At 47.5% G+C, this 131778-nt stretch overlaps 1 protein-coding gene across 3 annotated transcripts; it reads left to right on the forward strand.

Annotated features, from left to right (window-relative positions):
* The first annotated feature begins 2073 nt into the window (after positions 1-2073).
* Positions 2074-115511, forward strand: LOC115462766 (NACHT, LRR and PYD domains-containing protein 12-like). Of its 3 annotated transcripts, XM_030192752.1 has the most exons (11): positions 28155-28235; positions 40207-40303; positions 42680-42748; positions 56774-58481; positions 79559-79645; positions 82612-82779; positions 91802-91888; positions 94988-95155; positions 105678-105764; positions 107424-107591; positions 115154-115511. In XM_030192752.1, the coding sequence occupies exons 4-11, from the start codon at positions 56827-56829 to the stop codon at positions 115254-115256; spliced, it is 2523 nt and encodes an 840-aa protein (XP_030048612.1). In that variant the 5' UTR covers positions 28155-28235; positions 40207-40303; positions 42680-42748; positions 56774-56826; the 3' UTR covers positions 115257-115511. The 3 variants fall into 3 exon arrangements, with proteins under 3 accessions (XP_030048610.1, XP_030048611.1, XP_030048612.1); XM_030192751.1 differs by lacking the exons at positions 28155-28235; positions 40207-40303 and adding an exon at positions 2151-2232; XM_030192750.1 differs by lacking the exons at positions 40207-40303; positions 105678-105764; positions 107424-107591; positions 115154-115511 and adding exons at positions 2074-2232; positions 98765-98838 and having other exon boundaries at positions 28055-28235.
* The last annotated feature ends 16267 nt before the right edge of the window (positions 115512-131778 follow it).

The raw sequence follows: 131778 nt of genomic DNA on the forward strand, positions 1-131778 counted from the left end.
GACATTTGTAGAATGTTACTTACGCTCTGTAATCTAGACAACAGCATTTCTGCATCCATTACACATATAAGTACCTAGAAGGCTTATGTGGTATGTGTGCACTTATCTGTGTAACTGTACATAGTAATGCCACACTGGGAAAAGACCAAGGGTCCATTGAGCCTAGCATCCTGTCCACGACAGCAGCCAATCCAGGCCAAGGGCACATGGCAAGCTTCATAATAATAATCTAAGCATCTGTATTTACACATCCATTGCACATGTAAATGTCAAGAATACTAATGTGCACTTATCAACGTAACTGCTAGCTGGGTGTCTCACAGTTATTCTTCAAATACCCGCTTAATTACACAGCACATACGTGGAAGGGTATGTGCACTGGGGAGGAGCAATGGCAGGACATAGGTGGGACACCCACTGAGGAGTATATTACAGATCACTGTTGCGTTCAGGCAGTATGGCTGGTTGACTTGCAGGTGCCTAAACGGGTAATGCTTTTATTCTCTAATGACCTGGGTTCTGTTCTACAATAAACTCCTTTGGGCAAATATAGGGAGGTGCCCAGTTACTGAATTGTTTCCAAAATGTCAACTGTTCATCCCGACAATCAATTAAACTCTGTAAATCGTTTAGCAATGAGCCATGGTTTAGTCAAATTGTGAAAATATGTAATGATCAATATTCAGTCTGTAGCAATCAGTGTTTTCTGATCCAATGACAGCTGCAGGTATAATTAAGCCCTGATAATCAGAAAAGTAACATAGAGGTGTATTTTCAAAGCACTTAGACATACAAACTTCCATGGTAACCTGTGGAACTTTGTAAGTCTAAGTGCTTTGAAAATGAGACCCATGGTATCATAGTAGATGATGGCAGATAAAGACCCGCATGGTCCATCCAGTTTGCCCAATAAGATAAACTCAGCATGCACTGCAATGTAAAATATATATTTTTGTTCTTGATCTGTCCCACTCTTCCTAAACTCCACCCACAGACCACCTGGCACTACCTGTGCAAAGCTGTGCACTGTGCCATGGTGGTCAGAGGAGATATTCAGCGACACTCCCGCCAGGTTAAACCCTTTGAATACTGGCCACCTTTTCTCCAAGCTGAAGAGCCCTAGCCGCTTTAGCCTTTCCTCATAGGGAATGTCATCATCCCATCCCCTTTATCATTTTCATTGCCCTTCTCTGCACCTTTTCTAATTCCACTATATCTTTTTTGAGATGTGGTGACCAGAATTGAACACAATATTCGAGGTGCGGTTGCACCATGGAGCGATACAAAGGCATTATAACATCCTCATTTTTGTTTTCCATTCCTTTCCTAATAATACCTAACATTCTATTTGCTTTCTTAGCCGCAGCAGCACACTGAGCAGAAGGTTTCAACGTATCATCAATAATGACACCTAGATCCCTTTCTTGGTCCGTGACTCCTAACGTGGAACCTTGCATGACGTAGCTATAATTCAGGTTCCTGTTTCCCACATGCATCACTTTGCACTTGCTCACATTAAACATCATCTGCCAGACGCCCAGTCTCCCAGTCTCGTAAGGTCCTCTTGTAGTTTTTCACAATCCTCCCACGATTTAACGACTTTGAATAACTTTGTGTAATCAGCAAATTTAATTACCTCACTAGTTTACTCCCATCTCTAGGTCATTTATAAATATGTTAAGAAGCAGCGGTCCCAGCATAGACCCCTGGGGAACCCCACTATCTACCCTTCTTCATTGAGAATACTGACCATTGAACCCTACTCTCTGTTTTCTTTTAACCAGTTTTTAATCCACAATAGAACTCTACCTCCTATCCCATGACTCTCAATTTCCTCTGGAGTTTCATGAGGTACTTGTCAAACGCCTTCTGAAAATCCAGATACACAATATCAACCGGCTCCCTTTATCCACATGTTTGTTCACCCCTTCAAAGAAATGTAACAGATTGGTGAGGCAAGATTTCCCTTCACTAAATCCATGTTGGCTTTGTCTCATTAATCCATGCTTTTGAATATGCTCTGTAATTTGGTTCTTTAATAGTCTCTACCATTTTGTATCTAATTCTTCAGATGGTGAACTGAGGCAGACTCTCGCTTCCTATGATGACAGAGACCTGCGCAGAATTACAGTTTTCTATCAGCCAAGACTGCAACAAGCCATGACTGAAATTTGCTGCACAATATCGACAATTCTTCACCAGAAAAAGCTCATCACGGAGACTGAGCATAAGGTAATGACCATGAGGGTTGGAATACAGGAGCCTTGATAGAGACCGTGAGGAAGTGATTCATCCAGGACTCAAATACAGAGTCTGAGTGGGGTTGGGGGGCTGATGGGGAGAGGACATAGGGTCTCTCGGATATCCTTATTTTTACATGATAGAGAATGTGTGTAGGGGTGGGGTGGGGGAAGAGGGAGACGACATATCAAGAACTCTCTGCTAGATATACGCCTTTCTGTGGTACAACCAAAGTGGTTTACATTTATTTAAATTCAGGGCATCAGCTGGACACAGAGGTGTACCTACCGTCCGCCAGGACAGAACGAACAGACAAATGAAGAAATGTTTTACATAAATTAGGAAAGCTGGCAAATTGGGCAACACTATAATTTATTTATTATTTGTTGCATTTGTATCCCACATTTTCCCACCTATTTGCAGGCTCAATGTGGCTTACAATGCTCCGCTATGGCATTCGCCATTCCAGAGTGAGAGATAACAATTGGTGTTACATAAAGAACATAGATGACATAATAGAGTTAAACAATTAAGCAAACAAATCTTGGAAGAAAACAATTCAGAATATAAGGTAAAGTGGTGATATGTTACGATTACAATTATTGATCATTGTGGTATGCATTGTTGAAGAGAGAGGTCTTCAGAGATTTACAAAAGTTAATTAGTTCGTAAATTGTTTTTAGGTTAAGTGGCAGTGCATTCCACAGCTGCGTACTCATGTAGGAAAAGCTGGACGCATGTGTTAGTCTGTAATTTAGTCCTTTACAGCTGGGGAAGTGAAGATTGAGGAATGTGCAGGATGATTTTTTAGCGTTCCTGGGTGGTAAGTCAACCAGGTCTACCATGTAGGCCGGGGCATCTCCGTGAATGATTTTATGTACTAGAGTGCAGACCTTGAACGCAATACGTGCTTTAAGTGGAAGCCAGTATAGCTTTTCTGTTAGTTTTGCACTTTCATATTTTGTTTTTCCAAATATGAGTCTAGCTGCAGTGTTCTGGGCTGTTTGAAGTTTCTTGATAGTTTGCTCTTTACAACCAGCGTAGAGTGCATTGCAGTAGTCTAGGTGACTCAGCACCATTGACTGTACCAGGTTGCGAAAGATGATCCTTGGGAAGTAAGGTCTTACTCTTTTAAGCTTCCACATTGAATGGAACATCTTCTTGATGTTTCATTCTCGCTGCACCTTATGCCTGGAATAGGCTTCCTGAGCCATTGTAGGGAGAAGTTTGCTTTATAGTGGTCGGGCCATGGTATAGCTGTCCACTTTGTATCTTTTAGTACAAGATTTAAGTCAGAGGAGAATTTGAATGTAGTGATGTCTAGTGTGTGTCCTTTATATGGGTTGATTGCGTATTTGGCCAGTGGAGATCCATAATTGGAAGAAATCTTTGCATTTGCGTGTTTGTTGAGTTAGGATCTTCAAGGTGAAGATCCTATAATTGGGTGATTTCAATTACCCCAATATTGATTGGATAAATGTTACTTCCTTGTCATCAAGCAGATGAAGCCATTACAGATGGGTTGTGTCCATCAACCAGCAGGGGGAGATAGAGAGCACTCAAAAACCATAGTAGCTCTCGGCCAGCTAGCTCCACTGCCTCTTCAGTATTCTCTATCTCCCTAGCAGGGTGGCTGCAGCTTCTTCAAGCTCCATCAAAAATCTGCCTGGAGGTTGCTCCTGTGCTTTTGCCAGTTGTTAGCAGGGGTGTTGGAGGCTATAGCAGCTTCACTTTGAAGGCAAATAGGTTAGCCCTTTCCCTGCCTTACCCATACCTCCATGGATGTGGACATATTGGTTCGCCTTTCCCTGCCTTTCCCACTCAGCTGAGCCTCCGGAGTTCTTATTACCTCTGCTTTCCTCACAGCGTTAAAAAAAAAAAAAAAAAAAAAAAATTTGGAACAGAGGTTTTTTCCTTTGATTCTTCTATGGGATAGGAGCCAGTGGTGTGCTGGAGCCGGCTCGCACCGGCTCGCAAGAGCCGGTTGTTACATTTTGTACCAACTTGCGAGCCGGTTGTTTCCCACTGCGAGCCGGCTCTCCTCCCTCCCGCCCGCCCGATCCGGTCCCTCACCCGACTTCTAATTCTTCGGCGGGGCAGGCAGTCTTGCCTGCCCGCTACCAGCGCTGACTCTCCCCTGCCGGTTTGCGCTTTAAAAATGGCTGCCGAGACTTCCAGAGGCGGCCTCGCGAGACTTCTACTGAAGTCTCGGCGGCCATTTTGAAGCGCGAACCGGCAGGGGAGAGTCAGCGCTGGTAGCGGGCAGGCAAGACTGCCTGCCCCGCCGAAGAATTAGAAGAGTCAGTTGAGGCCAGGGACCGGATCGGGCAGGAGGGAGGAGAAGTCGCCGGTGAACAACGCGGGAGGGGTGGATGGACAGGGGAGATTAGGGTCACTGCTGGGCATGGGTGGATGGAGGACAGGGGAAAGGAGGGTCACTGCTGAGCATGGGTGGATGGAGGGCAGGGGAGAGGAGGGTCACTGCTGAGCATGGGTGGATGGAGGACAGGGGAAGGAGGGTCACTGCTGGGCATGGGTGGATGGAGGACAGGGGAAAGAAGGGTCACTGCTGGGCATGGGTGGATGGAGGGCAGGGGAGAGGAGGGTCACTGCTGAGCATGGGTGGATGGAGGACAGGGGAAAGGAGGGTCACTGCTGGGCATGGGTGGATGGAGGGCAGGGGAGAGGAGGGTCACTGCTGGGCATGGGTGGATGGAGGGCAGGGGAGAGGAGGGTCACTGCTGGGCATGGGTGGATGGAGGACAGGGGAAAGAAGGGTCACTGCTGGGCATGGGTGGATGGAGGGCAGGGGAGAGGAGGGTCACTGCTGAGCATGGGTGGATGGAGGGCAGGGGAAAGGAGGGTCACTGCTGGGCATGGGTGGATGGAGGGCAGGGGAGATTAGGGTCACTGCTGGACAGGGTGGATGGAGGGCAGGGGAGAGGAGGGGATAGAGAAGAAATGCTGGACATGGATGGAGGGGAGAGAAGAGTGAGGAAGGAGATGAGATGAGGGAAAAGGAAGGAGAGAGGAAAAACTGCACATGGATGAAGAAAATAGGCAGAAGCTGAGGACCCGAAATGAAGAAGAAAGGAGAAATGGAAAGAAATAAATGGAAAGGAAGCCCTGGAAACTGAGTTAAGAGGACAGATAGCAGCAGAATTGGATACTGGGCCAGCTTGATCAGAAAAACAGTCACCAGACAATAAAGGTAGAAAAAAATCATTTTATTTCATTATAGTGTTTGGAATATGTTCACTTTGAGAATCAGGTGCTCAACATTAAACGTTTATATTTATTTACTTATTTATGGCATTTTATCCCACATTAAACATGAATTAGATTGGAACCTGGGATCATTTAATTTTTTTTTCCTGGATACTGCATTGCCGCACCCCCCCCCAGGCTCTCTCCCCGGCTATAGTCAGCTTTGCAATTTGGGGGGGGGGGGGGGGCCAGAGGGGGACCGGGGAGAGAGCCTGTTGTTAAACATTTACCAGCACACCACTGATCGGAGCTGTGATACTTGGTCCGGTGAGGTAAGAGTGTTTTCTAACTCCCGAGGTGGGCCCGCGATTGGGGCGTTTTTGGCGCGAAACCACCATTTTGAATTTTCGCCGTTTTCGGCGATGGCTACAGAGAATGTAAAGCGCTGTTCCTGGTGTGGCAAGCGCAAATCAGCAGCAGGGCTCTGTAAATCATGCTGTACAGGTGTAAGAGCTGGCCCGAGCAGGGCGAGCGATGTTTCTTCCCGCTCAGAGCTGGCAGCGGACGCCATTTTGAATTATCCACATGGCACGGCCTCCGTAGAGGCGGAGAGCCCTGAGCCCGAGGGGGGGACCTCGAATTGAGGCTATTTAGGGAGCGGCTAGCCCCGGACAGGATCTGGGTGTCCAGGGCAGGTTTTTTCTCCCCTGATTTTGTGTTATTATTGCATAAAGCATACATGCTGAAAAGAGCCCTCCCTCAAGGGTCGCCTGGAGCCCCTTCTATTACCCCCCCCTCCGGTGGATTCTTGCCTGGGACTGCCCACTGAGGCTATTTTCCCTGATAGTTAGCATAAAGAAAAGCGTAGAAGGGCTAATTCCCCTTCAGATTGTGGTGCACCTCCTTTCCCCCCACCCCCCCCCCCCCCCCCCCGTGGCGGGCTGTGAGGATTCGGAGAGTTCTGGCAGGCCTTCGTGGTCTGAGGAGCCAGAGTCAGGTGCAGATTACCTCAGGATCTGGGATGATCCCTCTGCGGTTGAGGATTTTCCACCATGATGAGCTGCCAGCGCTTATTTCAGATGCCCTACAGGTCCTTTCTATTGAAGAGCATGACAGTGGCACGGCCTCCTCTGTGAATCCTAGGATGGCTAGTACCAAAAAGCCTACTCAAGCCTTTCCTTTGCATGACTCCATCCAAGAGGCTTATTTCCGCTCAGTGGGTGACCCGAGGGACCTTTTGAAAGTTTCCAGGGCTATGGGGCAATATACCCTCTGCGTGAGGAGCATTTGGCTTGCTTTTGCAATGCCTAAAGTAGATGCCCTAGTCACTGCGGTGACAAAGAGAACTACCCTCCCTGTGGAAGGAGGAGTTGCCCTGAAGGATATACAAGACCGTAGGTGGAAGCAGCACTTAAACGGTCCTTTGAAGTTGCAGGTCTTACTGTTCGGGGCGTCTGCATGCAGTTGTTATGCTGCTTAGAGCCTGCATGGCGTGGTTGCAACAGGCAGTGGAACAGCCCGGAGATGGAGCGGAGCCTTCTCGATTGTGGCCTCCGCGGATGGAGTCGGCCTTGTCCTTTTTGGCTGATGCCCTTTATGATATTGTCAGAGTTTGGCTAAACAAATGGCAGTAGCAGTGGCGGCTTGCCGTCTTATTTGACTACGACATTGGGCAGCGGACATGGCCTCTAAGCAAAGGTTGGTAAGTTGCCCTTTCAAGGCCTTCTCCTATTTGGTGAGGAGTTGGAGAAAATTGTTAAAGGCCTGGGAGATCCTAAACCCCAGAGCCTTGCCCGAAGATAGGCCGAGGCCTTCCTCCAAGGGCCAGGCAGTCCACTTCTCTTATAGACCTCGCTTCCATGAAACTAGAAGTTACCGCCCGGGGCGTGCTGCTGGGTTCACTTCTCGTGCCCGTTTTCAGCAGAGGAACTCCTTTCGCTCGGACAAGCGTTCTGCAGCCACCGGCTCTAGGCCTGGAGTTCAGGGGCGGACCCTCTCAATGATGGTGCGCCGGCCCCCTCCTCGCTTCCTGTCATCGGAGGATGTCTTTCCCTCTTTGCCGAGGAGTGAGCCAATATTTCCTCAGATTAGTGGGTTCTGGACTTGATCAGAGATGGATACAGAATAGAATTCAACGCCCCAGTAAGAGACGTGTTTGTGGAGTCCCGATGCGGTTCTGCCGCCAAATGGGCGGCGGTAGGGGAGACTTTGCAAGGTCTGATTCAGTTAGGGGCCGTGTCCCCGGTACCTCCCGCCGAACACGGCTACGGCCGATACTCCATCTACTTTGTGGTGCCGCGAAAAGGTGGATCTTTTCGCCCATATTCTGGACTTAAAAGAATTAAACAAGTCCCTGAGAGTGCTGCATTTCCCACATGGAAACCCTGCGCTCCGTCATTGCTGCGGTACAGCCAGGACGAGTTTCTCACGTCTCTAGACCTGAAAGAAGCTTACTTGCACATACCAATTTGGCCCCCGCACCAGAAGTTTCTGAGGTTTGCGGTGTTGGGAAACATTTCCAGTTCCGGGCCTTGCCTTTTGGCCTCGCCACAGCTCCCCAAACCTTTTCGAAGGTAATGGTGGTAGTAGCTGCTTTTCTCAGGCGAGAAGGTGTCAGGGTTCACCCGTACCTAGACGACTGGCTCATCAGAGCAGACTCTGTAACAGAGAGCTCTCAAGCTCCAGCCAGAGTGGTCTCAGTACTTCAATCTCTAGGCTGGGTCGTCAATATGGCCAAAAGTCACCTGACCCTCTCGCAATCTCTAGAATATTTGGGGGCCAGGTTCGACACAGACTCGGGCTATGTATACCTACCCGAGCTAAGGCGGTGCAAGCTTCAGAATCAGGTCCGTCTGCTCCTGAGGATGCCCCGCCCGCGAGCTTGGGACATTGTCCAGCTGCTGGGATCGATGACAGCCACATTGGAAGTGGTGCCCTGGGCGAGAGTGCACCTGAGACCTCTACAGTATTCCCTACTTCAAAGATGGTCTCCAGTTTCTCAGGATTATCAGTGCAGACTTTCTTGGCTCCCTGCGGCCCCGACTCAGCATGGAGTGGTGGCTCTCAGACAGCATGCTGCGGCGAGGAATGCCGCTGGCGCTCCCCCGATTGGTGTCTAGTGGTGACAGATGCCAGCCTGAAGGACTGGGGTGCACATTGCAAGGGGAAGCATGCACAGGGTCTATGGACACCCGAGGAAGTCGGAGTGGTCCATTAACCGCCTAGAGTTGAAAGCAGTATTTCAGGCGCTTCTGACCTTTCAAGTGACCCTGGAAGGATTGGCTGTCAGAGTGATGTCGGACAACACGACAGCAGTGGCCTATATAAATCGACAAGGCGGGCGCTTAGTGCAGAGCATGGCCGGCAGGCCCGAACAGATTTGCCACTGGGCCGAGCTGCATCTTCAGTTTCTGTCGGCAGCTCACATTGCAGGTCAGAGCAACGTGCAAGCCGATTATCTAAGCAGGCATCAGATCGATCCAGCAGAATGGGAACTAGCAGATGAAGTATTCCTGCAGATATGTGCCAAATGGGGCAAGCCCGTGATGGATCTTATGGCGACAAGTTCAAATGCCAAAGTCCCGTGCTTCTTCAGCAGACGGAGAGATCCTCGCTCGGCAGGGTTGGATGCCTTGACTCAGCCCTGGCCTCCGGGCCTACTATATGTGTTCCCTCTGTGGCTCTGATAGGGCGCGTGCTCCTGCGGATTTGGCTGCACCCAGGAGAACTGGTCCTCATCGCCCCGGATTGGCCCAGGAGGCCTTGGTATGCGGACCTCCAACAGATGCTAGTGGAGGCTCCCCTTCCTTTACCTCTGGTACCGAACCTGTTGTCACAGGGCCCGGTAGCCATGGAGGACGCCTGCCACTTTCGTCTTATGGCCATGGCGATTGACGAGGGCGCATTTGAGGGATAAAGGCTATTCAAACACAGTCATTTCCACTCTCCTGCAGGCCCGCAAGCGTTCCACTTCCATGGTTTATGCCAGGATTTGGCGCCAGTTTTGAGTCTTGGTGTGCTTCAAAAGCGATCACACCCATGCGGGCTCCTGTCTCGCCGATTCTGGACTTTTTGCAGGATGGTGTACAAAAAGGCTTGGCCTATAATTCCCTGCGGGTGCAAGTGGCAGCATTGGCCTCCCTTCGGGGTAAAGTTGAAGGCGTGTCTTTAGCTGCTCATCCAGATGTGGCACGGTTTCTTAGAGGAGTGCTTCGGCTCCGGCCTCCCGTGCGAGCACCCTGTCCAGCTTGGAACCTGGGGCTAGTTTTGAAGGCCCTGCAGGCTTCTCCTTTTGAGCCGCTTCGGCGAGCATCGGAGAAAGATTTGACACTAAAGGCCGTTTTTCTTGTGGCCATTACTTCGCGAGACGGGTGTCAGAGCTCCAGGCGCTGTCCTGTAGAGACCCATTTCTGCAATTCTCAGAGTCCGGGGTCACAGTTCGGACCGTGCCTTCCTTCATGGCCTAAGGTGGTTTCAGCGTTTCACCTAAACCAGCCTATTTTCTTGCCCTCCTTTGATAAGGAGGAGTTTCCAGAATCTTTTGGGCAGTTGCACCTGTTGGATGTGCGCAGGACTCCGCTGCAGTATCTGCAAGTTACTAACTCTTCAGGACCTCTGATCATCTGTTTGTTTTGCTATCAGGTCCTCACAGAGGGTCTCCAGCGTCTAAAGCCACTATTGCCCGCTGGCTCAAAGAAACTATCTTTTCAGCTTATCTGCTTGCCGGCCGGTCTCCACCTGTAGCCTTTAAGGCGCATTCTACCAGAGCGATTTCTTCCTCTTGGGCTGAAACTGGAGCACTCTCTCTTCAAGAGAAATGCAGTGCAGCAACATGGGCTTCTAAGCTCTCTTTTGCCCGACATTACAGGCTGGATGTGGCTACTAGGAGGGATGCGTGTTTTGGAGCACAAGTGCTAGCGCGTGGTGTGACCTGTTCCCACCCTATATAGGGATTGCTTGGATACATCCCATCTGTAATGGCTTCATCTGCTTGATGACAAGGAAGGGAAAATTAGGTTCTTACCTTGGTAATTTTCTTTCCTTTAGTCATAGCAGATGAAGCCATGAGCCCTCCCTGTATGATTGTCTGCAGTGGTGTGCTGGAGCCGGCTCGCACCGGCTCACAAGAGCCGGTTGTTAAATTTTCTTCCGGCTTGCGAGCCGGTTGTTGCAAATAGCGAGCCGGCTCTGGCTCTCCTCCCTCCCTCCTCCCTCCCTCCGGATCCGCCTCACCGCCCGCGTGTTTTTTAAATTCTTCGCTTCCAGCGCCGAGTCGCTGACTGTCCTGAGTCCTCCCTTGCCGATTTGCGCTTTAAAAATAGCCGCTGAGACTTCGGCTGAAGTCTCGGCGGCCATTTTGAAACGCGAATCGGCAAGGGAGGACTCAGGACAGTCGGCGACTCGGCGCTGGAAACGAAGAATTTAAAAAACAAGCGGGCGCGCGGTGAGGGACCAGATCGGGAGGGAGGGAGGAGAAGAAGAATTTCATAAAACAACTCGGGAGGAGGTGGCAGGGGGGAAAAGAGAGTCGCTGCTGGGCATGGGTGGATGGAGGGGGTCACTGGACATGGGTGCATGTAGGGCAGGGGAGAGGAGGGTACACTGCTGGACATGGGTGCATGCAGGGCAGGGCAGAGGAGGGTCGCTGGGTATGGGTGCATGCAGGGCAGGGGAAAGGAGGGTCACTGCTGCACATGGGTGGATGGAGGACAGGGGAAAGAAGGGTCACTGCTGGACATGGGTGCATGCAGGGCAGGGAGAGGAGGTACACTGCTGGCATGGGTGGATGGAGGGAGGGGAGCGGAGGTCTCTGCTGGGCATGGATGGGATGGAGGGCAGGGGAGAGGAGGGTCCACTGCTGGGCATGGGTGGATGGGGACAGGGGAAAGAAGGGTCACTGCTGGACATGGGTGGCATGCAGGGCAGGGGAGAGGAGGGTACACTGCTGAGACATGGGTGCATGCAGGGCAGGGCAGAGGAGGGTCGCTGGGTATGGGTGCATGCAGGGCAGGGGAGAGGAGGGTCACTGCTGGACATGGGTGCATGCAGGGCAGGGGAAAGGAGGGTCACTGCTGCACATGGGTGCATGCAGGGGAGAGGAGGGTCACTGCTAGACATCTGGGTGCATGCAGGGTAGGGCAGAAGAGGGTCGCTGGGTATGGGTGCATGCAGGGCAGGGGAGAGGAGGGTCACTGCTGGACATGGGTGCATGCAGGGGAGAGGAGGGGAGAGAGAAGAAATGCTGGACATGGATGGAGGGGAGAGAAGAGTGAGGAAGGAGATGAGATGAGGGAAAAGGAAGAGAGGAGAAAAACTGCACATGGATGAAGAAAATAGGCAGAAGCTGAGGACCAGAAATGAAGAAGAAAGGAGGAAAGAAATAAATGGAAAGGAAGCCCTGGAAACGGAGTTAAGAGGACAGATAGCAGCAGAATCGGATACTGGGCCAGCATGATCAGAAAAACAGTCACCAGACAACAAAGGTAGAAAAAAAATCATTTTATTTTCATTATAGTGTTTGGAATATGCTCACTTTGAGAATCAGGTGCTCAACATTAAAAGTTTATATTTATTTACTTATTTATGGCATTTTTATCCCACATTAAACATGAATTAGATTGGAACCTGGGATCATTTAATTTTTTTTCCTGGAGAGAGTAATGCATTGCCCCCCTCCCCCGCTATAGCCAGCTCTGCAATTTTGGGGGGGGGGGGTGCAGAGGTGGAAGGGGGGGGGGGCGCTGAGGTGGACTGGGGAGAGAGCCTGTTGTTAAAAATTTACCAGCACACCACTGATTGTCTGTATGCTGTGAATCTGTTTCAGGTTCTGTTCTTGTTTCCTGAAGTTCCTTCCTTGGGAGAAAGTTGGGAAACAGTCTTCAGGATTCATGTTCACTTATAGGAGGATGAGTCCATACCCTCCAGTTTATGTTTTGGAGGATGAGTTTATTCCCTCCAGGAGGTTGCGTGTATCCTCTCCAGTTATACAATAAGGAGGACGAGTTTATTCCCTCCAGGAGGATGTGTTCATTCCCTCCTTTTCAATTCATGCCCTTGTTATGGGGGCCATCATTCGCTGTGAGGAAAGCTCATGTTATTCCCATTGCGGTTTTGCCATACTGCGTTGGAAGCTTCAAATACTGAAAAGGCAGTGGAGCTAGCTGGCCAAGAGCTACTATGGTTTTTGAGTGCTCTCTATCTCCCCCTGCTGGTTGATGGACACAACCCATCTGTAATGGCTTCATCTGCTATGACTAAAGGAAAGAAAATTACCAAGGTAAGAACCTAATTTTCCCATCAGGGAGTGCCAGAGAGAGAAGATTGCTAGATGTATTAAACGACTACTCCTTGGAGCAACGGGTCCAGGAACTGACAAGAGGGAGAACCATTTTAGATCTGCTGCTTGGTGGTGTGCAGGACATAGTGTGAGAGGTGGCCATGTTGAGTCCCCTGGGAAACAGTGATCATATCTTAGCCGCAGCAGCACACTGAGAAGAAGGTTTCAACGTATCATCAACGATGACACCTAGATCCCTTTCTTGGTCTGTGACTCCTAACGTGGAACCTTGCGTGACGTAGTAACATAGTAGATGACGGCAGAAAAAGACCTGCACGGTCCATCCAGTCTGCCCAACAAGATAACTCATATTTGCTGCTTTTTGTGTATACCCTACTTTGATTTGTACCTGTGCTCTTCAGGGCACAGACCGTATAAGTCTGCCCAGCACTATCCTCACCTCCCAACCATCAGCCCTGCCTCCCAACCACCAGCTCTGGTACAGACCGTACAAGTCTGTCCAGCACTATCCCCGCCTCCCAACCACCAGTCCCGCTGCCCACCACCGGCTCTGGCACAGACCGTACAAGTCTGTCCAGCACTATCCCTGCCTCCCAACCACCAGCCCCGCCTCCCGATCCTGACTGTATGCTGTGAATCTGTTTCAGGTTCTGTGACTATGTGACGTAGCTATAATTTGGGCGCCTCTTTCCCACATGCATCACTTTGCACTTGTTCACATTAAACGTCATCTGCCATTTAGATGCCCAGTCTCCCAGTCTCGTAAGGTCCTCTTGTAATTTTTCACAATCCTCCCGCGATTTAACGACTTTGAATAACTTTGTGTCATCAGCAAATTTAATTACCTCACTAGTTACTCCCATCTCTAGGTCATTTATAAATATATTAAAAAGCAGCAGTCCCAGCACAGACCCCCGGGGACCCCACTAACTACCCTTCTCCATTGCGAATATTGACCTTTTAACCCTACTCTCTGTTTTATATCTTTTAACCAGTTTTTAATCAACAGTAGAACACTACCTCCTATCCCATGACTCTCCAATTTCCTCTGGAGTCTTTCATGTGGTAATTTGTCAAACGTCTTCTGAAAATCGAGATACACAGTATCAACCGGCTCACCTTTATCCACGTTTGGGGATAGTGCTGGGTAGACTTATACGGTCTGCGCCAGAGCCGGTGGTGGGAGGCGGGGCTGGTGGTTGGGAGGCGGGGATAGTACTGGGCAGACTTATACGGTCTGTGCCCTGAAAAAGACAGGTACAAATCAAGGTAAGGTATACACAAAAAAACTAGCACATATGAGTTTGTCTTGTTGGGCAGACTGGATGGACTGTGCAGGTCTTTTTCTGCCGTCATCTACTATGTTACTATGTTTGTTCACCCCTTCAAAGAAATGTAGTAGATTGGTAAGGCAAGATTTCCCTTCACTAAATCCATGTTGGCTTTGTCTCATTAATCCATGTCCTTGGATGTGCTCTGTAATTTTTTCTTTATAATAGTCTCTACCATTTTGCCCGGCATCGACGTCAGACTCACTGTTCTATAATATGGTTTTATAGCCAGGGGTGTTTCATTCCAAACTCAGCTCCTCCCTCTGATTATAATACAGCACTCCTGGCTACTCTCTCTTTCTGGAATCAAGTGCCTGTCAGACAAATTAAAATGCTATTGCTTCAAGCAGTAGCACTAGGGATTTATGCAGGAATTGGGAATCCCAGCTGCCCTGCATTCTTCCCTCTCTACAAGGAAAAATGATGACCTTATAGCAATCATTTTGGATTTGTCCCCACAATTCTAGTTAAAGTTTAGATCAATAGCATTGGTCTCAATAACTTCACTAGGGGCTCGCCTAGAAACAACAATATTTATCAGATAGTTTGGCATATGAGTCTCTTGCTTTTTGAATTAGGCCTGTCGATCACTAATTTTGGAATTTTTCTAAAATTATCCCAGGGGTTACACTTGTATAAAGTAGATTTGGAGAATGTTCAGCATACTTTAGTCCAGGGCAATTCTGGGCTACTGCACAATGCACAATTTCTGCCGAATTCCCCAGCTCCGCAGACTGTCAGAATTCTGTGGTCTGCTTTCACTTTCCGGCTGCCTCCCTCCCTCCCAGCATGCGTACCACTTCAGCACAGCCACGGGTCAGGCTGTTTCCTCCAGTCCTCTGCTGCCTTGGTCCTCAGCGGTTCCTTGAAGTCGTGCGGCAGTACGGAGGCCCATGAGGCTCAAAGGAACAGTCAGGCCACAGACAGCAGAGGAGCAGGAAGCAGTTTGATGTGGAGCTGTGCTAGAGGGTGAGTGTGTAGGGAGAAAGGCAGGGAATAGGTGGCCTGGAAAAAAAATGGTGGATGGGGCATGTGGGGGGGGGGGGGGGGGGCTGGAAATAAGATTCTGTGAAGGGAGAGAGGTTGAAAAAAGGTGAATAGCGTGTAGGAGGGGGCTGGAAAAGCTGGATGAGATGTGTGGGTATGTGTTTGTGCACCATGGGAATGGGGTGGAGTTCTGTAAGAAGGCGTATGGGGTTGTGTATGCCAAGGGGGGACTGAAGCAAGGTGGATGGAGTGGTGTGTGCCATGTTAGGGGGGAGGGCTGGAGCAAGGTGGATGGGGTAGTCTGTGTTATGGGGGGGGGGGGTAGGGAAAAGTAGATGGGTGTGTGTGTTTCATGGGTGGTTGTTCAGGGGCTAGAGAGAGGTGGACAGTGTCATGGGGGTGGGCTGGAGAAAGATGGATAATGTGTGTTTCATGGGATGGAGGGCTAGAAAAAGTGTATGAGGGATGTGTGTACCATGGGAGGGGGGAAAGGTGGCAAAAGCGGATGGAGTGTGTGTGCTGTGGGGATTGGGGAAGAGAAAAGCAAGGTGAGGAATTAACATAGAAACAGAAAAATGTAGGCAGATAAAGCCCATGTGGCCTATCCAGTCTGCCCATCCATGCCATCGACTCTCCCTGTCACTCTGTGTGAGATCCTATGTACTTATGTACCTGGGAGAGGGGGACAGAACAAGGGTCTTGCTGGGAGGAGAGGGAGAATCATTGGAGATATTCTGCCACAGGAGACTACTCTGGGGAAGGCTGTGGAAAGAGCCAGGGACTGAACTTAACAGGGGAAGGGATACAAGCTAAGAGAGAAATGGAGAAAATGAAAACTCAGGAGAGAAACTGCTGTGGTGGGTATTTCAGTCAGATCAAATGAATGAAAGGAAAGGCTGAAAGAGAAGGGAAAGAAAGAAAGCAACTCGGGGATGACGGGAACCAGGAACAATCAGGAATACAGGAAAAAATAGACAAGAAAGGAAAACTGTTCTGTGATCAGCGAGGAAGAACTGGGATGGTGGAAAATAGAACTGGCAGCAGGGGCGTAGCCACGGGTGGGCCTGGGTGGGCCTAGGCCCACCCAGTTTGGGTCCAGGCCCACCCAGCAGTGGAGCACCTTCATCAGCACGGCAGCAGAGGGAGCAGGCTGAGCTCCGATCCTGCATCTACCTCCCTCTCTCTCACGGCAGCGCTTCCCAGACACTGCCTACCACCGCCACGATCCTGCATCTACCTCCCTCTGTCTCAGCAGCAGTGGTAGCGATTCATTCTGCCTCCTGCTTCTAACCCGGAAGCATCTCTGCTGCGTCCCGCCCCCATTATCACAACTTCCTGTTTCTGCTGGGGCAGGACGCGGGCACGGCAGAGGAGACGCTTCCGGGTTAGAAGCAGGAGGTAGCATGTATGAATCGTTATCGCTGCTGCTGCTGAGACAGAGGGAGGTAGATGCAGAATCGTGGCAGCGGTAGGCAGCATCTGGGAAGCGCTGCCATGAGAGAGAGGGAGGCAGATGCAGGATCGGAGCTCAGCCTGCTTCCTCCAGTACCGGGGCTGTTAAGGGTGGTGCCCTATTGAATTGAGAGGGAGAGTTGGGGGGAGGTCTCCTTTCAAAAGATAGATGCTACTTGGGGGGGCATGAGGTGGAGAGGGGCAACAGAGAGAGAATTGTGGGACATAGGGGTAAGAAAGGAAAAAATCTTGCATGGGGAGGGGAGAGGGACAAGAGAGGGAGAAATGTTGGACATAGGGGAAGTGGGGAGGGAGAGATGGTAAATGTTGGACAGGGGGTGGTGAGGAAGGGAAGATGATGAAAAATTGGACATGATGGTGGAGGGCAGGAAGAGATGCTGTAGGGGGAAGCAAGAGATGTTGGAGGGGGCACAAGGGAGGGGGAGAGGCAGAAATGTTGGACATGGCAGTGGAAGGGAGGAAGAGAGAAAATGCTGCATGGGGGGAGGGGGGAAGAGAAGAGAAGTGTTGGACCCATGGCACAAGAGAGGGAGAAATGGTAGAAAGTGGGAGAGAGGGAGATATATTGGACCTGGGGGTGAATGAGAGAGAGAGAAACACAGGAGGTGGAGAGGGGAGAAAGGGGGAGATGTTGGATTCAGGAGCAGAAGGGTGATGGAGAGATGCCGGACAGTGGGAGTGAGGGAAGAGAAAGGGAGAAATGTTAGAACATGGGGGAGAGGGCAGGAGGGAAAAGACAAGGGGCAGGGAGATGTAAGACTACAAGAGTGGGGTGGGGAGAAAGAGGGAGCAGATGCTGGGCTACAAGGGTGGAGGGAAGGAAGATGGTGGAACCATATGGGAGAGGCCAGGAGGGAGAGGAAGAGGGTGGCAAGGAAATAAATAAAAAGATAGTGATTACAGAGGATAGAAATATGGTAATGAAAGGGGATGGAGGGCTGAGGAAGGAGTGAGATGGGGAAATGGAAAAGCTAGTGGGTGAGAGAAAAAGATGAAAATCTGATAGGTAGCTGTAAACTAAAGAGGAGGAGAACAGTGATAGGGTGAAATCTGAGTTGACAGCAAGGCAGAAAGAAGGAAAAATGAGAGGAAAGAGCTAAAAATAAGAACAGTCAATATGTCAGAAGCAGGTGTAGTGAAGGTAAAAGAAGACAAATGGACAGCAGCCACTCGAAAGAGAATTAGAAGACGACAGACAGGAAAGCAGAAAAGAAACTGCAACCAACATGATGGAAAAATACAATGTCCAGACCACAAAGGTAGAAAAAAGCAATGTATTTTGAATGTTTTAAATGGAATATGTTGGCTTTGGGAAATCCTACATAGCAAATGTGTTTGTATTGTGTTGAGGAGAAAGGAAATCCATTTCTATTTTTATTTCTCCAGTGTTGAAGTGCATGCTAAGTTTAACTTTTTGGGGTTCTTAGTTCAATTTTTGTCTAAATATTTTTATTTCTGATACGTGATCCCTTGTTCTGTATTTGGTGAGGGTCCGTTGGTGTGACAGTAATGGCAGGTTGGGAAATCGGAGGGAAGGCAGGGAGGAGAGGGGATAAGGGAGGGGGCCCTAGCATGTCTAACATCAGTTCTGACCCTTGCTGTATAGCTGGTAGGGATCCTAAGCCTCCCCAGCTGAGGACTTCCTCCAAAGACGGCCAGAACTTCCTTCTACCAAGCTCTGCAGTCGGTGACAGCATGCTTGAGTTACTGACAGCTAAGCACGCGTGGAGGGGCATAATTGAACGCGAACGCCCATGTATAAAAACGTCCATCTCTGAGAACGGGTCCATGAAGGGGCGGGCCGAACCGTATTTTCGAAAAAAATGGATGTCTATCTTTTTTTTCGAAAATACGGTTTGTGGCAGGCAAAAGCCTTGGATTTGGTCGGTTTTTGAGCTGGGCGTTTTCATTTTTCAGCGATAATCGAAACTGAAGCGGCCCAGCTCAAAAACGAACAAATCTAAGGCTTTGGGTCGTGGGAGGGGCCAGGATTCGTAGTGCACTAGTCCCCCTCACATGGCAAGACACCAACCGGGCACCCTAGGGGGCACTTGTTACAAATTTAAATAAACATTAAATTACCTCCCAGGTGCATAGCTCCCTTACCTTGGGTGCTGAGACGCCCAAATTCCCCCAAACCCATCCCCCCCCAAAACCCAGCACCATTACCATAGCCCCACCGAGGAGGATTTGGGAGGGACACCGGTGCCGGAAAAGGTATTTGAAGCGGACGAGTCAGAAAGACTAAATGATTTCACTGTAAACTTGGAGGATGTAATGGGGCAGTTCTGCAAACTGAAAAGTAGTAAATCACCGGGACTGGATGGTATTCATCCCAGAGTATTAAGAGAGCTGAAAAATGAACTTGTGGAGCTACTGTTAGTAATATGCAATTTATCCCTAAAAACAGGTGTGGTACCGGAAGATTGGAGGGTGGCCAATGTAATGCCGATTTTTAAAAAGGGTTCCAGAGGCGATCCGGGAAATTATAGACCGGTGAGTCTGACGTCGGTGCCGGGAAAAATGGTGGAGGCTATTATTAAGAATAAAATTACAGAGCACATACAAAAGCATGGGCTACTGAGACAAAGTCAACACGGTTTTAGTGAAGGAAAGTCTTGCCTCTCAAATCTACTGTATTTTTTCGAGGGTGTGAACAAACATGTGGACAAAGGGGAGCCGCTGGATATTGTATATCTAGATTTTCAGAAGGCGTTTGACAAAGTGCCGCAGAGGAGAGGGTGGTGGATGCTTGGAATGCCCTCCCGCGGGAGGTGGTGGAGATGAAAACAGTAACGGAATTCAAACATGCGTAGGATGTGCATAAAGGAATCCTGTGCAGTAGGAATGGATCCTCAGAAGCTTAGCCGAAATTGGGTGGCGGAGCAGGTGGGGGAAGAGAGGTTGGTGGTTGGGAGGCGAGGATAGTGGAGGGCAGACTTATACGGTCCGTGCCAGAGCCGGTGGTTGGGAGGCGGGAAATACTGCTGGCCAGACTTGTAGGGTCTGTGCCCTGAAAAAGGCAGGTACAAATCAAGGTAAGGTATACACATATGAGTTTATCTTGTTGGGCAGACTGGATGGATCATGCAGGTCTTTTTCTGCCGTAATCTACTATGTTACTATGTTACTATGAAAGACTCCAAAGGAAACTGGAGAGTCATGGGATCGGAGGCAGTGTATTATTATGGATTAAGAGCTGGTTAAAGGATAGGAAGCAGAGAGTAGGGTTGAATGGCCAGTATTCTCGATGGAGAAGAGTAGTTAGTGGGGTCCCTCAGGGGTCTCTGCTGGGACCGCTGCTTTTTAACATATTTATAAATGACCTTGAGATGGGAGTAACTAGTGAGGTAATTAAATTCGCAGATGACACAAAGTTATCCAGGGTCGTCTCATCGCGGGAGGAGTGTGAAAAATTACAAGAAGACCTCGCGAGACTGGGGGATTGGGTGTCCAAATGGCAGATGAAGTTCAACATTGACAAGTGATGCATGTGGGAAGGAGGAACCCGAATTACAGTTCCGCGTTAGGAGTTACGGACCGAGAAAGGGATCTGGGAGTCATCGTGGATAGGACGTTGAAATCTTCAGCTCAATGTGCTGCGGCGGCTAAGAAGGCGAACAGAATGTTATTATTAGAAAAGGGATGGAAAACAAGCATGAGGATGTTATAATGCCATTGTATCGCTCCATGGTGCGACCGCACCTGGAGTATTTGTTCAGTTCTGGTCGCCTCACCTCAAAAAAGATATAAAAGGAATTGGAGAAGGTGCAGAGAAGGGCGACAAAAATGATAAAAGGGATGGGACGACTGCCCTATGAGGAGAGGTTAAGACGGCTAGGACTCTTTAGCCTGGAGAGAAGGTGGCTGAGAAGTGATATGATAGAGGTTTACAAAATAATGAGCGGAATAGAGCGGACAGATGTGAAGCGCTTGTTTACGCTTTCTAACAATAATAGAACCAGGGGACACAAGATGAAATTAGAATGTGGTAAGTTTAAAACAAACCGGAGAAAGTTTTTCTTTACTCAGCGCGTAGTTAGACAATGGAACTCATTGCCGGAGAAGGTAGTGACGGCAGCTGGCCTTGCTGAGTTTAAAGGGGGTCTGGACAGATTTCTGAAGGAAAAGTCCATTGATCGTTATTAAATTTTGGGTTTTTTGCCAGGTTCTTGGGGCCTGGGTTGGCCGCTGTCGGAGACAGAGTGCTGGGCTTGATGGACCTTTGGTCTTTTCCCAGCATGGCAGTGCTTATGGTACAGTGGGTTTTGGGGGGGGGGGGGGGGGGTTAGAGGGCTCCCATTTACCAGCACAAGTGTAACAGGTGGGGGGGGGGGATGAGCCTAGGTCCACCTGCCTGAAGTGCACTGCACCCACTAAAAACTGCTCCAGGGACCTGCATACTGCTGTCAGGGAGCTGGGGATGACATTGGAGGCTGGCATACAGGCTGGAAAAAAAGTGTTTAAAGGTTGTTTGTTTTTTTTGTGGGAGGTGGTTAGTGACCACTGGGGGAGTCAGGGGAGGTCATCCCCGATCCCCTCCGGTGGTCATCTGGTCATTTAGGGCACTTTTTTGGAGCCTGTTCGTGAGAAAAACGGGTCCAGCAAAAGTGTCCTAAATTCTGGCTAAAAACGCCTTTATTTTTTTGATTATCGGCCGAGCGCGCCCATCTGTGCTCGGCCGATAACCACGGCCCAATTCCGCCTTCACCACGCCCCCAACAAGCCCTGTCACCTTTATTCGTTCCTGCGACGGAGTGCAGTTAAATCGATTATACCGATTTGGGCGTTTTTGCGAGAAAGACGTCTATCTCCCGATTTGGGTCAAAATATAGGCGTTTTTCTCTTTCGATTATCAGCAGGATAGGGTGCTGGCATCAGTGGCTTACGGATGTTGCTGCTGCCTGCCAAGTTTGGTAAAAGGGAGTTCTGGCCACCTTCAGAGAAAGTCTTCAGCTGACAGAGCTTGAAGATCCTTATTAGCTAATGTATTTATATTTTGCGGTAGGGCAGGGCAGAGAAAATATTTTGCCCACCCACTTTGGGCTCAGGCCCATCCAAAATTAGCTGTCTGGCTACACCACTGACTGGCAGGAAGGAAGGAGGCCACAGACTAAGCTGGCTGGATCTTTGTAAAGTAGCTCACAGTGAAAGCGAATGCTACATACCTGTAGAAGGTATTCTCCGAGGACAGCAGGCTGATTGTTCTCACTGATGGGGTGACGTCCACGGCAGCCCCTCCTATCGGAAACTTCTCTAGCAAAGTCCTTTGCTAGTCCTCGCGCGCCCGCGCGCACCGCGCATGCGCGGCCGTCTTCCCGCCCGAAACCGGCTCGAGCCGGCCAGTCCAGTATGTAGCAAGACAATACACCTCAAGGGAAGACACAACTCCAAAGGGGAGGCGGGCGGGTTTGTGAGAACAATCAGCCTGCTGTCCTCGGAGAATACCTTCTACAGGTATGTAGCATTCGCTTTCTCCGAGGACAAGCAGGCTGCTTGTTCTCACTGATGGGGTATCCCTAGCCCCCAGGCTCACTCAAAACAACAACCATGGTCAATTGGGCCTCGCAACGGCGAGGACATAACTGAGATTGACCTAAAAAATTTACCAACTAACTGAGAGTGCAGCCTGGAACAGAACAAACAGGGCCCTCGGGGGGTGGAGTTGGATCCTAAAGCCCAAACAGGTTCTGAAGAACTGACTGCCCGAACCGACTGTCGCGTCGGGTATCCTGCTGCAGGCAGTAATGAGATGTGAATGTGTGGACCGATGACCACGTCGCAGCTTTGCAAATTTCTTCAATAGAGGCTGACTTCAAGTGGGCTACCGACGCAGCCATGGCTCTAACATTATGAGCCGTGACATGACCCTCAAGAGCCAGCCCCGCCTGGGCGTAAGTGAAGGAAATGCAATCTGCTAGCCAATTGGATATGGTGCGTTTCCCTACAGCCACTCCCCTCCTATTGGGATCAAAAGAAACAAACAATTGGGCGGACTGTCTGTGGGGCTGTGTCCGCTCCAGGTAGAAGGCCAATGCTCTCTTGCAGTCCAATGTGTGCAGCTGACGTTCAGCAGGGCAGGAATGAGGACGGGGAAAGAATGTTGGCAAGACAATTGACTGGTTCAGATGGAACTCCGACACGACCTTTGGCAAGAACTTAGGGTGAGTGCGGAGGACTACTCTGTTATGATGAAATTTGGTGTAAGGGGCCTGGGCTACCAGGGCCTGAAGCTCACTGACTCTACGAGCTGAAGTAACTGCCACCAAGAAAATGACCTTCCAGGTCAAGTACTTCAGATGGCAGGAATTCAGTGGCTCAAAAGGAGGTTTCATCAGCTGGGTGAGAACGACATTGAGATCCCATGACACTGTAGGAGGCTTGACAGGGGGCTTTGACAAAAGCAAACCTCTCATGAAGCGAACAACTAAAGGCTGTCCTGAGATCGGCTTACCTTCCACACGGTAATGATATGCACTGATTGCGCTAAGGTGAACCCTTACAGAGTTGGTCTTGAGACCAGACTCAGACAAGTGCAGAAGGTATTCAAGCAGGGTCTGTGTAGGACAAGAGCGAGGATCTAGGGCCTTGCTGTCACACCAGACGGCAAACCTCCTCCATAGAAAGAAGTAACTCCTCTTGGTGGAATCTTTCCTGGAAGCAAGCAAGATGCGGGAGACACCCTCTGACAGACCCAAAGAGGCAAAGTCTACGCTCTCAACATCCAGGCCGTGAGAGCCAGGGACCGGAGGCTGGGATGCAGAAGAGCCCCTTCGTCCTGCGTGATGAGGGTCGGAAAACACTCCAATCTCCACGGTTCTTCGGAGGATAACTCCAGAAGAAGAGGGAACCAGATCTGACGCGGCCAAAAAGGAGCAATCAGAATCATGGTGCCTCGGTCTTGCTTGAGTTTCAACAAAGTCTTCCCCACCAGAGGGATGGGAGGATAAGCATACAGGAGGCCCTCCCCCCAATCCAGGAGGAAGGCATCCGATGCCAGTCTGCCGGGGGCCTGAAGCCTGGAACAGAACTGAGGGACTTTGTGGTTGGCTCGAGATGCGAAGAGATCCACCAAAGGGGTGCCCCACGCTTGGAAGATCTGGCGCACCACTCGGGAGTTGAGCGACCACTCGTGAGGTTGCATAATCCTGCTCAGTCTGTCGGCCAGACTGTTGTTTACGCCTGCCAGATATGTGGCTTGGAGCACCATGCCGTGACGGCGAGCCCAGAGCCACATGCTGACAGCTTCCTGACACAGGGGGCGAGATCCGGTGCCCCCCTGCTTGTTGACATAGTACATGGCAACCTGGTTGTCTGTCTGAATTTGGATAATTTGGTGGGACAGCCGATCTCTGAAAGCCTTCAGAGCGTTCCAGATCGCTCGCAACTCCAGAAGATTGATCTGTAGATCGCGTTCCTGGAGGGACCAGCTTCCTTGGGTGTGGAGCCCATCGACATGAGCTCCCCATCCCAGGAGAGACGCATCCGTGGTCAGCACTTTTTGTGGCTGAGGAATTTGGAAAGGACGTCCCAGAGTCAAATTGGACCAAATCGTCCACCAATACAGGGATTCGAGAAAACTCGTGGACAGGTGGATTACGTCTTCTAGACCCCCAGCAGCCTGAAACCACTGGGAAGCTAGGGTCCATTGAGCAGATCTCATGTGAAGGCGGGCCATGGGAGTCACATGAACTGTGGAGGCCATGTGGCCCAGCAATCTCAACATCTGCCGAGCTGTGATCTGCTGGGACGCTCGCACCCGCGAGACGAGGGACAACAAGTTGTTGGCTCTCGTCTCTGGGAGATAGGCGCGAGCCGTCCGAGAATCCAGCAGAGCTCCTATGAATTCGAGTCTCTGCGCTGGGAGAAGATGGGACTTTGGGTAATTTATCACAAACCCCAGTAGCTCCAGGAGGCGAATAGTCATCTGCATGGACTGCAGGGCTCCTGCCTCGGATGTGTTCTTCACCAGCCAATCATCGAGATATGGGAACACGTGCACCCCCAGCCTGCGAAGTGCCGCTGCTACCACAGCTAGGCACTTTGTGAACACCCTGGGCGCAGAGGCGAGCCCAAAGGGTAGCACACAGTACTGGAAGTGGCGTGTGCCCAACTGAAATCGCAGATACTGTCTGTGAGCTGGCAGTATCGGGATGTGTGTGTAGGCATCCTTCAAGTCCAGAGAGCATAGCCAATCGTGTTGCTGAATCATGGGGAGAAGGGTGCCCAGAGAAAGCATCCTGAACTTTTCTTTTACGAGATATTTGTTCAGGGCCCTTAGGTCTAGGATGGGACGCATCCCCCCTGTTTTCTTTTCCACAAGGAAGTACCTGGAATAGAATCCCAGCCCTTCTTGCCCGGATGGCACGGGCTCGACCGCATTGGCGCTGAGAAGGGCGGAGAGTTCCTCTGCAAGTACCTGCTTGTGCTGGAAGCTGTAGGACTGAGCTCCCGGTGGACAATTTGGAGGTTTTGAGGCCAAATTTAGGGTGTATCCTTGCCGGACTATTTGCAGAACCCACTGATCGGAGGTTATGAGAGGCCACCTTTGGTGAAAAGCTTTCAACCTCCCCCCCGACCGGCAGGTCGCCCGGCACTGATACTTGGATGTCGGCTATGCTCTGCTGGAGCCAGTCAAAAGCTCGCCCCTTGCTTTTGCTGGGGAGCCGCGGGGCCTTGCTGAGGCGCACGCTGCTGACGAGAGCGAGCGCGCTGGGGCTTAGCCTGGGCCGCAGGCTGTCGAGAAGGAGGGTTGTACCTACGCTTGCCAGAAGAGTAGGGAACAGTCTTCCTTCCCCCGAAAAATCTTCTACCTGTAGAGGTAGATGCTGAAGGCTGCCGGCGGGAGAACTTGTCGAATGCGGTGTCCCGCTGGTGGAGAGACTCTACCACCTGTTCGACTTTCTCTCCAAAAATGTTGTCCGCACGGCAAGGCGAGTCCGCAATCCGCTGCTGGAGTCTATTCTCCAGGTCGGCGGCACGCAGCCATGAGAGCCTGCGCATCACCACACCTTGAGCAGCGGCCCTGGACGCAACATCAAAGGTGTCATACACCCCTCTGGCCAGGAATTTTCTGCACGCCTTCAGCTGCCTGACCACCTCCTGAAAAGGCTTGGCCTGCTCGGGGGGGAGAGCATCAACCAAGCCCGCCAACTGCCGCACATTGTTCCGCATGTGTATGCTCGTGTAGAGCTGGTAAGACTGGATTTTGGCCACGAGCATAGAGGAATGGTAGGCCTTCCTCCCAAAGGAGTCTAAGGTTCTAGAGTCCTTGCCCGGGGGCGCCGAAGCATGCTCCCTAGAACTCTTAGCCTTCTTTAGGGCCAGATCCACAACTCCAGAATCATGAGGCAACTGGGTGCGCATCAGATCTGGGTCCCCATGGATCCGGTACTGGGACTCGATCTTCTTGGGGATGTGGGGATTAGTTAGAGGTTTTGTCCAGTTCGCAAGCAATGTCTTTTTTAGGACATGGTGCAAGGGAACAGTGGACGCTTCCTTAGGTGGAGAAGGATAGTCCAGGAGCTCAAACATTTCAGCCCTGGGCTCGTCCTCCACAACCACCGGGAAGGGGATGGCCGTAGACATCTCCCGGACAAAGGAAGCGAAAGACAGACTCTCAGGAGGAGAAAGCTGTCTTTCAGGAGAGGGAGTGGGATCAGAAGGGAGACCCTCAGACTCCTCGTCAGAGAAATATCTGGGGTCTTCTTCTTCCTCCCACGAGGCCTCACCCTCGGTGTCAGACACAAGTTCACGAACCTGTGTCTGCAACCTCGCCCGGCTCGACTCGGTGGAGCCACGTCCACGATGGGGGCGTCGAGAGGTAGACTCCCTGGCCCGCATCGGCGAAGCTCCCTCCGCCGACGTAGTCGGGGAGCCCTCCTGGGAGGTGGCCGCAGTCGGCACCGCACGCGGTACCGACGTCGGGGACCTCACCCCGGGCGATGGGCCAGCCGGCGCCACGCTCGACGGTACCGGAGGCGCAAGCACCGCCGGTACCGGAGGGGTAGGGCGCAACAGCTCTCCCAGAATCTCTGGGAGAACGGCCCGGAGGCTCTCGTTCAGAGCGGCTGCAGAGAAAGGCAAAGAGGTCGATGCAGGCGTCGACGTCAGAACCTGTTCCGGGCGAGGAGGCTGTTCCGGGCTGTCCAGAGTGGAGCGCATCGACACCTCTTGAACAGAGGGTGAGCGGTCCTCTCGGTGCCGATGCCTGCTGGGTGCCGACTCCCTCGGCGACCCAGAGCTCTCGGTGCCGACGCGGGGAGGCGACCGGTGTCGATGCTTCTTCGATTTCTTCCGAAGCATGTCACCGGAGCTCCCCGGCACCGACGAGGAGGACGTAGAATCCAGCCGTCGCTTCCTCGGGGCCGAGGCCGAAGGAGGTCGGTCTCGGGGGGGCTGTACCGCAGGAGCCCTCAGGGTAGGAGGAGACCCACCCGAAGGTTCACCGCCACCAGCAGGGGAATGGACAGCCCTCACCTGCACTCCTGACGATGCACCACCGTCCGACGACATCAGCAGACGAGGTCCCGGTACCACCGACGTCGATGCAGCTATCCGATGTCTCGGCGCCGATGCAGAGGCCCGATGCCTCGATGCACTCGATGCAGGGGCGGCCGAGGAAGATGGTCTGGACGCTGACGACGTCGATGCACTCGAAGATCCCGGTGCCGATGCCGACGAAGAGCCCGAGAACAACACGTTCCACTGGGCTAATCTCGCTACCTGAGTCCGCCTTTGAAGCAGGGAACACAGACTGCAGTTCTGAGGGCGGTGCTCGGCCCCCAGACACTGAAGACACGACGAGTGTCGATCAGTGAGCGAGATAACCCGGGCGCACTGGGTGCACTTCTTGAAGCCGCTGGAAGGCTTCGATGTCATGGGCGGAAAAATCGCGCCGGCGAAATCAAAGTCCGAAATGACGGAAAAAGAGCACCAAAAAATTTGTAAGGGAGAAAATCTCGACCGAGGCCGAAAAGAGGCCTACCCCGACGACGAAAGAAAACTTATCGGGGCAAAAAGCTGGAAGTACGGGGAGGATTAACACGAAACCCGGGGAGGGGGGGTTTCCGGAGCACTTCCCGACACTTGAAAAGACTTTTCCGAAGAAAAACACGTCAAAAATAAATTGGACGCGCGAGGTCGACTTTCCGGGGCTCGACACGGCGAAAACACGACCGTACCGAGTGCGGACAAAAGAAGACTGGCCGGCTCGAGCCGGTTTCGGGTGGGAAGACGGCCGCGCATGCGCGGTGCGCGCGGGCGCGCGAGGACTAGCAAAGGACTTTGCTAGAGAAGTTTCCGATTGGAGGGGCTGCCGTGGACGTCACCCCATCAGTGAGAACAAGCAGCCTGCTTGTCCTCGGAGAATTAACGAATACATGAAAAGTTACCAGCATGAAGTGGGGGAGATATCTGAGAAGAGATATGGCAGAACATCAGTTTAAGACTTGCTCTAATTCCTGTTGTGAGAAAATGTTCTTTCCTTTAATCTGATGTCTGTTCACTTCTCCTCAAGGAAATTAAAAGGTTGCATGACATTCCCCAGAAGATGGCATCCTCAGAATTTCTGTGTAAAGTGGTTCTTGAAAAGGAGAATGCACAAGCAGGAAGAGCAATGTGGCAGGAGCTTATCAACTTCCAAACCAACCCTCAGTGCCAGAAGCTGAAGAGCATCCTCTGTGAAATTCATGCCAAAGGTGCAGTATCTATGCCACCAGCAAACATCAGAGAGAGGGCAACCAAAGGACAATTTCACCAACCAGACAACCCACCAAAAGTACTGGGTCAGATCATTGGTCCACCTAGCCCAGTACCCTGTTTTCCAAACAGTGGCCAAGACAAGTCACAAGTACCTGGCAGAAACCCAAATCGTGGCAACACCTCATACTACAAATCCCAGGGCAACCAGTTGCTTCCCATATCTGTCTCAATAGCAGACTATGGACTTTTCCTCCAGGAATTTGTCCAAACCTTTTTTAAACCCAGATACACTAACCGCTGTTACCACATCCTCCAGCAAAGAGTTCCAGAGCTTAACTATTCATTTCCCTTATGACATCACAATATCAGAAGTGAGCCAAGTATCGGTCAATCAAGCCATTGTGACATCACTGATGAGGTTGGCTCTTATTGGTGGAATGAGTGGAGGAGTAGCCTAGTGGTTAGTGCAGTGGACTTTGATCCTGGGGAACTGTATTGGGCAATCAAGCCATTGTGACATCACTGATGAGGTTGGCTCTTATTGGTGGAATGAGTGGAGGAGTAGCCTAGTGGTTAGTGCAGTGGACTTTGATCCTGGGGAACTGAGTTCGATTCCCACTGCAGCTCCTTGTAACTCTGGGCAAGTCACTTAACCCTCCATTGCCCCGGTACAAAATAAGTACCTGAATATATGTAAACCGCTTTGAATGTAGTTGCAAAAACCTCAGAAAGGCAGTATATCATACTGTCAGTAACCTGCTTTATCATCCCCTTCCTTGGATTACTCTTCTTTAGGGCCTCCATCTCTGGCTCTAAAGGGGTTATTTTCCTCCCTAGCTCAGTCTGCAGGCCAATCCAATCTCCCAGGAAGCACTACCCCTCCCCCACTCTCATAGGACTAGTTCACCTCTTCCTGATGCTCTGGACACCCCCCCCCCCCCCCCCCCCCCCCCCCACCACCACCAGCAGCATTCATAACATCCCTCAGTTTCGGACTCCTCCACCCCCAAACAAGGACAATTTTGAATATTCCATCAGAGCACGGCATCCTCTGAACCTATCTTCCCAGTCCCATGCAGGGTATTTGCAGTTTCATTACCTCCTCTCTCCACCGGACTGTTCCTGTTTTTCAAAGTTGGGGCTAACCTTAGCTCCTGGGATGCTTCACCCTGTATTGCACTCCCCAAACTCTAGGCCTTCCCAGCCAGTGACAACCCCTGCCCTCACTGCTGCCAGCACCACCCTCCTTCTGGGTTCCTGACCTCTCCCGAGTTTCACCTGCTTCCTGGGTAGTAATACCCCCTGAACTCCCCTGATGTTTGGCTCAATTCTTTCCCACCATTTGCTAAACCTCACCCCTCCAGACCTGCCAGTTATCCCTTTAAGACCCTCTTAGGGATTGCAGGCCTATTTACACCGGTTTTCCTTAAAGCTGCTTTACAGGGTAGTTGGACTTGAATCCATAACTCACAGGACATTCCTTATGGACTTTTCCACTCTGCTGCAATAGACAAATGTTAGCAATAAGTTCAGCAGAGTGGATCCCACTGCAAGTCCGGTCAGTTCTGTGTTTCCCAGCCTGGTTTCACAGGTTCTTCCCATACTGCGGCTGGTGGAAAAGTCTTGCTCTAGATTCCTTCACCGGCTCTGCATAGGATCGTAGCGGCTTCCTCTGCCAATGGAAGATCTTCTGCACCTCCAACGCCTCCCAGAAACTGCTGCAAGACAAACAGAATGAGAAAAAAAAATTAAAAACCAGTACGGTTCCCTTTTAAAAGTCTCCCCAGATCCCTTGAACTCTGTGACACTCATCCCCTTCAATTGCCCTATAACCCTTGTCCAGAATCCTACTACTACTACTACTGTACCCTAAGGAACCCTTACTGGATGTACAGATGAGTCTGCGCCTTACAAGGGTCCAGTCCAGGTGACTCCTAGGTGTCTTGCCTGCTCACGTTTCGCCTCTCAACGAATCACTGGAATGACTGTGGGTAGGCCGTCTTGCCACCTCCAGGGCCTCTGGATATCGGCTTTAGCTTGTGGTTCCGGCACTGCAGCAGCAACAAAAGACAGCTGGTTTCCAGAGATGATGCTGTTCTGTCTGGGTGTGTCGCTCGCAAAAATCCTACTGTTGACAATTTTATAACCCCGCAGGCGTTGTGCAGGTCAAAACAGCAGAGGAATAGACCAGATAATAGGGCAGAAGTCCAATAAAACACAGAGTGGGAGTCAGCAGAATGTTTAACACTGCAGTCTTTTGTAGTGCACACTTTATTTGTTCAGGCCCTCAGAGCCAACTCAAGAGATAAGTGGCTTTTCACTAAAAATACTTCCAGGGGTTCCAGTCCTTGAAAATACTCTGTCCACTTTGGCAATCTGGCTGACTTCTTCAGCCAAAGCTCCAAAAAGGAGTGGGGCAGTGCAGGCAGAGCGTTTAAAGTAAATGAAAAGAAAATGAGTCCAGCACAGCTCTGCAGGTAATGGTTATAACGAACTTAACTTCAAACAAAGATTAGGATCTATTAGTTGCATACCATCTGTTGACTGAACAGTTTGAGGTAGTGAAAGTTTCAGCATGCTTCCCAACCTTTAACAAACAACTGTGTGGACCACACCTTTCTCTCCTGTAGAAGCAGTAATGGAGAAAGGGTGTATAAAGCTCCATGAATCCTTCCAAAGCCAAGCATTTCATCCCTCAGGGTTACCTTCCAGTCCACCGAAGCCCTTGAGCTGGCTGCTTTCTTCCCCTTAAGGTTACCTTTCCCCATCCACGGGAAGCCGGCTGGCTACCTTCTCAGGAGTCAGGCACTTCTTCCAGGTTGGGTTACCTTCCTAATCCACGGGAAGCCCTGGCTGCCAGTCCATCTGCCGCTCCTCTCTCACTTCTTGCTCCTCTGCAGGGTGGAGGTCAGAGACAGAGACTGTCAGAAGCTCTGGGCAGAGCATCTACTGACTGTCCTGTAAGGAAACTGGCTGGGACTTCCCTCCCCTGAGATTCTTAGAGATCTGCCCCAGCTCTTTGGAATAGCCCACTTGAGACTGGGCTTCCACTTTCCCCTCCTCCCAGGGAAAATAGGAGACATCATTTTTAAAGGTAAATTCCTGATGCAAGTGGGTCATTTGCCAGGGACATATTCCTTCTTCCCACTAATGGCTCTTATTATTCTACCCGCTGCCACTCCGAGTTGCAGTCATCTACCGCCCCCCTGATAAGTCCCTCCCTTCCTTCCTTACTGACTTCGATGCCTGGCTCTCCGTTTTTCTTGAGCCCTCATCCCCCATCCCTCATTCTTGGTGACTTCAACATACACACTGATAACCCATCCGACTCATACGCTTCTCAATTCCTCACCCTAACTTCCTCCTTCAACCTCCAACTGAGCTCCACCACCCCTACTCACAAATCTGGTCACTGTCTTGATCTCGTCCTCTCCTCTACCTGCTCGCCCTCTAATCTCTGCGTCTCTGCTCTTCCCATTGCTGACCATCACCTGATCATATTCACACTTCATCACCCTCCCCCTCAGTCCCGCCCAACACTAACCACTACCTCCAGGAATCTCCAGGCTGTTGACCCCCCCACCTTATCCGCTAGTATCTCCGACCTCCTCCCGTCCATCACGTCCTCCGAGTCCGTCGACAAGGCTGTTTCCAAGTACAATGCCACTCTCTCCTCCGCCCTGGACACCCTTGCACCTTCTGTTTCCCGTCCCACAAGGCGCACTAATCCCCAGCCCTGGCTTAACCCTTGCACCCGCTACCTTCGCTCCTGCTCCCGATCGGCTGAACGCCTATGGAGGAAATCTCTCACCCATACTGACTTCATTCACTACAAATTCATGCTATCCTCCTTCCAGTCCTCCCTATTCCTTGCCAAACAGGACTACTACACTCACTTGACTAATTCCCTCAGCTCTAACCCTCATCGTCTCTTCGCCACCCTCAACTCCCTCCTCAAAGTGCCCTCTGCTCCCACCCCCCCTCACTCTCTCCTCAATCACTGGCTGACTACTTCCGCGACAAGGTCCAGAAGATCAACCTCGAATTCACCACTTAACCTTCTCCTCCTCTTCATCCTATCACCCACTCCCTCAACCAATCAACCCAGGCCTCCTTCTCCTCTTTTCCTGATATCACCGAAGAGGAAACCGCCCATCTCTCTCCTCCTCGAAATGCACCCACCAGCTCCTCAGACCCCATCCCCACCAACTTACTTATCACCATCTCTCCTACTATCACCCCTTCCATCTGTCATATCCTCAACCTCTCTCTCTCCACCGCAACTGTCCCTGACACCTTCAAGCATGCTGTTGTCACACCTCTCTTCAAAAAACCTTCACTTGACCCTACCTGTCCCTCCAACTACCGCCCCATCTCCCTCCTACCCTTCCTCTCCAAAATACTTGAACATGCCGTTCACAGCTGTTGCATTGATTTTCTCGCCTCTCATACCATCCTCGATCCGCTTCAATCTGGCTTTCGCCCACTTCACTCAACAGAAACGGCATTATCCAAAGTCTGTAATGACCTGTTCCTCGCCAAATCCAAAGGTCATTACTCCATCCTCATTCTCCTCGACCTATCCGACGCTTTTGACACTGTCAATCACAACTTACTTCTTGACACACTGTCCTCTTTTGGTTTCCAGGGCTCTATCCTCTCCTGGTTCTCCTCTTATCTCTCCCATCGTGTACTCTGCTCTCATGGCTCTTCCTCCACCCCTATCCCGCTCTCTGTTGGAGTCCCTCAGGGTTCTGTCCTTGGACCCCTTCTTTTCTCTATCTACACCTCTTCCCTGGGCTCCCTGATCTCATCTCATGGCTTCCAGTATCATCTTTATGCTGACGACACCCAGCTTTATCTCTCCACACCTGACATCACTGCGGAAACCCAGGCCAAAGTATCGGCCTGCTTATCCGACATTGCTGCCTGGATGTCCAACCGCCACCTGAAACTGAACATGGCCAAGACCGAACTTCTTGTCTTCCCACCCAAACCCACTTCTCCTCTACCTCCACTCTCTATCTCAGTTGATAACACCCTCATCGTCCCCGTCTCATCTGCCCGCAACCTTGGTGTCATCTTCGACTCCTCCCTCTCCTTCTCTGCGCACATCCAGCAGATAGCCAAGACCTGTTGCTTCTTCCTCTATAACATTAGCAAAATCCGCCCTTTCCTCTCTGAGCATACCACCCGAACTCTCCTCCACGCTCTCGTTACCTCTCGCCTTGACTACTGCAACCTACTCCTCACTGGCCTCCCACTTAGCCACCTATCCCCCCTTCAGTCCGTTCAGAACTCTGCTGCACGTCTTATCTTCCGCCTGAACTGATACACTCATATCACCCCTCCCCTCAAGTCACTTCATTGGCTTCCGATCAGGTACCGCATTCAATTCAAGCTTCTGCTACTAACCTACAAATGTACTCGATCTGCAGCCCCTCCTTACCTCTCAACCCTCATCTCCCCTTACGTTCCTACCCGTAACCTCCACTCTCAAGACAAATCCCTCCTTTCAGTACCCTTCTCCACCACCGCCAACTTCAGGCTCCGCCCTTTCTGCCTCGCCTCACCCCACGCGTGGAACAAACTCCCCGAGCCCATACGTAAGGCCCCCTCCCTGCCCATCTTCAAATCTCTGCTTAAAGCCCAACTCTTCAATGTCGCCTTCGGCACCTAACCTCTACACCTCTACCCAGGAAATCTAGACTGCCCAACTTGACATTTCGTTCTTTAGATTGTAAGCTCATTTGAGCAGGGACCGTCCTTCTTTGTTTATTTTGTACAGCACTGTGTAACCCTAGTAGTGCTCTAGAAATGTTAAGTAGTAGTAGTAGTAGTTAAGGGCTGACATTTTCCCCCTCAGTGCCTGCCAGCCGCAGGACTGCTGCAGCCTTAGGAAAAATCCCATCCCAATCCAGGGGCTCCATTCTGGGTATTCCTCCCCTTCTTTTAGCTCCAAACCCCTCTTGCAGCTCCTTCTGTGTGAATCCGACTGTAACAAGGGTAATGTAGACACAGGGACAGTACCATAATCATCACAGTCTATAAAATAATGAGTGGAGTGGAATGGGTAGACGTGAATCGCTCTTTCCAAAAATACTGGCTCTAGGGGGCACGCAATAAAGCTACAAAGTAGTAATATTAAAACTACTACTACTACTACTAACTAACATTTCTAAAGCGCTACTAGAGTTACGCAGCACTGTACAATTTAAACATAGAAGGACAGTCCCTGCTCAAAGAGCTTACAATCTAAAAGACAAGAGAACAATCTAAAGACAGGTGTACAATCTACAGGACAAGTGAACAGTTAATCTGATAGGGTGGATAGATTGGGGCATTCTATATTTCTCAAGCGGTTAGGCTCCGAAGGCAGCATTGAAGAGGTGAGTTTTAAGCAGAGATTTGAAGATGGGTTGGGAGGGGGCATGGCGTATGGGTAAAGGAAGATTGTTCCAGGCATAGGGTGAGGCAAGGCAGAATGAGCGGAGCCTGGAGTTGGCAGTGGTGGAGAAGGGTACTGAGAGAAGGGCTTTGTCCTGTGAGCGGAGGTTACGGGCGGGAACATAGGGGGAGATGAGGGTGGAGAGGTAGTGAGGAGCCGCAGACTGAGTGCATTTGTAGGTAAGGAGGAGGAGCTTGAATTGTATGCGATATCTGATCGGAAGCCAATGAAGTGATTTGAGGAGAGGGGTGATATGAGTATATCGGTTCTGGCGGAATATAAGACGTGCGGCAGCGTTCTGAACGGATTGAAGGGGGGATAGATGGCTGAGTGGGAGGCCGGTGAGGAGTAAATTGCAGTAATCAAGGCGAGAGGTAATGAGAGCGTGGACGAGAGTTCTGGTGGTATGCTCAGAGAGGAAAGGGCGAATTTTGCTGATGTTGAAGAGGAAGAAGCGACAGGTCTTGGCAGTCTGTTGGATATGCGCAGAGAAGGAGAGGGAGGAGTCGAAGATGACTCCGAGGTTGCGGGCAGATGGGACGGGGAGGATGAGGGTGTTATCAACTGAGATAGAGAGTGGAGGAAGAGGAGAAGTGGGTTTAGGAGGAAAGACGAGGAGCTCGGTCTTGGACATGTTCAGTTTAAGGTGACGGTTGGACATCCATGCCGCAATGTCGGATAAACAGGCTGATACCTTGGTCTGGGTCTCCGCGGTGATGTCAGGTGTGGAGAGGTATAGCTGGGTGTCATCAGCATAAAGATGATACTGAAAACCATGAGATGAGTTCAGCGAGCCCAGAGAGGAGGTGTAGATTGAGAAAAGAAGGGGTCCAAGGACAGATCCCTGGGGAACTCCAACAGATAGTGGGATGGGAGTGGAGGAAGATCCATGGGAGTGTACCCTGAAGGTGCGGTGGGAGAGATAGGAGGAGAACCAGGAGAGGACAGAGCCTTGGAACCCAAAAGAGGACAGCGTGGCAAGAAGTAAGTCATGATTGACAGTGTCAAACGCGGCGGAAAGATCGAGGAGGATAAGGATGGAGTAGTGACCTCTGGATTTGGCCAGGAGCAGGTCATTGCAAACTTTAGAGAGTGCCGTTTCTGTCGAGTGCAGAGGGCGAAAACCAGATTGAAGTGGATTGAAACAAGTCAGAGAAAATATTTCTTCACTCAACGTGTAATTAAACTCTGGAATTCGTTGTCAGAGAATGTGGTAAAAGCAGTTAACTTAGTAGGGTTTAAAAAAGGTTTGGATAGGTTCCTAAAAGAAAAGTCCATAAGCCATTATTAAAATGGACTTGGGGAAAATCCACTGCTTATTTCTAGGATAAGCATCATAAAATGTACTGTTTTGGGATCTTGTCAGGTACTTGTAGCCTGGATTAGCCACTGTTGGAAACAGGATACTGAGGTTGATGGACGTTTGGTCTGTCTCAGAATGGCAAACGCTTAAGTTCTTACCGCTGGCGCCACACACGGACTCCATCTCTGGACCGGTGCAGTTAGTGGAAGCCAGCTCACAGAGCAGGCAGTGATGGTGGTGTGTATTGCACGCTAACACCACACAAACTCCAGCACCAGCGCAGGAAAAAGGCGCACCAAGGCCTGCACTGAACCGTGCTGCTGACGTCCTGCATCCTGACAGGGGGTCCATGTGTAGTGTAAGCAAATGACACACCTTGTATTATGGATATACCCTACTAAATGTAGCCCTGACTGCATTATCGCTTGAGTTCTCATCCTCCCAATTCAGATAAACACAGAACTGAGAGTGCGCAGAGGAGAGGGGGATTGAAATGGGGGCTTGAGTTTCTGCTGAACTGCAGCTAACAGTTATAACTCAGTTGTAACACAATACAGCTGTTTCTGGTGAACCAAAACCTATGATTTTTGTAATTTACATATTTATGATTTTAATTTAGGGAATTATGTTTGTGTTGTAGCCAGGAGCGTATCTGGAGCCGAGGTGAGGGGGCACATTGTAGCCCCCCCCCCCCCCCCGCCGCCATCGCCGACCACCCCCCCCCGACACCCCCTCCAACAGTTTGAAGCCCCCTCTCGACCTGCCTGCCATCCATCGCCGTCTGTACCTTTGCTGGCAGGGGACCCAACCCCCGCCATCCGAAGTCGTCTTCCTGATTTTTGGTTTCTTCTGAGTCTGACATCCTGCTGCACGTACATGCATGGCTTCGTTCTGTTTCTGTGAGTCTGACGTCCTGCACGTTGTAAGTGCAGCAGGACGTCAGAAGAAACCAAACGCAGAAAGAAGACTTTGGCTGGCGGGGGTTGGGGTCCCCCGCCAGCAAAGGTACAGGCAGCATTGGCGAGGGGGTTGAGAGGGGCATCGGCGGGGGGGGGGGGGTTGAGAGGGGCGTCGGCAGGGGGGTCCAGGGCCAAATTTACGGGGGCCCAGGCCCCCATGGCCCCATAGCAGCTATGCCCCTGGTTGTAGCTTCACCCCTGTTGCAGCTTTTGGGCAAAACATGGCCACTTTGGGTTCTTGTTTTAATAAACCACCTTGTTCTTCAGAGTACTGGTCTGCTCTTTGTTTTGCACCTGTTTTATTTTATTTATTTATTTAGATCTTAAGTATTGCTATACTTTATAACAGTCTCTACCATTTTGCTCACACCTTTTTCAGAAGTAGCTCAAGGTCAGTTCAATCCAGGTACAATGAGCATTTCTAGGGACAATCTAATTTTGTGCCTGAGGAATGGAAGGTGAAGAACATAAAAGTAACCACACTGGGTGAGACCAATGGTTCATTTAGCCCAGTATCCTATTTTCCAAACAGTGGCCAAGCCAGGTCACATGGCAGAAACCCAAATTGTGGCAACATTCCATGTAGAACACCAAAGAGTAGCAAGATTCCAGGCACAATCTCAAAGAGTAACAAGATTCTATTCAGAATCTCAAAGAGTATCAACATTCCATACTACAAACCCCAGGGCAAGCAGTTGCTTCCCATGTCTGTCTCAACAGCAGACTATGGACTTTTCCTCCAGGAATTTGTCCAAACCTTTTTTTAATCCCAGATACGCTAACTGCTGTTACCACCACCTCCGGCAAAGAGTTCTAGAGCTTAACTATTCGTTGAGTGAAAAAATATGTCCTCCTATTTGTTTTAAAAGTATTTCCGTGTAACTTCCTTGAGTTTTCCTAGTCTTTGTACTTTTGGAACGAGTAAAAAATTGATTTACTTCTACTCGTTCTACACCACTCAGGATTTTGGAGACCTCAATCATATCTCCCCTCATCCATCTCTTTTCCAAGCTGAAGAGCCCTAATCTCTTTAGCCTTTCCTCATACAACAGGAGTTCCTTCCCCTTTATCATTTTGGTCGCTCTTTTTTTGAATCTTTTCTAATTCCGTTATATCTTTTTTGAGATATGGCGACCAGAACTGAATGCAATACTCAAGGTGCGGATACACCATGGAGCAATACAAAGGCATTATAGTACTTTCATTCTTATTCACTATCCCTTTCCTAAAAATTCTTAGCATCCTGTTTGCTTTTTTGGCCGCCGCCACACACTGAGCAGAAGATTTCAGCTTCTTACCTGTAATGACACCCAGATCTTTTTCTTGAGTGCCGACTCCTAAGGTGGACCCTAACATCAAGTACATGTATTTGGATTATTCTTCCCAATGTGCATCACCTTGCATTTGTCTACATTAAATTTCATCTGTCATTTGGATGCCCAGTCTTCCAATTTCCTAAGGTTTTCCTGCAATATTTCGCAGTCCGCATGTGTTTAACAACCTTGAATACTTTTGTATCATCTCCAAATATAATCACCTCGCTCGCCATTCCAATTTCCATATCATTTACAAATATGTTAAATAGCTCCGGTCCCAGTACAGATCCCTGTGGCACTCCACTGTTACCTTCCTGTGTTGAGAGAAATGACCAATTAACCCTACCCTCTGTTTCTGTCCAATAACCAATTCCTAATCCACACCAGAACCTTGCCTCCTATCCCATGACTCAATTTTCTCAGGAGTCTCTCATGAGAAACTTTATCAAAAACTTTCTGAAAATCTAGATAGACTACAACAACTTGCTCAACTTTATCCACATGTTTATTCACGCCTTCAAAGAAAAGAAGCAAATTGGTGAGGCAAGACTTCCCTCGGCTGAACCCATGTGGTACTTCCCACCCCTAGTGCAGCCTCATTCCCAGCTCTACAAATATTTATTTATTTTTGCAGTGCCAGAGTGTTCCTGGCAGTAATCGGGGAGTTCCGTGCGCTGCCCGGTTATCGCTGGGTTAACGCAGGAGCCCTTACCGTAACCTCAAGTGCTTTAGTTGCTACCCAGCCTTTTTCTGTAGGAAAGCAAGACTTCCTTTTTACCAGCTGCAGTAAAAGGGGGCCTCGTCGCATGTATAAAACATGTGCTGATGCCAACCCCCTTTGGCCACAGTTTGGTAAAAGGGGCCCTTTCTGACTTTCCCAAGATCACAAGGAGCAGCAGTGGGATTTGAGTCGACCACCTCTGAATTTCAAGACTGGCTTTCTAACCACCAGGCTACTCCTCCAGTCCACTGTTATATTTATCTTTTCCTTTAGTGCAAAATATTCCAACTCTGCCATCTTATTTTTTAGGCTTCTGGCATTTGCATATAAACATTTCAAACAATGTTTGTTATTCATATTTCCAACTTGCTATTCCCTAAATGGTAACCAATGAAGTTTGCTAAGAATAGAGCTCACAATGCTTCTTCCCATAATCGATCTAGCAGCTATATTCTGTTTAAGCAGTTTTTCAGTTACTCATACAAAGATTACAATAATTCAGTAAAGTTAACAATGAAACATATACAACTGCCTGCAGGGCTCGTGCATATAAAAAAAAACTGCAATTGTCTTATCAATTTTAATTTTCTTTTTTTAACGTAAGATGCGTATTTTTGACCTGCCCCATGTTTTCAAAAATTACAGCCAAATACCTAGGGCTCTTTCTCAAACTCAATAGACCCCAACATCAGAGACTGTTACCACCAGAGGTATCCACAGAAATATTGATTACTCAACAGCAAAGAGAAAACCCTGAAAAAAGAACTTACACATCATTCTACCAGCAAGTACCATGTGAGGCGCTGTTCTCTCAATCTGGGGCTGATGCAGAAAGCTACCCTGGGCTACAGCTTGCCCTTAACGAGAAGGTTATGTTTATTTAAAATTTGATGGATCACCAAATTTGGAAATACCAGGTCAAGTTGATTTATAAATAAAAGTATAGACAGAAAATGAACTCTAATAATAATATAGGACATATCCTTCTTTGTTAACTGTACAGCGCTGCGTAACCCTAGTAGCGCTTTAGAAATGTTAAGTAGTAGTAGTAGAATGCAATCACACAAGAAAAGTTCAATAATCCAAGTACACCAGAGTTACTTTAAAAAACCCCAATTCATCCTCCTCATCGATACTGGTATCTGTCAAACAATTCTAACTTGTACTGAAAGCAGTAGAAAATGAGGGTGTCTTTACGTTAATTTTAAATTGTTTAAAAGATGAGTCTGAATGAAGATCCAGTGGAAGACTGTGTCGTAAGTGGGGCATCAGGAAAAAGATTCCGAGAGTGCCATGCCAGGGGTGGACGAACATAAGGTATTGGTCATCTGGAATTCCATCACGAAGAGCCTTAAATTTTCATATTTTAAACTGGATTCTGAATTGAGCGGGAAGTCAATGTAGGCATATAAAGAGTGGAGTAACAGAAGGCCGACATTTAGCCTTACCAAGAAAGGGGACAACAGTTCTGTAAAGATTTAAGATTAGTTTGAGACAGTCCAGCATGAAGCACGTTACAGTAATCTATACGGGTGGTAATATAGGCATGATATAAGGTAACATAGTAACATAGTAGATGACGGCAGAAAAAGACCTGCACGGTCCATCCAGTCTGCCCAACAAAATAAACTCATATGTGCTACTTTTTATTTGTACCTGTCCTCTTCAGGGCACAGACCGTATAAGTCTGCCCAGCACTATCCCCGCCTCCCAACCAACAGCCCCGCCTCTCACCACCGGCTCTGGCACAGACCGTATAAGTCTGCCCAGCACTATCCCTGCCTCCCATCACCGGCTCTGGCACAGACCGTATAAGTCTGCCCAGCACTATCCCCGCCTCCCACCACCAGCTCTGCCACCCAATCTCGGCTAAGCTCCTGAGGACTGAGGTAGATAAGCTTCACTAAATAATTACTAATGGAATGTAATTGATGTAAAGAATAGAATCCAGAGCACTTTTGCTGGGAGAAGCTTAAATGTCAGTCTACGACGATACCTAGATAGAGGGAATGCCCTCCCGCGGGAGGTGGTGGAAATGAAAACGGTAACGGAATTCAAACATACTTGGGATAAACATAAAGGTATCCTGTTCAGAGGGAATAGATCCTCAGGAGCTTAGCCGAGATTGTGTGGCAGAGCCGGTGGTGGGAGGCGGGGCTGGTGGTTGGGAGGCGGGGATAATGCTGGGCAGATTTATACGGTCTGTGCCAGAGCCGGTGGTGGGAGGCGGGGCTGGTGGTTGGGAGGCGGGGATAGTGCTGGGCAGACTTATACGGTCTGTGCCCTGAAGAGGACAGGTACAAATAAAAAGTAACACATATGAGTTTATCTTGTTGGGCAGAATGGATGGACCGTGCAGGTCTTTTTCTGCTGTCATCTACTATGTTACTATAATGTAATGAATCTACCGGTACTGGCGGTTCCTCAAAGAGAATTGACACTATAGCTGTATACTGAAAGGGTTTGTGTGCTCCCATGGTAGACATCAGTACACTGTATATTAAAATGCACGGTAAAGATCTGATCAGCTGCCTTACAGCATGCAGGGATGTTAAGGCCAGAGACCTACCGCCAGGTCTGAGGCTGGTGTAGACTTCCACATACAGCATCAACCCCCTCTCCTTCCCCTTTGCCCCACTCTGGCACTCTCCCATCCCCTGAAATTATCCAAACCAGTTCCCTCTAACACCCCCCCCCCCCCCCGCGATATAATAAAAAAAATGTCCTCTGAGGCACCCCCTTCCCTCAACATGACAGTCCCCACCCTTCCTCCCTTTCCTTGGAGTTTAGTGGCTCCCCTCCACCCTCCGTCAGCTCCCAACCAAAACTTAAAACAAGGAGTCCCTGGTGTCTAGAGTTCACCTACCCCACTTCCAACCCCCTTTCTAAGGCCCCCAGACCCAAGCACCGTGAAGGAGGCATGAATGATACCCGCTTGCTTCTGCCTCCAGGCCATCATTTCCTAAATGACACTGTGGCCTCTGCACCGGGTGAGGCCAGTTAGCCATATAAGAGAGAAATTTCTTATTTGGAAAACTGACTCCGCCCTGTGCATCCCCACAATACACCATGCGGGGCAGAGGCTGACATTTTGTAGATGACAGCCCAGCGACAGAAGTGAGTGAACATCACTCCTGCCTCCTTCAAGGTATTTACGTCCTGGGGTGGGGCGGGTGTCACTAGACACCAGGGAGAAAGTTTTTTTTAAATAAGGAAGAGGGAACTGATTGGTCCTGGTAGGGGTGGGGAATGGGGAGAAGGAGGCTGGCTGGTGGGCCAGTCCCAGTCCCAATCCCCATGGAGGTGGTGGGAGGGCCACTAGACATCATTATTTAATATCGGGGAGGCAGCCTGGTCAATCAGGTGGTGGGGCTTGAGATCAGGGCTAGTGCAGACAGGTGCAACTCTTTTTGTCAGTGCCTGGGCCAATTGCAGCTCAGGCACAGGCAGGAAGGGTGGCATTTGACAATGAGCTGTTGATTACTGGTGTGATTTTAACACGGTAGTAATTTGCATGCTCATTGATTACTGCATTCTGTGGCCCCCGTGTGCGGTCAGTGTCTATAATGCATTGCTTTCTGCATGGGACCCTCTGAGATGAGGAAACAGTGCTGGGTCAGTTCATTAAGTTGCTAGGCACTGGATATTAAGCTTTCCTGAAATTAAATGCTAAATTCTATCAAATCGCTGCAGGTTCAGCTTTACTTGAGGAAATCACTGTTAACGCTGTGGGAAGTGAAGGTGTCCAGGAAGATCTGAAAGGTAAGTTCTGATTTCTGTGTGTCTGTCAAAATATACTGAGACTCTCACAGCATTACGCAAACTCGCAGTCCTTTGTTCTGAGAAGTCCTGCATGACGTAGGGCTGATTATATCTGATAGTAATATAGTAAACAAACAACTGACCTGCACAGTCCTTCCACCCCTGCCACACTCTCTAACATCAAACACTGGCCTCACAGTCCAGGCAGTTGGTAATTTGCCTCTATGCCAACCATATATAGGCAATCTTGGAAGAGGAGTTTTATCACATTCATTGTCAATATATGATTACTGCTAATTTCAGCCTTAAGGTGTCATCCCCTCCCCACTGAGATTCTCATCACCTGCACTCATAGCGTATGAGATGAATGTGATGTAAAATGAAGAGACCTGACATGGATTTGTCTTTGTCATTTTCGGAAGCCAGACCATGGGAGTCTGTGAAGCACTGGCCTTCCTTCCTAAGGTGTTGGGAAAAGCCAGAATCATGCTTGAGTGCATAGGGAGAGGAATGGCCAGCAAGAAAAAAGGAGGTGATTGGGCCTTTCTATAAGTCTCTGGCGAGATTTCATCTGTGCGCAATTCTGGAGACACATCTTCAAAAAGATGGAGTCAGTCTAGAGGTTGCTACTAAAATTGCCAGTGGTCATAAAGCATATGAGTATATGTCTACTTTGGAAGACAAGTAGGAGAGAAGACATATGATACAAAAACATTTAAATACCTCCACGGCTTAAATGCCCAGGAGGCATAGGAGTAACCTAAGGAAAGACTTCTTCATGGAAAGAGTGGTGAATTGGTGATAGTGCTGGAGATGAAAACTGTTTCTGAATTCAAGAAAGCTTGGGACAAGTACATGGGATCTCTGAGAGGAAGGGACAGTAAATGGCATGGATGGGCAGACTGGATAGATCACGTGGTCATTCCAGTTTTCTGTGTAAAACCAGCTCATTACTAGGTGAATACTCCAGATGCAGTCTGCAAGCTACAGTGCAACCTGTAAAATACCCCCAGCTTCTGGGACATCTCTAAAAGTCTCACCATACTAGATAGGGAAGACTTAGAGATGGGGGGGGGGGGGGGGCAAATGCTCTTGGGAGGAATTAGGAAGAGGCATATGGCCTTGGGGGGATCATCCAGTCTGCCCATCCTCTGTAACCCCTAATTCTTCCTGTTCCTAAGCGATCCCACATGCTTATCCCATGCCTCTTTAAATTCTGGAACAGTCCTCGACTCCACCACCTCCACCGGGAGGCCATGCCACGCCTCCACCACCCTTTCTGTGAAATAATACTTCCTTAGGTTACTCCTAAACCTATTCCCTCTTAACTTTGTCAAATGCCCCCTCATTCCAGAGCTCTCCTTCATTTGAAAAAGGCTCTCTTCCTGTACATAAATGCCCTTGAGATATTTAAATGTTTCTATCATGTCTCCTCTCTCCCTTCTCTCTTCCAGCATATACATGTTGAGGTTCATATGCCTGTCCCTATAATTTTTGCATTCAAGACCACATACTAATTTAATAGCCGCCCTCTGGACTGACTCCATCCTGTTTATATCTTTCCGTAAGCGATCTCCAGAACTGCACGCAGTACTCTAAATGGGGCCTCACTAGAGACTTGTACAACGGCACTATCACCTCCTTTTTCCTGCTGGTCATGCCTCTCTTTATGCACCCAAGCATCCTTCTGGCTTTGGCCGTCGCTTTTTCTACCTATTTGAAAGCTTTAAGGTCGTCAGACACAACCACCCCCAAATCCCGCTCTTCCTTCGCACACTGAAGCACTACACCCCCTATACTGTACCGTTCCCTCGGATTTTTGCGACCTAAGTGCATGACCCTGCATTTTTTGGGATTAAACCTTAGTTCCATATCATGCTGATCAATCCATAGACTGGTGGGTTGTGTCCATCTACCAGCAGGTGGAGATAGAGAGCAAAGCTTTTGCCTCCCTATATGTGGTCATGTGCTGCCGGAAACTCCCCAGTATGTTCTCTATCTCAGCAGGTGGTGGTCACACACAGCAGCAGCTCTGGCTAGGTCTCCAAGCCTAATCTTTAGGTTTTGTTGAGTACCTAGGGTTGAGGGCTCTTCTTGAGCAAGTGCAAACCTGGTGGCGCCAGGTCCCTCCTTTTCTCCCCCCTCCCGCTGGCTCCGTTAAAAAAAAAAAAAAAATTTTGGACGTCCTTAAGGGCGTTTATTTCGACGTTTATTTAAACGTTTATTGCAGCTACTCACTGGGACACCAGGTCGTTACAGCTCGGAGCGAGAAGCAGGTAATTTTTACCTTTTTATAGCGGGCAGGGGGTTCCCCGATCGATCTCCACGTGGCCTATGGCGTCGGAGGGCGAGGGCGCGAGGAATTGCTCCCCGGATCGCGTGTGCGCTTTTAGCGGGGATGCGGGGGTCTTAAAGTCTGATTCGCCCTTGTTGGGTGTCAGTTCGGAGGCCGGTCAGTGTCCCGGGTCTTCCTCCGGTGCGGCGGTTTTTCCCGCCATAAACGCCCATCCCCCGCTGCTTGCCTCCGCCATCTTGGCCGGCCACTCTGCTCGGACGGCTTCTTCTTGGGCCACCCTTGAGTTGGGAGACGTTAATGCCTTGGCCGCCCTTGATTTGGGCGATGGCAAAAAAGCAGCTAAAGTTAAGCGCCGTTCTTCCCGCGCCGCTCCTTCGCGGAGTGTCGCGCCGGACGCCATCTCGGATGCGTAGCATGTTTGTCCCCCGCTCTTGCGAGCGCTGGTTGAGGGTGCGTCTAGTGCTGTGGCCCAGGCTGCTGAAGTGCACAGTCTGGGGGGTTTCTCCCCCAAGTTTATTTTGCTGCTGCATCAGGCCTTTCTTATGCAAAACGCTGCCCCTTCTCCCTTGTCCGATAAAGGGGTTGAGGCCCCCGGAAGTAAACGTCCTCGGGTGGATTCCCAGGCCTTAGAGGACTCTGTTTCCTCTGATGTAGATGAGGGCAGCGTATCTGAGTTCTCCCAACGGTCCTTTGGGGATTCCTTGGAGGAGACGGATTCCCGCTCGGATGGAGCGGATGACCCCTCTGCAGCACGGATCTTTCGCTCAGAGGATTTGCCCAACCTGTTAATGCAGGCCATGAGCATTTTGAAGATTTCCTCTCCGGAGGACGTCTCTCCCTCAGCCCCTGTTGGCTCCGCCATTATGCTGGGGACGAAGCGCCCGCCTAGAACCTTCCACGTGCATGCTGCCATGCACACCTTAATTTCGGCTCAATGGGATGTCCCGGAAGCGAGCCTTAAAGTGGCTAGGGCTATGTCCCGCCTCTATTCTTTGCCTGAAAGTGAACGGGAGGCCTTTCTGTGGCCTACCGTGGATTCTTTAATCACTGCGGTGACTAAGAAAACGGCGTTGCCGGTGGAAGGTGGCACGGCCCTAAAGGACGCCCAAGACAGAAGATTGGAGGCGGCCTTAAGGTCGTCCTTTGAGGCGGCTGCCTTAAGTTTGCAGGCCTCAGTTTGCGGCTCCTACGTGGCCAGGGCGTGCCTGACGATTGTGCAGCGGGCTTCCCCCTCGGATCCTTCCTTGAGGGCTGATTGGCCGGCCCTGGAGTCGGGCTTTGCTTATTTGGCAGACTTACTGTATGATGTCTTGAGAGCCTCGGCTAAAGGTATGGCTCAGACAGTCTCTGCGCGGCGGTGGCTTTGGCTGAAACATTGGTCTGCGGACCACGCCTCTAAGTCCCGCCTGGCTAAGTTGCCTTTTAAAGGCAAGCTGCTCTTTGGGGTCGAGCTGGACAAAATTGTGACCGATCTCGGCACGTCTAAGGGCAAGAGGATACCAGAGGTCAGGGCTCGGGCTAGTGCTCGCCCCGGTAACTCCAGAGGACGGTTTCAAGAAGCCCGTCGGTACCGCTCGGGCAAGTCGGGCTCCTCTGCCCCCTCTTCCTTCAAGAGGAACTTCTCCCCCAAGCAGCATTCCTTTCGCAGAGACCGCCGTCCCGGAGGTGCGCCCTCCGGTCCTCCCCCAGGGTCTCGTACCCAATGACGGGGTCCTGGTCCATGGCCCAGTGCAGATTGGAGGACGCCTGTCCTCGTTTCTGGGCGAGTGGACCAGGGTAACTTCAGACGCTTGGGTGCTGGAAGTCATCAGAGACGGCTACAAGCTAGAGTTCTGCCGACCCTTAAGAGACGGGTTTGTACTCTCTCCCTGCAAGTCTCCGGTCAAAGCTGTGGCAGTGCAGCGGACCTTGGACAATCTGATCCGCCTGGGTGCGGTCGTTCCGGTGCCAGAAAATCAGCTTGGCAAGGGACGTTACTCCATTTACTTTGTGGTACCAAAGAAAGGAGGTTCTGTACGGCCTATCCTCGACCTCAAAGGGGTCAATCGGGCCTTGAAAGTTCGGCACTTTCGCATGGAGACTCTCCGCTCTGTTATAGCGGCAGTGAAGGCAGGGGAGTTCCTGGCATCCTTGGACATCAAGGAAGCGTACTTGCATATTCCCATCTGGCCTCCTCATCAACGCTTTCTGCGTTTTGCAGTTTTGGGCCGACACTTCCAGTTCAGAGCCCTCCCGTTCGGGTTGGCTACTGCTCCGCGGACCTTCTCCAAAGTAATGGTGGTCATCGCGGCCTTCCTGCGAAAGGAAGGAGTACAAGTCCATCCTTATCTGGACGACTGGTTGATCCGAGCCCCCTCTTATGCAGAGTGCGGCAAAGCTGTGGACCGGGTGATTGCTCTTTTGAGCTCCCTGGTGTGGATCATCAGCTGGGAGAAAAGCCAGCTGCGCCCGACTCAGTCCCTGGAGTATCTGGGAGTTCGATTCGACACCCAAGTGGGCAGAGTGTTCCTGCCGGACAATCAGATTGTCAAGCTTCAGGCTCAGGTGGACTAGTTCCTAGTAGCCTCTCCGCTTCGGGCTTGGGACTATGTGCAGCTGTTGGGCTCTATGACGGCCACGATGGAAGTAGTGCCCTGGGCCAGGGCTCATATGAGACCACTACAACACTCTCTGCTGCAGCGCTGGACTCCGGTGTCGGAGGATTATGCTGTGCGCCTTCCCTTGGACCCAGCAGTGCGCAACGCGCTGAGCTGGTGGCTGAAGACAGACAAGTTGTCTGCAGGGATGCCTCTTGTGACCCCGGAGTGGATTGTCGTCACGACGGATGCCTCTTTGACGGGCTGGGGAGCCCACTGCTTGGGAAGGACAGCACAGGGGCTCTGGTCTCCTGCAGAGGCAAAGTGGTCTATCAACCTCCTGGAACTCAGAGCCATTCGGTTGGCGCTTTTGGAGTTCTTCCCGGTACTGGCGTTGAAGCCAGTACGGGTCCTGTCGGACAATGCCACGGCTGTGGCCTATGTCAACCGCCAGGGAGGTACCAAGAGCGCCCCTCTAGCCAAGGAAGCCATGAATCTATGCCAGTGGGCGGAAGCGAACCTGGAACAGCTGTCAGCGGCCCACATTGCCGGAGTCATGAATGTCAAGGCGGACTTTCTCAGTCGCCATACCTTGGATCCCGGAGAGTGGCAGTTATCGGCTCAGGCGTTCTTGGACATCATGAAGCGCTGGGGCCAGCCGAGCCTAGATCTGATGGCGTCATCGGCCAATTGCCAAGTGCCGCGCTTTTTCAGCAGAGGATGGGAACCTCGATCTCTGGGAGTAGATGCTCTTCTCCAACAGTGGCCGACACAAGAGCTTCTCTATGTGTTCCCGCCCTGGCCCATGTTGGGCAGGGTACTAGACCGGGTGGTAAAGCATCCGGGCCGGATAATCCTGGTGGGTCCGGACTGGCCCAGACGTCCCTGGTATGCGGACTTGATCAGGCTCGCAGTGGACGACCCTCTGCGGCTGCCAGTGGAGCAGGGCCTGTTGCATCAGGGTCCCGTGGTGATGGAGGATCCCTCCCCCTTTGGTCTTACGGCCTGGCTATTGAGTGGCAGCGTCTGAGGAAGAAGGGCTTCTCAGACAAGGTCATCGCCACTATGCTGAGAGCGAGGAAGCGCTCTACTTCTACTGCTTACGCCAGGGTTTGGCGTACTTTTGCAGCGTGGTGTGAAGCAGGCTCACTTTCTCCCTTCACTGCTCCAATTTCTGCAGTGCTGGCGTTCCTGCAAGAAGGTCTGGAGAAAGGCCTGTCGCTCAGTTCCCTTAAAGTCCAGGTAGCGGCTCTGGCTTGCTTCAGGGGCCGCCTGAAGGGTGCTTCCCTGGCTTCGCAGCCAGATGTGGTACGTTTTCTCAAGGGAGTTAATCACCTGCGCCCTCCTCTGCGCTCAGTGGTGCCTGCGTGGAATCTCAACCTGGTGCTAAGAGCCTTGCAGAAGCCGCCTTTTGAACCCTTGTCGAGGGCATCTCTGAAAGACCTGACGTTGAAAGCAGTCTTTTTGGTGGCTATCACTTCAGCCAGAAGAGTTTCCGAGCTCCAGGCACTCTCATGTCGAGAGCCTTTTCTGCAGTTCACTGAGGCAGGAGTGACTATTCGCACAGTGCCTTCCTTCCTGCCCAAGATTGTTTCTCGCTTCCATGTGAATCAGCAGCTCTGTCTCCCTTCCTTTCGTAGGGAGGACTACCCAGAGGAATACTCTGCTCTCAAATATCTGGATGTGAGACAAGTCATCATCAGATACTTGGAAGTGACCAATGATTTCCGGAAATCGGATCATCTGTTTGTCCTGTTTGCAGGTCCTCGTAAGGGTCTGCAGGCTGCTAAGCCTACAGTGGCAAGATGGGTCAAGGAAGCCATTGCAGCGGCTTATGTGGCCGCGGGGAAGGTGCCGCCTATCCAGCTGAAGGCTCACTCCACTAGAGCTCAGGCGGCCTCGATGGCAGAGGCCGGGTCCGTCTCCTTGGAAGAGATTTGCAAGGCGGCAACTTGGGCATCGGCCCATACCTTCTCCAGACATTACCGCTTGACTGTGGCTGCTCGGGCGGAGGCCCGGTTTGGAGCTTCAGTGTTGCGGTCAGGGATTTCAATGTCCCGCCCTGGGTGAGTACTGCTTCGGTACATCCCACCAGTCTATGGATTGATCAGCATGATGATATGGAAGGTAAAATTATGTATCATACCTGATAATTTTCTTTCCATTAATCATAGCTGATCAGTCCATAGCCCCTCCCAGATATCTGTACTGTTTATATTCTGGTTGCATTTCAGGTTCAAATTTAGTCTTCAGTTCCTGTTCAGGAGGACTTCGTGTTCAAGTTTTTTCAAAAGGATTCTTCAAGAGTTGAGACGAGTTTCTGTTACAGTGAGCTGCTGCATTCCTCTCCCCTCCGTTTTATGGGGCTGGATTGAGACATAAATTCTGCCGGCGCTCCCTCCCGCTTCGTGCGGCTGTAGGGCAGCTTTGTACCCCTCCCGCTTCGGCGGTGTTAGGGTCAGTCAGCTCCTCCCGCGGTTGCGGTTGCAGGATAAGCCAGATCCCCCCGCATCGGCGGGGTGGTGTCCCTCCCCCGCTCCGCGGGGATGAGCTGGACGGATTCCCCTCCCCCACTTGTGTGGGGATGAGCTGGGCTAATTCCCCTCCCCCGTTTCGGCGGTGGTGAGCTGGGCAGAGTGTCCCTTTGTGGGTGTAATTCTCTAAGTGCTGAGTCCTGCGGATGGAGCTTGGATATCGACATACTGAGGAGTTTCCGGCAGCACATGACCACATATAGGGAGGCAAAAGCTTTGCTCTCTATCTCCACCTGCTGGTAGATGGACACAACCCACCAGTCTATGGATTGATCAGCTATGATTAATGGAAAGAAAATTATCAGGTATGATACATAATTTTACCTTGCCAAATATTGGTCCATTCCTCCAGTTTCGCTAGGTCCTTCCTCATGTTATTCACACCCTCCAGGGTCCACCCTGTTGCAGAGTTTAGTATCATCCGCAAAGAGACAAAACTTACCAGACAGCCTTTCCGCAATATCGCTCACAAAGACGTTAAAAAGAGCCGGCCCCAGGACCGATCCCTGCAGTACTCCACTGACGACCTCCTTTTCTTCAGAGCAAGCTCCATTTACCACCACCTCTGTCTCCTACCATTCAACCAATTTTTTACCCAGTCAGTTACTCTAGGTCCCACACCGAGGGCACTCAGTTTATTTATTAGTCGCCTGTGCGGAACCATGTCAAAAGCTCTGCTGAAATCCAAGTATACCACATCAAGCGCCCCTCCCACATCCAACTGTTTGATCACCCAGTCGAAGAAGACAATCGGATTCGTCTGACACAACTTGCCAATAGTGAAGCCATGCTGCCTCGGGTCCCGCATTCCATGTAGTTCAAGAAATGTCACAATCCTCCTCTTTAGAAACGTTTCCACCGAGGTCAGACTGACAGGTCTGTAATTCCCAACCTCCTCCTTACTTCCACTCTTGAGCAAAGGAACCACATCCGTCCTTCTGTGCAGAAGGAATGGATCCTCAGAAGCTTAGCTGAAATTGGGTGGCGGAGCAGTTGGGGGGAAGAGGGGGTGGTGGTTGGGAGGCGAGGATAGGGGAGGGCAGACTTATACGGTCTGTACCAGAGCCGCTGATGGGAGGCGGGACTGGTGGTTGGGAGGCGGGAAATACTGCTGGACAGACTTATATGGTCTGTGCCCTGAAAAGGACAGGTACAAATTCAAGGTAAGGTATACACATATGAGTTTGTCTTGGGCAGACTAGATGGACCATGCAGGTCTTTTTCTGCCGTCATCTACTATGTTACTATGTTACTTCTCCAGTCCACCGGGACCACTCCAGTTTCTAAGGAAGCATTGAAGAGGCCCGTTCTCCGAGTTCCTTAAGCATCCTCGGGTGTATCCCATCAGGCCCCATCGCTCTGTCTACTTTTAGTTTGGCAAGATCCTCACGAACACAGTCCTCCATAAACGGGTCTTGGTCTACCATACATCCATCCCCTTTAGCCTTTGTTTTCTTCAGCCCTACCTCCGGTCTTTCATTCATGAACACAGAGCTAAAATAATCGTTAAGCAGTTCAGCTTTTTCCTTATCTTCCACATATTTCTGTTCCTCATCTTTGAGCCTCACAATGCTATTATGGCACTTGTCACTTACATATCTGAAAAAGGTCTTATCACCCAATTTTACCGTATTAGCTATCTTTTCCTCCATTTGCCGCTTTGCTTTCCTGATAACTTTTCCAGCTTCTCTTCACTTATTTAGGTATTCCCTCCTGTCTTCATATTTCTCAGTCATCTTATAACATGCAACGGCTAGCCTCCTTTCCCTTATCTTTTCAGCTACTACATTCGAGTACCAGAGAGGCCTTCTTTTCCTCTTACTTTTATGTAATTTTCTAACATAAAGGTTAGTTGCCTTTAATATAGCTCCTTTCAGTCTCATCCATTGCTGTTCTACATCCTTCAGCTGTTCCCATCCCGCTAACTGTTCCTTGAGAAATTCTCCCATCTCAGCAAAGTTAGTTCCTTTGACATCCAGGACCTTGAATCTCAAATGAACCCTCTCTTCTGTTTTAATATTGAACCATACCATACGATGATCACTAGATGCTAAATGGTCCGCCACCTTGACGTCAGAAACGTACTCTCCATTCATAAGCATGAGGTCCAGAACAGCTCCATCCTGCGTCGGTTCCATTACCCACTGCTGGAACAATTCTTCCTGTAGGGAATCTAAGATCTCTTTGCTTCTAGACGACCCCGCAGCCGGGACACCCCAATCAACATCCGGCATATTGAAGTCACCTATCAGTAGTATTTCCCCTTTCCTACCTATCTTGCGAATGTCTTCAATTAAGTCCCTGTCCATTTACTCCGACTGTGAGGGAGGTCTGTATATCACTCCGATATAGATACATTTTCCTTCCCTCTTTCCAGTTTAACCCACAGCACTTCTTCCATACTCCACATGTCCTGCAGTTCTGCCACTTGGATATCATTCTTAGCATATAATGCCACACCGCCACCCTTTTTTCCTACTCTGTCCTTCCTGAATAGATTATAGCCAGGTAGAGCAACATCCCAGTCATGGTTCTCCGTGAACGCCACTAAATCCAAGTCTGCTTCCATCATTGTAGTCTCAAGATCTAGAAGTTTGTTTCCTATACTACGGGCATTGGTATACAAGGCTCTCCAGATTTTACTCTTTTTATTCCCTTCTATAGAGGCATTAGATGTCCTACCTTCCTTGGGGTTAATTATGGCTTCGTGGTCTTTTATACCCATCCCCATCAATTTTAGTTTAAAGCTCTTTTTAGTACTTTAGCCAGCCTGTTGCTGAAAACACTCCTTCCCTCCCTTGACAGATGGACACCATCACCGTGCAGTACCTCTTGGAAAATCATCCCATGGTCTACGAAACCAAAGCACTCTCGTCGGCACCAACCACACAGCCACGCATTTATCTCCAAGATGTGAGCTTCTTTCATTCAACCTTTACCTTCGACAGGGAGTATTGATGAGAACACCGCCTGCACACCTAGATGCTTCACCCTCTGACCCAAAGCCTCAAAGTCTCGTACAATACATTCAGTAGGATACTTAGCTGTATCATTTGTGCCAACATGGATGAGTAGCATAGGAGCAGGCTCTCAAAAGCCCGGACCTGCCAAACAGAGGGGCTGGAGGACCTTGGGACCACTGGACCCCCCCCCCCCAACAGCAATGCCCTGGGAAGCCCTGTCCAGCATGCATTTGCATGCTTGCAGGTCCCCCAACCCCCCCCCCCCACACACACACACATGCAGGCCCCTTAACCCAGATAGTGTTCCCTGGTAGTCTAGTGCCCCCCTCAAAGTAGACCTTCAGCCCCCTACCCTCCCTACACCCAAACATACATCCCTGGTGGACCAAGTGGGCTGCCAAGATAACACCCCACCCACCCTGGTGGTCTAGCAACCAACATGCCTCCCATACCTCCACATTGGAGGAGGGAGTAGCACGCCCTCCTCTTCCAGCGGCGCCTTCAAAAATGGCAGTGCTCTGAATGCTACTCCCTCCTCCATCACGGAGGTATGGGGGATGGGTTGGCTGCTAGACCACCAGGTTGGGTGGGAGGTTATCTTGGCTCTGAGCTGGCGTAGGGTTTGCTGCAAAAGGAGCGCTAATGTTTGTCGCGCTGTCCGCTGAGCATTGGGGAGGACTAATAATTGAACTGTTTAGCGTGTATTTGCATGCTACTTGTGGTCAGAGCCTGCAAGTGCCTTGTTTCATGTGCTCATGGGCACTGATCATGGGATGGGAGCAAATGCGACTGCTAGTATGGCGCTAATGATCTCTAGCGCTTGTGTTTGCTTCTGATCATTGGGGCCCCAGTGTTTTCCTCCCTCAAGAATAATAATGTTGGAAGATTGGGGCCTCTGTACTTAATTAGGGGCATTTAAACATCTACAGCTAAGTGTTGGCAGTTTCATGTCTATTGTGTTAAACAGAACTTTTTTTTTTTTTGTTACATTTGTACCCTGTGCTTTCCCACTCATGGCAGGCTCAATGCGGCTTACATATTATATACATGTACCTGGGGCAATGGAGGGTTAAATGACTTGCCCAGAGTCACAAGGAGCTGCCTATGCCTGAAGTGGGAATCAAACTCAGTTCCCCAGGACCAGAGTCCACCACCACTAGGCCACTCCTCCACTCCAACAATTACATATTAAGTGTTGACGCTTAGACGTCTGACCTGCTGAGTTGCCTCTATTTATGTTTTAAGACACTGACAAAAGTAAAATTGTTGCTCCTACCGCATGTAACCAATACATATATGTGCATTCCTGTATGTTTTTTTTTTTTTTTTTAGAAAAGGCTGGTATGTCATCTGAACATTTTCTAAAATACTACCAGAACTGCACATGTTCCAAACTGGATGTTTCAGTTCCAATTTCTACAGCTGTTTAGGTTATTTTGTAGTCATTTCAAAGAAAAGGACATTGTAAAGTCCAGAATTTCTTCTCAATATGAAGTTTGGAGGAGCATTTTCGAAAGGAAGACCAAATCAGAATTGGGACATCCTATTCATAACGTCCAAAAAACCTTATACAAACATAAGCGTTGTTATGCTGGGACAGACTAAAGATCCATCAAGCCCAGTATCCTGCTTCCAACAGTGACCAATCCAGGTCACAACTACCTGGCAAAATCCCAAAAGAAGGAGTGGCCTAGTGGTTAGGGTGGTGGACTCTGGTCCTGGGGAACTGAGTTCAATTCCCACTTCAGGCACAGGCAGGTCCTTGTGACCCTGGGCAAGTCACTTAACCCTCCATTGCCGCAGGTACAAATAAGTACCTGTATATAATATGTAACCTGCATTGAGCCTGCCATGAGTGGGAAAGCGCGGGGTACAAATGTAATAAAAAATCTCATAGCCATTTTCAAACAGAAAATACATTGGGGTTTCCTGTTTGAAAATATCTGAGAATGTCCAAAATGAACAGCCATTTTACAAACTGAATGTCCAAATTATGAATGCCAAAAAAAACAGGGGCAAGGACATCTGTCTGGCAGCATTTGTACAAAAATGGTCACGAGACATCTTTACAGAGCAGAGAGGCAGCCTAGGGGTCAGTGCAGTGAACTGAAAACCAGGGCATCCAGAGCCCTCCAGGAACAGGGAAATATCTACTGTACCTGACTGTACACCACCTCAATAACCTTCAAGCTTGCAGATATCATCAATATTTAGATACAGTAGATATATTTCTGCTTCTGGAGAACTCACAATTTAAAGGTTCAAGAAAAGAGAGCTGAAGTGACCACAGGCTACCCTTAGTTCAGACCGGCTTGATGACAGCATCCGGTATTATGGCCGTAGAGTCTAGTATTCTTTTCCTGTTTCACTCACAGGGGAGAGGAAGGAGGAAAGGGACCACCGCAGGATTCATGAGGGTTATACCTTAATTCCTCCAGTGGTCAGCTGCTCAGTTAGAGCACCTTTTTGTACCCCGTTTTCTATGGCTCTCTCATTCTCCCTGTCTCCTCAGCTCGAAACCTTGGGGTCATCTTTGACTCTTCTCTCTCCTTCTCTGCTCATATCCAGCAGATTGCCAAGACCTGTCGTTTCTTTCTTTACAACATCCGTAAAATCCGCCCCTTTCTTTCCGAGCACTCTACCAAAACCCTCATCCACACCCTTGTCACCTCTCGTTTAGACTACTGCAATCTGCTTCTTGCTGGCCTCCCACTTAGTCACCTCTCCCCTCTCCAGTCGGTTCAAAACTCTGCTGCCCATCTCGTCTTCCGCCAGGGTCGCTTTACTCATACTACCCCTCTCCTCAAGACCCTTCACTGGCTCCCTATCCGTTTTCGCATCCTGTTCAAACTTCTTCTACTGACCTATAAATGTATTCACTCTGCTGCTCCCCAGTATCTCTCCACACTCGTCCTTCCCTACACCCCTTCCCGTGCACTCCGCTCCATGGATAAATCCTTCTTATCTGTTCCCTTCTCCACTACTGCCAACTCCAGACTTCGCGCCTTCTGTCTCGCTGCACCCTATGCCTGGAATAAACTTCCTGAGCCCCTACGTCTTGCCCCATCCTTGGCCACCTTTAAATCTAGACTGAAAGCCCACCTCTTTAACATTGCTTTTGACTCGTAAACACTTGTAACCACTCGCCTCCACCTACCCTCCTTTCTTCCTTCCCATTCACATTAATTGATTTGATTTGCTTACTTTATTTATTTTTTTGTCTATTAGATTGTAAGCTCTTTGAGCAGGGACTGTCTTTCTTCTATGTTTGTGCAGCGCTGCGTACGCCTTGTAGCGCTATAGAAATACTAAATAGTAGTAGTAGTAGTAGTACCCTGGGCATGACTGAAACTGGTCTAAATGAAAACATCCGTCTTGTAAGACTTGCACATTTCTTCTCATTTGATTATCGCTATTGGACATCCTAAATTTGGGCCCTCCCTAGTCTTACTCAAAACACGCCCACATCACACCCCCTTGCTATTTGGGCAAACTGCAATTGCCAGTCACAGTTTGGCCATTTTGAGATGTCCAGGTGCTTTGACAATGAGCCCCTTAACCTTAAAAATGATGAACTCTGGAAAGCGTGGTAAGTTGCATGCACTGCTGGACTGTGTACGTTTTTCAGATGCTCACACATCTCTGTTACGTTTCAGAAGCTCAACAGCTTCACAAGGAAACACTAAGGGATAGAAACCGGAGACTGGTGATGAATTCAATAATTGGTCGAGAGAAGGTGCAGAGCTTCCTGTTGGAGGATCACTACACTGACTTGGTTGTGATCTCCTCACTGCGAGAGATGAGGGTGGTGGAGCATGAGCTGCTGGTTAGAGGCCGAGACCATGAGAGGTGGCGACAACAGGTGATCAAGAAAGAACTAGAGACCCTCAAGCACCATCAGATCTTCAGAAGCTGCTTTGGGATTGAAAGCAGGTCTACCTCGGTGGCCATCAGTGGGGTAGCTGGTATTGGAAAGACCACCTTACTACAGAAAATTGTCTATGATTGGGCCATGGGCAAGATTTATCCTCAGTTCCATTTCATCTTTCATTTCAAATTCAGGGATTTGAACTCTTATGGCAGCACCAACATCAGGACTCTAATTCTGGACTCTTACCCATATCTTAGTAGGGACCTGGACACGATCCTGCAGAACCCCTCCAACCTGCTGTTTATATTTGATGGTTTGGATGAGTTCAGGACTACCATTAGCTTCACAGGCCCCTCTGGGTGTAATCCAGATGTCAGCCTTTGTCCTGATCCTGTGACCCTTTGCTCGATTGCCGACATTGTACGTTGCCTCATCCAAGGGAAGGTGCTAGAGGGAAGTTCAGTGCTGATCACTACCCGCCCCACGGTGCTAAAGTTACTGAAGAAATCCATCATCCACCTTCATGCAGAGATTCTGGGTTTCAACGCTGAACAGAGGAAACAATATTTTCTGAATTTTTATAATACAGAAGCAATTGGAGAAAAGGCTTTCTGCTATGTGGAGCAGAATGACATTCTGTACACCATGTGTTATAACCCCTCATACTGTTGGATCATCTGCTGCTCCCTGCAGAACACTTTCAGGGAGACCCCTGGGGAGCAGCTTCAGCGCCCCAGGACCATCACGGAGCTGTTCTCCAATTACATCTACAATATTCTGCAGAACCACACTCAGGAACAGAGCCATTCACAGGACATCCTGCTCCGCTTAGGAGACATGGCTTATCAGGGTATATCCGAAAGAGTCATTGTCTTCAGTGAGAGTCAGCTGCAGGAGAACGGTCTACAGCCCTCCCAGTTCCTCTCTGGCTTCCTTATGGAGATCCTGCAGACAGAATACTCCCTGAAAAGAGAGGCTTACTCCTTCTTCCATCTCACCGTCCAGGAGTTCATTGCTGCCCTGACTCGTTTCATTTCCACTCCTCCTGATCAGGTCACACAGCTCCTGGACAGGGCCAGCAGCATCAAAGATGGGAAATTTGAAATCTTCCTCCGCTTCTTTTCCGGCCTGTCCTGCCCATGGTATCAAAAGCTGGAACCATTTTTTGGGGAACTGCCCTATGCCACCACCTGCAGGGTCATTGACTGGGTGGGGAAGAGGTTGCTGAGGAAGATGAGGAACAAGAGGAAGCTGTTGAACTCCTTTCACTGTCTGTATGAGTGTCAGAATAAAGGCCTGACTCAGGCCATAGTCACTAAAATCAAGAACATTAACTTCAGTAAGACCAGCCTGAGCCCTGTGGACTGTTACCTGCTAGCGTGGGCCTTTGAACCCTGTGAGATGATTGGGATCCTCAACCTGCAGTACTGCCAAATCACTGCTGAGAGCTTGCGAAGGCTGGTTCCTGTTCTTCACAAGTGTGCTGAGCTATGGTAAGACCTCAAGGTTAATGTTTTCTAGACATCAAGTACACACGTTAAAGCATCCTGTGTACTCACACACTGTATTAATACCAGTAATAACCTGCTGCTCGGGCAAAGTTATTGAGAGAGGAATGATGTGGTAGCCGTGTTAGTCCACTTTTCAAGGTAATAGAAATAAAAGACAGAAAAGAAAATAAGATGACATGATAATACTAACTAAGGGGGTCTTTTAGTAAAGCTTAGCTCGAGTTATCTGCAGCAGGGCCTATTTTATTCCTTTGGGTCCTGCTGCAAATGACTGGACCTAATCTTTAGTAAAAGACCCCCTTATCATCTTATTTTGTTTTCTTTGTTTTATTTAATTTCTATTGATTTGAGAGAGGAAGAAACAGTTATTTCTTTAACCAAACTTTGAACTTCATTTACAATAGGCTACAAAATTATTCACTGCCCAAGACTCGATAAAGAAGAAGGTGGAATTGCTTTGATTTTATAAAGATCTTTTTCTGTGAAGCTGATTGATTCTCTTATGTTACCTGGTCTTGAGCTTATGGTTTGTTACTTAAAAGATACTTGTTTGAGTGGAAGGTTGGGGATTGGGATGAAATATTGGCCTTCTGGTAGGTGGACGATCCAAGCTATACAATCTTATTGCTCAGAACAGTCTCTTTTTCTCATGTGATAATTTTAGGAGATTTAAATCTGGCTGTTTCAAATAATAATACAACTAGTTTTTTGAGTTTTTAAAGGTAATAAAACAAAGGAAAGAAAAGAAAATGACACCTTTTTTATTGGACTAACAACTTATTTTTTATTAGCTACGGGGAGGGCCTCGGGGACCCAGACCCCCCCCCCCCAATCCAGTGTACAGCATAGGAACCCAGTATACAGCTTTGCTCGCCAGCTGCCTTCCCCTCTTCCCTCATCCTAAACTTACCAGCCACCATACAGAAGCTTTCCATCTTTTCTTCCAGCTGCCACCAATGCCAGCCCCCCCCCCCCCACCCCATTAGCTACAAAGCTGACTCACTCCACACTGTGGCTGCTTCTTTCCAGCCAGCCCTGTTTAATCTGAAAGGCTGTATCAGAGGAGGCTGGGTCGGCCTGCAGGCTGTAGGAAGTAGTGGCAGTGTGCACACGGCTGTGCTTCATAATTATCACCACAGCCTGCATCGATTGCAGCTAGAGGGGAGGATAGAAAATAGTTGCATGCTGGTTGGGGGGGGGGATCTTTGTAGGAGGGAGAGAAACGAGCAATGCGGGGGCAGGGAGAGAGATGGGAGCAATGGCAGGGGGGCAGGGAGTACCTGTATATACTATGTAAACCACTTTGAATGTAGTTGGAAAACCCACAGAAAGGCAGAATATTAAGTCCCTTTCCCTTATAGTATGCGCTTATGCTAGAGACATCTATATATTCCTATGGGTGTCTCTAGCATTACTGCACTCTAAAAATGCTAGCTCGCCTACAGCACAGCTTAATAATCAGGGTCCTAAGTATATGTTTGTGTTCCTAGACATGCATGCAAAGGTTATATAATCCTTTCAAGAAAGCCAGTTAATCGAGTAACTTATTAGTGGAACATAAGCATAGAGAAAGGTATGGTTGCATTTTCATTATGTAGGAGTGGACACTAGATATGGCCTGCAGCAATCACTGGACTGGCAGGACGGCCTCAAGCTTTGTGCATATTACCTATGGACTTTGCCTTCTTTGGGCCACATTCCATACTTGAATGGTTACTGGACATTTACATTTTCTTGCACTGTGCCTTAATACTGTGCCTAACTACAAACAACTGTCAACTCCTGCTTGCAAGCTGAATAACTGGTTGAGACAGGATGCAGGAGTAGTAGATAACAGCTTGTAACATTTAGTTGCCAAGGTTTGCACACTGAATCAGCCTGCACGTAGACGCCATATGAATAGAAGTTAGCCTGCATTTCTGAGCCTTATGCTCCAGTGAGCCTTATCAGCTCTGTGAAAGAAGCATTGTGTGATTATATGTGTGTGTGTGCTAAACAGGGAGATAAGTTTCGTTTCCCTTGCTAGCATCATTTCAGTATTATGACGTATGTATGTACTGTAAGAACTACAAGAACTACAAATGTTTACTGCGCATGCCAACTGTGACGTATAAGGGGCCTAATGCGCAGGCCCAGAGGGGAGGTATAAATGTGAGTGTCAGGTGATTTCTGACACACAGTATCCTGAAACTGAACTCAGTACTGTACATTGCTAGCAATAAAGCTGTCTTGCCTTTGGAACCAGTTGCCTCTTGTCTCCTGATTTACTTAGCCGAGGGTCCTGTTACAATTATGGTAATTATTATTATTATTTATTGCATTTGTACCCCACATTATCCCACCTTTTTGCAGGCTCAATGTGGCTTACAGAGTATTGTTCTGATGCAGTAATACTAGAGTCAAGCTAAGGAACATGTATTTTAAGTTAGTCTTGACTGGAGCAAACTTGCTTTCCTTGTGCCATCACCATCCAGCTGGATAGGCAGTGTCTTACATTTATATCCCACATTATTTATTTATAACATTTGTATCCCACGTTTTCATTTCCTTCACTTATGCCCAGGCTGGGTTGACTCTAGAGGGCCATGTCATGGCTCATAATGTAAGAGCCATGGCTGCGTCAGTGGCTCACTTAAAGTCAGCCTCCATCGAAGAGATTTGCAAGGCTGCAACATGGTCATCAGTCCACACATTCACATCTCACTTCAGCAGGACATCCGACGTGACAGTCGGTTTGGGCAGTCGGTGCTGCAGAATCTGTTCGGCGTTTAGAATCCAACTCCACCCCCCTAGACCCATTTTTGTTCTGTTCCAGGCTGCACTCTCAGTTAGTTGTTTGTGGTTTCAGGTCAATCTATGTTATGTTCTCGCCGTTGTGAGGCCCAATTGACCAATGTTCATTGTTTTGAGTGAGCCTGGGTGCTAGGGATACCCCACATGTGAGAACAAGCAGCCTACTTGTCCTCAGAGAAAGCGAAGATACTTACCTGTAGCAAGTATTGTCAGAGGACAACAGGCTGATTGTTCTCACCAACCCGCCCACCTCCCCTTTGGAGTTGTTGTTTGTTTATATGTTTCTTCATTAAACTGAGGAGGCACGCTCACGCGACGGGAGGGAAGTCATTTGCGCATGCACGGTGCGCACAGTGCGCGCATCAGAAAACTCTGGCAAAACTTTTTTATTTTTGCTGGTGAAAAATTTGCCATTTCCTGGGCCGATGCGAACATCGACCCACATGTGAGAACAATCAGCCTGCTGTCCTCTGAAAATACCTGCTACAGGTAAGTATCTTCACTTTTTCAGGGCACCCAATCTCTGCTAAGCTTCTGAGGATCCATTCCTTCTGGGTCGTAATAAATTATTTTGGTTTCCAACATCTGTGGCTTCAGTCTGGTCCTTCTGGATGTCTTCCGCTTGTTTTGTTGTTTTCTCTGAACCATTCCTTCTGAACAGGATTCCTTTATGTTTATCTCACATGTTTTTAAATTCTGTTACCAATTTCATCTCCACCACCTCCCGCGGGAGGGCATTCCAAGTCTGACATTTTTCTTGAGTCTGCCCCCCTTCAATCTCATTTCATGTCCTCTAATTATACCGCCTTCCCATCTACGGAAAAGGTTTGTTTGCAGATTAATACCTTTCAGATATTTGAACGTCTGTATCATATCACCCCTGTTTCTCCTTTCCTCCAGGGTATGCATGTTCAGGTCAGCAAGTCTCTCCTCATACGTCTTGTAAGGCAAATCTCATACCATTTTGGGATTTGCGTTCAACCTTTCAAGTTTGTTCAGTACCTCTCCACAAAAAGAAAACATCGTCCAAGAAGCGTTTCCAAAATAATAATGCATGAAACATCTCCACTGGATAAATATGTAACTCTCTCATTACCTCTCGCCTTGACTACTGTAACTTACTCCTCACTGGCCTCCCACTTAGCCATCTATCCTCCCTTCAATCCGTTCAGAACTCTGCTGCACGTCTTATCTTCCGTCTGGACCGATATGCTCATACCTCTCCTCAAGTCACTTCACTGGCTTCCGATCAGGTACCACATTCAGTTCAAGCTTCTCCTACTAACCTACAAATGCACTCGATCTGCAGCCCCTTGTTACCTCTACCCTCATCTCCCCTTATGTTCCTACCCGTAACCTCTGCTCACAGGACAAATCCCTCCTCTCAGTACCCTTCTCCTCCACTGCCAACTCCAGCAGGCTCCGCCCTTTCTGCCTCGCCTCACCTTACGCTTGTAATAAACTCCCCGAGTGCATACGTCAAGCCCCCTCCTTACCCATCTTCAAATCCTTGCTCAAAGCACACCTCTTCAATGTAGCATTTGGCACCTAACCATTATACCTCTATTCAGGAAATATCGACTGCCCCAACTTGACATTTCGTCCTTTAGATTGTAAGCTCCTTTGAGCAGGGACTGTCCTTCTTCGTTAAACTGTACAGCGCTGCGTAACCCTAGTAGCGCTTTAGAAATGTTAAGTAGTAGTAGTAGTAGTAGTGAACAAGGCCATTTTATCACAATTATACACTTGCTCTTCTGTATAGCCTCTATGAAGCAGATGTTGTGAATACATATACGTCACGACTTTTGTTAAGACTTCTGGCACCTCACTATTGGTGTTTTATTATTGCTTTCTTAACCTTATTTATTAGGACTGTTTTTATATGTACTATTTATGCATTGTGTATGATTTTAATTTATTTGATCATTTATGTACCCAGTGTTTATCCCTGAGGCATCCTTTGGGCGAAACGTGGCCACGTCGGGTGCTTGTTTTAATAAACAGTACAGCACTTCAGAACTTCTGGTCTGCTTATTGGTTTACTATTCTTCTGTATAGCCGCCATCTTCAAGGACAGCCCTTAATTCGCTAGGGAGCAAGCTGGCAGCAGCTTCATCTGCCAATCATCTTTCGCTCGAAATCAACATTTGTGAAATTCCACGCCGTTTCTTGAACCTATTTATGTAACCTCTGCTAGCAGAAAATTCATGCCCAGTTAAGTGTCCAAAATTTTCAACTTGTGCTTAGAGTATTGGGCCACTAACAGGTGTTCCTTTGTGCGCAGTGCTTTGTCAGGCTTGGGGTTGGCCACATAATGCACACGCTTTCGTTCGAGTCCTTCTGAAGTTTCAATATTTTTTTTTTTTTATGTTATTTTTATTGAAATTTTACAACTTTTCAAATAATCATCTCAACAGAGCAACAGTCAATAACATATGACAAAATAAACTTGATCTTCCATGACTTATCGATACAGATTAATTCACACTGCTTATAGAAACCACCCCTTGTGTCGTCCTCCCTTCCCTCCCCCCATCCCTTTCAGCATTGGAATTATGAAAGATTTTGCTTGACCGTCTCATAAGGTTGCCAAATTTTATGATAGATATGCAGCTGACCTTTTCTCATTGCCGTCAGCTTAGACATCATGTGCAAGTAATCAAGTCTAGCCAACACCTCTTTAGTGGAGGGCATTGTCGTCCTTTTCCAGGCCTTTGCCAATGCCATTTTTGCTGCCACCAGCATCTGGATCGCCAGTTTATGGCCATATTTTTTGCTGCCCGGGGGCCTGGAGTGTAATAAGCATATTTCTGCCTGTTGTGGATATTCCACTTGTACAGTCTTTTTCACTAATTCAATAATTTGTGACCAATATTTCTGAGCTTTTGGGCACTCCCACCAAATGTGTAGGAATGTGCCACGACCTTCACATTCTCTCCAGCAATCTGCTGAGACTCGGGGGTAAATTTTATGCAACCTCTCCGGTGTGTAATACCACCAGTATAATATTTTATATCCATTTTCTATTGTGGCCTGGGCGATGGAGGGCCTCAGCAACTGTCTATAGTTAATCCCCCACCACTCTGGAGAGAAACTCTTCTGTAAGGCCCCTTCCCATTTCTCAGTGTAATGGTCTTGCGGTGTAGTGAGGAGTTGTAGTGCTTTATAAAGCTGTGTAATACTACCTTTTCTACCTCCTCCCCTCAGCGCCCTTTCGAGCCTTGTTTCCGCGAGCTCTAGCTCATCCTTCGCCCTACGAGCAATGTAGTTCCGTAGACAGTGGTAGTACACCATATCCCTACTGTCTAGCTCATATTCTTCCTGTAGTGTTTCAAAAGGTTTTATGTCCCCATTTTGCCAAACTTGATCTAATTTATATAACCCTTTGAACGCCCATTGTTGGAAAGTTTTCTCTGACTCTCCTAGCGGGAACCCCGGGGCACCTCTAATCCCCATTTGCAAAAAGTATCTTCTCTCCGGGAAGACCTTCCTGCGCAACTGAAGCCAGGTGCTCAATAGGTGTCCTACTCCTATGGGAATCCTACGCTGTGTTCTCATTATTTCTTTTTCTGATTTCCATAATACGTCTCCTAGGAAACGTGTACTCATCCACGCCTGTTCCCAGTGAAGCCACTTCTTTGTAGTCATCGGATCCCAGTCAGCCAGTATACGCAATTGGGCCGCCTGATAATAAAGATGGAAATTGGGGACTCCCATCCCACCTTGAGCTGGAGCTTGTAACATCACTGACCTGCGTACCCTAGGAGGCCGTTTGTTCCAGATGTACGCAAACACTTTTCTATTAAGACGTTGAAAAGAGATGCGAGGAATTGGCACTGGTAACGCCATAAACATATACAAAAGTTTAGGCAATAGCATCATTTTTATAGCATGAACTCTTCCCAGCCAGGATAAATTTAAGCCCTCCCACCTATCTAATTCAGCAAACAATTCTTTCACCTTTTGTGGGTAGTTTGCCTGGTAAATCTGGTCCACTTTCGGAGTAATCGTCACTCCTAGATAACTAATGCCCTTGGTAACCCATTTAAAAGGGTAATCTTTCTGGATTTGCTGGATCTCTGACTTGGGTGTAGTGAGATTAAGGAGTTCAGACTTAGTGGCATTAATTTTAAAACCGGATTTCAAGCCAAATTGTGTTATTATATGCATGACATTCGCTAGTGAGATCTGGGGACGTGTCAATGTCAGCAGAATATCGTCTGCAAATAGCATAATCTTCTGCTCTTTCCAGCCCCTTGTCACCCCCGACACTCCCTCATGTTCCCTAATCCTTTTGGCCAATGGTTCAATGGATAACGCAAACAGGAGGGGCAACATTGCGCATCCCTGTCTAGTCTCTCGTCTTAAATACAGGGGTTCAGAATGAGACCCGTTTATTTTCAGTATTGCCAATGGATTAGTATATAATAATTGAAGCCACCCCAAGTATCTGCCTTCTATGCCTATTTGCTTTAGTGCTTCAAAAAGGAACGACCACTCGACGCGGTCAAACGCCTTCTCGGCATCTACTGAAAAGAGGATTCTTCGGCATCGACGTATCCTCCTCAGAGTATTGAACTACATGCATCAAACTCCTGACATTATCAAAGGTCTGCCTCCCTGTTATAAAGCCCGCTTGATCCTCATGTATGAGCCTAGGCAAGAGCCCTTGAATCCTACGGGCCAAAATTTTGGTGAAAATTTTGAAATCTATATTTAATAAGGAGATTGGTCTATAGGACCCAGAGTGGGAATCATCCTTACCTGGTTTTAGGATGAGGATCACCTCCGCCACCCTCCAGGAGTATGGGAGTTCATCTAAGGTTTCAAAGGAGTTAATCGCCCTTAACAATACCGGGGCCAGCCACTTATTGAATAATTTGTAAAAACGCGCGGGAAACCCATCTAATCCTGGAGCTTTATTAGTGGGGAGGGCCTCTATTGTTTCAGTTATCTCTTCTAGGGTTATATCCTGTGATAGCCTCTGTAATTCATCTCCTGTGAGTTTCGGTAGTGACGTCTCCTGCAAGTAACTTATTATATCTCGAGAGGATGCACTCTGCTCTGATTGATATAACTGCTCATAGCATTGGCTAAAGACTTCCTGCCTGATCCATAATGCCAGAGATCCAGTTTCGTTGTGCCTGTTTCTTAAGTTTATGTGCTAGTAGTCTACTGGCCTTGTTCCCAAATTCAAAGTGTTCTTGTTGCGCCCGTTGAAGCTGAATAGTGATCTCTGCTAGCTGCAGTTCGTTTAATTGTAGCCGAGCCTGATGCAGATCCTGCTCTACAATAAGATTAGTTGGGTCTGCCTTATGGTCTCTCTCCAGATTCTCTAATTTTTGGCGTATCTCTAATTCTTGTGCCTTTCGTTTATTATAGAGGTGTGTCTGTAAAGCTATTAATTTACCCCGCAGAACTGCCTTTAATCCCTCCCATACACTCATAGGTCGCACCTCCTCAGTGTCATTGATCTGGATATATTCCATTATATATTGTTCTAATTGTGTAATAACTTGAGGATCTAGGAGAAGGGTTTCGTTTAGCCTCCAGTATTTGCGCTTTTTCTGCTCACCCCCGATCTTCAGGGACAGGGCTGCAAACGAATGGTCCGACCAGCTACATGGCAATATCTCTATTTTTCCTAGTGACCCGCTTAGCCCTCCATCGCCCAGCCAGAAGTCAATTCTGGAGTATGACTTATACTGAGGAGCATAATAAGTATAGTCTTTTTCACCCCCATGTTGGGCCCTCCAAAGGTCCCGCAAACTCCAACGATCTAACCATGCTTTCAATGCTAGCCTATCATTTTTAGCATATTTCACCTCCCCGCCAGAATTGTCAACCCGTGGATCTATAGTTAGATTAAAATCACCTCCCACCAGGAGTTGGCCTTTAGCGTGTTTTTGAATAATCTTCTCCAGGGATTCCAGAAACAACCTGTGTCCCTCGTTGGGGGCGTAAACATTTATCACAGTGTAGTATCTATCCTGCAAGGATGCTATTATCAATATACTAGTAAAAAAGGCCCGTTTCTGACACAAATGAAACGGGCGCTAGCAAGGTTTTCCTCGGAGTGTGTATGTTTGGGAGAGTGTACGTGAGAGTGACTGTGTGAGAGTCAGAGTGAAAGTGTGAGTGTGTGTGTGTGAGAGAGAGAGTGAGTCTGGGTGTGAGTGTGTTTGTGAGAGTGTGTGTGTGAGAATGAGAGTGTGTGCAAGTGTGTATGTGAGACACAGTGTGAGAGTGTGTGTGTGTGTGTGAGACACAGATTCTCTGTGAGAGTGAGTGTATGAGACCAAGCGAGTGTGTGAGTGACTGTGTGGCACATAGAGAGTGAATGTGATACATTGTGAGACAGAGTGTGTGAGAGTGAGAGTCAGAAAGACATTGTATATGAGAGAGAGAGTGTGAGCCTTGCCCTCCCAATCCATGGCCATCTGTCCCCTGCCCCCTCCATTCATCCTTTTCCAGCAATTCCCCTCTCTCCCTGAGCCCTGCCATCTCAATCCATGCCCATCCATGCTTCTTGTCACCTGCCCCCTCCATTCATCCTTTTCCAGCAATTCCCTTTCTCCCTGGCCCTGCCATCTCAATCCATGCCCACCCATGCTTCTCTGTCCCCTGCCCCCTCCATTCATCATTTTCCAGCAATTCCCCTCTTTCCCTGAGCCCTGCCATCTCAATCCATGCCCATCCATGCTTCTCTGTCCCCTGCCCCCTCCATTCATCATTTTCCAGCAATTCCGCTCTCACCCTGAGCCCTGCCATCTCAATCCATGCCCATCCATGCTTCTCTGTCCCCTGCCCCCTCCATTCATCCTTTTCCATCAATTCCCCTCTCACCCTGAGCCCTGCCATCTCAATCCATGCCCATCCATGCTTCTCTGTCCCCTGCCCCCTCCATTCATCCTTTTCCATCAATTCCCCTCTCACCCTGAGCCCTGCCATCTCAATCCATGCCCATCCATGCTTCTCTGTCCCCTGCCCCCTCCATTCATCCTTTTTACAGCAATTCCCCTCTCACCCTGAGCCCTGCCATCTCAATCCATGCCCATCCATGCTTCTCTGTCCCCTGCCCCCTCCATTCATCCTTTTCCATCAATTCCCCTCTCACCCTGGGCCCTGCCATCTCAATCCATGCCCATCCATGCTTCTCTGTCCCCTGCCCCCTCCATTCATCCTTTTCCATCAATTCCCCTCTCACCCTGAGCCCTGCCATCTCAATCCATGCCCATCCATGCTTCTCTGTCCCCTGCCCCCTCCATTCATCCTTTTCCATCAATTCCCCTCTCACCCTGAGCCCTGCCATCTCAATCCATGCCCATCCATGCTTCTCTGTCCCCTGCCCCCTCCATTCATCCTTTTCCATCAATTCCCCTCTCACCCTGAGCCCTGCCATCTCAATCCATGCCCATCCATGCTTCTCTGTCCCCTGCCCCCTCCATTCATCCTTTTCCATCAATTCCCCTCTCACCCTGAGCCCTGCCATCTCAATCCATGCCCATCCATGCTTCTCTGTCCCCTGCCCCCTCCATTCATCCTTTTCCAGCAATTCCCCTCTCTCCCTTCCATGACCCCCCCTCGCATCCATGCTCTTCTGTCTCCCATGTCCCAGCATGTCCCGCCCTCTTCTTCCCCCCCCCTTCGCATCCTTGCTGTCGTTTCTCCTCTGCCCTCCCGCTCCCATTGTTCAACTGCCCACCCTCTTCTCTTCCCCCTACATCCTTTTTTTTTTTTTTTTTAAAGTTACCTCCGTGGCGGCGGTTCCGGCAGCGTCAGGGAAGGAGGCGGCGCTCCCGACGTCTAGCCTTCCCTTCGTTGTGTTCCGCCTTCTTCTGACGTCATCGTTGACGTCAGAAGAAGGCGGAACACAGCGAAGGGAAGGCTAGCGACGTCGGGAGCGCCGCCTCCTTCCTTGACGCTGCGTTTTGTTTTGTTTTTTTTTTGCGCCGTCGACGTCATGACGTTTGACGCGACGGCGGGGCAGAGATGGCTGGCAGCCTGGCTGGCTTCACACCACAAACGCCACGGACGCCACGAACCCCACGAACCCTTCAGGGAGTGTTTTAGTGACTTCAGAACGTTGTCCTCATTAGAACGTTCACGGTGCGTTTTATTATATTAGATATCTGCCTGCTAAGTCTTTTACCACACGATGTACAACCCAGGCATATTTATCTGAGAAAGCCACAAGTACTCCTCTTTTCTTTTTACCATCTGAGCTGGATGCGCTATATATCCAAGGATATCGCTTATGGCGCATCAAATGCTCATGTTTGCGCTTCAAGTAGGTTACCGACGTCAGAAAGGGGCGGGCCCAGCAGGAGAAAGACGTGCCGTAGAAGCTGGGCGAAGGCAGGCATCAGGCTTTCTTCTTGCCCGTGCAGCGCCTTCGGACAGAGGAGAGAGGCGCTGCACGGGCCCGGTAAGAGGGAGGGGGGCCCGATGGAGGAGGGGAATGGCGGCGACGACCCCAAAAGGGGGCGGGGCACAGGACGGAGGATGTCGGGAGGCGGAGCTGAGGTGAGAGTAGTGAGGAAGGGAGGGGGGCAGGGGCTGCTTGAATTTTGCTTTTTCGGGGTGGGGGCAGCGGCGGAAAGTGGGGAGCAGCGGGGGGGGGCAAGGCCGTCCGTACAGGACGCTCCTGATGAGCGCCCTTGCCCCCTCCCGATCCTTTTTTTATTTTTATTTTGATTTGGGAGCCATGTGCTTGTGATTTGACTGTGTTTTGACTGTTTGTGGCATGCGCAGAGCAGCTAACATAACGCTTGGCTGCTCTGCGCATGATTTGGGGGCCGATTAACGATGTGTATTGTGATTCTTTGATGCATTGTACGTTTCAATACCGATCTCAGCATGTGTGACTTTTTTTTTTTTGGTGCATTTTTCGTTATTTTAAAATCGTTAGGGACTTTAACGATTTAGATTTTTTTACGTTTGGTTGCTGCATCTGCCTCTTAAACAGACATACAAAAACTGCTAAGTGAAATACAGCTTTAGAAACAAATTGAATAAACAGAAATTTACTTTCCTCAATAGTAACAGATCATTCAGCTTCATTAGACCTCAATTTGAGAAGGGGGGGGGGGGGTAGGAATCTGTGAAGTATACATTATATTAATCTGTAAATAAGAAATTGATGCCGCGTACATTCTCGTTTAACTCCTTCAAAATCTCTATTGTTGTTTTAAGTCTAGGAAAGATTTGAGCTGATCAGGATTAAAGAACACATATTTTGTTTGATTTAACCTTACATTTACATGGATATGCAAGAAGGAAGGAACCTCCTATTTCTATTGTTTTAGACCTCATAGAGAGAAACAATTTTCTTTTTTGTTGAGTAATCTTTGTTACATCTGGATAAATCCAGATTTTATGTCCTCCAAATATACGATTTGTAGTTTTAAAATAAAGTCTCATTACTGAGTTCAAATCTTGCTGGAAGACAAAAGAAACAATCAAAGTTGCTCTTTCAGTTGGTTCTTCTAAAGATTGTTCCAGAATGGCTGTAATATTGTTTAAATCCACTGATTTTTCTCCTTCTACTTTTTTAATTGTATTAGGTATATAATATATTTTATTTAGTGGAAAATTTAAATTTTCTCTCAAAAATCTTGTAAAAATCTCTAATGGGGAAATCCCCACTAACTTAGGAAAATTAAGTAGACGAAGGTTTAATCTTCTATTAAAGTTCTCCATTTGCTCTATTTTCCTTCTTAATTCCGTATTATCTTTTATTGCAGCCATTTTGAATTCAGTATTTTGAATCATCTCTTTCTGTAAAGTCTCTATCTTAGAGGAAAAATCTTGTTTTACAACTTCTATGGAGTCCTTCAATTCTTGTACAGTAACATTCAAAGTTTTTACCTCTGTGGAGGACTGCTGCAAGGTTTTGTCCATATCCAACAACTTCAGCCAAATCTGACCTAGGCTAACCTCCGGTTCTTTCCCCGCTGCTGCTATTAATTCCACAGGGTCGGATATCCCACTAGGTCCTCCAGCGTCAGCCTTTCCGGCATACGATGGGTTTCCCTCTCGACTCGCTGTGTGCGCAGGGCACGGAGGAATCATAGAGTTCGGCGGGGGGGATAATGATGTTTCTATTTCCAGCGAGGTAGCCGCTTCACCGGCTCCTCCCGCAATGGACTCCGACCCGCTAATTCCTCGAGAGAGAGCAGGGAAGAAGCGCTCCAATCCTGGCCTCGTCGGCGTGGACGTACCGGTAGGTGTGGGAACTATCTGGACGACCCCTTTCCGCTTTGAGTGAGGCATTTTGATTAAGAAAAAAGTTTCCGAGGCTAGGCTGGAGCTGCTCACCAAACCTCCGCTCTCGGCGCCATCTTGACACGCCCTCCACCCCGCTTAACCCCCCTAATTTTAAATTCTCCCCCCCCCCACCCTTTCAATCTTTGTGCTTCTTCCCTATGAAATTGGCGCTTCATAGGAGGAAGTGCAGTCTTGTCCATCATTTACAAAATAGAAAGAAAATCCCAACATTAACTTTCCAATCTTATCTTAAATAGAACCAAAGCATGCTTGGCGGCCTTTCTTCACTCCGCGTGCAGAGCCATTCACCAGAACCATCCGTTCAGGGCTGTCGCCATTTCTTCAGGTGAGGCGAGTTGCCAATTGTTGGCGCTCTAGCCTCTTACGGCCCACCCTTTGCCACTTTGAATGGGGTTGTTGTCCCGTTAATGACTTCTGGGATCCAGGTCCCGATGGTCTCTCCGCTATTTCTCCCTCTGGGAATACCGCTCGAGCCTCCGCCAGCGACTTGACTTGGTGCTGCTGACCATCCTTGTAGAAGACCAGCGCAAATGGGTGCCTCCAGCGGTAACGCAGGCCCAACTCTCTCAATTTAGCTGTGACTGGCTTAAGTTCTGCTCTGCGCTTTAGTGTCGCCACTGCGAGGTCCTGATAGATTTCCACATTGTACGTGTCCCATTTAAAGTCATCTTTCTGTCGTGCCGCCTTCAAAACTCTTTCTTTTAATTTGAAGTCTCGAAAGCAGGCGATAATATCTCTCGGGAGGTTATTTCGAGTGGGCCCCAAGGTTCGGTATGCGCGTTCCAGTGCCACCTGGTCCGGCGCTATCGGGGTCTCAGCGGTCGAGAGTAGGGAGCTGACTATTTGCTGTACCACCATTTCTGCCTCCTGGTAGGTGGGAGTATCGGGCAGCCCGCGGAACCGTAGATTGCAGCGACGGCTGCGATTCTCCAGATCCTCAAGCTGACCATCGATTTGCTGCTGCCCGAGTTGCAGGTCTGTAATTCTTCTATCCATCGCCCCCATATCTTCTGTATGATCTTCCAGTCTGCTCTCGACCTCCTCAACTCTATGCCCGATTTCTGCTATCTCACCCCGTAGTTCAGCTCCTAAAGTTTCCAGCTTTGTCCGCACCGCTTTGATGTCGGTGCGCATCTCTTTCAACCAAGAACGGAGCTCTGGGAAGCCCTTCTCAGCCTCCTCTGCCGATTCTTGTGTCAGGGACATATCAGTGCTCGCTTGTTCCGTGAAGAGCTCCGGCGTGTTAAGGTCTTCGTCCTCCATGTCCGCCATGCGCTTTGGTAGGCCGCTACCAGAGAACGCAAATTGGGAAAGATTTGGCGGTTCCCCGCGCTTCTGCATCTCCTCAATCGATTCCGGTGCGGTTCTGTGTACCGTTCACGCATTTTAGGCTGACCTCGATCGCTCACAGAGAAGGGTAATTGCTTATTTCACTTCAGGACCATTGGAGCCAGGCTCTCAAGCAGCCATTACCTCCGATGATGTCACTTCCTCCAAGTTTCAATATTTTTAATGAAATCACGTAGCTTTGCTTCATTTCCAGGCCAACCTCTGAGTGTTGATTCTGAAATTGGGAGGTCCTTTGGTATTTTAGCTTGCAACTCACCTTTGATTATTCTATCCACAGTTGATAATTTTTCATCGACTGAGTAGTGGTGCTTGGGCTTCTTCAAATCCACACCGAATATTCTGAATAAAGCAGAAAATAGGCAGAAATATGGCTCACATATATCACACTTTTACCATAAAGGAAGTTTGTTGTAGCTACCGCCAGGTCATTTTTGGTACAGCTAACCGCATATCATCAAATACTGCGCATTAATTTTATGATTCTAGGAGACAGGTTATTAATGTGTGTAGAGCAATCAGGCGCTTTAATGGTGTCATAATTGCTTGTTATTGCCCAATTATCAGCACTGATTAGTTCATTAATTAAATTGCGTTTGCAAATTGGATACGCATCCAAATTTGTTCACGCAACTCAAAGCATCATATATAGAATCCGGGGTTGGAGTCCCTTTGGATAGGCGGAAGGGTATTAGCTTGGTTTTCTTCTTTTTTTGACAGATACTGTAGGTAGTTTTATGTGGTCAATGGCCTGTCATCAATTGACTCTTTTCAAGACATCTCATGGTGTATCTCAGGGCTGTGTCCTCTCAGCCATGTTGTTCAACCTGTATATTCATGTTTAGGTCTACAATATAAATTATATACTGATGATATTCCGTTTTGTTTCAGTATTAAGTCTAAGCTTTCCTCTGGAGGTTTGTATCTAAGTTATGTTTGCAGTCAATTGGATCATGGATGAAAGCAAATCGTTTAAAATTAAATGATATGGAACTTGATACCGACAGCTCTAAAATGCACAAATGACTACATAACCTTTAGGAAACACCTGAAGACCCAGTTCGTCTGAAAATCTTTCCCTAGTGATCCTGCATGGTCAAAATGAAAACAAACTGCAACGCCATGAAGCTCGATCACTAAAATAAATTAAACACAGCACACATCAAACCCAATCGACAATGTAACATGTAAGTCTGAAACAAACTGTAAGCCACATTGAACCAATAAATTGATTGGAAAATGTGATAAATAAATATGGCCAAAAGTCAATTTTTGATATTGTCTGGCTCTTCACTGTCTAATTTTCCCTCCTCTTTTTTTTTGTTACATTTGTACCCTGCGCTTTCCCACTCATGGCAGGCTCAATGCGGCTTACATGGGGCAATGGAGGGTTAAGTGACTTGCCCAGAATCACAAGGAGCTGCCTGTGCCTGAAGTAGGAATCGAACTCAGTTCCCCAGGACCAAAGTCCACCACCCTAACCACTAGGCCACTCCTCACTTGCTATCAGTGGGGTTCAGATACAGATATTGCATGAAATTAGATATCTTGGTTTGATCTTGGATACTTCTTTGTCTATGAAAACCTTAAAAAGATAGTGCAAAATGTTTTTCATAGCTTGTGGATTGTACATCATTTACAGAAGTACTTGAGTCCTTACTATGTTAGAAATGTGGTACAGGATCTTCTAACTCCTTTCTTTGATTAATAGGCTTCACAGGATTGCAAATTGCTGAAATTCCACTGTCCATGTCATAGTTGGCATTTTTAATTTGATCGTATTACTCCTACATTAGTCAAGATGCATTGGTCACTGATAGAATGGCGAATTCAATACAAAATCCTCTTTTTTTAATTTTCATAATTTTGTTAACAATGCTCCAGTTTCTATTGCTTTAAGCTTTCACACATACCAACCATTCAGCCTCTTTGGTCAACATCAGATGACAGATACAATGTTCTTTCTTTTCATCTGGTCAAATTAGATGAGTATCAGAATTCTATTTTTTTACATTGCTGGCCCAAAGGTACGGAACAGTTTACCCACTAATATGAGATCATTTAAATGTTTAGAAGAGTTTAAGAAATCTCTTAAAACAGTCTTGTTTCAGCTAGCCCATGATAGTATTTGAATAAAAGAACCTTAAAATATCTATACTGGGTCAGACCAATGGTTCATCTAACCCAGTATTCTGCATCCAACAGTGGCCAATCAATCTAGCTCAGTAGTACCTGACAGAAACCCAAATAGTCAAAAAGAAGAAACAGCAAAATCCACTCCACATAGAAAAGAGGAATAGTAATAAAGATGTGGCAACCAAAACTAATAAATTTAATTCACACAAATCGAGTGTATTTATTGAAGTCTAATCTTCATTGATATCGCTCTATTCAACACTTAGACCTCCAATATAGACAGTGAGGCATCAAATGTTTACAACATGGAATAAGCTATGGGATCTCCTATAGAACAAAGCTATTTCAGATCCAGGCGCTCAGAGCTTCATCAATCATCTATATAAATAATTCTCACCTCCAACATTCTGAAGCTCACTCTGTGGCAGGGAAACACTAAAGCCCTGCACTGTTGGTACATAAGTAATGCCACACTGGGAAAAGACCAAGGGTCCATCGAGCCCAGCATCCTGTCCACGACAGCGGCCAATCCAGGTCAAGGGCACCTGGCAAGCTTCCCAAACGTACAAACATTCTATACATGTTATTCCTGGAATTGTGGATTTTTCCCCAATCCATTTAGTAGCGGTTTATGGACTTGTCCTTTAGGAAACTGTCTAACCCCTTTTTAAACTCTGCCAAGCTAACCACCTTCACCACGTTCTCCGGCAACGAATTCCAGAGTTTAATTACGCGTTGGGTGAAGAAAAAGTTTATCCGATTCTTTTTAAATTTACTACACTGTAGTTTCATCGCATGCCCCCTAGTCCTAGTATTTTTGGAAAGCGTGAACAGACGCGTCACATCCACCTGTTCCACTCCACTCATTATTTTATATACCTCTATCATGTCTCCCCTCAGCCGTCTCTTCTCCAAGCTGAAAAGCCCTAGCCTCCTTAGTCTTTCTTCATAGGGAAGTCGTCTCATCCCCGCTATCATTTTAGTCGCCCTTCGCTGCACCTTTTCCAATTCCACTATATCTTTCTTGAGATGCGGCGACCAGAATTGGACATAATACTCAAGGTGCGGTCGCACCATGGAGCGATATAACGGCATAATAACATCCTCACTCACACCTGTTTTCCATACCTTTCCTAATAATACCCAACATTCTATTCGCTTTCCGAGCCGCAGCAGCACACTGAGCAGAAGGTTTCAGTGTATTATCGACGACAACACCCAGATCCCTTTCTTGGTCTGTAACTCCTAACAGCACCACTCACTCTCACTCATGCACCACTCACTCTCACTCATAGATCCGCCCTCAGCCACGCCCCAGCCGCACATAATTCACAACCCCAACGTTCTAATGAAGCCTCCACAAGTCCTAACTGCATGGTGGTGAAACCCAAATTCATCCATGAGTGTTTGCCCCGCCCTCGCGTCAAAACGTGATGATGTTGAGGGCAGAGCACTGACACAACGAATCAAGGAAGCCCATTGGTTAATCTGTGTTTCCACTCCACAACGCAGCTGTCATTCCCATACACTCAAACCAAACAAAATCGCCGCTGCACCCCATCCCCCTGCCCACAGTCCTCCTCACCCACCCTCCCGCAGCCACTCGCTCACTGTTCCGCCGCACCCCAATTCTGGTTGCCGCATCTCAAGAAAGATATAGTAGAATTGGAAAAGGTGCAGCGAAGGGCGACTAAAATGATAGCGGGGATGGGACGACATCCCTATGAAGAAAGACTAAGGAGGCTAGGGCTATTCAGCTTGGAGAAGAGACGGCTGAGGGGAGACATGATAGAGGTATATAAAATGAGTGGAGTGGAACAGGTGGATGTGACGCGTCTGTTCACGCTTTCCAAAAATACTAGGACTAGGGGGCATGCGATAAAACTACAGTGTAGTAAATTTAAAACCAATCGGAGAAAATGTTTCTTCACCCAACGCATAATTAAACTTTGGAATTCGTTGCCGGAGAACGTGGTGAAGGCAGTTAGCTTGGCAGAGTTTACAAAGGGGTTAGACAGTTTCCAAAAGGATAAGTCCATAAGCCACTACTAAATGACTTGGGAAAATCCACAATTCCAGGATTAACATGTATAGAATGGTGTGTGGACTTTTTCTTTAGAAAGCCGTCCAAACCTTTTTTAAACTCCACTAAGCTAACCTCCTTTACCACATTCTCTGCCAACGAATTCCAGAGTTTAATTACATGTTGAGTGAAAAAACATTTTCTCCGATTCGTTTTAAATTTACTACATTGTAGCGTCATCGCATGCCCCCTAGTCCTAGTATTTTTGGAAAGTGTGAACAGACGCTTCACATATACCCTTTCAATTCCACTCATTATTTTATAGACCTCTATCATATCTCTCCTCATTTGCCTTAATTGCCCAGCTGAAATAAATATTTAAAAAATAGTGAATGTACCATTGCTAAATATTAACTTCCAAAATGGCTGAAATAATAAGATAAAAAGTGACTGATTAGTACACACAATACACAACGCTGTGAAGATTAGTTCACAGTGGAGGTTTAACTATTGAACAGAGCGATATCAATGAAGATTAGACTGCATTAAATACACTTGATTTGTTTAAATTAAATTCATTGGTTTTGGTTGTCACTTCTTTATTAGTACCCCATTTTCTTTGACAAAAACCCAATTAGTAGCAACATTCCAGGCTACCAATCCCGGGACAAGCAGTGGCTTCCCCATGTCCGTTTCAATAGCAGACTATGGACTTTTCCTCTAGGAAATCCTCCAAACCATTTATAAACCCACATCCTTTGCTAACGAGTTCCAGAGCTTAACTATTTTATTCAGTGAAAAAATATTTCCTCCTATTTATTTTAAAAGTATTTCCATGTAATTTCCTTGAGTGTCCCCTGGTCTTTGCACTTTTTGAAAGAGAAAATAATCAATTTACTTCTACTCATTCTACACCACTCAGGATTTTGTAGACCTCAATCATATCTCCCCTTATCTGTCTCTTTTCTAAGCTTAAGAGCCCTAACCTCTTTAGCCTTTCCTCATATGGAGGAGTTCCAGCCCCTTTATTATTTTAGTTGCTCTTTAAACCTTTTCCAATTCCGCTATATCTTTTTTTGAGATACGGCAACCAGAATTGAGGCCACAACATGATATTTTAAGGCATACGATTCCCACAGTAATTTAAAATATTGTAAAATGATGACCTGTTTTTTGTGTGCTTATTTGTGTTAATTTTATTGTGGATGTTTTTTAAGTAATGCCACACTGGGAAAAGACCAAGGGTCCATCGAGCCCAACATCCTGTCCACGACAGCGGCCAATCCAGGCCAAGGGCACCTGGCGAGCTTCCCAAACGTACAAACATTCAATACATGTTATTCCTGGAATTGTGGATTTTCCCCCAATCCATTTAGTAGTGGTTTATGGACTTGTCCTTTAGGAAACCGTCTAACCCCTTTTTAAACTCTGTCAAGCTAACCGCCTTCACCACGTTCTCTGGCAACAAATTCCAGAGTTTAATTATGTGTTGGGTGAAGAAACATTTTTTCCTATTTGTTTTAAATTTACTACACTGTAGTTTCATCGCAAGCCCCCCTAGTCCTAGTATTTTTGGAAAGTGTGAACAGACGCTTCATATCCACCTGTTCCACTCCACTCATTATTTTATATACTTCTATCATGTCTCCCCTCAGCCGTCTCTTCTCCAAGCTGAAAAGCCCAAGCCTCCTTAGTCTTTCTTTATAGGGAAGTCGTCCCATCCCCGCTTTCATTTTAGTCGCCCTTCGCTGCACCTTTTCCAATTCCACTATATCTTTCTTGAGATGTGGCGACCAGAACTGAACACAATACTCAAGGTGCGGTCGCACCATGGAGCAATATAACGGCATTATGACATCCTCACACCTGTTTTCCATACCTTTCCTAATAATACCCAACATTCTATTCGCTTTCCTAGCCGCAGCAGCACACTGAGCAGAAGGTTTCAGTGTATTATCAACGACAACACCCAGATCCCTTTCTTGGTCCGTAACTCCTAACGTGGAACCTTGCATGAGGTAGCTATAATTCGGGTTCTTTTTTCCCACATGCATCACCTTGCACTTGCTCACATTAAATGTCATCTGCCATCTAGCCGCCCAATCTCCCAGTCTCGTAAGGTCCTTCTGTAATTTTTCACAATCCTGTCGCGAGTTAACGACTTGGAATAACTTTTTCTACCTGTCTAGAATATTTTAGATGAGGTGGATTATAAATTTTAAAATAAATCACTTTGAATATCGGCCAGTATGTATTTACTGGTGTTAGAAAATAGGAAACGCATCCAATGTGGTTTCAGGCCCCCTCCAAACTGCACAAGCTGCAGGTATACATATGTGAGTAACGGCTTTTATCTAAAATTGCTACTTGGACACATAAGGACACTTACATGTGTGATCCTATGGTTTACATGTGACCTTTGATATGCTGGTTCTTATAGCATTGTATATTTTTGTGTTTTCCTGTTCAGGCTGCTTAATGTGAACCTGGGGGATGAGGGACTGAGTATCTTGTCTGAGGCACTGAGGAGACCCGACTGCAGAATACAGAAACTGGTGTAAGTAATAATTACATTTGGAGTAACTGTTCCTGGCAAGTAACATACAGTGGGGGAAATAAGTATTTGATCCCTTGCTGATTTTGTAAGTTTGCCCACTGACAAAGACATGAGCAGCCCATAATTGAAGGGTAGGTTATTGGTAACAGTGAGAGATAGCACATCACAAATTAAATCCGGAAAATCACATTGTGGAAAGTATATGAATTTATTTGCATTCTGCAGAGGGAAATAAGTATTTGATCCCCCACCAACCAGTAAGAGATCTGGCCCCTACAGACCAGGTAGATGCTCCAAATCAACTCGTTACCTGCATGACAGACAGCTGTCGGCAATGGTCACCTGTATGAAAGACACCTGTCCACAGACTCAGTGAATCAGTCAGACTCTAACCTCTACAAAATGGCCAAGAGCAAGGAGCTGTCTAAGGATGTCAGGGACAAGATCATACACCTGCACAAGGCTGGAATGGGCTACAAAACCATCAGTAAGACGCTGGGCGAGAAGGAGACAACTGTTGGTGCCATAGTAAGAAAATGGAAGAAGTACAAAATGAATGTCAATCGACAAAGATCTGGGGCTCCACGCAAAATCTCACCTCGTGGGGTATCCTTGATCATGAGGAAGGTTAGAAATCAGCCTACAACTACAAGGGGGGAACTTGTCAATGATCTCAAGGCAGCTGGGACCACTGTCACCACGAAAACCATTGGTAACACATTACGACATAACGGATTGCAATCCTGCAGTGCCCGCAAGGTCCCCCTGCTCCGGAAGGCACATGTGACGGCCCGTCTGAAGTTTGCCAGTGAACACCTGGATGATGCCGAGAGTGATTGGGAGAAGGTGCTGTGGTCAGATGAGACAAAAATTGAGCTCTTTGGCATGAACTCAACTCGCCGTGTTTGGAGGAAGAGAAATGCTGCCTATGACCCAAAGAACACCGTCCCCACTGTCAAGCATGGAGGTGGAAATGTTATGTTTTGGGGGTGTTTCTCTGCTAAGGGCACAGGACTACTTCACCGCATCAATGGGAGAATGGATGGGGCCATGTACCGTACAATTCTGAGTGACAACCTCCTTCCCTCCGCCAGGGCCTTAAAAATGGGTCGTGGCTGGGTCTTCCAGCACGACAATGACCCAAAACATACAGCCAAGGCAACAAAGGAGTGGCTCAGGAAGAAGCACATTAGGGTCATGGAGTGGCCTAGCCAGTCACCAGACCTTAATCCCATTGAAAACTTATGGAGGGAGCTGAAGCTGCGAGTTGCCAAGCGACAGCCCAGAACTCTTAATGATTTATAGATGATCTGCAAAGAGGAGTGGACCAAAATTCCTCCTGACATGTGTGCAAACCTCATCATCAACTACAGAAGACGTCTGACCGCTGTGCTTGCCAACAAGGGTTTTGCCACCAAGTATTAGGTCTTGTTTGCCAGAGGGATTAAATACTTATTTCCCTCTGCAGAATGCAAATAAATTCATATACTTTCCACAATGTGATTTTCCGGATTTAATTTGTGATGTGCTATCTCTCACTGTTACCAATAACCTACCCTTCAATTATGGGCTGCTCATGTCTTTGTCAGTGGGCAAACTTACAAAATCAGCAAGGGATCAAATACTTATTTCCCCCACTGTACGTGAAGGGGCATAATCGAACGGCACCGGTCATCTTCGGGGCCAGCTTCACAAAGGGGCTGAGCCAACAGTATTATCGAAAAAGATGGCCAGCCATCTTTTCTTTCGATAATATGGTCAGGGCCAGCCAAATCTCAACATTAGGTCAAATGTTGAGATCGCCAGATTTAGAGATCGCTGGCTTCAGTTTTCAGCCATAATGGAAACCGGGCCCAGCCATCTCAAACCCGGTGAAATACAAGCCCTTTGGTCATGGGAGGAGCCAGCATTTCTAGTGCACTGGTCCCCCTCACATGCCAGGACACCAACCGGGCACCCTAGGGGGCACTGCAGTGGACTTCACAAATTGCTCCCAGGTGCATAGCTCTCTTACCTTGGGGTGCTGAGCCCCCCCAAATCCCCCCCAAAACCCACTCCCCACAACTCTACACCACTACTATAGCCCTTAGGGATGAAGGGGGGCACCTACATGTGGGTACAGTGGGTTTTGGAGGGCTCAACATTTACCACCACATGTAACGGGGGGATGGGCCTGGGTCTGCCTGCCTGAAGTGCACTGCACCCACTAAATACTGCTCCAGGGACCTGCATACTGCTGTCAGGGAGCTGGGTATGACATTTCAGGCTGGCAAAGAAATATATATATTTTTCTTTTTGGGTGGGAGGGGGTTGGTGACCACGGGGGGAGTAAGGGGAGGTCATCCCCGATTCCCTCCGGTGGTCATCTGGTCAATTGGGGAACTTTTTTGAGACTTGGTCCTAAAAATAAATGGACCAAGTGCAGCCGGCGAAATGCTCGTCAGAGCCGGCCATCTTTTTTCCATTATCGGGCGAAGCCAGCCATCTCATAACAACGCCCCCGGCCTGCCTTCTGTACCCTGCCTTGAAGTTTAGCCGGCTCCGCAACGGGAAGCAGTTGGCGCCGGCCAAAATCGGCTTTTGATTATACCGATTTGGCCGGGTTCAGGAGATGGCCGGCCATCTCCTGATTTGTGTCGGAAGATGGCCGGTGAGCTCTTTCAAAAATAAGCTGGATGGTCTTTATCTGTGTCATTTTCTATGTTTCTGCACACACAGGATCTCTGACGGAGAGGAAGGGAAAATAGAAATGATGGTATGGATGGGTAGGCCGGATAGACCATACAGTCTTCACCTGCCTTCATTTTCTGTTTCTATTAAGGTTGTCTTTACCACTGATGGTGATACTGAATTTCAGTCCTTTCTGTGCTTTTGCTTGATGTGCTAGATATAAGCTGTTTTTACTGTATAACACTAGAAGACTGTTGTAAAATTAACATGCTCTTCTCTCTCTCTCCATTCCTCAGGTTGGCCTCTAATAACCTCACAGATGCCTGTGCACCTACGCTGGCAGATTCGATCTGTACCAACCAGTGCTTGAAACAGCTGATCTTGTCCCAGAATGTCTTTACCAGCACCTTCGTCCTGAGTTTGAACCGCATTATCCTTGACTGTGGCAACCTGAAAGACATTTTGTGAGTGATTCCTGCATTTCCAGGAAACTTCTATGACTGTCTTAATGTTCTCTGAGAAATCTGCAGTCTACCACTATGTTAAGGAAGCTGTTGTGAGTGGCAAAATTAACATTATTTGCAGAAACAACACCCATTCCAGGTATGTTTTAAGGAAGGGTGGTGACATTAGGCCGGAGATGCATTCAGAACTCTGCTGCACGTCTTATCTTCCGCCTTGACCGATATGCTCATATCACCCCTCTCCTCAAGTCACTTCACTGCCTTCCGATCAGGTACCGCATACAGTTCAAGCTTCTCCTACTAACCTACAAACACACTCAATCTGCAGCCCCTCATTAACTCTCTACCCTCATCTCCCCTTACGTTCCTACCCATAACCTCCGCTCTCAGGACAAATCCCTCCTCTCAGTACCCTTTTCCACCACCGCCAACTCCAGGCTCCGCCCTTTCTGCCTCGCCTCACCCTATGCTTGGAATAAACTCCCTGAGCCCATACGCCAAGCCCTGCACATCTTCAAATCCTTGCTCAAAGCCCATCTCTTCAATGTCGCCTTCGGCACCTAACCATTATACCTCTATTCAGGAAATCTAGACTGCCCCAATTTGACTGACTGCACTTTTATTCCTTTAGATTGTAAGCTCCTTTGAGCAGGGACTGTCCTCTGTGTTAAATTGTACAGCGCTGCGTAACCTTAGTAGCGCTTTAGAAATGTTAAGTAGTAGTACATGCCAAGCTACAGTATAAGTAGCAGCAGCAGCAGGAACCCCACAGAAAAGAGGAAGCCCATTTCCAAGCTGAGATCGTAGCCTCTTCCCTCAATGACATGGCAGATAAGCAACCCTGAAGCCCATCTAAGCAAGTTACATTGAGGAGACAGGGTAGTGTTCAATGTTGATATCCTGGCAGCACTGAAGGTGCTGACTTTGTGCATCATGGAAAGGATTGCCCTGAATGACCTGCCCCAGCAGTGGGTAAAAATGTGGGGTTTAAGGGTCTACTACTGGATTTCTTAGCCTGCAGGAAGCCAATTCCCTGTAGTGGCTTTTTAAAAGGTAGGCAATCCCCAGACTCTTAAAACGCCATTCCTGGCTGTAGGCCCAGCTGGTCAAGGCACAGGGTAGTTGGATTTGCAGGCAGATGAACTTTTGTGTTCTTGTCTTCATCTTTGTTTCAGGTACACTTGAATGTGGTATATTAGGATATTATATTCTTCTACATTGTTATATGTTGGATTTGGGGGAGGTAGGTTTGTTCTTTGTTTAACAAGGTTACTTGAGAGGTTCTTAAGGAGCTTTTCTTAGGAACAGGGCGGGGTTTTACTGACGGATAGTGTTGTGTGTATCACAAACTCTGAAGGCTGTAAGAGAGGGCCACACAGGCCTTTTTTTCTTGGATATAGCAAAGGGACAGGACTTGGTTTTTTGAGGGATAGTGGTGTGTATTTCACAAACCCTCTGAAGATTGTAGAGGGTGATACAGGCCTTTTTTTGTTGGATACAGCAAAGGGACAGGACGGTTTTTTGAGGGATAGTGGTGTGTATTTCACAAACTGTGTGAAGGCTGTAGAGGGTGATAAGGCCTTGTCAAGGGTATGGAGGGAAGACATTTGACTTTGGTAAACTAAATGGTGCAATTTTAGCCATTCTGACACTACATTTAAGCCCAGAGAAATCTAATGTTTTCTGACTGATCCGTGCAATTAAGATATCATCTGCATAACAAAATGAACTTAAGGTAAAACTCTGTATTAACATAAGTAATGGATTTTAAAATATATTGAACAACATGGGAGAAAGGGCTTAGCCCAGTGGCAGACCACAATCTAAATGACATTTTTGAGAAGAAAGAGAATTACAAGGTGGTGGTGGAGATGATAACGGTAATGGAATTCAAACGTGTGTGGGATAAACACAAAGGAATCCTGTTTAGAAGGAATGGTTCCGTGGAATTTTAGCGGAGATTGGGTGGCGACGCCAGTAATTGGGGAAACAAATATAGTGGAATTAGAAAAGGTGCAGAGAAGGGTGACGAAAATGATAAAGGGGATCGGCTAGGGCTCTTCAGCTTGGAGAAAAGGCGGCTGAGGGGAGATATGATAGAGGTCTATAAAATAATGAGTGGAGTTGAATGGGTAGATGTGAAGCGTCTGTTTATGCTTTCCAAAAATACTAGGACTAGGGGGCATGCGATGAAGGTACAATGTAGTAAATTTAAAACTAATCTGAGAAAATCTTTCTTCACTCAATGTGTAATCAAACTCTGAAATTCATTGCCAGAGAATGTGGTAAAGGCAGTTAGCTTAGCGGAGTTTAAAAAATGTTTGGCCGGCTTCCTAAAGGAAATTGTACAGGCCATTATTAAATGGACTTAGGGAAAATCCACTATTTCTGGGATAAGCAGTGTAAAATGTGTTGAACTTTTTGGGATCTTGCCAGGTATTTGTGACCTGGATTGGCCACTGTTGAAAACAGGATGCTGGGCTTTTGATGGACCTTTGGTCTTTCCCAGTATGGCAATACTTATAAAATGGGAGCTGGCCAGACTTCTAAGGTCTGAGCCTTGAGCGTGACTGAATAGATAGGGATGGACTGGAGTGTAAATTTTAAGGGGCTTTGGCGTTAGCTTCAGAACTTAGTACAAGAACAGGTATAAAGTATCACATACCATGTAAAATGAGTTTATCTTGTTGGGCAGACTGGATGGACCATACAGGTCTTTATCTGCCGTCATTTACTATGTTACAAGACACCTGATATGTTCTTCTACTCAAAAAAGAAGAAAAATACACCTGCAACATCAATGTCTTTTAAACACAGTAACAGCAATGAAGGATCAATCAAATCAAAAGCAGAGGCTAAGTCTAATGACACTGCTGTGGCTGTGACATTTAAAACAATTATCAACCTCAGAGTTGAAATATTGAATTGTCTGTACTTATCCTATGCTTTTTAAATTCAGATACAATCATAAGAACGTAGGAGTTGCCCTACTGAATCAAACTAATGATCCTTCTAGCCCAGTTGAAAACAGGACACTGGGTTAGATTCTAAGTACCTGGCAAAGTCCCAAAAAGGGGCAAGACTCCAGGCTACCTAATCCCAAGGATAAACAGTGGCCCACCCCCAGGTCTACCTTAGAACATAAGAGCAGCCATACTGGATCGGACCAATAGTCCATCTAGCCCACTATCCTGTTTTCTAAACAGTGGCCAAGCCAGGTCATAAGTACCTGGCAGAAACCCAATTAGCAGCAGCATTACATACTACAAATCCCAGGGCAAGCAGTTGCTTCCCATGTCATAAGTACATAAGTACATAAGTAATGCCATACTGGGAAAAGACCAAGGGTCCATCGAGCCCAGCATCCTGTCCACGACAGCGGCCAATCCAGGCCAAGGGCACCTGGCAAGCTTCCCAAACGTACAAACATTCTATACATGTTATTCCTGGAATTTTGGATTTTTCCAAGTCCGTTTAGTAGCGGTTTATGGACTTGTCCTTTAGGAATCCGTCCAACCCCTTTTTAAACTCTGCTAAGCTAACCGCCTTCACCACTTTCTCCGGCAACGAATTCCAGAGTTTAATTACACGTTGGGTGAAGAAAAATTTTCTCCGATTTGTTTTAAATTTACTATACTGTAGTTTCATCGCATGCCCCCTAGTCCTAGTATTTTTGGAAAGCGTGAACAGACGCTTCACATCCACCTGTTCCACTCCACTCATTATTTTATATACCTCTATCATGTCTCCCCTCAGCCGTCTCTTCTCCAAGCTGTATAGTCCTAGCCTCCTTAGTCTTTCTTCATAGGGAAGTCGTCCCATCCCCGCTATCATTTTAGTCGCCCTTCGCTGCACCTTTTCCAATTCTACTATATCTTTCTTGAGATGCGACGACCAGAATTGAACACAATACTCAAGTTGCGGTCGCACCATGGAGCGATACAACGGCATTATAACATCCTCACACCTGTTTTCCATACCTTTCCTAATAATACCCAACATTCTATTCGCTTTCTTAGCCGCAGCAGCACACTGAGCAGAAGGTTTCAGTGTGTTATCGACGACGACACCCAGATCCCTTTCTTGGTCCGGAACTCCTAACGTGGAACCTTGCATGACGTAGCTATAATTCGGGTTCTTTTTTCCCACATGCATCACCTTGCACTTGCTCACATTAAACATCATCTGCCATTTAGCCGCCCAGTCTCCCAGTCTCGTAAGGTCCTCTTGTAATTTTTCACAATCCTGTCTCGATTTAACGACTTTGAATAATTTTGTGTCATCAGCAAATTTAATTACCTCGCTAGTTACTCCCATCTCTAAATCATTTATAAATATATTAAAAAGCAGCGGTCCTAGCACGGACCCCTGAGGAACCCCACTAACTACCCTTTTCCATTGTGAATACTGCCCATTTAACCCCACTCTCTGTTTCCTATCCTTCAACCAGTTTTTAATCCACAATAGGACATTTCCTCCTATCCCATGACCCTCCAATTTCCTCTGTAGCCTTTCATGAGGTACCTTGTCAAACGCCTTTTGAAAATCCAGATACACAATATCAACCAACTCCCCTTTGTCCACATGTTTGTTCACTCCTTCAAAGAATTGAAGTAAATTGGTCAGGCAAGATTTCCCCACACAAAAGCCATGCTGACTTGGTCTCAGTAATCCATGTCCTCGGATGTGCTCTGTAATTTTGTTTTTAATAATAGCCTCTACCATTTTCCCCGGCACTGACGTCAGACTCACCGGTCTATAATTTCCCGGATCTCCCCTGGAGCCTTTTTTAAAAATGGGCGTTACATTGGCCACCCTCCAATCTTCTGGTACCACGCTCGATTTTAAGGATAAGTTGCATATCACTAGCAGTAGCTCTGCAAGCTCGTTTTTCAGTTCTATCAGTACTCTAGGATGAATACCATCCGGTCCAGGAGATTTGCTACTCTTCAGTTTGCCGAACTGCCCCATTACGTCCTCCAGGTTTACCGTGAAGTCAGTAAGTTTCTCTGACTCGTCCGCTTGAAATACCATTTCCGACACCGGTATCCCACCCAAATCTTCCTCTGTGAAGACCGAAGCAAAGAATTCATTCAGTCTCTCCGCTACGTCTTTGTCTTCCTTGATCGCCCCTTTTAGCCCTCGGTCATCCAGCGGCCCAACCGATTCGTTTGCCGGCTTCCTGCTTTTAATATACCGAAAAAAATTTTTACTATGTTTTTTTGCCTCTAATGCTATCTTTTTTTCATACTCCCTCTTGGCCTTCTTAATCTGCGCCTTGCATTTGCTTTGACACTCCTTATGCTGTTTCTTGTTATTTCCAGACGGTTCCTTCTTCCATTTTCTGAAGGCGTTTCTTTTAGCCCTAATAGCTTCCTTCACCTCACTTTTCAATAGCAGTCCACTACTTCCCAAGGCTAACTGTTGGAATGCTATCCTCCTGATTGCTATGCTGCCTGGAGTTACTTATCTCTTGGGAGGGAGGGAGCCACACCTGGCAGCTGTGCAGCGGAGGAGAATCAAGTACCAGGAATCATCTTCACCCCGGGAGGTTCTGCTGGCAACAGGTAGACTTTGAGCTAGCTACCCTCCCGCCCAAGGATTGACCTCAATTGTTTTGGACCTCTTATGGCTTTTTGGTAAAGGGGTCGGGTGACTTGACTACTTGGGACTCCTGGATGCTGGGCACTCGTCCCTTTTTTTCCCCTTTTCTTATTGATTTTTGAGCTGTATGGGACACATGCAGTTTGTTCTTTGAAGCTGTCTTGTGATGGCAGAAGCACCCGCTCTGCTCTTTGTATATGTTAAGCGGGGAGAGTCTGATAGGTACGGACAAGGAGAGGGATCTTGGGGTGATAGTATCTGAAGATTTGAAGGCGACAAAACAGTGTGACAGGGTGGTGGCCATAGCTAGAAGGTTGTTAGGCTGTATAGAGAGAGGTGTGACCAGCAGAAGAAAGGGGGTGTTGATGCCCCTGTATAAGTCGTTGGTGAGGCCCCACCTGGAGTATTGTGTTCAGTTTTGGAGGCCGTATCTTGCTAAGGATGTAAAAAGAATTGAAGCGGTGCAAAGAAAAGCTACGAGAATGGTATGGGATTTGCATTACAAGACGTATGAGGAGAGACTTGCTGAACTGAACATGTATACTCTGGAGGAAAGGAGAAACAGGGGTGATATGATACAGACGTTCAAATATCTGAAAGGTATTAATCTGCAAACAAACCTTTTCCGGAGAAGCAAAGGCGGTAGAATGAGAGGACATAAAATGAGATTGAAGGGGGGCAGACTCAAGAAAAATGTCAGGAAGTATTTTTTTCACGGAGAGTGTGGTGAATGCTTGGAATGCCCTCCCGCGGGAGGTGGTGGAAATGAAAACGGTAATGGAATTCAAACATGCGTGGGATAAACATAAAGGAATCCTGTTCAGAAGGAATAGATCCTTAGGAGCTTAGCCGAGATTGGGTGGCAGAGCCGGTGGTGGGAGGCGGGGCTGGTGGTTGGGAGGTGGGGATAGTGCTGGGCAGACTTATATGGTCTGTGCCAGAGCCGGTGGTTGGGAGGCGGGGATAGTGCTGGGCAGACTTATACAGTCTGTGCCAGAGCCAGTGGTGGGAGGCGGGGCTGGTGGTTGGGAGGTGGGGATAGTGCTGGGCAGACTTGTACGGTCTGTGTCAGAGCCGGTGGTGGGAGGCGGGGATAGTGCTGGGCAGACTTGTACGGTCTGTGTCAGAGCCGGTGGTGGGAGGCGGGGCTGGTGGTTGGGAGGCGGGGATAGTGCTGGGCAGACTTATACGGTCTGTGTCAGAGCCGGTGGTGGGAGGCGGGGCTGATGGTTGGGAGGCGGGGATAGTGCTGGGCAGACTTATACGGTCTGTGTCAGAGCCGGTGGTGGGAGGTGGGGCTGGTGGTTGGGAGGCGGGGATAGTGCTGGGCAGACTTATATGGTCTGTGCCAGAGCCGGTGGTGGGAGGCGGGACAAGTGGTTGGGAGGCGGGGATAGTGCTTTGCAGACTTATACAGTCTGTGCCAGAGCCGGTGGTGGGAGGCATGGCTGGTGGTTGGGAGGCGGGGCTGGTGCTGGGCAGACTTATATGGTCTGTGCCCTGAAGAGGACAGGGCTGGTGCTGGGCAGACTTATATGGTCTGTGCCCTGAAGAGGACAGGTACAAATAAAAAGTAACACATATGAGTTTATCTTGTTGGGCAGACTGGATGGACCGTGCAGGTCTTTTTCTGCCGTCATCTACTATGTTACTATGTAAAAGTTGCCTTGGATTACCTTTTGGATTGCAGGTGGACTGAGGGCCCACAATGAACCCATAAGTACATAAGTATTGTCATACAGGGTCAGATCGAAGGTCTATCAAGACCAGCATCCTGTTTCCAACAGTGGCCAATCCAGATTACAAATACCTGGCAAGATCCCAAAAAAGTACAAAACATTCTATACTGCTTATCCCAGAAATAGTGGATTTTCCCCAAATCCATTTAATAATGGTCTATGGACTTTTCCTTTAGGAAGCCATCCAAACTTTGTAAAACCCCCAATAAGCTAACCTCCTTTACCACATTCTCTGGCAACGAATTCCAGAGTATAATTACACGTTGAGTGAAGAAAACTTTTCTCCGATTCGTATTAAATTTACTACTTTGTAGCTTCATCGTAAGCCCCCTAGTCCTAGTATTTTTGGAAAGAGTAAACAAGTGATTCACGTCTACCCGTTCCACTGCACTTGTTATTTTATAGACCTCTATCATATCTCCCCACTCAGCCTTCTTTTTCTCCAAGCTGAAGAGCCCTAGATGCTTCAGCCATTCCTCATAGGGAAGTCATCCCATCCCCTTTATCATTTTCGTCGCCATTCTCTGCTGTAGTTCGTGTTCCTCTTTCCCACATGCATCAATTTGCAGTTGCTCACATTAAATGTCATCTGCCATTTAGACGCCCATCTCCCAGTCTCGTAAGGTTCTCTTGTAATTGTTCACAATCCTCTTTCGATTTAACAACTTTGAATAACTTTGTGTCATCAACAAATGTATTACTTGCAGCCACTGGAGTAGTCATGCATTTGAATTTGTAACCACTTATGTGCCCTATATAAAATATGATACGATCTTGTGGAGATATCTTAACCCCGAATGCAGCTGGTTGTTCTGCCGAAACACCATTGTGTCTCTCGGTGCAAGTACATATTGGATCCTTTGAACTCTGAAGTATTTTTCAGCAGTGGGAGAACAGTCATTGGTGTCGGATATGAATTTGGACTTTTCTTCACAGCGCTGCTCCAGATCAGTGATCTTTTTCATTATATGCATATGTATATTTTTTAATGATACATAATGGATATAGAGCACAACTCACATTGACAAAAACCATGCAGATGATTGAGGAAACATTGTAGGTCTGCACATGCTAATGGGGTTGTTCCTTAACCAGGGGCTGGCTAACCACTAATATTGAGCATGAGATGGCCGGTTATCTCCTCTGAATATTTGCACTTAATGACTATCTGCTAACCAGCTATATTGCATGCCTTAGCCGGTTAAGCCAGAATATCCAGCGCTAACTGGCTAAATTTAACAGTTAAGATAGGTCCTTAACCAGTTAGTGCTGCATATTGGTGCAGATAAAACTAAAATGGATATTCAAAGCCAGTCGCCGGATATGGGCAGGCACTGAAGATCCAGGATTGCTAACCATGCTGCCTACCACTAGGGGTTGTGACTCTCTGATGCCCTTTAAAAATATTGACTATGATGTTGTTTGACATTGTTATTATCATATTGTTCTGATATTATGAATGTTATCTTGTGACCCATTTTGAAACTAATGCAGAATATAAATCCCTGAAATAAGAAATACATAAATAAACGCAGAGCTTGCCGCATCTTGTGGTTTTCTACCATTTTTGGATTAATTTAACTTTTGTGGTAGGAGGACAGTGCCCTTATTTTGCCATATCGAAGATATATTACTGTCAGTTTTTATCTCATGCCTTAATTTTGTTTATCTTTATATAGTTTGGGATCCAACCAGATTGGAGACTTGGGTGTGAAACGCATGCTGGAAGCATTGAGACATCCTAATTGCAAAATAAAAAGCTTGCGGTAAGAATGGGTAGAGAAAAACCATAGAAAGAAGAGATAGACTAGGATAAGGGGGAGATGAATACTAAGGTAAAGAATTGCAGAATAGAATAAAGAGAACAAAGGGAATGAAAGAAGAAGGGAGAGGCTAGGATCAAAGAAAGGTGAAAAAAGGTCAGAATAAACGAGAGAGACATGAAGGGAGAAACTAGGATAAGGGAAGGGTGAATACCAGGATAGAGTTAGTGGCCAGAATAAACTTAACAAAAAGGCCTCAGACTAGGATAAGAGGAAGATAAATACCTGAGTAAAGGGTTAGGACAGAATAAACAGAGGAGAGGGACCTGAAGAAGAAGGGAGAGGCTAGGATGAGGGTTAGGAGGTGAATACTAGTGTACAGTTAGATGTCAGAGAGACAAGGAAGGGTGATAGATCAAATTACTAGGGACTGAGCAGGAGATATAAAGAAATGGTATTAGGCAAGGAGAGATTTCTAGCCTCCGGTGCAGGCTCCACGGCACTGTTATCATAGCTAGTCCTTACATGTGTTTTCCCTCTACCGCCTCCAAGATCAGTGTCTGATCACTCAATATATTCTCTCAGCTCGGACAGTATGAGGTGTATCTCTTCCCTGCTCTATTTCCAGCCATCACTATCAAAAACAAAAAACACCAGGCCAGGAATCTGAGATTGGCGACCTGTATGGCCGCCCTAGGTAAGAAGTTGGATTGTCAGGGTGTTGTGTGTCTATTCTGTCATATTCCACATCTTCTATACTGCTTTAACAAAACTTCAAAGTGCTTCTGTGACAAAACAATGGGTTTTAAGCCTGTAAACTGTATTATTTCTTGAAGTGTATTTCTCTAGTTTGGCCAACAGGTGGTGCATGTTTACGTTTAAAGCTGTTAAAAAGAAATGAGTGTTCATTCTTTAGGGGTCCTTTTACTAAGGCGCATAGGTGCCTACACACATCCGATGTGTGCCAAATTGTAACTACCACCCGGCTACCGTGTGCCCCGGCTGATAATTCCATTTTTGACGAACATGTAAAATATGTGGTAGAAAATATTTTCTATTTTCTACCACGTGGCACTTATCCAGCGGTAATCGGCAGTTTATTTGCGCTGGTCACTTACCGCCTAGGTAGCGTGTGAGACCTTACCACTAAGTCAGTGGGTGGAAGTAAGGTCTGAGGCCGAAAATGGACACACGCTGGTTTTAACTTTGCCACATGTCCATTTTCAGCCACAAAAATATGCCTTTTTTCCAGATGTGCTGAAAGAATGACCTGTGAGTGTCCAAAACACCAGCACAGGTCACTTTTAGGCATGTCTTAGTAAAAGGGCCCATTAGTTAGTACACAGAGGAAATAACCTGTAGTGATGTGGCCGGCTACTTTTAAAATTTGCTGTTCTGGGCTCTGATTGGCCCAGGAGCTCAAATTCAGCCAGGATATACTAGTTTTTTCCCCAGTCTCAGATTGGAAGGGAAGAGAGAAAGATCTCTTCCCTGAGGCCCTGTGAGCAGTTATATTCTATAGCCTTGAGCAGCTATATTTCCTGTACTCTCCAGGCACTATTCAGGTAGAGAACAAATGTTTAGATACTTTTATAATTGATCCATATTCAGTTACCTGTTAAATGCTGTTTTTGTTCCATCTGTTCACTATTTAATATTTTTGAATATTGAATAGTGAACAGGTTCACTATTCAATATTTTTATGACAATAAACCTTTTTTTAGTTTATTGCCCCTCTTTAGACTGACTAAGAATCCTGGTGGTTTGTGTGTTGGGTCTGTGAGTGCTTTCTAGGAACTGTGGGACCACTGGAAGTGTGGTCCCAGTAACCTCGAAATCATCGGGGAACACCTTGAGAACGAGAGACTTTCCCAGAGGCGGTTGGAAACCAGTCGGTGGGAGGAAGGTACTAGTGTAGAGCCCAAGCTGCAGGTGCAGGCGGACATGAGCTATGATATGATGTACACATTCTACAATTACAGTACCTACAGTGAGATAGTTTACAAGAAAAAGAAATACGTTTTATGAAAAAGGTATTAATGCGAAGGCAGTAGAACGAGAGGACATGAAATGAGATTGAAGGGGGGCAGACTCAAGAAAAATGTCAGGAAGTATTTTTTCACGGAGAGAGTAGTGGATGCTTGGAATGTCCTCCCGCGGGAGGTGGTGGAAACGAAAACGGTAACGGAATTCAAACATGTGTGGGATAAACATAAAGGAATCCTGTTCAGAAGGAATGGATCCTAAGGAGCTTAGCCGAGATTGGGTGTCAGAACCGGTGGCGGGAGGTGGAGATGGTGCTGGGCAGACTTATACGGTCTGTGCCAGAGCCGGTGGTGGGAAGCAGGACTGGTGGTTGGGAGGCGGGGATAGTGCTGGGCAGACTTATACGGTCTGTGCCAGAACTGGTGGTGGGAGGCGGGGCTGGTGGTTGGGAGGCGGGGATAGTGCTGGGCAGACTTATACGGTCTGTGCCCTGAAAAGGACAGGTACAAATCAAGGTAAGGTATACACAAAAAGTAGCACATGTGAGTTTATCTTGTTGGGCAGACTGGATGGACCGTGCAGGTCTTTTTCTGCCGTCATCTACTATGTTACTATGTTACTATCAGGTATTAATCTCAAGTTACTGGTAGACTATTCCACATTTTTGGACCTTGAAACGCAAAAGGCTTTAATTTCATCTTCTTCATAGATGGAAGGTCAAGGATCAAATTTTTGAACTCCTTAGGAAGTCCCTTAATCTTGGGTATAATATTAAATTTCTCACCATCATAGAGTTCAAACCATAACTATACTTGTGAATTTGACATACTATCTTAAACTGAATACGTGTTCCTATTCTTAACCAGTGTAAATTACTCAATAATGGACTAATTTCACTAAATTTTCCCAAGCCAAATATCAACCGAGTTGCAGTGTTTTGGAGACGTTGAAGACGACACATCTTTTGTTTGTTAATACTACAACACAATGAGGTACAGTAATCAAGTAATGGAAATAGCGTAGTTTGTGTAATTATTCAAAATCCCGTGGGACTTAAAGATGTGCGAATCGATCGAAGTTTCTAAGTAAAGCATTAATCTGCTTTTCTCTTGACAGTCTCTGGGATAACAGTCTGACGGATATCTGTGCGGAGGAGCTGTGTGCCGCTCTTGAAGAAAACACCACAGTTTTGATGCTTGACCTCTCCAGAAACGCCTTCACGGCACAGTCTGTATCCAGCTTTGTCCATCTCATTCTGACCTCGAAAAGCCTGCAGGATTTGCAGTAAGTGTTACTGATTTGGCTGTCGGCTAACAAGGCAAATGAAGCAGAGCAGTTAACTGTTTAGTGTTTCATATACCATCAGGTAAAAGCAGTTAGTCTCTTTTGATTTTAATTCCCTCTCACCCACCCACCCCTGGCTTTATCTTTGATGTATAGGCTTTTAAGCAAATTAGGAGGATGAAAAATGTATTTAGGGCATCTTCATCCACCAATAATTACCTTTTAGCAATAGACACCTACTACTACTACTACTATTTAGCATTTCTATAGCGCTACAAGGCATACGCAGCGCTGCACAAACATAGAAGAAAGACAGTCCCTGCTCAAAGAGCTTACAATCTAATAGACAAAAAATAAATAAAGTAAGCAAATCAAATCAATTAACACCCTGGTATTCAGCCAATGACGGTCAGTGTATTTTTAAACGTATACCGTCGCCAGCTGAATTATCCCCCGTATTCAGTGCTGGGCCTTGTCTGGCTGCTGGAGCTTATGCAGTACCAGTTGATATTTAGACAGGCCCACATAAGAGAGTTATATGGGCCCCAGTTGAATATCGGGCTGAAATCCACATAACTGACATATTTGCATGTCAATTGGTGCTTAGGTGGCGACTCTGGATGCATTGACTAAGGTCGGTGCTGGACTGGGTTATACAGTCTAAGTCCCACATATGGTGATCTGGCTTAGGATGGGCTGGAGAGAGCTTTGACAGAAACTCCAGTAATTTGGAATGCGAGGATAGTGCTGGGCAGACTTTTACGGTCTTTGTCCCGCAAATGACAAGACGGATTTGGATAGGCTAGAGTGGACTTTGATGGCAACTCCAGTAATTGGAACATAAGGACAGAGCTGGGTGGACTTCTATGGTCTATGTCCCAGAAACACCAAAGAAAGACCATGATCAAGTATATAATATCACGTTCATTGTTGATTTAATCTTGAATTGAGAATGAACGCAACTGTTGGGCAGACTGGATGAACCGTTTGGGTCTTCATCTGCCGTCACTTACTATGTTAATATATATAACTATACCCTCCCAATTCCCCTCCCTTCTTCCCCCCTGTGATTTCCTAATTCCTTTTCCTCCCCCCCCCCCCAAATGACCCCCCTCCGTTCCCAATATCTAGGTAGGCCCCCTGGGCCTACCTGTCTCCCTGGTGGTCCAGTGGGGGTCTTTGAGGGTAGGAGCTCAAACCCTTCGCAGCTGCTGTTCAAAATGGCTGCTGCAACCTCTCGCAGCAGCTGCAGGACTACCATGAGCTGCCGCAAAAAGTTGCAACAGCCATTTTGAAAGTCAGCTACGAGGGGGAAGGAGCAAGGGGGCTGTGCTCTTGCCCCTAAAGACCTCACTGGACCACCAGGGAAACAGGTAGGCCTGGGAGGACCTACCTAGACATTAGGGGGCAGGGGGTTTGTTCGGGGGAGAGGAGGGACTTAGATCCTTGAGGGAAACCTAACAAAATATAAAAATATATATGCATGTAGCATATAACTAATAATCCTAAGTAATTTTATTTTACATACTTGTACTTCTTCAGCAACTTAATTAACAAATTACCAAAACTAAGATGCAGGCAGCAGTCCGGCAGCTAGATAGGGGCTATCCATGCATGATTATGCCCTCCAAGTGATTCAATATCATCTTGAACCAAGGATGAGTCTCCAAAGATATGTGCCCAGGAGGGAAGGGTTAAGACTGCTATTGTAGTTGGTCATTCAAGCTTTAGACATGTAGATAGCTCGGTGGCTAGTGGACATGAGGATTGCTTGGTAACTTGCCTGCCTGGTGCTACTACTACTACTACTACTTGACATTTCTGTAGCGCTACTAGGGTTACGCAGCGCTGTACAATTTAATAAAAGAGGGCAGTCCCTGCTCAAAGGAGCTTACAATCTAATGGACGAAATGACAAGTTGGGGTAGTCTAGGTTTCTTGAATAGTGGTTAGGTGCCAAAGGCGACACTGAAGAAATGGGCTTTGAGCAAGGATTTGCAGATGGGCAGGGAAGGGGCCTGGCGTATGGGCTCAGGGAGTTTATTCCAAGCATGGGGTGAGGCGAGGCAGAAAGGGTGGAGCCTGGAGTTGGCGGTGGTGGAGAAGGGTACTGAGAGGAGGGATTTGTCTTGAGAGCGGAGGTTACGGGTAGGAATGTAAGGGGAGATGAGGGTAGAAAGGTTAGGAGGGGCTGCAGATCGAGTGCATTTGTACGTTAGTAGGAGAAGCTTGAACTGTATGCGGTACCTGATCGGAAGCCAGTGAAGTGATTTGAGGAGAGGCGTGATGTGAGTATATCGGTCCAGGCGGAAGATAAGACGTGCAGCAGAGTTCTGAACGGACTGAAGGGGGGATAGGTGGCAAAGTGGGAGGCCAGTGAAAAGTAGGTTGCAGTAGTCAAGGCGAGAGGTAATGAGAGAGTGGATGAGAGTTCGGGTGGTGTGCTCAGAGAGGAAAGGGCGAATTTTGCTAATGTTGTAGAGGAAGAAGCGACAGGTCTTGGCAATCTGCTGCATATACGCAGAGAAGGAGAGGGAGGAGTTGAAGATGACTCCAAGGTTGCGGGCAGATAAGACGGGGACGATGAGGGTGTTGTCAACTGAGATAGAGAGTGGAGGGAGAGGAGAAGTGGGTTTAGGTGGGAAGACAATAAGCTCGGTCTTGGCCATGTTCAGCTTCAGGTGGTGGTTGGACATCCAGGCAGCAATGTTGGACAAGCAGGCCGATACTTTAAGCTTAACTTGCATAAGATGGAAGTAATGGCAATCGTGCCTCAACAATTATTGACATCTCTGCAGCAAAAGTTTACATTTTATTGGGTTTCCAAGGGGCTTAAATATCTTAGAATTATCCTCACACCTCTTTTTTCTGACCTGCTTTCTGCAAATTATCCCCCTTTACTGACAGATATTTATCGGGATATGGATCGCTGGGACCGTTCTGAGCTTTCGTGGTTTGGGCGGATTGCTATGTTGAAAATGAATGTTCTCCCTAGATTGATGTACCCTTTTCAGGTTCTCAGGTTATCTCAGAGTTTCCTCTCTGATCTACTAAGCCAATTGAATCACTTTATTTGGCATAATAAATGCCCCAGTTGCCTCGTTCTCTTTTATAGAGATCCTAGGAAGGGTGGTGTGGGGGTGCCTATCGTTGTTTGGTATTATCAGGCAGTGCAGACTTGGGCAGCATTGGAGTGGTTTCAGGCACTTCCACATAAATTTTGGGTACATTTGGAACAGACTGCTGTGGGATCTCCTCCCCTTCGCTTTCTCATATAGATCCCGTGAAAACACCATAGAATACCGTTGGGTATCTGCCCTTCTGTGCTCAATACTCTTTACTGTTGGGATGGGCTGTTTTCTAAACCTGATCTAGTGGTGTCTCGTCTATCCCCATATAGCCTTAAAGCCTTTATTCTCTCTGGGAATTTGTCCCAGGGCCCTTTCTTCATTGGACTTCGGTGGGTCTCTCTATGTGGGGTCAGTTATTGGATGATGATAATTCGAAATCTTTCAATAGCCTGGTGGAGGAATTCCCAATCCTGCCCCATGAGCAGTTTGCATACCTTCAACTGAAACATTTTCCATTTTCTCCGGCTATTAAATCACAGATACTCGGGGAAGATTCGTTTCTAGAGGATTTTTGTGAGGACTCTCGGGGCTCGAAGGGCCTATTCTCTTGTTTATACAAATTCCAGAGATCCTGGGATTGCCCTGCATGTGCACATCGCTCCCAGTGGCAGGATGAGTTGGGGATCATTATCACTGAGGATGAATGGACTCTCATTGAAGGTTTCTACTTCAGTTCCCTTGAAAGAGAATTCTGTTAAGGTTCTATACAGATGGCATCTGACCCCTGTCTGTCTCCATCACATGTTTCCTTTGGTGTGCTCTCTGTGTTGGAGGGGATACGGGGAAAGGGGTACTACGGTGATCTTGCGTTAAGGCTAAGGCCTACTGGATAGCTATACAGCATAGGCTTTTTTTTTATTATTATTATTACATTTGTACCCCGCACTTTCCCACTCATGGCAGGCTCAATGTGGCTTACATATACAGGTACTTATTTTGTACCTGGGGCAATGGAGAGTTAAGTGACTTGCCCAGAGTCACAAGGAGCTGCCTGTGCCTGAAGTGGGAATCAAACTCAGTTCCCCAGGTCCAGAGTCCACCACCCTAACCACTAGGCCATAACGTTGTTTGGCCCGACCGATCCAATGATCACCAATTTTCTTTTTATTCTGGTTTGACCAAGTCACAGTCTTTATTGGTACGCCATGCTATGTCAGCAGCAAGGGTGACTCTGGCGGCACACTGGAAACAACCCACTGTTCCTCCTTTGATTAAGTGGTTGAATAAGCTTTGCTATATTTGTGAAATGGAAACACTTTGGGCAGTCAAATGTCACACTCTTGCTAAATGGGAGGCAACATGGAAACCTTTCCTGAGGCATTGCTCTTATTGAACCATTGCTGTGTTTGCTGGTTCACTCGATATCAAATATGGGGTGGGGGGGGGGGGGGGGAGAAGAGGCAATCAGCGAAGACAAGGCCATAGCAGAGAGATTAAATGATACCGGTGAAAGAAATGGTATTCCAGGCTGACAAAATAAAAAAAAATCCTTCAGAAAAAGGAATAAGGATCCAACTGAAGATAACAGGAAACGGCATAAGGAATATCAAGTCAAATGCAAAGCACTGATAAGAAAGGCAAAGAGACTTTGAAAAGAAGATTGCATTGGAGTGAAAAACAGTGGGACTGCTAGATGACCGCGGGGCACTCAGGGAAGGCAAGGACATAATGCAAAGATTAAATGAAATCTTTATTTCATTCTTCACTGAGGAAGATGTGGGAGAGATACCAGTGCCAGAAAGGTTATTCAATGCTGATGGGTCAGAGAAACTGAAACAAATCTCTGTACACCTGGAAGATGTAATAGGGCAATTTGACAAATTGAAGACTAACAAATCACCTGAACCGGATGGTATACATCCCAGAGTACTGATAGAGTTGAAAAATGAATTTGCAAAGCTATTGATGATAATAATATGCATTTTATCTTTAAAATCAAGCATGATACCAGGAAATTGAATGGCGGCCAATGTAACATCAGTTTTTAAAACGGGTTCCAGAGGTGACTGGTGAGCCTGATATTAGTGCCAGGCAAAATGATAGAGCCTATTATAAAGAACAAAATGACAAAGAATTTTCAAAAGCATGGATTAAAGAGACAAAAACAACATGGATTTAGTGAAGGGAACTCTTGCCTCACCAATCTGCTACATTTCTTTGAAGGGATGAATAAAAATGTGGATAAAGGTGAGCCAGTCGATATTGTGTATCTAGATTTTTGAAAGGTGTTTGACAAAGAGAGGCATTTTCGGAAACCTTTTTTCCCAAGGGAAGTATTCCGCAAACTAGTGTCATCGCTAATACTGAGCCACCTGGATTACTGTAACTCCATTTTCACAGGATGCAAAGAAAAAACCATTAAGAAACTCCAGACTGCCCAAAATACCGCAGCTAGACTCATATTCGGAAAGGCGAAGTATGAGAGCGCCAAACCCCTCAGAGAAAAACTACATTGGCTTCCACTAAAAGATCGAATTGCATTCAAGGTTTGCACCTTAACCCATAAAATCAGCTTGGAGAAAAGACAGGTGAGGGAGATATGATAGAGGTCTATGAAATATTGAGTGGATTGGAATGGGTAGATGCGAATCGCTTGTTTACTTTTTCCAAAAATACTAGGACTAGGGGGCAAGCAATGAATCTACAAAGTAGTAAATTGGAAAAAATGTTTCTTCACTCAATGTATAATTATACTCTGCAAATTGTTGCCAAAGAATGTGGTAAAAGCAGTTAACAGCAGAGTTTAAAAAGGTTTGGATATCTTCCTAAAAGAAAAGTCCATAAACCATTATTGAGATGGACCTAATCCATTGCTTATTTCTTGGATAAGCAACATAAATGTATTGTGCTGTTTTGGGATCTTGTCAGGTACTTGTGGCCAAGATTGGCCACTGCTGGAGGCGGGATACTGGGCTTGAAGGACCTTCAGTCTGTCCCAGTATGGCAACGCTTGTTTTCTTATGACTCCTAATGTGGAACCTTGCATGACGTAGCTACAGTTCGGGTTCCTCTTTCCCACGTGCATCAGTTTGCTCTTGCTCACATTAAACATCATCTGCCATTTGGATGCTCCGTCTCCCAGTCTTGGAAGGTCCTCTTGCAATTTTTCACAATCCTCTTGCGATTTATCAAGTTTGAATAACTTTGTGTTATCAGAACATTTAATTACTTCACTAGTTATTCCCATCTCTAGATCATTTAAATATGATAAAAAGCAGTGGTCCCAGCACAGACCCCTGGGGAATCCCACTAGCTACCCTTCTCAATTGAGAATACTGACCATATAACCCTACTCTCTGTTTTCTCTCTTTTAACCAGTTTTTAATCCACAAAAGAACACTACCTCCTATCCCATGACTCTCCAATTTCCTCTGGAGTCTTTCATGAGGTACTTTGTCAAATGCCTTTTATTTTTGTTACATTTGTACCCCACGCTTTCCCACTCATGGCAGGCTCAATGCGGCTTACATGGGGCAATGGAGGGTTAAGTGACTTGGCCAGAGTCAGAAGGAGCTGCCTGTGCCGGGAATTGAACTCAGTTCCCCAGAACCAAAGTCCACCACCCTAACCACTAGGCCACTCCTCCACTCCTATACACAAATCCCTATACACAATATCGACTGGTTCACCTTTATTCACATGTTTATTCATCCCTTCAAAGAAATGTAGTAGATTGATAAGGCAAGATTTCTTTTGGCTAAATCCATTTTGTCTTTGTCTCATTAATCCATGCTTTTGAATATGCTTTGTAATTTTGTTCTTTATAATAGTCTCTACCATTTTGCTTGGCACCGACGTCAGGCTCACCAGTCTATTATTTCCCACATCACCTCTGGAACCCTTTAAAAAAAAAATCAGCGTTACATTGGCCACCCCCAAATCTTCCGGTACAATGCTTGATTTAAAAAATAAATTACATACTACTAACAACAGCTCTGCCACTTAATTTTATCAGTACTCTCGGATGTATACCATCCGGTCCAGACAATTTGCTACTCTTCAGTTTGTCAAATTGCTCTATTACATCTTCCATGTTTACAGAGATTTGTTTCAGTTTCTCAGACCCATCAGCATTGAATAACTTTTCTGGCACTGGAATGTCTCCCACATCTTCCTTGGTGAAGAATGAAGTTAAGATTTAATTTAATCTTTATGTCCTTGACTTCCCTGAGTGCCCCTCGGTCACCATTATTATTGTATTCCCCAGTTTGTTAGCCTCCCTAATTTCTGATAACATTTCTACATCAGTCTGTTCATCCTAGCCAGGTAGACAGTAGTACCCTCCTATCACTATCCTTTTCCCCTTTACACATGGAATTTCTATCCATAAGGGTTCCAAGATGTTTTGTGTTCTGCAAAACGTTTAGTCTATTCGATTCAAGGCCCTTCTTAACATATAATGCTAGCCCTCCACCAGTTCAGTTCATCCTATCACTGCAATATAATTTGTACCCCGGTATAACACTGTCCCATTGGTTATCTTCCTTCCACCAGGTCTGAGAGATGCCTATTATATCTATCTTTTCATTCAGTACAATATATTCTAACTCTCCCATCTTATTTCTTAGGCTTCTGGCATTCTTATAATCAATTATAAGAACTGTAAAACATTACTACTTTCTTGATAGTTTGACTGTTTTCTGACATCTGTATAGATTTTACCCTTCTGTGTTACATCTATTTCTTTATGTAATTCATTTCTTTACTTATGCTGATTGATGCCTGTCATCTCTCTAGATAAAAGGCACCTCCAATGTTCTAATGAAGCCTCCAGCCGGAAGTTTGAGGCGGTCTAGATATCCGGTGTGCCCATGAGTGTCTGCCCCGTCCTCGCGTCACAACATGATGATGTCGAGGGCGGAGCAATGACACTTGAGGGGCGAAACGGACAAGGCACAGGCGCGGAGGCGGAGCAAGAAAAAAAAAAGAGCGTCCCGACACGGAGTGAACCAGGAACAACGTGGGACAGAGGGAGGCAGGCAGGCAGGCAGACAGCCTCAACGTCGGAGGGCGAAACGAACAAGGCACAGGCGCGGAGGCGGACCAAGATTGCTGCTCACCACACTCCCTCAGAGTTCACAGAACCCCGGCAACTGCAACCCCTCCCACCCACCCAAACACAGGGTCAACGCGCACTCGCTCCCGTACCCCCCCCCCCCCAGGGCCGTCGCTCACTCGCACCCCTCCCCCCCCTGGAGGCCGCCACTCACTCCCTGAGGTCGACGGAGGCAGTGCTTTAAAGTAATGCCAGCTGAGAGGAGATAAGCACAGTACAGCAGCCTCGCGTTCACCTTTCCCCTTCTCTCTCTGCGTCCCGCCCTCATTTCCTGTTTCGCAGAGAGAGAAGGGGAAAGCTGAACGCGAGGCTGCTGTACTGTGCTTATCTTCCTCTCAGCTGGCATTACTTTAAAGTGCTGCCTCCGTCGACCTCGGGGGGTGAGTGGCGGCCTCGGGTGGGTGGGGCAAGTGAGCGATGGCCCTGGGGGGGAGCGAGTGCCCCGCGACCCTGTGTTTGTGTGTGTGGGTGGGAGGGGTTGCAGTTGCCGGGGCTCTGCAAACATTGAGGGACTGCGGTGAGTGGTGACCTCGGGGTGGGGGGGAGTGAGCGACCACCGACCTGGGGGGGAGGGGGTGCTGTTCTCGGAAGGACAGAGGGAGGGGGCCTGGAAATCAAAGGACACAGAGGGAGACGGAGGGAGAGAAAGGAGGAAGGGGACGCCTAAAACTCACAGGGGACAGGGAGGAGGGCCTACAACTCAGAGGGCAGAGAGACAGGGAGGGGGACACTCTATATGGGTGAAAGGAAACATACAGAGACATATGGAGAGGAGGGGACACCAGGGGGAGAGAACAGATTGCTTGATGTGGACAGGAGGGGACGCCAGGGGACAGGACACACTACACTCACTCAGACAGACAGACACACACTCTGGCTCTGTCTCAATCACACACTCACTCATACTCACTCACACGCTCTCTCTCTCACACACAGTCTCTCCTAACAGTTCCCTTAAAAACAAAATTACCATTACAGAGCCTTGCTAGCGCCCGTTTCATTGCGTTCAGAAATGGGCCTTTTTTCCTAGTGTTGTAATATTGTAAGCCACATTGAGACTGCAAATAGGTGGGAAAATGTGGGATACAAATGTAATAAATAAGTGTAGACGTTAGTTGTTCCTGTTTACCACTTGTTCAGCAGTTGACAGTGATAATTTGCAATCTTTAAAATCTGCCTGTGCTTTATTTAAAGGCTCCTGGTCCACTATGGTCTCTATTGCAACCTTACTGTTGGGATGCCCTATCTCCCCTGTTTTGGTGATATATTTTAAAGATACCTTGCTCTAAACCAGGCACTTTTAAGCAACTGTCGGCCTTCCTCTAGTTTCTAGTTTAAAAGCTGCTCTATCTTCTTTTTAATGTTGATTTCAGCAGCCTAGTTCCACCCTGGTTAAGGTGGAGCCCATATTTCCAGAATAGGCTCCCCCTTCCCTAGAATGTTGCCCATTTCCTAACAAATCTAAAACCCTCCTCTGTGCACCTTCACCTCATCCACACATTGAGACCCCAGAGCTCTGCTTGCCTCCTAGGTCTTGTGTGTGGAATGGTGAGTCCTTCTGAAAATGCTACCCTGTGTACGTGGATAACTCGATGGCATCCACGATCCGGATATGATTTAACACACATTAAATAACACAAGCAAATTATGCCTAGGACAGTCAGTCTACTGACTCTGCACTTTGCTGAAAATTGTGTTAATGTGCATTAATATGCTAACTCTTTAACACAATGAGACAGATGGAAAATGATAACTAATTGTTGCCGAGGAGGTGGGATTGAGAGTGGAGGAGGAGTGGTTAGAGTAGTGGGCTGAGAATCAGGGAAGCCAGGGTTCAAATCCCACTGACATTTGATGGTTGAGCCACTTACCCTGCAAACGCCTCTGCAGAAAAGTAACTTGTGTACCTGAATATAACTCGCCTTCAGATTGGGAATGGCAAGGCAAATAATAAAATCCATGCTCAAATCTAACTAAGGTGAAGAGAGAAAGAAAAGAACAGAACCTAGATGAAAGAGCTGTAATTTCAGCATCCAAAGACCCCTGGAAGTGGAATTTCAAGAACCAGTGTGTGTTTTAAAGATGAATGAATCTCGGCTGTGATCACGTTGCACCAGGTTGTCTGTTCTGAAACTAATAACTGAACTTGGATTTCTCACCTGGTTTCACAGTCTTAATGTAGAAAGAAAATGTCCAAGTCTTCTGTAAACATAACGAAATTGGTTACCGTGCTGAGTGGGTGTTAAAGGTTCTCCTCTACCGGGCTTGGAGTTACTGAATGGGAAATGTCTCTGACGCTGTTAGCAATAACAGTTCCTTTCTTTGCTCTTTGCCAGGTTGGGGAGGAATAAGCTAGAAGATCCTGGTGTCCAGCTGCTCGCAGAAGCACTCAGAAATCCCGCGTGCAAGCTGCAGAGACTGGGGTGAGTGGTTGACTCTCATATTTGAGGCCTCTCTGTTTTCTCGATATAATGTTATATGTTTGGGTTTCTCTCCCTGCCTCTGAGGCTTTTGGGTTCTGTGGTGCATGACCAAAGATGGTTTATACAGGGTCTAACAATTTTATTAAGCACAAATAACTCATAGCAAGCGATACCAGTGCCAGGCAGAGGTTGCTGCCCACAGTCTTATTCCCCCATCAGACATTCAGCGCTTTGGTTCCTCTGTGAAGCATCCTTACAGCTCTGATGTATGCCAAAAACAGCTCTTGCACAGATTTACAGTATCCCCACCCCCATGGATGTGCCGAGTCCTTTCAACACATTGAATAACCACAGCTTAATTACAAGTTAACTTACACAAGTAAGGAAGGTGACCATAACTGTTATTTTCACACACACCCTTCTAAGACTTTTTTGTTAGTCTCCCTAATTTCTGATAACATTTCTTACTTATAAAATTGTTATTTTGAGATCTGCTGCTTTGTATGATCTTGTGTGTAGTGACGAAGCTAAATAGTTTGATGATCTGATGGGACTTTACTCTTTAATTGATGTTGTCTGAATGAAGGCATAATTTGAAGTTGTCAGTGTGTGCTTGGTGGAATGTTATATGTTTAATCTTCAAATATGAGGAAGTTGCTGCTTTTAAAAAGCAAGTTTTTTGTAAGTTGTAGAAGATATGGGCTTCTTTGGATGATTTTTGTCAACTTGACAGTGTGTAGTTTCTGTGAATCCCAGACTTTTGAAGATGTGTTTTGGTGGGTTGGGGAGGAGAGATGGGGGTTTAAGATATTGTATAATTCTTGTTTCCCTTTGTACATGTTTTCTGAGGAAAATTAATAAAAAGTTCAACGGGAGAGACAAAAGGCCGAGCTCTGCTGTACTCTCTATCTCTACCTACTGGTAGATAGGCATAACCCACAAATCTGGAGTGATTCTTTGGGACTAAAGGAAAGAAAATTAGCAGGCAAGATCTAATTTTTTCATTTACAGGTATCTTGTATCACTTCAATAAACAATTAGGGTTAAATGCAATGCACCCCCACCCTGTAGTTCAGCATCTGTGTCTCCTTTTCTCCTTGGCCCTCTCTTCCTTCATCCTCCGCTCTATAATCCAGTATCTCCCCCTCTCTTTTCTCCTTCCCACCTGCAATCCAACACCTCCCTGGCCCTTTCCTGTATTTCCCTGCTCCCTCTTTCCCCCCAAACTATGGTCCAGCATCTTCTGTCTCCCCTCTTCCTCCTGTCCGGCATCTCACCTTTTCCTCCCCAGTTCCACTGTAGCAGGACAGCTGTAGCTGTGGTTCAGAACATATCAACAGCAGGTACAGCTAAGGCAAAAAGCAGAGGCCAAGACTTCGGAGGAGTGGGCTGGGGCCTGCTGTATCCTCACTCAATCTAAACAGGAAACCAGCATCACTGCGGACAGGGACCCAGCTGGCCTCCTGCTACTGGCATAGAATGAAAGGATGGGTAAGATTTTGACTAGCCAGGATGCACCAGAATTGCTGAATGCAACACTGTAGGCTGTGCACAAGAAAGGAAAAAGTGATGCTCACCTTAGAGGAGACATTGCACAGATAAAGGAGACATCAGTGCTTCTCTGCTCTTAATTTTTATTTTTTTTTCTTCTTTTATTAGGTTGCGAAAAAATAATCTGACAGATTTGTCTCTCCGATATCTCAGCACCGCTCTCAGCTCCAATCAAGTCTTCAAACATCTGGATCTTTGCAAGAACTCCTTCACCGATCAATCTCTGCCCTTCCTGACTGACCTGATCCAAAACTGCTCTCGCCTGAGGGTGATAAAGTGAGTAATCCTGGGTCTGTATATTATGAGAAGGTACCACAGGCTTCCTGCATACCCCAAAATACAGGGCAGTACCCGTCCAAAATGTCACTAATAGGCATGTCCATTCACACATCTCAAGCACCTCAGAGTGCACAAAGACATCTCAGGTTCATGATGTCATCCTCATGGTGATGTGAAAAATAACAAGGGAGATACTTTCAACACACGTAACAGTAACAAAGAGGAAGAGGAGACTAGAATATAATTTTACACAATAAAAGTGAACAATTTAACTAATTCTTGGCAATAATATTCCTCATCTGGAAGCTCTAATGGTGGCCATTACAGAGACGTGGATCAACCACTGGTGGAGTCTATAGACCTCTGACTGGATAGAGACTTGATCAATGATATTGCAAAGGTGGGAATGAAAGGAGAGGTGATAATACTGGGTTCCTTTGATCTACCAGATGTAAATGTGGAAAGAAGTAGAAAGATAGTGGATGCCTTATTAGGGACTTTGCTTAAACAAATGATGATGGGGCCCAACAGTGAGTGGCCAGCGCTGGATATGTCCATTGTACAACTGGGTGACCACCTAGGTGGCACAGATGTGGTTTGATGTAAAGGTTATGATGGAGTCTGATCCCTACTGGTGGTAATTGGTAATACTGCAAGACTATTTCCAGGGGTCAATGGTTACCATTTTGCACCTGGAGCCAGATGAGGTGGAAGTGGAGGGAGATTGCCCCTGTCCCTTCCCACTGGACCACCAGGGATGGGTTCAGGTAAGTCCCAGGGATTCTTGGGGGTGAGAGGAACATCAGGGGTTCTGGGTTGGGCAATCGGGGTGAGAGGTGGATTGGATCATAGGTGCTGAGTTGGAGGAATCAGATTGGGAGTTCCTGAGCTGGGGTAGATCATATTGGGGGGGGGGGGGGTTCTAGGTTGGGCAAGGGGATCAGACTGGCAGGTGTTGAGCTGAGGCGAGCACTGGATCAGTGACCTAGTCATTATCCGAGTGTTAGCTGATATTCTGTTCAAGCACCCACATAGCTAAGCATCCAAAGAAGCCTTCAGTGTGATCCTGTCCTGGGATTCTACCAGGTACTTGTGACCTGGATTGGCCACTGTTGGAAGCAGGATAGTGGGCTAGATGGACCATTGGTCTGACCCAGTATGGCTACTATTTTGTTCTATTTTCCCTCCAGAAGTAGAGGAGTAGCTTATTGGTTAGTGCAATTTCCTGAGAACTAAGGAGACTGGGTTCAGTTCCCACTGTAGCTCTTTATCATGGGATTAGTTTGGGGAGGGGAGCTGGGGGCTGGGTTGGAACTCAAACTCGGGGACTGAAAAGGGGGTCTGAGGCAAGTCACTGGACATGGATGGGAGGGGAGAATAGGGAGCAAAGGAGAATCGTTGGACATGGATAGGAGGGGAGGGCAGGAGAGAGGAAAATCGCTGTACATGGATAGGAGGGGAGGGGCAGAGGAGAATCGCTGGACATAGATGGGAGGGCAGGGGAGAGAAGAGAGATCGCTGGACATGGAGGGGAAGGCAAGGGAGAGAGGAGAATTGCTGGACATTGATGGATGAATGGGGGCAGGGGAGAATGGAGAGTTACTGGACATGGATGGATGGAGGGTAGGGCAGGGGAGAGAGGAGAGTTGCTGGACATGGATGAATAGAGGGGAGGGAAGACAGGAAGGAGATGCACATGGATGGAGGGGAGGGAAGAGAGGAGAAATGCTGGACATGGATGGAGTGGAGAGCAGGGAAGAGAGGAGAAATGTTGGACTAGGATGGAGGGAAGGAAAGACAAAGGAAGGAGATGCACACGGATGGCGGGGAAGGGAGAGAGGAGAAATGCTGGACATGGATGAAGGGGAGGGAAGACAGAGGAAGTGGGTGCACATGGATGGAGGGGAGGGGAGTGAGGAGAAAAGCTGGATATGGATGGAGGTGAAACTGCTGAATTTAAGGGCTAGGGAGATCCAGGGGAGATCCGGGAAATTATAGACCAGTGAGTCTGACGTCAGTGCCGGGGAAAATGGTAGAGGCTATTATTAAAAACAAAACTACAAAGCACATCCGAGGACATGGATTACTGAGACCAAGTCAGCACTGCTTTTGTGTGGGGAAATCTTGCCTGACCAATTTACTTCAATTCCTTGAAGGAGTAAACAAACATGTGGACAAAGGGGAGCTGGTTGATATTGTGTATCTGGATTTTCAAAAGGCGTTTGACAAGGTATCATGAGGCTACAGAGGAAATTGGAGGGTCATGGGATAGGAGGAAAAGTCCTATTGTGGATTAAAAACTGGTTGAAGGATAGGAAACAGAGAGTGGGGTTAAATGGGCAGTATTCACAATGGAGAAGGATAGTTAGTGGGGTTCCTCAGGGGTCTGTGCTAGGACCACTGCTTTTTAATATATTTATAAATGATTTAGAGATGGGAGTAACTAGCGAGGTAATAAAATTTGCTGATGACACAAAGTTATTCAAAGTCGTTAACTCGCGACAGGATTGTGAAAAATTACAGAACGACCTTACGAGACTGGGAGACTGGGCGGCTAAATGGCAGATGATGTTTAATGTGAGCAAGTGCAAGGTGATGCATGTGGGAAAAAAGAACCTGAATTATAGCTACGTCATGCAAGGTTCCACGTTAGGAGTTACGGACCAAGAAAGGGATCTGGGTGTCGTTGTCGACAATACACTGAAACCTTCTGCTCAGTGTGCTGCTGTGGCTAGGAAAGCGAATAGAATGTTGGGTATTATTAGGAAAGGTATGGAAAACAGGTGTGAGGATGTTATAATGCCGTTGTATCGCTCCATGGTGCGACCGCACCTTGAGTATTGTGTTCAATTCTGGTCACCGCATCTCAAGAAAGATATAGTAGAATTGGAAAAGGTGCAGCGAAGGGCGACTAAAATGATAGTGGGGATGGGACAACTTCCCTATGAAGAAAGACTAAGGAGGCTAGGGCTTTTCAGCTTGGAGAAGAGACGGCTGAGGGGAGACATGATAGAGGTATATAAAATAATGAGTGGAGTGGAACAGGTGGATGTGACGCGTCTGTTCACACTTTCCAAAAATACTAGGACTAGGGGGCATGCGATGAAACTACAGTGTAGTAAATTTAAAACAAATCGGAGAAAATATTTCTTCACCCAACACGTAATTAAACTCTGGAATTCGTTGCCGGAGAACGTGGTGAAGGCAGTTAGCTTGGCAGAGTTTAAAAAGGGGTTAGACGGTTTCCTAAAGGACAAGTCCATAAACCACTACTAAATGGACTTGGGAAAAATCCAAAATTCCAGGAACAACATGTATAGAATGTTTGTACGTTTGGGAAGCTTGTCAGGTGCCCTTGGCCTGGATTGGCTGCTGTTGTGGACAGGATGCTGGGCTCGATGGACCCTTGGTCTTTTCCCAGTGTGGCATTACTTATGTACTTATGTACTAACCCTGCAAAAATAATTTGCAAAAATGTTCTTAAACTCTTTGTGGGGGAAGTTTGGTCAAAGAAGAAATCTACCTGCCACTAGCATCGTAAGAGACCCGATGAGCTACATTTGTACCTATTTTCCCCCAAATACACCGTGTCATCATGCGATCTTATAGACGACACAACTTGTGTTACCTGGAAACACACAAAGGAGCTTTGGGCACTACCAGGTGACACTAACATCTTCATAACAGCACATGCACATCTAGAGCTGTACAAGAGTCTTGATGTTTTACAATAACATGTCTTTATCATGACACATACTCTGTGATTTTGTGAACAAGGACGGGGAGTGGGGGATTATTTAGGTGAATTAGCGAGCGAGATCCCTAATAGTGAGCATATCACAGAGTTTGTCTTGGCTGGCCCCAAAACATATAGGTATAGATTATCCAACAAGGAGACCCGTCTGAAGGTAAAAGGAATCAGACTCAGCAGTGAAAACTGTGAGAAAATAATTTTTTTCAGTCTAAAGGAGCTGCTTTTAGATTACAACCTGGGTTATGCCACTGGCTGAACAAGCAAAAATATCCATCCAGCAAAATGGGATTATCTGGAACAAAAGCCCAATGGCTCATAGAGAGAGAGCTGTGTGCTTAACAAAGGTTCAAAGGGTTGTATACGGCAAACGAGTTTTGGTTTAGAATTTTAGCACATTACATACTTCTTTGCATGTGTTTTACTTAACCTTATTTGCTAAAATTTGTGCCTGTTTGTATTGTACTCATAATCTTTTGAATCTTTATCTTTACTCATATCTTTTGTACTCATAATCCAGGACAAAATTTCATCCTACTTGTCTGACATTGCTGCTTGGATGTCTCAACGCCATCTGAAGCTAAACATGACTAAAACTGAACTTCTCATTTTTCCCCCTAAACCCACCTCCCCTCTTCCCCCATTCTCTATCTCTGTTAATGGCTCTCACATCCTCCCTGTCTCCTCAGCTCGTAACCTTGGAGTCATCTTTGATTCCTCTCTCTCCTTCTCTGCACATATTCAACAGATCACCAAAACCTGTTGTTTCTTTATCTACAACATTAGCAAAATCCGCCCCTTCCTTTCTGAATACGCTACCAGAACCCTTATCCAAACCCTTGTCACCTCTCGCTTGGATTATTGCAATTTGCTTCTCGCTGGTCTTCCGCTCAGCCATCTCTCTCCTCTCCAGTCTGTCCAAAATTCTGCAGCACGACTTATTTTCTGCCAAAATCGTTATACCCACACTAGCCCACTCCTCAAGTCACTTCACTGGCTGCCTGTCCGCTTCCGCATACAACTTCTCATACTGACCTTTAAATGCATTCATTCTGCAGCCCCCCATTACCTCTCCACTCTCATCTCTCCCTACATTCCTCCCTGTGAACTCCGCTCACTGGACAAATCTCTCTTGTCGTCCCCTTTCTCCTCCATTGCTAACTCCAGGCTTCGCTCCTTTTCTCTCGTGGCACCTTATGCCTGGAATAGACTTCCTGGACCTATACGTCTAGCTCCATCTCTACCTGTTTTCAAGTCTATGCTGAAAACCCACCTTTTCACCACTGCTTTTGGCTCCTAGCCACTACTCAGTTACCTCCCCTTGTTCCTTCTCACCCAGTACTTCCCTCACCCTTAATTGTCTTGTCTGTCTGTATTTTAGATTGTAAGCTCTATTGAGCAGGGACTGTCTCTCTGTGTCAGGTGTTCAGCGCTGCGTGCGTCTGGTAGCACTATACAAATGCTACTAATAATAATCTTTTGGATTGTATTATACACAATGCTTATGTTAAAACCGTTAAAGCAAGCAATCCTTGTTTAAAGTATTGTTCTGTAACTATTTTTTTTTAAGTTTGCTTACATGTAACTTCTACAGTCAATAAAGACATTCAGTAATGATGAGATGCTTTTTCCAAATGCCTAAAAGCTGTCATACATTTCATTCACATGACCTACTTCCATTTCTCTGACAGCTGCTGGCCGGGAGGGGCTGCTAAAGGAACTCCGGTACATGCTTGTCTGTCTTTTGTATGACTTGTGCCATAACCCCTGTTCATCTCTAAAACCAGCTTTATTTCTCTCTTTTAGTCTGACTTCAGAAAGGAGGGGAGTAAGAGGGGGTGAGGGTGAGGAGGTGAGGATTAAACACATCACTCCGTCAGCAGCATAGGAGCCAACTTTTCAAAATGATTGGGGGTGCTGAAAATTTTTTTTTTTTTTTTACAGGTGGTGCATTCCCCCTCCCTCCCTCCTCCTCCCCCCTCCTCTCCCCCAGTTCCAGGCCCCCGTCCCTCCCTCTCCTCCGAGTCCCAGTCTCCCCTCCCTTCCTCTGAGTGCCAGTCCGACCTCCTCTCCCACAGCAGTCCTCCGATTGCCCCTCACCTTCCTGCATGCTGCCCAGAATTTAAAAGTCTTCTTACCTTGGGGTCCTGGCGGCAGCAGTGAAGGGCTAGCAGGCTCGGCGTTTCAGACTTCCCTTCTCTCTCAGCTGTGCCTCTGGTCTTGCCCTCATTTCCTGTTTCCGCAAGGGCAGGACCAGAGGCAGAGCTGAGAGAGAAGGGAAGGCTGAAGCGCTGAGCCTGCTCGCCCTTCACTGCTGCCACCGGGACCCCAAGGTAAGATGCCTTTTAAATTCTGGGCGGCACACAGGAAGGCGAGAGGCAGACGGAGGACTGTTGAGGGAGAAGAGGGCGGGCAGCTCAGGTCGGGCTGGCTGGGAACTTCCATTCCAGGACTTCCGGCGGGTCAAATATTGGGGGTGCTCGAGCACCCACAGCACCCACGGAGTCGACGCCTATGGTCAGCAGGGCTTTCTCCTGGGCAGTGTTTGGTTACACAAAAAAATCCTTTTTTAGAGCATTAGGGGAGGAGGAGGGCTTGCTGTCTGAACAGTTTTCAGGCACACATAGATGGCATGAGTTGTTCAATGTTTTGTTAAACAGTAAGCCTTTTTGCTGCTAACTCTGGACTGTTCAGAAAAGATGTTTAAAAAGCGACCATGATTTGAGATATTAGGGAAAATCTGACAAGCCAGATCCCTCTGGGTTTTGTGAAAGTTATCTTAAAACAGGTTTGTGTCTGCTTACAGTGAAACTCAGAGTGCACAGATGGGGGTTGGTCTGCTGCCTTTTTTTTTTCATCAGGGAAAACTGGTACGTACTGATTTTTTCTGAAAGGAAGGTGATGCCCTTGTTTCTGTGGAGTGAACAATATGGTATACTTTTGAAATAAAAAGTAAAAACAGAAACAGCGGTCTGCAGGATAAAAGGAACTCCAAAGTGAGTGCTCTTGCCTCTAATGGCTGCGTAAACTGTGCATGTTGCTCCTAGGCTGTAGGGAGCAGTGATGGGGGTGAGTGATGTCACTTCCTGTTAAGTGACTCATCCAAGATGTCGGTGAGTAGTGTGAAACAGAAAGTGATATAGGGGCATCAGTACTCGCCGCCATTGTGAAAAAAGTGAGTGGCCCAGGCAGAGTTATGATGTTACTTCCTATGATGTCACCGAAAAGGGTGGGGGCTGGGGAGGGGTTATGCAAATAAAGGGGCTTAGGGGCAGGTTATGCAAAATGGGTAGGGCTTGGGCAGTGCTATGATGTCACATTGATGATGCCATCAAGAGGCCGGGCTGGGGAGTAGGCATTGCTTGGGCAGAGAGTGCACATGGCTTGGGCAGGTCCTTGATCCTGTTTGGATGATGCAACCAGAAGTGGGCGTGGTTACCTGTCAAAATTATGCAGATTAGCTTTGACCGAAGTTGGTGACGTATACTACTTACAATGAACATGAGGAAAAAGGAGAGCATCCAGAAATGAAAAGTAACCTGAATTAAAAATTAGTTTCCTAACGGTGAAGAAGGCAGAACTAGAATTTGCTTGGAGCACTGAGGACTCAGGTAGCCCTCTGCAGATAGAGACCATTGTCTCCTCTTTGTAACTTGTGTTATGGGATTATATTCACACACTTTTTTCTTTTCTCTCCTTTCTGTCTTTCTTCTGCAGTGCTCATTGTCTCTTCTTTGTAACTTGCATGTGACGTTACGGGATTATATTCACACACTGTTGTCCTTTCTCTTCTCTCTTTCTCCTGAAGGCTGTATGGGAATGACCAGCTGAGCTGTCATGTAAAGAATCAGTTGAGAGCCCTGAACAGAGAGCTGCAGCACTCACGACCAAAACTGAAAGTAGAAATCTGACAGGTTTCCAAGACTTTTATACAGGAAATACAGACCGGTCTGGTAGACCCTGACTGAGCCTCCTAGATAGCACAGGGAGGCCCAGTCAATATCAGCAGCACATTATGCAATCAGAGATCTTGGTATTAGCTGAAATGGACCTATGTATTATAATTGTGTGGTTTGCCTGCTGTGGACATCAGTATAGTATTAAGTCATTCTGAGGAAGTTATTTATTTATTAAAATACTTTTTATATAGCCTTTGTACAGTGTATACAAGTAATAATAATAAAAACTAATGGTTTTGGAATCTCTTTCTACATTTACACTGAGAATGGGTAAGAATTTTCACTCAGGAGGCAGATATGATGATAGGGCTTTCTCTGTAATGGGATCCTATCTACACCCAACAAAAAGAGGGCCTGAAAGGGGATCAGGTTCCAGTCAAGTCCTGGGAATGACATTCTATGAGTGTAAAGATTTTCATAGCATATGACAACCTTACACACACACACACAGGAACTTTCATGGGTGAAAGGAAACAGGACAAACGATCCACAAACTCCTAGATGGTTGCGAACAAATCGGCCTCAGGGATATAAGCGTCAAAAGATTTATTTCTGGAAATAAAAAGCCTGATAGTGGTCGTGTTTTACCCAAGTGAGGTCTGCATCAGTGGCTAGAAAGTACTATCAACAAATAAAACAAAATTAATGTTGGTAAAAGCAATAATAATCTCTGAAAACCTCTCTCTTCAATAAGGCCTGCCACGAGAATCCTTAGCTTAATTATAACACTCCACCAAGACGTATGAGGAGAGACTTGCGGACCTGAACATGTATACCCTGGAGGCAAGGAGAAACAGGGGTGATATGATACAGACGTTCAAATATTTGAAAGGTATTAATCCGCAAACGAACCTTTTCCGGAGATGGGAGGGCGGTAGAACGAGAGGACATGATATGAGAGTGAAGGGGGGCAGACTCAAGAAAAATGTCAGGAAGTATTTTTTCACGGAGAGAGTGGTAGATACTTGGAATGCCCTCCCACGGGAGGTGGTGGAGATGAAAACAGTAGCATGCTTGGGATAAACATAAAGGAATCCTGTGCAGAAGAAATGGATCCTCAGAAGCTTAGCCCAGATTGGGAGGTGGGGCTGGTGTTTGGGTGGTGGGGCTAGTTCTGGGCAAGACTTCTACGGTCTGTGTCCTGAAAATGGCAGATACAAATCAAGGTAAGGTATACACAAGAAGTAGCACATATGAGTTTATCTTGTTGGGCAGACTAGATGGACCGTGCGGGTCTTTTTCTGCCGTCATCTACTATGTTACTATGTTATTCGGAAGTCTTCTTTCTATAACTGTTGCTTAATTCTTTTATGTTAACCTTAATCTTTTTGTAACACCAACTGTATCTTTTACCCTGGAATGGTGTTGCCATAACAGGTCTTTGTAAGCCACATTGAGCCTGCAAATAGGTGGGAAAATGTGGGATACAAGTGCAATAAATAATTAATAATAATAACTAAGAAGAAATAAATAATCTAAAAATACAAGCCAAGACATATATATACATCCAAAGATGACATAATAACAATTGATAATTGACACACAGTAAGGAATTACTTGACATAACTCACATGATTAGTCTAGGGATAAAACTTATGGAATCATGAGCTTCTAATTTCAAATATGGATAAAACTAAGTTTCTAATTATAACTAACCCTCACCATCCTATGAATCTTAGTAACTTTACTATTAAGAACAAAACCTATTCCCTTGAGTCATCAATTAAAATTTTAGGAATTACAATAGATGTTTCCTCACCCTTGAAAGCCAAGTCTCTAAGTTGGCCTTGAGTGTCTTTCACTCACTTTGGAAACTAAAGAGATTGAGGTCATTTTTCTTTAAATCTGTCTTTCATACTTTGATTCAATCCCTTGTCCTCACCACATCTGACTATTGCAATTTCATCTATGCTGGACTTCTATGGTGGTCTTTATTGAGTTTTAGTTGAAATGCTTTGGCCCACGAGTCCATGGTGTTCAAACTTAGCTCGATTTCGTTAGTGATTTCTGTCAGTTTGGTTTTGTAAGGAATGTAAATTATGACATTGTCTGCGTAGATGAAAGGGTTGAGGCCTTGGTTGGATAGGGACTTGGCTAGTGGGATCATCATTAAGTTGAAGAGGGTCGGTAATAACGGTAATCCTTGTGGCCCTTTGCCACCCCAGTTTCAGAGCTCACTGTCCAGAATGTCTCCCTGTTCCTCTTCTCTTGTCTGCCCTGCGTGGTCTAGTATCTCTCTCCCCCCTACCCCCTCCCCCCATGATCCGCCAACATTCCTGTAGGCTGCTGGCATCAACAAGGAAAACAAGCTGCTTTGGCTGGCCCCGTAAACATTTGGTTGTGTCCCACCTCATCTAATACAACTTCCTACGTCCACGTAGGTAGGACACAACAGAGGGAACACTTCCAGGACCAGCCAAAGCAGCTTGGCGACGCTGCTGGTGGCCCACAGGAAATTTGAAGGGCAAGAGAGATACCGCCCTGTGTCATGGAGGTTACTTTCAAAAATGAAACAAAAAAAATCCTTTCTCCCATACTCCTCATCCAGTTGGCCACAGAGGTGGTGTCAGGCTACTACTCTTGCCCTCTTGTAGATTTCAACCTCTTCTCCCACCTCAGTCTCACTGCTTTTCTTCCTCCATACATCTATTCACTCCTCTACCTCTCTGAGTACAAGTCATTTATCGACCCACTGATAAGTCCTTTTCTTCCTTTCTCACTGACTTTGACTCCTGGCTTTCCTTCTTTCCTGAACCATCTCCTTCCCTCATTCTTGGGGATTTTAACATTCATGCTAATGATCCCTCTGACTCTTATGCTTCGCAGTTTCTTGCTTTAACATCCTCTTTCAGTCTTCAACTGTACTCCACTGCCCCCACTCACCAGAATGGCCACTGTCTTGATCTTATCCTCTTCTCAAACTGCTCACTCTCCAGTTTCTGTGCCTCAACTCTTCCCCTCTCTGACCATCATCTGATAACTTTCACACTTAAACACCCTCCTCCCCAGTCCCGTCCAATCTTAACCAATACATTTAGGAATCTTCAGGTTGACCCTTCTACTCTGTCCTCCAATGTTTCAAATCTACCACTATGTTATCCAAGTCTGTCAATGAGGCTGTCTCTTCCTATAATACTATTCTCTCCTCTGCTCTGGATACTCTCGCTCCTCCTATTCCCCATTCTGTTAATTTCTTTTATCTAATTTTATGGTACAACTGTAATTCCCAAGGTTTTATCTTGGCTTTTGGCTCTATTTTTTTTTAATGTAAATCGCCTAGAAACATGGTTCAGGCGGTCTAGAAATCCAAAGTAATGTAATTATTCTGATGGTGCAAGATATAATAATGCAGAAATTGTGCCAAGCTCAGTCTGACCTTGCAACTGAGGATGAGACAGTGAGGAAAATGACAAGGTTACCTCAATCTGTCTGAAAATCGCTCTCTAGAACTTGGACAAGAATTGAGTTCCTGCATCGAAGACTATATCTTTAGGTATTCCATATATTTTCGGAAGAGAGCTGCTGATCTAGGTGATGTGGGTAACTTAATTAGGTATGAAATGAGCTATATCCACCTCCACATTACTGTGTTTCCTTCAGATAGCGGCAAATCTCAATAGTCATGGAGAAATGGGGCCTTAGGTATAAAGGCAAGGATTGAAGTAACCCAGGCATTTGAGAATTAGAAGTCTTGGTTTGAGCACAAATTGTACAGGACAAAACAGCCATCATAATGAGCAGTTTAACAGGCAGATGGTCTTGTCATCTCCAGGACACCCTGCCTGTTTGCCATCATTGGGCAACAAACACGTGATGGACAGAAGTTTACTAAGTACATAAGTAATGCCACAATGGGAAAAGACCAAAGGTCCATTGAGCCCAGCATCCTGTCCACAACAGCGGCCAATCCAGGCCAAGGGCACCAAGGTGCTAATGTCTGGGTCTGTTGCAGTTGAGTAGCAACTTTCCTTCCATCTGGTATATCTCATCTCTCTCCACGTTGGCCGTAGTTTCTGAGTGGATTGTGTATATTCTATGAAGGTAATATTCAGCCACAGAAGCCAGCATTTGTTTTGGGTTTTTAATGCCAGATTCTATGAGTTTCTTTTTAATGCCTGGAGATTCATTGTCTGATCATACGCAAACAAATCTTTTCCAGAGATGGGAAGGCGGTAGAACGAGAGGACATGAAATGAGATTGAAGGGGGGCAGACTCAGGAAAGATGTCAGGAAGTATTTTTTCACAGAGAGGGTGGTGGATGCTTGGAATGCCCTCACGCGGGAGGTGGTGGAGATGAAAACGGTAACGGAATTCAAACATGCGTGGGATATACATAAAGGAATCCTGTACAGAAGGAATGGATCCTCAGAAACTTAGCCGAAATTGGGTGTCGGAGCAGGTGGGGGGAAGAGGGGTTGGTGGTTGGGAGGTGAGGATAGTGGAGGGCAGACTTATACGGTCTGTGCCAGAGCCGGTGATGGGAGGTGGGACTGGTAGTTGGGAGGCGGGGAATCCTGCTGGGCAGACTTATACGGTCTGTGCCCTGAAAAAGACAGGTAAAAATCAAGGTAAGGTATACACATATGAATTTATCTTGTGGGCAGACTGGATGGACCATGCAGGTTTTTTTCTGCCGTCATCTACTATGTTACTATGATACCAGCACTGAAAAACTAGGCATAAATCAGCCACCTGTGGTTATTCGGTTACCTAGATAAAGATGATCTTTTTGCTGTCCTAACTTTATGCATTAGTGGGCTGTTAACCATAAGAACATAAGACTAGCCATGCTGGGTTAGACCAATGGTCCATCTAGTCCAGTATCCTGTTTTCCAAACAGTGGCCAAGCCAGGTCACCTGGCAGAAACCCAAATCGTGGCAACACTCCATACTACAAGTCCCAGGGCAAACATTTGCTTCCCATGTCTGTCTCAATAGCAGACTATGGACTTTTCCTCCAGGAATTTGTCCAAACTTTTTTTAAACCCAGATATGCTAACCGCTGTTATCAGCTTCTCTGGCAAAGAGTTCCAGAGCTTAACTATTCGTTCAGTGAAAAAAATATTTCCTCCTATTTGTTTAAAAGTATTTCCATGTAACTTCCTCAAGTGTCCCCCTAGTCTTTGTACTTTTGGAAAGAGTAAAAGATCGATTTACTTCTACTCGTTCGGCACCACTCAGGATGTTGAAGATCTCAATCATATTTCCCCTCATCCGTCTCTTTTCCAAGGTGAAGTCATAACCTTTTTAGCCTTTCTTCATGCGAGAGGAGTTCCATCCCCTATCATTTTGGTTGCTCTTCTTTGAACCTTTTCTAATTTCGCTCTATCTTTTTTGAGATACCACGACCAGAACTGAACACAAAACTCAAGGTGCAGCTGCACCATGGAGCGATACAAAGGCATTATAATATTTTTGGTCTTATTCGCCCATCCCTTTGCTAATAATTCCTAGCATCCTGTTTGCTTTTTTGGCCGCCGCCACACACCGAGCAGAAGATTTCAGCTTATTATCTGCAACAACACCCAGATCTTTTTCTTGAGCGCTGACCCCCAAGGTGGACCCTACCATCAAGTAACTGTATTTGGATTATTCTTTCCAATGTGCATCACCTTGCATTTGTCCACATTAAATATCATCTGCCACTTGGATGCCCAGTCTTCAAATTTCCTAAGGTCTTCCTGCAATATTTCATAGTCTGCACGTGTTAGAACGAGAGGACATGAAATGAGATTGAAGGGGGGCAGACTCAAGAAAAATGTCAGGAAGTATTTTTTCACGGAGAGAGTGGTGGATGCTTGGAATGCCCTCCCGCGGGAGGTGGTGGAGATGAAAACGGTAACGGAATTCAAACATGTGTGGGATAAACATAAAGGATTCCTGTTCAGAAGAAATGGATCCTCAGGAGCTTAGCCGAGATTGGATAACAGAGCCGGTAGTGGGAGGCGGGGCTGGTGGTTGGGAGGTGGGGATAGTGCTGGGCAGACTTACACGGTCTGTGCCAGAGCTGATGGTGGGAGGCAGGGATAGTGCTGGGCAGACTTGTACGGTCTGTGCCCTGAAAAAGACAGGTACAACTCAAGGTAAGGTATACACAAAAAAGTGGCACAGTGGGAGGCGGGGCTGGTGGTTGGGAGGCGGGGATAGTGCTGGGCAGACTTATACGGTCTGTGCCAGAGCCGATGGTGGGAGGCGGGGATAGTGCTGGGCAGACTTGTGCGGTCTGTGCCCTGGGAGGGACATGTACAAGTCAAGGTAAGGTATACACAAAAAAGTGGCACATTTCTTGGGCAGACTGGATGGACCGTGCAGGTCTTTTTCTGCCGTCATCTACTATGTTACTATGTTATGTTACTATGTTCTAACAACCTTGAATAGTTTTGTATCATCTGCAAATTTAATCACCTCATTCATCGTTCCAATTTCCATATCATTTATAAACATGTTATATAGTACCGGTCCCAGTACAGATTCCTGCAGCACTCCACTGTTCACTCTCCTCCATTGACAAAAATGATTATTTAAACCTACCCTCTGTTTTCTGCCAATAACCAATTCCTAATCCACACCAGAACCTTGCCTCCTATCCCATGACTCTAATTTTCTCAGGATGGTGATATAGGTAAGCGGATCCGTCCCGGCCCCGTCAATGCCAAGACCCCAGGTTTGTTTCCAGGGGGTTCCGGGTCCTCTTAGGGGCCAATCCAGGAGTACAGTGTTGCCGGGACCCCGACGGAATTCACCCAGACCGGCGCATCCGGAATATCCGCCTCCCGTGTAGGTGCACACTCGCTCCCATCCCGAGGCCCGGGTGTCTGCCCCACACGGTATCCACGCCCAAGGGGAACCATATCTCCAATCTAAAGTTAGGGGACAAACATACTTGTGGTTGTCTGCATAGGCCTTTCGCCAGCTTTGGCTTCCGCACTTACGAGACCAGGGTTGCTTGTCCATGGCAGCACAAACGTCAAAGGTGAGGGTGGCCGTAGTTTGTATACCGGCAACAAGGACACGGGTGGAGTTAACGTAATATAGGATGCCACCTCCCTGGACCCCGGTAGAGGAAGTGATGATCCGCCCTCGATATGCTTGGCCCGGATACTGAGGAAGACCCACACTCAGGGTGACATTATAATATCTGGGGGCTGAGGGAGAATGGCAGACAGTGCGGTTCTTGTTCTCAAGGCATCTGTGGAACTGCTGGGGACCATCCGGTGTAGTAATGACACATGAAGCAAGGGGATGACAATCCTTCTCCGGGGGCTGAGACTGGTGAATGAGGGTGGTGACTAGGTTATACCCTTCAGCCGTTCGGTGACGCACCATGCGCAAGCATTCGGTACAATTCAAACTAAGGGCAGTCGGCTCCACCGGGACTGGGCAGAGGTGGAGGAGGAAGAGCAGCTTGAACATCATGATTGGGAAAAAGGTATCCGAGCTGTTGCAGCAGGAAGAGGATGAGGCTCAGGATGACAGCTCCAATAAACAATGAACCAAAGGCGCAGAATGTCCAAGGACTAAGCTTCTGACTCGGCATGGACCTGTTTCACTTCCTCTTTAGGGTTAGTCGCAGAGGAGCATCTGGGTGGCTGTGAGCAGTCCAAACTCTGGGTGAGCCGTCGGTAGGTGCAGCTGGCTTCAGCCTGGTCCAATGTATCCACACGGGGCTTCCTGCAATTTTAACAGCAGTTGGGGTGGTTAGGAGAACAAGGGAGGGCCCCTTCCACTTGGGCTTCAAGCAGTCAGATTCGTCCCATTCTTTCACCCATACTTCATCTCCCACCCGAAACTGGTGTGTAGGGCTGGTAAGGACTAGGGGACCCACACTCTCAGTGTACTGTTGGATGTCCTGCACTACCTCGCGTAAGGCCCTTAGCTGTTTTACTAGGGAACTCTCACCCTGTATCTGCAAGGACTCGGGGAAGGAAGGCAGAGGTGGTGGCCTGGCGTACATCATCTCATAAGGGGTAAGACCTGTAGCTTTTGGTGTGCACCTAAGATGCAGCAATGCTAGTGGGAGCAGGTCGGGCCATTTGGCTTTGGCTTCTTGGCATAGTTTAGCAAGCTGGTTCTTCAGGGAGCGGTTGGCTCTCTCCACTACCCCGCTGCTCTGGGGTCTCCAGGCACAATGTAGCTTCCAATCGAGGCCCAGTCTAGTACTAAGTTGCTGGGTCACTTCACTGGCAAATGCAGGCCCATTATCAGAGTTGATCTGTTTAGGGAGCCCATATCGAGGCAAGATGTGGTGAATGAGTAAAGAGGTAACTTCTTTAGCTATCTCCGTCCTGGTGGGTACGGCTTCAATCCATCCGGTATACATACACACTGCCACAAGGACAGCTTTGTAGCCCCGGGCCGGGGGCATATGCGTGAAGTCAATCTGGCAGACGTGAAATGGGCTGGTGCCCCAGAGGATGTGACCAGGAGCAGGACCTGGTCCTGTCCGTGGGTTGTTCCGGGCACAAGTTGTGCATTGGCTGGAAGCATTCTTGGTCCAGAGGGATAGTTTGTTGACATAGTAGGTCTTCTCGAGCAAGCGTCCCAAGGCGTCTCTGCCCAGGTGGGTGCGGTTGTGGGCTTCCCTGACCACCGTCCAGGCCAGGGCTTCGGGTATCCATATTCGGCCATCCTATAGTATCCACCATCCATTACGCGATTCCAGGCCCTCTTGCCGGGCCCACTCTGTTTCTTGTGGGGCATAGATGGGGGCCTCTATGGGGAGATGGACGAAAAGCACGGGGTCAGAGGAATGAGGGAGCTGACTTGCCCTTTTTGCTGCATCATCCGCCCGCTGATTTCCCCGAGCAATGGGGTCCGTCCGGCCTGTGTGAGCCCTGCAATGTATCACAGCTACTTTCTTTGGTTTCCATACAGCCTCGAGTAGTTGGCAGATCTCAGTGGCATTTGCGAGCCCTTTTCCCTCAGCTGTTAAGAAGCCTCTTTCTTTGTACAAGGCACCGTGTAGCTGGAGGGTAAGGAAGGCATACTTGGAGTCAGTGTAAATGTTCACAATTTTTCCTTCTGCCCAGAAGAGAGCCCTGATGAGGGCGATCAATTCGGCTTTCTGGGATGATGTTCCGGGTGGCAGGGCCATAGCCTCGATCACATGATCCTCAGATACGACGGCATATCCAGCTTTCCCGGATTCCTTCGATCACTTGGCTACTTCCGTCTGGGAACAAGGTGATTCCCCCCTGCCAGGGCTGGTCTTTGAGGTCAGGTCTACTAGAATGTACAGTGGCCATTACCTCCACACAGTCATGGAACGGTGGTTCCGGGGCCGGGAGAAGGGTAGCAGGGTTTAGGTTGGTGGTGTCCTGGATTTGCACCTCCAGGTTCTCGCACAGGAGGGCTTGGTACTTGACTAGTCGGGAGTTAGTCATCCATCGGGGCCCATGACTCTCGAGCAGACCGCGGATGGTATGGGGAGTAGTCACAAGGAGCGTCTGGCCAAAGGTGAGCTTGTTGGCCTCGTGTATCAACAGGCATGCAGCCGCAATGCTTCGAAGACACCCCGGCCAACCTCTTGCCACATTGTCCATGCCCTTGGAAAGGTATGCTACAGGTCGTTGCCAGGTGCCAACCATTTGGGTGAGGACCCCAAGTGCCAATCCCTTCTTCTCGTCAACGAACAAGTGGAACGGTTTAGTCACATCTGGCAATCCGAGCACTGGTGGGGCCACGAGGGCCTTTTTGAGGTCCTGGAGAGCCTTCAGTTCATGTTTCTCCCACTGGAGGGTTTGGCCCTCGAGTTCAGGTCCCTTCAGCTTGGTGTACAGGTCCTGGGTCAAAACAGCAAAGTTAATGATCCAGATCCGGCAGTATCCAGCTGCTCCTAGTAGCGCACGCAATTCTTTCTTATTTGCAGGAATGGGTTGGTTGCGAATAGCTTGGGTACGGGGTGTACCGAGCCTTTGGGTTCCTTCTCGGAGACGAAATCCCAGATACTCGACTTCGATCTCACATATCTGGGCCTTCTTTCGGCTGGCTCGGTACCCTTGAGCTTCCAAGGTTTTCAAGAGGTAAAGGGTGGCTTCTGCACAATCCGTGTATGTTTCCCGGGCTACCACGTACTGGACGACAGGCCCATACTCGTCCTGGTAGATCTTCAAGTCTTGGGCAAGTTGGTCACCGAAGAGGGTAGGTGAATTCTTGAATCCCTGGGGGAGCTGGGTCCATGTGAATTGCTGCTTACTCCCAGTCTGTAAGTCTTCCCACGTGAAGGCAAACAACTGCTGGCTATCGGCAGCAAGAGAGATGGAGAAGAAAGCATCCTTCAGATCAATGACACTATACCACTTGGTTTGGGCTGGTACTTGGGCTAGAATGGAGTATGGGTTAGGTACGAGGGCAACTATGTCAGCCACCTGATTGTTGACCTTCCTCAGGTCCTGGACGGGTCTGTACTCTGATGTTCCTGGCTTCTTAACGGGCAGCAATGGGGTGTTCCAAGCAGATCTGGCCCGTTTAAGGACTCCTTGTTGAAGGAGTTTCTGTAGATGCGTTTGCATACTATGTCGGGCTGCATAGGGGATGTGGTACTGTCCCTGGTTGACAATCTGGGCATTTGGTTTGAGTTCGACCCAGATGGGGATGGCGTTGACAGCAAGTCCGCCGGGGTTCGCTTCTGCCCACACGCTGGGCACCCCAGCCATGAGGGTTCTTCTCTGCTGTGCGAAAGGGGTATCCTGGCAATAGCGGCAGTCGTCGGGGCCTGCGAATAAGGGGGCGTGCAGTCTCCATTCTTCTTGTACAGGGCAGATAAGTGTTACTGGCCGGTCTTCAAACTGAGCTTCTACTTCTCCCGTAGCCTTGAATCTTAAGGTGGCTTGGAGCTTGCACAGTAGGTCCCGGCCAATCAGGGGGACTGGACATTCGGGGATATGTATGAACTGATGAGACACCATCGTCCCTCCGATTTGGACATGGCATTCCTTGAGGAGCGGGGCAGTGAGGGACTTTCCTGAGGCTCCCACAATCGGTATGGTTTCTTTCGTGGGAGGGGCTATGGCAGTGGTGATGACAGATCGTTGGGCCCCTGTGTCTAATAGGGCCTTCATTAGTTGTGTCCCCACTCAGATTTCCACCAGAGGGTCAGTGGGGACTCTGCCCTCCCGGTCACTTCATGCGGGATATCCCCGGGCCGCGTCAAGGGCCATTTGCCATTCCTGTTGTTCAACGTGTCCCCGGCCTCGGCCTCGCTATCCGTGCCTGGGGCCTCGTGGGCGGTCGTCGTCCGCCCCTTCTCGATTCTGGTCTCGTGGCTTCTCCGGGCAGTCCGCCCACCAGTGCCCTTCTTGTCGGCAGTTGGCACACTGGTTCCGTCCTATGGGGGACCGCGTTCCTCTACCCCTTCGGCCCCTTCCTCTGCCGCGCGGTCTTGATCCCAGGCGCTCTTCCAACACCGCGGCCAGTACATCCGCATTCTCACGCATCCGTCTGCTTGCCTCTTTTCGAGCCTCGGATTTCTCTTCCTGATCGCGGTATCCGAACACGCGATTGGCTATGGCCTTCAGTTGGCTTATACTCATCCCCTCGAATCCTTCAGTCTTCTGGAGTTTCTTTCTTATGTCCGGTGCTGACTGGCTGACAAAGCTCATGACCACTGTGGGGACATTTTTTGGATCTTCGGGATTTATTGGGCTGTGTCTCCTAAACGCTTCCATCAGGCGTTCTAGGAAATCCCCTGGGCTCTCAAGCTTTTGTTGAACAACGTTGTGAATTTTTCCCATATTAGTAATTTTCTGTTTGCCTTTTTTCAGGGCCGCCAAATAGGCCTGCTGGTATTGACGGGTGCGGGTTTGACCATCCTCCGTCCGATAGTCCCAATCAGGACGAGCGGTGGGCACCTCCCTTCTTAAGCGGTCTTCTATCTGCGCTTCATCCGGGTGGGCTCTCCGGACCGCTTCCTCCATATTCTGTTGTAGCAGGCGGCGTTCCTCAGTAGTCAGGATGTGGGCACTTAACTGCCTGAGATCACCCCAGGTTGGGTTATAGCTGTATATTATGCCCTCCACCAGTTCTACAAGTTGTTCGGGTTTTTGGTCGTAGGAAGGCCCATGCACCTTCCAGTTATACAAGTCGGCACTAGAGAATGGGACGTGACTGTAGACTGTTGACTCGATGGGCTGGCCTCCCGGGGTCGGAGTGTATGTTGTTGATTGTCGGATCGGGAACAGGTCATCGACATCCGCCCGCTGACTTGGAGGGAGGGTACTTATCGGGCTCGACTGGGGAAATCGGGTTATCGGTTTAGTAACCCTCTGGCTCTTTCTGGAGGTTCCGGGGCCCGTTGATTCGGGAGTACTTGCTCGGGAAGTTTCTTCCGCGTCCGACTCTGGGCCGGAGGCCTCGGCGTTATTCTGGCCTCAGTCAAGTTCGCGAGGTTGGGATATATGGGACTGTAGGGGGGGGGGGCGCTACCTCCTCCTCGTAGGCCTCTACCGTACTGAGTATAGGGGCCGTCGGAGGAACCTTCTCGGGATTCTGGGGGCCCTGAACTTTCCCTCGGATTTCTTTCGGAGGTCTTGCTCTTGGGAGGGTACTGGTAGTACTAGTAGTACGGGGCGTGGCCTCTGTGGTGGTAGTACGGGGCGTGGCTTCAGTGATGGGGGTGTTCCCCACAGCCTTCGCGACGGCAACAGTTGCCGGGTAGTTGAGAATATTGGGCGTGGTATGGGCTTTCAACTTGGTCTTGCGACCCTTCCTTTGACTTATCACCATAAGGGCGGCCTTTTCCACCTTGTGCTGGGCCCAGACCGGCGGGTTCCGGACTACATCAAGCCACCCTTCCACATATGGGATATCCTCGGGACAGCCTGGATTTCCCTCAACTATAACCACATTCATGACTGCCGCCACTTTTTCATATTCGAATGACCCTTCCGGTGGCCAATCGACAAATCTCCCTAACCCGGGCCACATAAATTGACATCGCTGTATCATCCCCGCTTTACTGCATTGTTCCTGGTCGAACACTTCGCTAAAGTGTTCCGACATTAAGTCTAACGGAGTAGACCCACCTCCGCCCATCCTAACCTGAGTGCCAAAGGATAGGAGACAAAGGGGGGAAAGGGATGGTGGAGGAGTAAGGGGTCTCGTTCCACCAGACACAAAAGGGTCAACAGCCGGCCTGACCGGAATGCGGTCGCCCGATCCGAAACTCCAGGCCCACTCACTCAACTTTCATACACCACAAGAAACCCTCCTGTTCGGTTTCTTCGCAGAGCCTAGTGGGTTTCGGGACCTAGTCCGCATTAGCCACTGGCCAAGAGGGTGATCAAGCCTCTTCTTCGACCCTTTACCGGGCCGGTCACTACCCAGAGTATACTCGCCTGTCCGCCGTCTTCGGATGTGGCCTGTTGGCGCGCTTCTCTCCGGAGTTCGAGGCAAAAAAAAAAGAAAAGGTGCCTTGCCGGAACCACACGGCCCCACCGCCAGTCAGCCGGCGTCTATCAGCCCTCCTCCGGGAGATGGACGCTGAAATCAGCGGTGGCCACTTACCACCATCTCGGAGGGGGGCAGATTAACCGACCCGACCGCGGCGGGGGAGGGGAAAGAATATAATCCGTTTCCCTCTATATACTCCTGGCTGGCTCGCCAGAAAATGTAACAGAATCTTCGGCTAAGTAAATCAGGAGACAAGAGGCAAATGGTTCCGAGAACAAGGCAGCTTTATTGCTAGCAATGAACAGTACTGAGTTCAGTCTCAGGATACTGCGTGCCATAAATCATCTGACACTCACATTTATACCTCCCTGCTGGGCCTGCGCATTAGGCCTCTTATACGTCACAGTTTGACATGCGCAGTAAACATTTGTAGTTCTAGTAGTTCTCACAGTACATATACACGTCATAATACTGGCAAAGAAAACGAAACTTATCATCCTGTTTTGCACACACACACATAATCATACAATGCTTCTTTCACAGAGGAGATAAGGCTCATTAGGCTCAGAGACGCAGGATGGGGGTGGCAACACCCTCACAGGCTATCTATTCATGTGGCGTCTACGTGCAGGCTGAATTCTGTGTGCAAGCCTTGGCAACTAAATGTTACAAGCTGTTTATCTAATGCACCTGCATCCTGTCTCAAACAGTTATCTATCTAGCTAGCAGGAGCTGACCGTTTGTGGTTAAGGCACAATACAAGAAGATGCAAATGTTCAGTAAACATTCAAGTATAGAATATGCCATAAAGAAGGCAAAGTCCATAAGTTGTGTGCACAGAGCAAAGTCCATAGGTAGTATGCACAGAGCTTGAGGTCGTCCTGCCAGTCTAGTGATGGCTGCAGGCTGTGTTCAGTGTTCACTTGTCCACTCCTACATAACCACTAGGCTGGTGTGAGCATCATTTCCACCTACAACAGCCCCGTTTCACTATGTTCAGTAAAAGATCTGATTGAGATATCATTCAGGATACACTTACTGCTTTTATAAGAACATAAACCAGATCACCTGTTACCCTAATTCTAAATACAATACTTGCCCCTTTGTGGGGTTATCCTTATATTCGGACTACGGCTGCAACTGAAATATTCACAACTTTATTCACAATTTTTAAAAATACATTCAACTAAAATCTGTTCTGTTATCCCTCAAAATTAATGCAACTTGCAATATTTCCTCCTCTGACATTTTGCAGTTCTCAGACGCATTGATGTCTGGTAAATCTGCTTCTAGCTTTTATAAATTATTCACTTCTAAATCTCGTTCATTTAATGCTACTGCACAACACACTTGGCACAGATACAGAATCATCTGTGACAGACAGTCAATAGTCATCCCTTTGGTCTAAAATCAAGAGACCCATTAACTCCTGCTCCTATTACAAAATCATTTTTTATAATGCATCAGCTTAACTGGACTCTGGTTAAACAGCATACGGTAAACAGCAATAACTCAAAATTGATGTTGGTTCCAAAAGTTGCATTATTTTTGGAATGAGGTTTGGAAAAGGAGAGGAGCAGTGGCCTAATGGTTAGCGCAGTGGGCCAAGAACATGGGGAACTGGGTTCAAGTCCCACTGCAGCTCCTTGTGACCCTGGGCAACTCACTGAACCCATTGCCCCTGGTATAAAATTTGTGAGCAGACTAGGGATAGAGAAAGTTCCTGCACACAGTATATATAAACTGCTTTGGTTGTTTCAGAGAAAGGTGGTTTATAAATCTAATAATCTTCTTAAATTTGAGCTCTCCTATGTCCTCAAAAATTATTTTTCATTCAATCTGAACCTTTATCCCCTGAGCAAAATAAACTCTGCTATTTTAATGGCAACTGCGCTTACATGGAAGGATAATAGTAAAGCTTCTTTTATATTTTGGTGGAATACCTTATGTCTACTAATAGAAACACAAAGTTAAAATAGCTGAAAAATCCAGCGCATTTAGAATCAAAAAAGGTCTGGAAGTGCTTTGAGCTTCTGTTCAACATCAGTTCAGACCTTGCTGGTTTATATGCTATGCTCTGTGTTTGTCACTACATCAATGTATGTGTTCATTGCCTGTAATCATCATATTTTCATGTATTCTACACCATTACATGTCTGAAGCTTTTTCTCTTATTGCTTAATCTGTTTAAAATCAATAAAAATAACCTGAACTTTAAAAAAAGATACTGCGTTTATAGGCACTATTATCAAATAAACTAACCCATAACCCATTTTAGAGAACAACATAAAAGAAAAGACACCCCAGGACTGGTCCTATGGAGAAATAGAAAGCACAGCACCTCCAATGAATGAGGAGAGACAGCTAAGGCACATCTTGCAGGGCCTATAATGGAGAAGAGAGAGCCTGGATCACTCCTGTGGAAGACAGAAGCAAAGCACAGCTCCTTGGGTTGGGGGAGGGGGCTGGGTCAGGTGGAGCACAGACAAGACCCCTGGGGCCTGCTGCTTTGGAAGCTATAGCGAAGGGGAAGTCAGAACTGCTTCTATGAGAGCAATAATGGAGGAGAGACAGCCGGGCCCGCTGTTTTGGGTGCTGTAATGGAGGAGACACAGCCGGGCCCGCTGTTTTGGGTGCTGCAATAGGAGACACAGACAGGCCTGCTGCTTTGAAAGCTATAATGGAAGAGACACAGCCGGGCCGGCTGTAATGGAGGAGAGACAGCCAGGCCTGCTGTAATGGAGGAGAGACAGCTAGGCCTGCTGTAATGGAGGAGAGACAGCCGGGCCCGCTGTTTTGGGTGCTGTAATGGTGGGGAGACAGCCGGGCCCGCTGTTTTGGGTGCTGTAATGGTGGGGAGACAGCCGGGCCCGCTGTTTTGGGTGCTGTAATGGAGGAGAGACAGCCGGGCCCGCTGTTTTGGAAGCTATAATGGAGGAGAGACAGTTGGGCCTGCTGCTTTGGGTGCTGTAATAGAGGAGAGACAGCTGGACTCCTCCTCTGGGAAGTGTAATAGAGAAGATAATCAAACTCCTACTTTGGGCCTTGATAGAGACCATAAGTCCTCAGGCCGGTGACAGTTTA

This window comes from Microcaecilia unicolor, chromosome 2, assembly GCF_901765095.1.
Source record: "Microcaecilia unicolor chromosome 2, aMicUni1.1, whole genome shotgun sequence".
NCBI lineage: Eukaryota > Metazoa > Chordata > Amphibia > Gymnophiona > Siphonopidae > Microcaecilia > Microcaecilia unicolor.

Excerpts from the sequence above, each read along its gene's own strand:
- LOC115462766 (XM_030192750.1), top strand. The coding sequence starts at position 2,161 with ATGACTGAAATTTGCTGCACAATATCGACAATTCTTCACCAGAAAAAG. Across the intron at positions 2,233-28,054 it reads TCACGGAGACTGAGCATAAG|GAAATTAAAAGGTTGCATGA; the intron begins GTAATGACCATG and ends CTTCTCCTCAAG. Across the intron at positions 79,646-82,611 it reads TGCAGAATACAGAAACTGGT|GTTGGCCTCTAATAACCTCA; the intron begins GTAAGTAATAAT and ends TCCATTCCTCAG.